This window comes from Lynx rufus, unplaced genomic scaffold, assembly GCF_022079265.1.
Source record: "Lynx rufus isolate CCGP_SWC_20201006 ecotype Redwood Valley unplaced genomic scaffold, mLynRuf1.p SCAF_56, whole genome shotgun sequence".
In the NCBI taxonomy this organism is placed as follows: Eukaryota; Metazoa; Chordata; class Mammalia; order Carnivora; family Felidae; genus Lynx; species Lynx rufus.
Window position 1 is genome coordinate 759,154 of NW_025814874.1, and position 118,867 is coordinate 878,020.

At 48.3% G+C, this 118,867-nt stretch overlaps 3 protein-coding genes across 4 annotated transcripts; 2 read left to right on the forward strand and 1 right to left on the reverse strand.

The window, feature by feature from the left end:
• The first annotated feature begins 9,293 nt into the window (after window positions 1–9,293).
• On the forward strand, window positions 9,294–28,011 carry PHF10 (PHD finger protein 10). 2 transcript variants are annotated; one of them, XM_047101072.1, is made up of 12 exons: window positions 9,294–9,388; window positions 11,464–11,570; window positions 13,899–14,029; window positions 14,624–14,707; window positions 16,563–16,696; window positions 16,793–16,942; window positions 17,583–17,692; window positions 19,212–19,365; window positions 21,590–21,745; window positions 26,187–26,295; window positions 26,564–26,752; window positions 27,822–28,011. In XM_047101072.1, the coding sequence occupies exons 1-12, from the start codon at window positions 9,302–9,304 to the stop codon at window positions 27,905–27,907; spliced, it is 1,497 nt and encodes a 498-aa protein (XP_046957028.1). In that variant the 5' UTR covers window positions 9,294–9,301; the 3' UTR covers window positions 27,908–28,011. The 2 variants fall into 2 exon arrangements, with proteins under 2 accessions (XP_046957028.1, XP_046957029.1); XM_047101073.1 differs by having other exon boundaries at window positions 14,630–14,707.
• Window positions 27,011–29,828, reverse strand: CUNH6orf120 (chromosome unknown C6orf120 homolog). Its single transcript, XM_047101074.1, has 2 exons — window positions 29,736–29,828; window positions 27,011–29,427 (listed from the first exon to the last, which is right to left on the reverse strand). Exon 2 carries the CDS (start codon window positions 29,384–29,386, stop codon window positions 28,832–28,834), a length of 555 nt encoding a protein of 184 aa, XP_046957030.1. The 5' UTR covers window positions 29,387–29,427; window positions 29,736–29,828; the 3' UTR covers window positions 27,011–28,831.
• Window positions 29,829–40,001: 10,173 nt separating this feature from the next.
• On the forward strand, window positions 40,002–115,145 carry WDR27 (WD repeat domain 27). The gene is given in 24 exon segments (XM_047101105.1): window positions 40,002–40,200; window positions 46,192–46,333; window positions 50,642–50,766; window positions 52,823–52,936; window positions 54,154–54,205; window positions 55,989–56,059; window positions 57,858–57,975; window positions 59,606–59,738; window positions 61,107–61,210; window positions 62,194–62,261; window positions 62,460–62,581; window positions 62,977–63,059; window positions 68,307–68,385; window positions 70,732–70,809; window positions 73,856–73,953; window positions 75,153–75,242; window positions 79,461–79,582; window positions 80,410–80,543; window positions 85,104–85,201; window positions 86,062–86,183; window positions 99,793–99,890; window positions 100,877–100,979; window positions 114,560–114,658; window positions 114,787–115,145. Coding segments are annotated over 24 exon segments (2,589 nt in total). The 5' UTR covers window positions 40,002–40,011; the 3' UTR covers window positions 114,934–115,145.
• Window positions 115,146–118,867: the final 3,722 nt, after the last annotated feature.

The window sequence follows — 118,867 nt, forward strand, 5'->3', positions numbered from 1 at the left end:
GCACTCATTTGTCAGAGGTTCTGTTCCACCGCACCCCGCGTCCACCGTGTCCCGGCACCGTGTGAGGTGCGGGGTGTGGAGCAGGGCCCTCGCCGGACCCCATGGCACGGGCGGCCTGTGAGAAATGAGTGTGCCTCCGGGAAGGCAGCGGGCGTCCCCCAGGGCGGACCCGGGAGCACACGCTTCGCCTCACGCACGAGACCGGTGATGTCGCCATCTGGATGTCACCCCCTGGGCTGGGTCCCCTCAGTTTCCTGAGGTTTAATGGAGTCCGGGTGCCTGTAAACCTCTCTGACCCCGGAGTGCTCCTCACTGCTGCCCCCACTTGACCTCCCCTGTCATCAGGCTGCCTCACACGCCCTCCTGTCTCTCGCCCTCCTGTCTTTTCCGTTAGAGCCTCCCTCCCACCACAAAGACCCCTTCCCATCTCTCCTCCCCCAAGCCGGATGGAGGCCTCTACCCCACTGGCAGCCACCTCTGCGTGAGCCGGCAGAAGGGGGCAGTCACCCTGGGGCCGCTGGACCGTCCCGCCACATAGTCAGGACCGTAACTTCTGAACCAGTTTCCCACTGTCCTTAGCGAGCCCTAAGGATGAGTCGCACGAGATGTGACGCGGATGTTTGCTTCAGCCACGAGAGAGATCTGCACCTCACTGATCTGACTTCCTGCCTCTCCAAGCTTCTCACGGCGGGCTAGCGACCTCCCTTTGCGCCTTCACAGAACATCATCCTCTCCTCCAGATGTATTTTGAGCTCCTTTTGCTTAACAAGGCCTGGCTTGTCCCCACGGAAGAGGCCCTGTGCTGTGGAAGGGAGGTATATGCAGAGCAACCTCCAAGACTGAAGGAGCCATCAGACCCAAAGGAAAAGGCCATGCCCGGCTTGACAAGAAATGGTTTGTGGTTCCGTACAGATGGAAGCCTGTCTCTGGGGGGCAGGGGACAAGGAGATCTCCACGACCCTACCTTCCTTGAGACCTGCTTTTCCAGCCCTGGGGGCTGTGTGGACGTAGGGGACCAGCCAGGGGGAGATGGTTGAGAATCTGTGTGTCTCCTAGTCCTCCCCCACCCCCCCAACCCCGCCCCAGGCCCGAGCAGGCAGGTGGGCCCAAGAGTGTGTCCCAGAGTGTGCCAAAGGGTGTGGTTGAACAGGGGGAAGAGCCTGGTCGGACAGGGAGGGGGGCTGCGTTCCAGAAGGCCGCAGGTGGCAAAGCGGTCCTCATGGCTGGTGGGGCTCGTCCAAGATGACGTCAGTCTGACTCACACTCCCCACCCCAGTCCCTCAGCGAAAGCTGCCGGGAGGTACCGCGAGCGGCCCCTCTGACCTTGAACCACTCCAGCTCCTGGCAAAGTGTGCCGTGTGGGTTCACAACTCTTCACGTGTGTGCACCACTACTGCCCACGGCCCCTGGCTTGCTCCTTCTCATTAGCTACTTGGAGACGTGAGCCAAGGGACCCCAATCCCCATCTCCACTCGACTCCTGCTGCCCGTTCTTTGTGGCTTCGATATCATGCAGATAACTGCCCACTAAGGCAGTCCTCACTGGGGCATGTTCTAGTATGCACAGATTTGAATCGCCACAGTTTAGTTAAACAGCACCGGTCCCCCAATAAGGGGGGGTCAGATTTCAGTTACCACGCTATGTTGCTATGTTAACTGCGTGACTGCATCGGCTACAAACTTCACAGCCAGTTGTCAGGCCACAGGTCGCTGTGTTAATGACTGACCTGCATCATCAACCTCCCTGCAAAGCCTGTCGGTGACTCGTCACCGCACTTCAGTTATCCAGCGGCTCAGGTCACAACACAGCAAAGCAGGTTCTTGCGTTGCCTCCTTGTCTCCCGGTGACAGACCCACATGATGTTTTACAACAATGAGCTGTCAAAGGAAAACTGTTTTACGTTAAAATTTCATTTTATACAATTTACCAAAAAAGTTGAAAGTGTTAAAGAAATAAGAAATGAGGGGGCGCCTGGGTGGCGCAGTCGGCTAAGCGTCTGACTTCAGCCAGGTCACGATCTCGCGGTCCGTGAGTTCGAGCCCCGCGTCAGGCTGTGGGCTGATGGCTCAGAGCCTGGAGCCTGTTTCCGATTCTGTGTCTCCCTCTCTCTCTGCCCCTCCCCCGTTCATGCTCTGTCTCTCTCTGTCCCAAAAATAAATAAACGTTGAAAAAAAAATTAAAAAAAAAAAAAAAGAAATAAGAAATGAGGATGTTGAAAACAAAATTGGATGTGATCAGGAAATTTGAAATTGACAAGAGCAAAGTGAGCTACGATGAGATCTAAGCCCGCACGAGGTCCCTTAGGAACCACCGGGAGAAAGCCCGGTGAGTGAAGAAACGTGGTAACGTTGGAACCACATCCTTTAATTTAAATTGCTTGAGAACAGAAAGACTTTCTTCTACTCTGGATGGAGGACCAATAACAACAATGATAATGATAATGATAGTAATAAATCCTAATCAGTTTGGCCAGCATTCAGGTCAAGTGTTGATGGTAGTTGCCATGTTGAAAGAAAACTGTGACTACACAGAGAGACTGGTAGACAAGCTCTTACCGCAGTAAAGTCCGGTTTCATCATCTTGGAAGTGCACAAGACTCGATTAGCACTGAGCTCTCTGGTTAAGCTGCGGGCCCAGGCCAGGGCACTGCTGGGAAGCCTGCACCCAGATTCCACGGGTCAGGTAGAGCAGGTGGTCCAGACAAAGGATGCAAATATCTCAAGGAGGTGACATTGGTAAACGACTTCACATTAAAGACACTTAGAGATACTATACAACATTGAAAATGCAAAACGTTGGGAGGAGCAGGGAAACTTATCAAGGCCCAGAAAAGGGAAGTGATATTATGAGAAGGCAAGCACCATTCAAACCAGTCTTGGTAAAGTCTTTACACAGAAATTAATGACTAATTCCCAGTGTTTCTCATTTTAAAATACAGGGTACTAAATAAATATTAGTTTTACAATTAATAAAATTCTCTATACGTTTACAGGTGGCAGTAAGGGAGTTTTAAGTGTTTCACCAAAAGTTTTTTTAAGTCATCAGACAATTGTGATTTTTCTCTTTGATTACCGATCACTTTGCACGGTTTCAGTTTCTGTGCTCATTTTTATGGTCCTGTGCTCTCATGAAAACTAGGATGTCTGTTTTCTGGCTTCTTAATTCCTTGACCCACTCACCGAGTGGCCTTTTCCTGTCGTCCACCTTGGTCACCTACTCCTTGGTTCATCCTGTAGACTTTGCCATCATCAATGATGTGGGAAAACAAAGGCAGAAAGAAATGTAGACAAAATTAAATTTCCTCATAACCTGCAGCCCATTGACAAATTCCTGAGGCAGGCGGAGTAAAACGTTCCTCCAGGAACAACCTACGTCTTAATGTTAATGCTTTGCTAGAGGGAAAAACAACCTTAGCCGGAAGACAGCTAGGCCTCTGGTATCTCAGGAGTCCTCTTTAGCATATGAAAGTCCTTCTGGAGGCCTCCCTTTGATTTACCCCCCCCAACTCCAAGGTGTGTAACCAGTCACTCCGCAGGACCCCCGCGCAGCTCTTTCGGCCCACAAGTCCTGTCCCTGTGCTTTAATAAAATCACCCTGTTGCACCAAAAACATCTCAAGAGTTCTTTCTTGGTCATTGGCTCCGAACCCCCGCCGTCCCTCCAAACCTCGCCAATCAATATCAGTATGACCTCTGAAACCTCACGTTCTAGCTGGCTATTCTCGCGGTCATTTCCTGTCCTTAGAGCTCAGCACCTATAGACCCTTACTGAAATCTGTACACCGTTTACTAGCCCATCGTTACAATCACTCGCTCACAAACACAAGTTCCTTTGCCCCTCTTACTCATCTGGCAAAACCCTTGTGAACGAAAAGCATATCCACTTTGGACTAGCCTGAATTCAAGCAGCCACATTTGCCAGAGAACATGGAAAAACCAGTCCGACTGGTTTCACTCCTGAGTTCTCCACCACAAAATTCCGGGGGGCGAATCACTTGGCCTCCTAGGAACTTGGCCTCCTTGCTCTCCGCACCTTTCCCCCTACTTCCTATATTCCTCTCTTCTCCTCACTCTCAGTTGACGGCTTCACCTCGTATTTCATTCGGGAAAGGAAAAGCATCAGAGGTTCTTTACCACCTAGTCTCAGAAACCATGTGCGTCTGCAGCCACATTCCGTTTTCTAAGTCGTCACAAGGTGTGCATTGAGCGTCGTGCTGTCAGGGGCTTACCCGCACCTGTACTGGCTTCTGGCCTTCCCAGAGCTGCCTCCCAGCCTCCCTCCTCCCCTTGCTCTCTGGCCCCGCGACGCCTCCTCTGCTCCTCCTCCTCAGTGTGAAACTCGCTCAGGTCCCGCCGTGAAGACAACACCCCAGCTCCCCAGCTGCCTCCTTTCTGCAGTACTTGTTATGGCCCAACTTCTCATACTAGTCACCTGCTCCCTCCTCAAGGGGCTTCCCACTAGTTTCTGAAGCTGCCGCTCCTTTGAGACACCTCAAAATAATGGAGTGTGCTAACTCCCCCCAGATTGCTAAACGCACTGGACATTTTTCTCTCATCTCATTCAACCTCTCATTTGACATAGTTGACCAGTCCTTCTTTTCGAAACACGCTATCCTCTCAATTTATAATACCTGTCACTTAGTTTCCTGCTCCTTTTTTTTTTTTTATTTTTTTTACATTTATTTTTGAGAAACAGAGTGAGACAAAGCGTGAACGGGGGAGGGGCAGAGAGAGTAGGAGACACAGAATCTGAAGCAGGCTTCAGGCTCTGAGCAAGCGGTCAGCACAGAGCCTGATGCGGGGCTCGAACCCACGAACTGTGAGATCATGACCTGAGCCGAAGTCGGACGCTCAACCGACTGAGCCACCCAGGCGCCCCTCCTGCTCCTTTTTTTTTGTTAATGTTTATTTATTTATTTTGAGAGAGAGAGAGAGAGAGAGAGAGAGTGTGTGTGTGTGTGTGTGTGTGTGTGTGGAGCAAGTGGCAAGTGGGGGAGGGACAGAGAGAGGGAGAGAGTCCCAGGGGCTGGGTCCCACGACCCCGAGATCGGAGATCGTGTCCTGAGCCGAAATCAAGAGTCAAGGGCTTAACCCACTGAGCCACCCAGGTGCCCCTCTGCTCCTTTTCTGTCTTTTTTCAGCCTAGTACATATTAAGATAGTATTTGGTGAGCAAATGAATAATTCTTTATATTTCTATCACCTAACGTAATTCTTAGTTCATAGTTGCTTTCTGTAAAATATTTGTGAAATAATTGAGTGGACATTATTGTTTTAATCCTACAAATGAGGAAACGGAGGGTCAGAGAGATTAAAAATTTACCCATTATTGATGGCCGTGTGGCCATTAAGTGACACAGTTGGTATTGAAACCAAAATCCTCACTTGTACCCCAATGTCTATAGTGGCACTCTCAACAATAGCCAAATTGTGGAAAGAGCCTAAATGTCCATCAACTGACGAATGCATAAAGAAATTGTGGTTTATAAACACAATGGAGTACTACGTGGCTATGAGAAAGAATGAAATATGGCCCTTTGTAGCAACATGGATGCAACTGGAGAGTGTGATGCTAAGTGAAATAAGTCAGGCAGAGAAAGACAGGTACCATATGGTTTCACTCTTATGTGGAGCCTGAGAAACAACAGAAACCCATGGGGGAGTGGAAGGAAAAAAAAAAAAGGGAGGTTAGAGTGGGAGAGAGCCAAAGCCTGAGAGACTCTTAAAAACTGAGAACTGGGGCACCTGGGTGGCTCAGTCGGTTAAGCGTCCGACTTCAGCTCAGGTCACGATCTCACGGTGGGTGAGTTTGAGCCCTGCGTCGGGCTCTGTGCTGACAGCTCAGAGCCTGGAGCCCGTTTCAGATTCTGTGTCTCCCTCTCTCTCTGCCCCTCCCCTGGTCATGCTCTGTCTCAAAAATAAATAAACATTAAAAAAAAATTAAAAAAAAACCTGAGAACTGAGGGTTGATGGGGGGGTGGGAGGGGGGGAGGGGGGATGATGGGTACGGAGGAGGGCACCTTTTGGGATGAGCACTGGGTATTGTATGGAAACCAATTTGACAATAAATTTCATATATTGGAAAAAAAAAAAAAAAAAGAAACCAAAATCCTAATCCTAACTCCTAATCTTTGTTTTTACCATGGCATCATACCGGCGCCCTGTGTCTTTCACTCCTGGAATTTGCCTTTACATACCCCATTCTCAAGCCACATTGGAATGGTTGATGTTCCTAAATATGCTTCCTATTTTTCCCCGTCAGTCTTTTTCAGGCTTGAAACCCTGTTTCCATTTCCAATTGTGTATTTCCCTGTAATTGCCCTACCAGTCTCTTAAGATACTTTTCAAATTCTGTGTCAACCTTAAAATCTTAACTTTTATACTTGCAAGTAAATTATCTGCTGCCTAAACTGCCTTTAATAATATTTATATATCTGTATAATATTTGGCGTTGAAACTGCCCACGGACAGGGACTGTAATCCACGGAGTGCACCTTAATACTCTGCCTTACCTTTCATGCTGAAAGGCTGAATCCGTATTTAAAAAAAATTTTTTTTAACATTTACTCATTTTTGAGAATGAGAGAGACAGAGCATGAGTGGGGGAGGGGCAGAGAGAGAGGGAGGCACAGAATTTGAAGCAGGCTCCAGGCCCCTTCGGAGCTGTCGGCACAGGGCCCGAACTCATGGACTGAGAGATCATGACCTGAGCTGAAGTTGGATGCTTAACTGACTGAGCCACCCAGGCGCCCCTGAATCAGTATTTTTTGGCTTGGAATGAAGAGTTTTAAATTTGTGTCTGATCTAGAGACAGAATACCCAAGGGAAAAGAGTAGACCTGAATAACTGAATGTATAGATATATACATTCAGTTATATTCTGAATATATATATATATATATGTATATATGTGGCTATATATATTTATTGTTGAATTCTATCAGGAGAATCTGAGTGAGGGCCATGATCAGTTAAGAGAATTTGGGAGAAGTTGATTGTCTGTCCCAGTGGACTCAGGCAGGCTGTTTCCTTCAGGGGGGTAGGGAAATAGGGAGCTCGTCTGACTGAGGTTGTGAGTGAAAGCAAGGTTTAGCTTAGGAGCCATTTGTGAATCTTCAGCTATTGGTGCCATGTCTTTTCTGATGGGAATGGAAATCAGGAGTGGGTGGGCTGGAGGAGCCATGGGCTAGAAGGAGTGCAAACGTTTGCAAACATAATGAATGAAAGGGAAGCCACATGGTACTCTAAATCCTAGAACCTTTGTCTGTTACCTTGAAAAATCATCCACACTCACAGCTAATACCGTCTGCTAAGAGGTCACCTTTTCACAAATTTCCGGAACTCTTGTGGTCACAGCTGCCTGCCATGTTCTTTTAAGGTTCAGTCCCAAACGTGTGTGTGAGAAATCCTCGAGGTGACGAGGTGAAGTCTAACAACTAGAATTAATAATAAATTCAGTTCCCATCATGTCGGTGCCTTCTGCGGACGGGCCTCCCACTGTACCCTGCATGCCCTCTGCAAAAACGCTGAAGACCCAGGCCTTCTCCTCGCTGTACACAGGAGACAGGGGGACACGATCGGCCATGTGCAGCGAGCAAGGCTGGGCTGGGAAAGGTCGGGAGGGTCCACAGCCTTTTGGGGGCAGCTGACCAGCCTTAGGGAGCCCCCAAGGCAGCCTTCCAGGCACAGCTTTCCGTGCGTGCCCGGCCCACCTGCCCGTCTGCCTGCCTGCCTACGGTCTCAGCTGCAGGCTGCTGCACAGAGCACATTCCAACCCAAAATTACACGCACGCAAGTTGAATTTCAGGCACTCTTTTACACTGTAGGATTTCGACCGGCCCTCGGGTGGCAGCGCGTAAACTTTTCAAAGGAGAGCCGCCCAGGGTGTCATTGGAACGCACGCGCTCCAGGGCAGGTGGCTCCGGAGCGGCGGAGAGCGCGAGGCCGCCGGCAGAGAACAAAGGCAGAGGCGGGCAGGGGCGGTGGCGGAGGACGCAGAGCCAGGAAATGGGCGAGGGCTCCCACAGCCCCCCGAGACACAGCCCACCGGGGCGGTGCCGGGACGAGGGGAGCCCGGGGGGAAGGGGGCGGGGCGCTCGGGATTGAGGGGGAGGGGCGGCCCCCCTGGAGAGACGGTCCCTCGGGAGAGAGGAGTAGGAGGACGGGGACCCCCGCGCGGGGAAGGGTGCGGAGGCCGCGGAGGATCCCTTGGGGTGAGGGGAGGGGAGGGGCCCCGGAGGGTCCCTCGGGCGAGGAGGGGGGGAGGGGCGGCGGGGACCCCGGGGACCCCCTGGGGGGAGGGGGCGGAGGCCGCGGCGGGTGCCTTGGGGTGGCCGGGGTGGGGGTGGGGAGAAGGGGAAGGGGAGGCGGAGACCCCTGAGGGAGGGGGCGGAGGCAGCGTTGGGACCCCGGGGTGAGCCTTGGGGGAGCGGTGGCCAGGACCCCTGGGGGTTGGGGGCGGAGGGAGGGACCCTCGGGCGAGGAGGGGGGAGGGGCGGCGGGGACCCCTCCTCCAGGGGGAGGGGGCGAAGGATCCCCCCGCCTCTCCCCCCCCACACCCCGGGAGAGGCGGGGCGGCGGCGGCGGCGGCGGAGACCCCCGGGCGGGGCGGCGCGGGCGCGGTGGGAGGAGAGGGGCTGACGTGTGGCGGGGCCGGGCCGGGCCGGGGGCCGCGGGGAGGGGGCGGCGGCGAGCGCGCCAAGCGGCGGCGGGCCGGGGCGGGGCTGGGGGCTGAGGGGACGGCGGGAGGTGGGGCCGCGGAGCGCGCCGGGCTGCGGCGGGCCGGGCGGTGGGGTGGCGGCGGCGCGGCGGCGGCGGCCGGAGGATCGCGCGGAGCCGCGGCGAGCGGCGGGGCGGGAGCGGCGGAGGGCCGGGGGCCGAGGGGGGCCGCGGCGGGCGGCGGGCGGGGAGCCGGCGGCGGAAGGGCGCGGCGCGCGGGGCCCGGGAGCGCCGGCGCGGCGGGGACGGCCGAGGCCGGCGGCCGGGGCGCCGCGGCGGAGCGGGCCGGCGCGGCGAGCGGCCGGCGGGGCTGAGGCGCGCGGGCCGCCGGCGGCCTCCTTCCGCCCCCTCGGCCGCGGCGGCCCGGCGGCGCGCTGGCGGCGGCCATGGCGGTGGCGGCGGCGCTGGCGGGCCGCGGGGCGCGCGGCGGCAGGGGCCGGCCCCCGGGCGGCGGCGGGCGGGCGGAGGGGGCGGGGCCCGGGCGGCGGGCGGCCCGCGCGGCGGCAGCGGCAGCGGCGGCGGCGGCGGCGGCGGCCGGGACGAGGCGGCGGCGGCGGCGGAGGCGGCGGCGCGGGGCGCTAGGGCTGATGGCGGCGGCGGCCGGCCCCGGGACGGCGCTGTCCCCGCGGCCGTGCGACAGCGACCCGGCCACCCCCGGAGCGCCGTCCCCGAAGGTGAGGTGCGGCGCCGGGCGGGGCGGGGCGGGGACGGGCCGGGGGCGGGGTGGGGGGGGGGGAGCCGAGGCGGGCGGCGGGGCCGGGCCGCGCGTTTCCCGCCCGGACGAGCCGCAGGCCGTGGCGCACTCCCCCACCCCCCATCCCCGAGGCCGCCCGGCTGCCCGGTCGGTCCCCGAGGCGGCGGGGGGAGGCCTGGCCCGCGGGTGCCGGGTTCGGAGAGCGCCTCGCGGAAGCGGCCCCGGGGCTGCGGCCGGTCCGGCCTCGTGCGGGGACTCGGGCCCGGTGGAGCCCCCGGGCGCCCCCGCCAGCACCCCCTGGAGTCCGCTAAGTCGCAGGAACTGAGTGGCGGCCGGCGCGCGGCTCCGCCGGCGAACTTAGTTTTTACCGCCCTTGGGGACGCAGCCCCGCCGATGGCTTGTGCGGAACCGCCGGGGCGGGGGGGGGGGGGCGGCGGCTGCGGCCCGGGGGCGGTCGGGGGCGCCGGGGGTCACCCCGGTCCTTCGTGCACCTGCGCGGGCGGGGGCCGCGGCGTCAGAGCACCGCCCGGGAAGCCGTGCCTTCAGCTCTGCGTTTTTAACTTTTCTGGACTGTTTCAACTTTTTAAGCAAGAGGAGTGTACTTAAATCGACATACAAGTGCTCAAAATGCCCAGAAGCGAGTAAAACGGCCAAAGAAAACAAAACAACCAAAAACCAAAAAACGGCAACAAAACCCCCCTTGAATCAATGTGCCTAGAGGGAGTTATGCCTGAAATGTTGACTCTGAACTGTCTTAATCGTGATGCTTACTGTTAAATGTTATTTTTTTTGGTACATTTATTTTCTGCTCTCCATCTCTTACCTGGTTGCCTTTCTTAATAGGAATGTACCAGGGCTCTGTAATTGAATGGTGCTTGTACGGAAACCCAAACGGACAATGTAGCGTATGTTTATCTGTTTGGGAAAGAATCTGAGTCAATTCCTGATGGCTGGAGCCGTCTGAGGCTAAGGATCATCACGGTGATATGAACTAACTTTATAGGGCACTCAGTATCTGCTAGGCCTTGATCTAAGCGCTGCCCAGTGTTCAGCTCATTTAACCCTTCCCTTAGGCAAGCCCTGCAGGCTCAGTGATGGTCTCAGAACTGGAGCGGCTGGCAGACAGCCCCTGGGCTGGTGAAGGGGGTAGTGCCCTGTGAGCGTCCCGGTCCGGCTGTGGCATGGCCAGCGACTTTTATAGTTGTCTTCTACTTTTTACAGTTGTCTTTTATATAGCAAGAGGACCGTGGTATTGGACAGAATTTTGTCTTACAAATCTATGTTTCGTTGATTACTTTTTTTAAAAGGTATTTTTGTAAGCGTGACAGTCATCAAGCTTTAGGTAATATGTGAGTAAGTCCGTTTCCTGACATTTGACGCATCACTCCTTTCTGAGTGGATGGTGCAACTTGGTCTTGATGTTACTGTCTCCTCACGGACAATGTCGCCTAAACATGTTGAAGCCTCCCGTTGGCTGGGGTGTGTACTGTGTGCTGCTGTATAGACGAATGACTCTTATTAGGGCACGTTTTTGCCAAATGTTTGCAATGTAAGAAAAAAATGAACAGGATCGGTATCTTGTCCTTAGTCCTCGTATGCCCTTTTCCCATGGGAATAGAAATATGTAAGAGAGCCCGTTAGCATAGGCCGATCAGCCAGCCATACGTTGAGTTAAACACTAAATGATCCACACGTTTGTTTTTTTTTTCCCCTAGCTGGGATAGGAGGCTTTGCTTTAATTTAAGTGTTGCAGCAATTTTACATGTTTGTTTAAACCACAGGGCGTTGTAAAAGGTCAGTTTAGATTTACAGGTTAATTGAGAATTTTCTTATTTTGATGATTGCAGATCACTTTTTAGTTTTTTTTTTTTTCCGCAGGTCTCGCCAAGCCAGAATCTTGGCCCCTTTTAATTGCAGTAGAAAGTTAACATTTGTGTAGTAGGTTGTCCTTAAAAAGCCTTTAAGTTGAGCCTTTTAGCAGGTCTGGGATGAGACGTAATCCTGTGTTCCTTATTTTTTATTGTTTCTTATGTGTTGAATGTTTTCAATGTATAGGATGATAATGAAGATAATTCAAACGATGGGACCCAACCATCCAAGAGGAGGCGAATGGGCTCCGGAGATAGCTCTAGGAGCTGTGAGACTCCAAGTCAGGATCTCGGGTACTGTCGTTTCATTGCTCAGTAGCAGTCCTGTGGTGTTTCTCTCTCTGCACCCTCTCCCTCCTCCCCCCTCCCCCCTCCCCGGCCCCGGCCAGGACAGACACTACCGATGCTTTTGCTACTCCGTGCAATTAAATGTTTTTATTGTGATAAAATACACATAAAATTCACCATCTTAACTATTTTGATGACATTCACAAGGTCGTAGAGCCGTCAGCACCAGCTTTGTGTAAAATGTTTTCACTGCTGCCAACGGAAACTTCGTAATCATCAAGGAATAAAAGTTGCCATTTTCCTCTTTTCCCCAGCCCCTGGCAACCGTTGTTCGACTCACTGTCTTAATGAATTTGCCTATGTTAGGGGTACCTCGTATAATATTTAGGGAATCCTACAGTGTTTGTCCTGTTGTGTCTGGCTTATTTCAGTTAGCATCGTTTCTTGAAAGTTCCTCCGTGTTGTGTGTGTGTTAGGACTTCCTTTCTCTCTAAGCCTGTGTCGTACTCCACTGTGTGGACCGTGCGTTTCGTTCGCACTTTCCTGTACTGATGAGGTAGGGTTGTTTTCCTCTTTTGGCTGTTGTGAATAACGCTGTTGTGAATGTGGGGGTATGAGTACCTGTCCAGAGTCCCTGTTTTAAAGGAATTTTTTTGTAATGTTTATTTATTTTTGAGAGCGAGAAAGGGTGTGAGCGTGAGTGGGGGAGGGGCAGAGAGAGAGAGGGAGACACAACCCAAAACAAGCTCCAGGCTCTGAGGTGTCAGCACAGAGCCCAACGCGGGGCTCGAACCCATGAGCCGTGAGATCGTGACTTGAGCCGAAGTCGGACGCTCAACCGACTGAGCCATGCAGGCGCTCATGGTCCCCGTGCTCAGTTCCTTTGGGTATATCCCGTGGAGAAAAATAGCTGGTTCATACTGTAATTCTGTTTTTAGCTTTTGAGGACCCCCCCAAACTGATTTCCGCAGCGGACTCCCCATTCTCTGTTCCTACTAGCAGTGCACACGGTTGCAGTTTGCTCACGTCCTTCCCGATTTGTTTTTCCCAGTTCTTGTGATTGTGGCCGTCGTAAGAGATATGAGCTGGCACCTCACTGTGGTTTTGGTTTGAATTTCCATAAGGACTAGTGGTGTTGACCATCTTGTCATGTGCTTTTTTGTAAATCTTTTGGGGAGATGTCTGCTTAAGTGTTTTCGCCCTTTTTAAGTTGGGTTGTTTGTTTTTTTGTTGTTGAGTTGCAGTGTTTTAGGCATTCTGGACGTTCATCCCTTGTGAGGCACGGGACTCGCAGATACTTTCTTCTCTTCCATAGTTTGCCTTTTCACTCCATTGGTAGTGTCCTTTGATGCGCACAATTTTTAATTCTGCTGAAGTCCAAATGATTACTTTTCTTTTGTTGCTCATGACTTTGGTGTCAGATCTACGATCCGTCGCCAGATCTGAGATCATGTAGAGCGACTCCTGTGTTTTCTTCTAAGAGTTTTCTAGTTTTGGTTCTTGTACTGAGGTCGTTGACCTATTCTTGAATGTGGTAGGAGGTAAGGGTCCAATTTCATGCTTTTGCATTTGGATGTCCAGTTTCCCAGCACTAGTTTTGAAGAAACCTCTTCTTTTTGTTTGTCACTTTTAATCGGGTTCATGAAACCGTCCCATTCTTGCCTCTGTTGTCCGTTGATGAGATTTAGAGGTTGCGTTGGCCAGGTCCAGAAACCTGTAGTCAGCTCTTCAGGATTGGGGTCGATGGGCAATACACTGGCACCATCAGACTAGGTCTGTTCTCTTTCTGTTCTCTTCTGGATTTGTGGAGTCTTTGAGAACAAACGACTGGTCTGTAGTTCAGTTCATTGAGTAACGGGTTTTGGAGTGTTGCTTTCTTTGCTGTTTGTGACTCACTGAATAGCAGATGGGAAAAAGGTTGATGACTTAGTACCTTGGGTGGACGAAAGAGTGGGCATTGGGTGTGAAGCCTGAGACTGAGAATTCGGAATGGGTATCGCCACCGTGTTGTGGCCGTGTAGATCTCTTACGCTACAAAATTCCTTTACTCCTCCCGGTTGTGAGTGGCGTACGAAGCGTCTGGTGTTCCGTGTTTAGTGGCGCACGTGGTTGCTTCCTTTCCCTCTGCCTGTTTTGTATTCTTGGGACACACGTGAGACCTGGGAGCTGGTTTGTATCGCAGAGTCAGAAGACGGAGTGAGCACTTAAATAATTAAAGTGGTTGTACAAAGTTCTTAAAAATAAACATTCGCAAAAATAGATCCCCCCAAAATAGAAATGATTAAAATTTAATAAAAGCCACATTTAAGGCATAATGCGTATTTCTGTGCTTAGCTTTAGCTACTATCCAGCAGAAAATTTGATAGAGTACAAATGGCCACCTGATGAAACAGGAGAATACTATATGCTTCAAGAGCAAGTCAGTGAATATTTGGGTGTGACCTCCTTTAAGCGGAAATATCCAGGTATTAAGTCTTAGTTTATGTAACAGATTAAGTCTAACTTTTAACTAATCGGGATTCTTTCGGATAGGTTGTCGATTTCCGAATACTTGAGTATGGATCGTTTGTAACGCACTTTATGTTCTGCTGGCTGCTTTTCATTTGCTGCTGTCACCCAACATCTCTCTCTACTCCCAGTTGACTCTCCTGCCTTATAAACTGACTTAAAAGCGAAATGAGGAAGGTGAATTTCCTGGGGAATGTTGTAGAAAAAGTCACTGTATAGCCATAAGCACCAGGGCTCTGGTCCTTGACCGTTGCTCCCTGACCTTCGCCACGGAGGCAGCTGCACGGGCTGGGTCTGCGTTTGAGAAAGGCTGTCTGTGTCAACTAAGTTAGTCTTGCTGTGGGTTAACTTTTATTTCTTAAATTCGTAAGATTGCATGGTCTCTAATAATCTTCGGAAAAGATAACACGCAGTACTTTTAAATCTGTGAAGAGTTTAACTTTTGAAACTTTTTAAGAAGTTTTTTAAGTTTTGAAAGTTTTACGTATGCATAATGTCACAAATGTAAAAAACTTTTTAATAGTCTTCTGTTTTTTTTTTTTTTTTTGGAGATTTAGAGCGACGAGATCTGTCTCACAAAGAGAAGCTCTACCTGAGAGAGCTGAATGTCATCACAGAAACTCAGTGCACTCTAGGTAACGCTCTGCATGCGAAGGTTGAGAGCGTGCGTTCACGACGTGGTACTGGATGGGCATCGATCCCCTTTCTTAAAGGATTTTACAAAATTAATAAAATAGATTGAAGTATTTAAGTGCTAGATTGTTTACTTTTAGTTTTTGTGAAAATAAAGGAAAATGACATTTTATAGCAATATCATTTTCTATTAGCTTTCACGGAAGCGTCAGAGCATGTGTTATGTGATGAGTTTTACAGTAGTTTTTAAAAGTGTTGGTCTTTATCTCTTAAAAGGCACATTTTGCTCAGTTTTTAGTTCTGTATCATCTCCATGCTTGCTTTGCAGTTTTTCTTACATAAACATAGTAGTGCAATGTGGGTACTTTTTAACACAAAACCGTGGGTGTTTGTCACAGGGATTGGTTTAATCTGATAACTATGAGTCTTGAAAATTACGTGTATGGCTTGTGTGTGTGCTGATGCTTCTGTTGAAATTGTAAATGACTTGTATAGTGTTTCTAGTGTATTGATTTGAAGACCAAGAATTGGGATACGTTGAAAAACTTTTTTTTTGTTCTAATATCATTACTTAGTTAAGGATATTGGATTAGGAATAATCCTTGGGGCGCCTGGGTGGCTCAGTTGGTTAATAAGCGTCCATGACTTCGGCTCAGGTCATGATCTCATGGCTTGTGGGTTCGAGTCCTTTGTCAGGCTCTGTGCTGACAGCTCAGAGCCTGGAGCCCGCTTCAGATTCTGTGTCTGTCTGTCTGTCTCTCTCTCTCTCTCTTCTCTCTGCCTCTCCCCTGCTCACTCTCTCTCTCAAAAATAAACATTAAAAAAAAAAAAATCCTTAATCTTGAATTGTCTATGGTTAGTGTGCATCATTATTTAGCAATTGTTTTTATTTTTTATTTTTTTATTTAAAAAAATTTTTTGTAAATGTTTTATTTATTTTTGAGACAGGGAGAGACAGAGCATGAACAGGGGAGGGTCAGAGAGAGGGAGACACAGAATCTGAAACAGGCTCCAGGCTCTGAGCTGTCAGCACAGAGCCCGACGCGGGGCTCAAACTCACACACTGAGGTCATGACCTGAGCAGAAGTCGGACGCTTAACCGACTGAGCCACCCAGGCGCCCCTTAGCAATTGTTTTTAATAAAGAGATATATGTTTTTAGTACTTTGATCTTAAAAAAATTTTTGGTTGGAAAATTGATATATTTTCCTTGGATTCTTAAAAAAAATTTTTTTTTAATGTTTATTTTTGAGAGAGCGTGAGCAGGGCAGGGGCAGAGAGAGAGGGAGGCACAGAATACGAAGCAGTTCCAGGCTCTGAGCTGTCAGCACACAACCCAGCGTGGGGCTTGAACTCATGAACTGCAAGATCGTGACCTGACCCGAAGTCAGACGCTTAACTGACTGAGCCACCCAGGCGCCCCTCCTTTGCATCTTTGATGAGCTTTTATTTATTTTATTTTTTTCAATTTAAGTTTATTTATTTATTTTTGAGAGAAAGAGAGTAAGCAGAGGAGGGGGCAGACAGGGAGAGAGAGAGAATTCTAAGCACACTCCACACTGTCAGCACAGAGCCTGAGGTGGGGCTCGAACTCACAAACCTTGAGATCATGAACTAAAATCAAGAGTTGGACACTTAACTGACTGAGCCACCCAGGCACCCCCATGAGCTTTTTAAAAATTGTTTGACTTTATATTATGAATATTGTTTTACTATTTTTGAATATATTACAGTATTTTCCTTGGACTATTGGAAAACCTTTAAAGAGTAGTTTGAAGGAAAAGGAAATTTTGAAAAATGGTTTTGTTCACTTAACCTTCAAAGAGCTTTTCTACTATCCTTTTTTTGTCTACGGTAGGTTTAACAGCATTGCGCAGTGATGAAGTGATTGATTTAATGATAAAAGAGTATCCAGCCAAACATGCTGAGTATTCTGTTATTTTACAAGAAAAAGAACGTCAGCGAATTACAGATCATTATAAAGAGTATTCTGTAAGTATTGAGTGACTGCCATCTTTTAGTCGGTTTAGGGAGAACGACATTTTGTAAGGTTATATGTGATTTCCGAATGTGATATTTTTATTTCAGCAAATGCAACAACAGAATACTCAGAAAGTTGAAGCCAGCAAAGTGCCCGAGTACATTAAGAAAGCTGCCAAAAAAGCAGCGGAATTTAACAGCAACTTGAACCGGGAGCGCATGGAAGAGAGAAGAGCGTATTTTGACTTGCAGACACACGTAGGGTTGCTTACATTTATTAGCTCCTGAACCTCACTTATTGCTTGTTATGGTAGAGTGCTTAGTACCTCCTTTATGATCGTTATGTTTTGTACCGGCAGTTGTGTCCTTTTCTGCCCCAGAACTTAAGATAGAATTTTTCACGATGTGCCAGTAAGGCTCTGTTTGCACGCGCGCACGCGTGTGTTGGGGGGAGGGACCTTTTGCTTTGTGGCTGACCTGCCGAACGAGACTAATAGGTATATATCATACTTGTTTGTCCCAAGGGTCATCGTAAGGCACTTCTGCGTTTATTGACTTAACTCTCACAGTTGCCCCGTGAGGTTGAAACTAGTCATTTTCTCATTTCATGGACGAGGACGTTGAGCTGCAGGGGTTTTAGAAGTTGCCCGGGCCCCCTTGTTCTTTGGGGGTGAGAAACACACCGCCTTTCCCCAGACACGATGGCCATGGTGAAGAGCCAGATAAAACTCACCTGTACGGCTAGTAACACCACCTGCCCTTGGCTTCTAGTTCTTAGTGTCTCCGATATTTTAGCTTTTGGGGGGAGGAGCGCAGTGGAGCACAAGAGGGATTGTTTTCCTAAAGCCTTGTTACCTGGCGTGGAGTCAGTTTTGTATTTCTCTTCATGTTACCCTAGGTTATCCAGGTGCCTCAAGGGAAGTACAAAGTGTTACCGACAGAGCGAACCAAGGTCAGTTCTTACCCAGTGGCCCTCATCCCGGGACAGTTCCAGGAATATTACAAAAGGTATTCGTTGGTTTTATCAGCATTTCTATTGGGTGTTGGTGAGGGACTTCAGAGTCCTGTGTACTTGCCTCCAGAAAGTTTCTGCTCTGTAAGTCCCGCCCTAACATGCTGTGTGAGGTCCGTCCCTGCTGTCTCCTGTGGCTCTGCGGTGAAGGACACCCTTCGACTGGAATTTGAACGTCTGCCCCTGAAGCCGCCACTGCCCGTCTCCTGCCCACCTCCTGTGTCTCCGTGGACAGGCGCCGGAGCGTCCACAGTGCGCTTCGTGGCCCCGTGGCACCCGTGTCACTGAAAGCTTGCTGGGAATACAGACTCCCAGGCCTGCCGACTGTTGGCCCCGTTTTTACGGCCGCCCGCTGGACAGCACCGGCTCAGTCTGCAGAGCGTGTGGAGCGGGGAGCGCGGCCGCCCTGGCCTGGCCGCTGCTTCCACTCCGCGGAGCAAGAACATCGCTTCTCTCTTTCCCAGGCTGGGGGGCACTGAGAGCGAGGCTAACACAGGACCATCTTGTTTGAGAATCTCAGCTTTTACTTCAGCTTTAAACCTTATGCTGTTTAGGATAGAGACCGCTCTTTATAGGGTTTAAAATGGACGATAGGATCGTACTGTTTGAAAGTCCAATTTAAATCATAGGTTAGCGGATTTTAGTTTTTTTATTTTGGGGTCAGCAAATTATTATCTTTTGTTTACTTAAAAAATTTTTTTTAATGTTTATTTTTGAGAGACAGCATGAGTGGGGGAGGGGCAGAGAGAGAGGGAGACACAGAATCCCAAGCAGGCTCCAGGCTCTGCGCTGTTGGCACAGAGCCTGACGCGGGGCTCGAACCCACAAAGTACGAGATCATGACCTGAGCTGAAGTCGGACGCTTAACCGACTGAGCCCCCGGACACCTGTGTGCCTGCTTCTTAACGCAGGTTTCCAGCGCGGACAGGTTGCGAAGCGGTGGAGGGCGGGCCGTGGATGGGAACGGCGACAATAAGTCAGCTGCTGCGGGCGCCACCCGACTCTGGGCGAGGGGTTGTGATGTCTAGTTTTGGACAGGATAGATGATGACACTTGTTAGAATACATGCTTCATAAGTTTTTAAGTAACTTGCTGCTCAAAATTTTGTTCCTTAAATCCAAGTGTTTTGTCTGCCTGTGGCGGACCCACAGATCGCGAGGACTTAGGGAGCTGGGAAGGAGGGGGCGTCAGGCGGCCTGGGGTCTGTGCGGGGTTCCGCCTTCCTCTGCTGATATTTTTATTTTTCTCCTTTTTGGGGTTGAGGTTAAAGGACGGAGACATTCTCTTTTGACAGAAAGAATCAAAGGCATATTTTATGCTCTTAGCCTGATGAAAAAATGTTTGGGCTTTTTATGTATTACTCTCCAAAATGAAAACTCACTTATTACATGTGTAATCATTTTCCAGAAGTATTTGCGGTTAACTGAGAAAATTAGGGCCATCTTTGTGGCTCGCAGATTCGTTCGTTCACGTTCCTAATAAAAGGGAACTGAAACCCGTCCCTCTGAACCTCAGGTACTCAGCAGACGAGCTGCGGTATCTGCCGTTAAACACGGCCCTCTACGAGCCCCCGCTGGACCCTGAGCTGCCGGCCCTGGATAGCGATGGCGACTCGGACGACGCCGAGGACGGTCGAGGCGACGAGAAGCGGAAACATAAAGGCACTTCGGTAGGAACATCTCTCTGTACGAGGAGGCGCTTCCTTTAAGTGCGTGCTGACCGCTCTCCCGGAGCACGTCACCCTCTGTTTCAAGGTCGGCGGCGTGTAATTCCCCGAAAGCTGCCATTAGGAAAATGACTCTGTGCCTAGACACAGACTGTGTGCCTTTGTAAGTGTTGTTAAAGTCGCCCCTTTGTAGTTCTCACAGGCACAGGTCAGGGAAGGGTACAGACCTTACTGTGCAATTCTGTATTCGGCTGTCTTGGTTTGGGGAGCCCGTTCGCTTGTGTGCCTGTTGCGTAATTAATCATCGTAGGCTTCCTACGGGAAGTGTTCAGAGCACCGATCCGTTACCGGGCAAGGTGGCGGTGTCCGTGGGAGCGAAGGAGAGCAGACGCTGTGACGGCAGAGGATTCTGGTTTGACTCGGCCCGTGTGTCAGGCGGCTCGCCACTCTCAGCCTTCACGGTGTCCCACCTGAGTCCGGGAGCGGGCCACCTTCTGGGGGCGGGCGTGTTTGTCACCAGCAACTTCTGAAACATTTAATGATGCGTGTCGCATAAAATCAGATGCCGTTCGAGTGTTAAAGTGACGATACCGCTTCTGTCCTGTCATTTTGGGAAAAGGGGCGCTGTGGTGTGGCCAGGACATGTTGGAGGTGACTTTCCTTCATTCTGCTTGTAGGAGTATAAATGAGTCCAACATTTCAGGAGAGCATTTCATGGTATCTACCAAGATTTTTAATTTCCTCAGGATTTGACCTAGCAAATACGCTAACAGTTTATCTGAAGGACAGAATTTAAGTAGGAAAAAAATGTCCATTGGAGTGTTAACGGTAGTTTTATAATGAAAATTAAGAATAAACCTCATGTCGGGGTGCCTGGGTGGCTGAGTCGGTTAAGCGTCCAACTTCAGCCCAGGTCACAATCTCACGGTCCGTGAGTTCGAGCCCCGCGTCGGGCTCTGGGCTGATGGCTCAGAGCCTGGAGCCTGCTTCCGATTCTGTGTCTCCCTCTCTCTCTGACCCTCCCCCGTTCATGCTCTGTCTCTGTCTCAAAAGTAGAATAAACGTTTAAAAAAAAAAATTAAAAAAAAAAAAAGAATAAACCTCATGTCAACAGTGGGTGATATATTTACACGATAGTAATGAAGTTCAGAGAAGATTTAGTGATGTAATAAAATGCACACAATACTTAATTGAAAAACGTGTATACACAGTGTAATCCAGTTTTGTGTTTTATTTATTTTTGTTTTTTTAAATGTTTATTTTAGAGAGAGTGCTTGTGTGTGCATGCACAGGCGGGGGAGGGGCAGACGGAGGGGGACAGAGGGTCCAAAGCAGTCTCTGCGCCGACAGCAGAGCCCCATATGGGGCTTAAACTTGCAACCCTTGAGATCGTGACCTGAGCTGAAGTCAGTCGCTTAACCGACTGAGCCCCCCAGGCGGCCCTCAAGTTTTGTGTTTTTTGTGTTTTTTTTAAATGAGGGGATATGTGTAGGTGGGGTGTGCGTGTGGGTGTGTGAATCTGGTATCTGTGTGTGTGCAGACGCACCTAGAAAAATTAAAAGGAGATGCAGTCATGTTCCCAGGAGTTGTCTCAGAATGCTTACCGGAGTGGTTATGGATAACCCAATTTTTTCATTTATAATTTTCATAATTTATATGAACGTAACATTTTTATTTTAACTAGAAAATTTTAAGTCAACAAATGAAGCATTAGATGGTCATATACCAAGCTTTTAAACTTTGAACACCTAAAACGTATCCGATGCTGTCGTGAAGGCTCAGTGATGGCTGCACTGGCCTACGAGCGCGTACTTGAAGAACTTCTTTAGTGATGTTTATTACTCGGTAAAAATATCCTCGCTTATTTAAGACAGTTTATTCCTTAAATAGTTTTTTCTACGAAACAAGTAGGCTCCCTTGTGATATGGCAAAATGGTGTAGCGCCGGCTGGAGTAGATCACTCTGCTGGTGTTGATTAAGGCGGGACACAAAGTTGGTTAAGGTACAGTCAGCTTTCTGCTGTCATGTGTAAGACAGATAAGTGATTTTTAACATGACCTGTTTAGTCTCTACTGGGAAAAGTTTTCTTATAATTATCTTTTTATTTTTAAATTGACGGAACTTTGAAACCTTTTTTTTCTTTTTGAATGTTTGCTGTAGTTTTCAGAATTCGCACTCAAATCTGTGTGAATTCCAAGGAATCTTTGTCTTTGCCTTTGACCTCCAGGACAGTTCCTCCGGCAACGTGTCTGAAGGAGAAGGCCTTCCCGACGGCCAGGAGGAGCCTCTCCCGGGAAGACAGAGATCCAAGGACAAAGCTGCTACTCCAAGAAAAGATGCTTCCAAACGTTCTGTACTGTCCAAGTCAGTCCCTGGGTACAAGGTAGAAGAAAAAAGCCCCTGACTCCGCTTCCTTCCCGAGCAGCCTCTCTCCCCGAGATAGTTTAACTCTGACTCCGAGTGGTGGAGGCCTGCCTGCTGCGTCCACTGCTGTCCTGTGCTGTGTGCCCTCTGTCAGCTTCCTCCTGTTGTGCTTTATTTTCCTGGTGGCTTTTCTGTCACTTCTGCCTATGGTTTAGCTTCTGTTTTCTGTATATGTACGATTTATAAGAAAATCTTTTTTTGTCTTTTAAACAATAACCAGGCAAGTATGGATTTTAAAAAAATTACTTCCTAGCAGAACTTTATACTTTGTTTCTTTGGGGTAAAGATCATAATTATCTGGCATTTGAAATATCCTAGTATTTCGTATAGCTGAGCATGCTAAGCTGTAAAGTCTGGGTGGATAGACTCTTAGCATAAGCTGCCTCTCCTGGAGAAAGATCTGGGTTTAATTTAAGATTACTGGATCCATTTGCCAAATTCAACGAACTCTGTGATAGAAAACAGGAACACCTGTTATTTACATCGTGGTGATTTTTAGCCTGACCTTGGCAAATAGTCTCTATGCTTCTATGACAAGGATTGAAACGTTATTTAGTGACGTGATCTGGCTTCTGTCTATATATACTTGTTAACTTCCGGTCTGGCTGTTCTCAGAGGAAGGTATTATGCTATCAGCCGTATTACTTTTGTGGTTCCTCCTGCTGTCTGTCCCTTCCCCTCCAGAGGCTTAGGTGAGAGGTGAGTGGCCTTATCCCTAGATGGGGGGTTAGGAATGTCCTAAAAAGACTGGAATCAGCCGCACAGTTTTATGTTCTGGGTGGTAATAGTAAAATTGACCATTCGTAGGGTCTGGAATGTGTCAGAATATGCTTTCCATTGTGGTTACGAAAGTGTTTTGAAGGAACGTTTTCCAGTAAGGCGATTGGGTAGTTTTACCGAGTGGGATTGTTAAACAATTGTCGTGTGTCAGATTGGGGTCGCGGTGGATGATCTGGAAGAACAGGGGCCAGCGAGCTGCCAGCCGGCTTCCCTTCCTCAGCCAGAACCTTCTCATGGTTCACTTCCCTTTCTTTTCCTGAAGTGAAAAAAGCAAGTTAACAAATGAGTGTATTCAATCCACATTTAATTAGAAAATGCCTTTATGTGATGATCAATTTTGAAACACACACGTTTTTCCGGCCGATGGCGAGCAAATCCCAAGCTTCATTCGCATCAGATGGCTCGGGGGGGCTGCGGCCGTGTGGTTTTTATACTTGTTTTTACGTATACGGCTTACCTAATTTTTTAAACTAAAGACGTAAATTAATGCTTAATAATCAAAGGCAAATGAACTCCAAAGATTAAATCTTGGAAAGTTAGCCTGGTGTGTGCGTGCTGGTCTGCAGATGGGAGCGGTCGCGCAGAGCACCCTGTCTGCGTTTCGGAGCCCTTTCAGAGTGAGCCTGAATTCATCATGGGTTCAGAGTGCAGAGTGTCGAAGCAGACGTTTAATAGGGGCTGAAAATGAAGAATTATTCCACAGTATCATTGATTTAATATGCAAGAAATCATATAGATTAACTTACATTGATATGACTCAAGGGAGTGTAATCTGCAAAATACACATTTTATGACTTCTGTGAACATTTTTAGTAGCTTAAAGTGTTTCAGGTATTTCAGAGTTTAGAACAACCAGTGTCTAGACTTCATACATTGATATGAACATGTTTATTAAAAGTAACCTCTCTATGAAAAATATATTAATAAGCCAAGATGTGCCTAAACATTAGGGTACTTCAAGCTGAAGCTCATATATGCGAATGTGCTGGAGTTAAGGAAAATGGTGGCGTAGCTGATGTCTTGCTTAAGAAGATTCACTAGTGCTTGCCCTTAATTTGTAGGACAGTATTATTTGGGTTACATTAACCTGAAATTAAAGCATATTGTTAGGAGTCAGGCCTGGGTTGCGAGTATATAATTAAAATCTATACTATGTTTTTGCTGCCGTGAAAGTCTCGCTTATCTTTGGTTATTTTTCAAGCAGGAAAGTAAGGGTATCGTGAGCCTTGTATTTGAGATGCTGAGAGCTGTTTGGATGAGTATTTTAATTTTCTTATCAGCAGGGACACTTTGATGTTGCAGTTTCTAGAACTGTCTCTGTCAGACACGGGGTTCTGTTCCACCCGTCTTCGCAGGAGTTCTGCACACTGTTCCCTTCCTACTCCATCACAGGAGTCTCCTTCAGACACTGGCTTCCCAGCTGGTGGAACTGGGTGTGAGCAGTGTGGCTGGCTTCTCAGAGAGCTGAGTGCTTGAGCGAACAGAGAATTGCCATAGAAAATGCTGCCGGGCTAGCTAGCTCGCTCTCTTTCTCTCTCTCTCTCTCTCTCTCTCTCTCTCTCTCTCTCTTTCTCTGTCTCCTCCCCTGTCACTCCCTCTTTTCATCAAGATGAAGACTATTGGGTAAGAAAAATTCTAAGTGACTTAACGAAATACTATGATTTCAAGCTTAGAAGTAAACTTAGAATTTTCTTGGTGTCCCTTTTTATCATAGGTGTTTAATGTATGTTTTAATGGCTGTAGAACTTGAATTGCTCTAGAATGTGAATGACTAGCCTTGTGTTTTCCTCATTTTTGACTTTTGTAAGGGATCTCCCATGAGGAGTTCTCCTTTTAGAGTTTGATACTGTGTAGTTACTTCCCTGACTTCAGTGAAAGATAATCCAGTACGTGGTATGCCAGTGTCTAACTTCAACTACACGTATTAAAGAAGTAGATCTTTCACATTCAGTGCAGGCGGCATAACCAAAGGAGGTGGTTATTTGGCTGTGCTGAGAGGTAGCTTTCTGCTGTATATTACGGCAGTTCCGGATTTGGTCGTCACTGAATCGGAACTTGGGTCCTAGAAGTGCACTTGTAGCTATTTTTTATTTACTGTAGGAAACACAGTGAGAACCTTATTCTTAGAATGTAGCAGCAACAACGGAAGGGGACTGCTTTGTAAGACGCGCACGGTTGAGCACGTGACACTGCCCTTGTGTTGGGGAGCAGGGTATAGAGATACACATACAGGAGATGCAGAATAGTTAACGGTAAAGTTTTATATGTATGTTTTAACTCCCATGATATTTATTATTTTGTAGAGACGTTTGTGATTGTTTAGAGTTATTGTTTTTATTATATTTATGTATAAGGTTGACTTTTTTTTAAATAAATAAGCCAAAAATTATTTTTGAACGCCTCTGTCATCTTTTGCAAAAGAAAGACAATTAAAAAAAAATAAACTTAAAGAATTAAGAACAAACTGTTTAGGCCTTACAGGTTTTGAAGGTGGCAGTGAGACATTTCAAAGCTGGAATACTATATACAAAGTTAGAGTTTCCTTTAGGCTCCTCTTTGGTTTAATAACTTAGGAGAAGGAAATAGAAGATGGATTTGGCTGGGTTGGGATAAAACAGAAATACAGCAATTTGGTAACTTCCCCCCAGTTCCTGTAGACACATGGTCCTAGCCCATCCATCTTGGCCTACGCTCGCTCTCCTTTTTCTGCCACAGTTACTTACGTATTCATGTGGCATGAGTGAACATCATTTTATTATGGTCAAAATTGGGATGTTTGAATGTTCTCCCTCCCCCGGTAATTGTAGGTGCTGTGAATCTTTTCTTCTTTGTCCTTTTCCATGTGTTGCTAAGTGTGTTTTAAAACCCAAATATACCTTCGTTGGATGGAGCAAATTTTTAATCTGAAAAAAAGAATGGTACTCAAAATATGACGGTGTCTGTAATTTTTTAAGTTATTATTTTTTTTTGCTTGCTTGAAAACTTTTCTCTTTTGTTTTGTATCTCATACGAATGCTTTCCCCTAAGTATAAATTCTTTTATTATTAGATACGCAAAGGGAATAATCACAGCTATTTCCCCGAAACATTTGTGCACGTGACAATGTATGGATGAGACATCTTCCAATTAAAAATATTAAAACATTGATTTTATAACTTAGGTTTTATAGATCTATTTTTACAATTTGGGAAATAATCAGTTTTTAAACAAAATCAGTATATAAGCTGCTTAAGACTGAGTCTTCTGTTTTATAAGAAGCCTTACTTACGTGTAAAGGTCATTTGGTACCTGAATTTCTTCTTCCAATTAATAGTGCAGTTTGACATTGCATTTAGTTTTTTCCCCTTCCAGCTCATTATGCAGATCTTACTGTGCATGTAGGGAATGTAGAATGCTACCCTTAATCCAGACGTAGATCATGCTGTTGACAAAATTTTAAAACGAAACCTAAGGCTTTAGTCAGTAGGCCATTGTATTTTGAAAGCCGACTCTCTCAAGTTAGGTCTTTCTAAAAGATTGTTAACAAGTTACTAAAAGTAAAGATAAGGCAGTGACAATTCCTTATGAACCCATAGTGAGTACTTCTGGCATGAATTTATAGCCCTCTTCTACCCTTCCAGCCAAAGGTCATTCCAAATGCTCTATGTGGAATTTGTCTGAAGGGTAAGGAGTCCAACAAGAAAGGGAAGGCTGAATCACTTATACACTGCTCCCAGTGTGATAATAGTGGTAAGTATTGACATGTCTTCTTAACATTTTAACCATCCTATTTGTTGCTTCAGAAACCAGGATTTTTAGTTGTCAGCTAGACCTGAATCAAATCTCCAAGTATAGAGGGTAACTTGTAACGCATAGAAAAGAAGCCCATGGGTTTTCCTCTCTTTGGTGATTGGACACTGTAGCCGTTCTTGAGAAATCCCGATGCAAACTAGCATTTTATTGTGCCATGTTAAGTTCAAAACTCTTTTGTGAAATACTAATACTGGTTTTGGTTTAGGCCACCCTTCTTGCCTGGATATGACCATGGAGCTTGTTTCTATGATTAAGACCTACCCTTGGCAGTGTATGGAGTGTAAAACTTGCATTGTATGTGGACAACCCCACCATGAAGAAGAAATGATGTTCTGTGATGTGTGTGACAGAGGTTATCATACTTTTTGTGTGGGCCTTGGTGCTATTCCATCAGGTAAAGATTACAAAAAGGAGTGAAGGGACTGTCCCGTCATTTTTTTAAAGGCTGCATAAACACCGTAAAGATCCTTCTATTGCCAAGAAGTTACCAAAAGCTGTGATTCTCCACATAGTGTCCACGTGCCTTTCATCCCTAGGTACCCCGGCTAAAGGACAAATGGGTGTCAGGGGGCCTCATCCAAGTTTTGGAATAGGGCTCAATGTATAGAATGAACTCAAGTCTTTCTAGTGAGAGCTAAAGCAAGAGCATCCGTTTGTTTCAAAACCTTGATTTTATTTTTATGTCCTCTATTCAGAAACTTAACAAAAATGACTGCTATGCCTTTATAAATAGTAAACCAGATTTCTAGAAAATGAGGCAGCATGACAATTCCAGATAACTTTGGAACAGAGCTGAAGAATAAATCACAGTAATTGGACTAAAATGTTACATACGATTGTGTAAATTTAGAACTGACTTGCATAGTTAACACTGTATAATACTTTATGAAACACACGCCTAGAACGGTTTCCTGGGAGTCGTTAAGAAGCGGGTGACTTAAAGTTCGGTAGTAAATCAGATGGAGTAAGTGCCTAGGTGGGGTTCACCGCTGTGCGGTCAGATGCTTGAGAAGTTTAAAGTGCGGTGTCTGATGCACCAGGACTTGAGAGGATGTTTGCACGTGCAGCTGCCACTGAGCAGCAGAGAAAAAGGCTGAAGATAAGCCCAAGTCAGTAACGGGGTTTATACAGGATATGTACTTTTGAACTTCTAAAGGATGACAGTGTTTGGGTTTCAGAAAGGATTGTGGTAGTTTTTTAAAGGTCCAGATCATTGTATGGTATTGATCTCCGCCCCTGCCCCACCCCAACTTGCACTGAATTTTACAGGGCATTGATTACACTGGTTGTCGTAAGGGAAGTTTCCATTTTTCTCCTTAAATTAAGTAACTTACAGGTGCCTTTCACGTCACACATCCACAAAAAAATATCACTAGTGATAGCTAAGGAAGGAGAGCCAAATAGGTTTACAATTCAATCCTAAAAAATTAAATTTCATACTAAACTAACAATTTTTCTCCTAGGTCGCTGGATTTGTGACTGTTGTCAGCGAGCCCCCCCAACACCCAGGAAAGTGGGCAGAAGGGGGAAAAACAGCAAAGAGGGATAAAATAGTTTTTGACCCCAATATTGTAATACGGATTTAAATGAACTACTTGGTGCCAATTTATTTACATTCTTGATTTTATGCCAATAAAAGATTTCTGAAATTCATGATGTGCTTAAAATGTTAAGTTGATTTATTTGTTATAAGCTACTATTCCTCTTAAAACCAATTTCAGGTAGAGAAATAGTTCATTTTTCTTTCTTTCTTTTTTTTTTTTTTTTAAGTCTCTTAGGGCTTTGGCTCTCTCCAGAAATTCAGTGGAAATATATGCAACTTAATTGAAGTACTTAACTTTATTTCTCTTTGGCCTGAAACTTTATTTGCATGAAGTTTTCCTAATCTGTATTGTTTCTGGCCAGTCATGGGTAGCATAACAAAATTACTTAATAATGGACGAATTTTAATTGCTAAGATAGCTGCAGGTGATCAATGCAAATGACCTTAACCGGCAGGGGGCAGGGGCACACCTGGGTAGGGCTCCAGGTGGATCCTCTTGGGGCGCAGGCGTGGAGCTTTAGGCCACACCCCGGCGGAGAGATAGGAAGGGGTACATTTCGGACCTGTTCAAGGTTTGCACCTCACCTAGAACCGCTAACTGGAGTGAAGGTGCAGCTGCCAACCTGTCCATCTGAGCCGCGCGGCGGCAGGAAAGGTGCTGCATTTTCCCTAAACCTCCTAGTCCCCTGACAAACCGATCAAACCGGAGTTTAAACATTTTATTGTGCGTATTCCTCTTACAGGAACTTTGAGGACTGAAAAAGCAACATCGTTCTTGCCGCTTTCCCTACTTTCGGGGTAAATGAGGTAACGAAATCCTATGGCTTTATGTTTGGAACGTGACCTCCCGGCGGATAAACGGAGCCGGGTTCGGAGGCCCGCGGTCCCCGGCACGTCTTATCAGGGTGTCTTCCGAGCACGTCCGAGGGATCAGAAGAGAATCTCAAGTACCAGTTTCAAAACACTAATTAAAACGGTCCAGAGCACGGACTCCTCCTCCGGGGGCGCGTCCTCGGGCGCGGACGCCGGCCGCTGGCTTGGGCCCGTCCCGTCGGCGTAGGCCGCCTCCCCGAACGGGGACCGCTCCACCGCCCGGTCGTAATACACTTTCATCTCGAACTCGCTCTCGTGGTGGGACGGGTGCCCGTACACCCCGATGCCCACGGGCCGCCGGAAGTGCGCGGGGATGGACACCGCGTCCGGGCCGCACGTCACCGACTGCAGGTCGTAGTCGTCGAAGCTCGGGTGCAGCGTGCTGTCGGACACGTACAGGTCCGCGTCCCCCCTCACGCTCCGCATCTGGAGGACGATCTTCCCCTCGTGGTTCAACCTCAGGTAGCTGTAGTTCCCCGCGCCTATGTGCCCCTGCACCACGTGCAGGAGGAGCCACTCCTCGGGAACCTCCTCCTCGTCCGGGGGGCTCCCCGACCACGCGAGCTGCGAGGCCAGCAGGAGCAGCAGAGCGCGCCGCCAGGCGGCTGCCATGCCCGACGCCGGGGGCCGTCACCTGCTAGTCCGCGGACGTCCTGCAGGACCAGAGGGGACACTCAGCGCGCCCGCGCCAGGCCGCCGCTGGGGGCCCGGGGAGGGGGAAGAAGGGGGGAGGGGGAAGAGGGGAGGGAGGAGGGAGGCCGTGCGGGGAGGCGGGGTGGAGGAGAGGGAGAGGAGGTGAGAAGGGAGGCGCGCGGGAGGGTGGAGGAGGGGAGGGACACAGGGGGCGCGGGGCCGAGCGGAGGGGCGGATCGGGGGGAGACGACTCCGCCAGGGGCGGGAAGAGGGGGGGGCCCGCGGGCGGCGGCGGGGTGGCGGGCCGGCCTCCGGGCCCTGGACTCACCGCCGCTCCCCGCCGGGTGCCGCGTCCGGAGCATCGGGCCCAGCGCCGGGCCGCCGCGCCGGAGCAGCCGGAAGTGGGGCGGCACCCGGAAGTGAGGCGTGCCCGGAAGCGAAGGTCCTTTGGGCTCTCGCGGGAATGACGAGAATCTCGTGGCCTCTGAGCCGCGGCGGCTGGTAACCAGGGCGACGGCGGGTGGGGCGGGCCGCCGGCTCCCAGCTCTCTAGGTGCTCGCCGTGCCGGAGCGTCCGCCTCGCGGGCCGTGCGGGGTCCGAGCCGCCCCCAGGTGAGAGCCCGGTGCGCCCGAAGAGACCCTTGTCGGGGCACCTGTTACCCGTCCTGTGCTCGCCGCGACCGAGCGTCCGCCTCGCGGGCTGTGCGCGGGGTCCGGGCGGGCCCCAGGCGAGAGACCCTTGCGCAGCGCTTGCTATCTGTTCTCCGTTCCTAGTAAGAACATGGTACTTTTTCAAATTCTCCTAAAAGAGGCTTCAAAATGTAGTTGTGTTTATTTTCAGGATACTTTGTTAATTTGGAACCTGGGATTAAGGGCAACCTATTGGTCATTTTCGGCTCAGGTCATGTCCTGGTTCATGGGTTCGAGCTCCGTGTCGGCTCTGTGCTGACAGCTCGGAGCCTGGAGCCTGCCTCAGCTTCTGTGTCTCCCTCTCCCTCTCTCTACGCCTCCCCCACTCATGCTCTGTCTGTCTCTGTCTCTCTCAAAAATAAACATTACAAAAAATTTAAATAACAAAAGGAAAGGAGTTTTAGCATTTAAAAAAAATTTATTCACTTAGAGAAAGCCTGCGTGCGCACGCATGCAGAAGTGGGAGAGGGACGGGGGGTGGGGGGTGGGGGGGGGTAGAGAATCCCAAGCAGGCTCCACGCTGTCAGCACAGAGCCTGATGCGGGGCTGGAAATCAAGAACCCTGAGATCATGACCTGAGTTGAGGTCAAGAGTCTGGTGCTTAACCAAGTGAGCCACCCGGGCGCCCTGGAAATGAAACCCAGTGTGGTAGCGACAGTCAGGAGTCAGCGATTTGTGCTCACCTAACAAGTGATGGAGGCACAAAAGTGCGCACTGCGCAGTTTGAGAATTGACAGTCTACAGAATCCGCTTCTCCAGTCTGGCTAACAGAAAGAGGGCATAGTCTTTTTTTCTTTTTTTTTTTTTTTTGATTTTTTAATGTTTATTTTTGAGAGAGAGAGGAGACAGAGAGAAAGAACATGAGCAGGGGAGGGGCAGAGAGAAGGAGACACAGAATCCGAAGCAGACTCCGTGCTCCTAGCTGTCAGCCCAGAGCCCGACGTGGGGCTTGAACTCACCAGTCGCGAGATCATGACCTGAGCTGAAGTCAGCCACTCAACCGACTGAGCCACTGGACGCCCCCATTTTTGTTTTTAATTAAAGCAGCTGTATAGAAAGAGTACTATTATCTTTAAATCGTATTTTAGGGGCTCGTGGCTGGCCCGGTTGAGCGGCTGACTCTTGGTTTGGGCTGGGGCGGTGATCTCCTGGTTTGTGAGTGTGAGCCCTGAGCTGGGCTCTGCACTGGCGCCCAGAGTCTGCTTGTGATTCTCTCTCTCCCCGCCCCCCCTCTGCCCCTCCCCCCACTCGCACCCACTCTCTCTGGATAAATAAACTTAAAAACATTTAGGGAAGGACTGATGGACGCAGAAAAGAGCGTGCATGATCTGGCGCCCTTCCCACACCTTTGTCATCAGCCGCTGCTCCGTATTTCAGTAGTTGTAGCCTCAGGACAGCTGGAGGTCGAACCCCCCTCCCGTTCTGGCTCGGTTGCAGAGTCATCAAGGATACTTTGTCATTTTCTCCGACCAGCTTACCATGAGTCTTTCTGAGGTGGCGAGCACTTTAACGGCCTTTAAGTGCTTGACCTGTGCCCACCGACGTCCCCAGCTTTTTTGGCTTTCAAGACTCCCGTTAGCTATTAGCCTTTACTTACTACAAAATGTTATTCGCCTGAGGTCTGGTGCTGGACCCAGGCCAGCTTAAACTGGGCCCAGGTTTTTAGGTTGGACCCAGTCTGGTACCACCAGCAGTTCCCAGTGTGGGATCCAGGCAGAGTCAGGAGAGAATTTGGGGAGGGATTCCGACCAAGTGGGGAACCGTGGAAATGGAATTAGGTGAGGAGCTCAGCACGGAGAGAGCAGAGCTCAGAACCCGCAGGAGCGCACCCACGGCCCTCGGGAGCCGGGACAGGCACTCACTGTGGCCGCAGGGTACCACGCCTGTGCGTGTCCTCATCCCGCCGCTGTCAGAGAGCGCTCCAGACCCCAGCACGGCTGCCACGTCCGGCACCTAACAGACTCGGCTGAGTAGATTGAAAGACCAGACTGGCTGTTTCATGGTGCTTGAGTCGGGCAGCATCCCATCTCGCAATGGAGAGGAGCTCTGCTGAGCTGGGGGGAAGGGAGGGTGGAAAAGGAAATTATTAGAGAATGCGTTGTTTCCGGCAAGGTCGCCTTCCTCAGGGGAGTGGACGGGGTCTGTGGGGCACATCAAATCTGGTCACTAGAGCTGACCAGGTAATTCCGAGCTGAGTGGTAAGCAGTTAGGTTCCTGGCGATGGAGACTGCGGTTAGATTAGGTGTTAAGTCTTGGTCTGCTGATGGGGTTTAGCACACTGACTACATTTAGGTCCTGCTGTCTCCTTTTTAACAATTCAAATATTTATTGAATACCTAACACGTATGAGGTACTAGGACACGTTTTTTCCCTTTCCCAGAGCTAGACGTTAATCGGTTATATACTCTTACGTGTGTGTATGTATATACACTTGACCTTTGAACAGCGTGGGGGTTAGGGATGCCCACCCCCCATGCAGTTGAAAATCTGTGTATAACTTTTGACTCCCTGAAAACTTTACTAATAGCCTGCTGTTGAGTAGAAGCCTTACCCACAACATAAACAGTTGACACACATTTTGTATGTAATCTGAACTACGTACCATATTCTTACAACGAAGTCATTAGAGAAAAGAAAATGTTATTAAGGAAATGATAAGGAAAATACGTTTACAGTGCTGCACTGTGTTTACTGAAAAAAAATCTGTGTATAAGTGGACCCGTGCAGTTCACACCCGTGTTGTTGAGGGAGGAGCAAATCCGAGGAATGAACGGAGTCACGAGGGGACGATGAACGGCGCTGGGGCTGTGGTGTCGGATGAGCTCCGGGCCCGGGAGTTTGCTCTCCCTCTTCAGAAAGAGGGGCAGCTGTGGGCAGCGGCTGAGCTGCTGTTGTCATCATACCCCTGGTTTGGTCATCCCTTGATTGTGGCCCAGAGGGGGCTCCTTAGGGAACTAAATTCCCCTCAGGCTCCCTAGGGACGAGGCAGGGGAACAGGTAAGGATGCCTGGCCTGGGAACAGGTGAGTCTCAAGGAGAGCGCGCTGACTTCCTGTAACCCAGCAGCCGGCACCCTACGGGTAATCGAGCCCCAACAGGGAAGGCGGTGCCCCACATGCAATGCATGTTTATTGCAGGAAATTGCAGGCAAATGCCAGGCCGCCCACGTGGCAGCAGTGCAGCTAGAGACCTCCGTCCGGGGTGGGAATTGGTGTTGAGTGAGAGCAGGCGGTCACCCTGCGGGTGTGGGCCGCGTGCTGTCAGCATCGCAGAGCCCCGTGGCCCTGTCGTCATCGCTACCTGCCTGTTTCCCACAGGCGGCCACTCTCCTCCCTAACGTGTGCGTTGAGCTCTTCCAGCCGACGAGCTAAGACCGACCAGTCGCTCTCGCGTCGCGGGACGCTGTGCGGTCACCTAGGGTGCGCATGGGTGCCATCGGGGTGGAGCGGACCGCTGCCGCGAGCGCGCCCCCTTGATCAGGCGCTCTCCGGCGTGGAGGCCCGAGTGCCACCCCGAGGACTCTGCTCTGTGGCCCCTGTTTCTCAGTGCGCGCGCCCAGCAGAGAGAGACCCGGCCCCGGGTCCGTTTTTCTGCGTGGTTCTTCGGCCGACACTCCTCCTCCTGAGGGTTTGGAAGTTCGTCAATACCGTGTCCCTCTCGTAGTCTTTTTGATTTTAGCCATTCTGACGGGTGTACGGTTTTCATTTTTTATTTCGACTGGCATTTCTCTGGTGATCAGCGAGGATGAGCATCTTTTCCGGTTAATTGGCCGTTTGGAGATCTTTCATCCAGGGGCTGTTGCACGTTTTTCTACTGGCTTGTCTGGCTGAAGATCTGTGCGAGTTCTTTGTAGGTTCCGGATACGCTTAGCTTGAAGAGTTGCTCATCGTTCCTGCTTTGCGGCTTGTCTTTTCGCTCACTGAGTGGTGTCTTCTGAAGAATCTAAGTTTTGTATTTGTGGATTTTATTATTATATTTATTATTGTGGATGTATCGTATAGGAGTTCATCCTCCCTGAACATCTGAATGTTAATAGGGACTTAAATGCACGTGGCCTTTTTTTCTCAGTATCTGTTCCTCTTCTGACAGGGGCACGTGAGCCTGCTTCGGTGGCCGCTCTTCCCTGTCCTGGCCGCAGGGGTCACGGTCCGTGCCACCTCAGGCTGACCGGTCAGCACAGTTGCATCCCTCTGATCACGTGATAAAGTCAAGGCCAAGAAGTGGCCCAGACTGGCCCAGACTCACACAGCGTGTTCGGGGTTGGATGGGAGAGATGGCCGCTCTTCCCAGCGCACCAGAGCGTGGGAGGGCGGCCGTGGGGGCCGCCGGCCACCGTGTTGCCGGCAGTGGCAGCAGAAAGTGGAAACCGGAGCCCACACGCAGACGCGCACAGCTGCAGGCTGAGAGGCCAGGCCGGGCTGGCTCGGGCTGTTGCGTGCAGTCCTGCACAGACCTTCCAGTTAAAGGTCTGTCCCTCCAGAGAGTTCTCTTTCTTCAGGCTGGATTAGGCTGAGCTTTCTGCGGTCTACGCTGAAAAGGCTCTCGCCGATGTGCAGAGTGAACTGTCTTAACGTCATCTTTTTAAATGTCGACACTGTGTTCCGCTGAATGTAAGGACTGTCATTGCATTTTATGTTACAATCAATGCTACTTTGGGAAATGTACGATGATTTACTTGTTCTAAATTTATGGAATGGAAATTTTTGAATCAAAGAATATGTACCTTTTAAAACATTTTGATACACGTTGCCGAATAGCCAAAGCTTATGTCCATTTATTGTCTTACCAGCAGTGAATGAGAAAAAGTCTGCATTGATGATATTTTATATCGGGCACTGGTATGAATCCTTTTGTGAACTTATTGTTCCTGATTAGTTTTTTAATCACAAAAATACTTTTATTTATTTATTTTTCCATCGTGATACATGTACTCTTTAATCTCCATCCCCTGTCTCCCCCATCCCACCATCCACCTGCCCTCTGGTAACCACCCATTCGTTCTCTATAGTTAATAGTCTGTTTCTTGCTTTGTCTCTCTTTCTCTCTTTTTTTCCTTTGCTTGTTTGTTTTGTTTCTTAAATTTCACACACGAGTGAAATCATATGGTATTTGTCTTTCTCTGACTTATTTTGCTTAGCATAATACACTCTGGTTCCATCTACATCATTGCAAATGGCAAGATTTTATTCTTTATGGCAGAGTAATACTCCATTGTGTATATATACACCACATCTTTATCAGTTTATCAATTGATGGAGACTTGGGCTCCTTCCATAATTTGGCTATCCCTTTGAATTAGTGTTTTTATATTCTTTGGGTAAATACCTAGTACCCAGTTTGCATTCCCACCAACAGCGCAAGAGGGTTCCTCTTTCTCTGCATCCTCATCAACACCTGTTGTTTATTGTGCTGTTGATTTTAGCTATTTTGACAGGTGTGAGGTGGTATCTCATTGTGGTTTTGACTTGTGTTTCCCTGGTAATGAGTGATGTTGAGCATCTTTTCATGAGACTGTTAGCCATCTGGATGTCTTCTTTGGAGAGATACCCCTTCATGTCTTCTGCCCATTTTTTAAAGTCAATTGTTTGTTGTTTTGGGTATTGAGTTTATCAGTTCTTTATATGTTTTGGATAGACACTAACCCTTTATCAGATATGCCGTTTGCAAATATCTTCTCCTATTCTGTAGGCTGTCTTTCAGTTTTGTGATTGTTTTCTTCACTGGGCAGAAGCCTTTTATTTTGATATAGTCCCAGTAGCCTATCATTGCTTTATTTCCCTTGCCTCCAGAGATGTGTCTAGAAAGACGTTGCTACAGTTGATGTCAAGGAGGTTATTGCCTGTGTTCTCTAGAATTTTTATGCTTTCAGGTCTCATATTTAGGTATTTAATCCACTTTCAGTATAGTGTAAGAAGGTGGTCCAGTTTCATTATTTTTCACATGGCTGTCCAGTTTTCCCGATACCATTTGTTAAAGAGGTTGTCCTTTTTCCATTGGATAGTCTTTCCTGCTCTATCAAAGATGAGTCGACCATATAGTTTTGGTCCATTTCTGGGTTTTCTATTCTGTTCTGTTGATCTATGTATCTGTTTTTGTGCCACTACCATACTGTCCTGATTACTACGGCTTTGTGATGTAACTTGGAAGTCCAGAATGGTGATGCCTCCAGTTTTGTTTTTCTTTTTCAAGATTGTTTTGGCTATTTGGAGTCTTTTGTGTTTACATACAAATTTTAGGATTGTTTGTTCTAGTTCTGTGAAAAATGCTGTTTGATATTTTGATAGGGATTGCATAAATGTATAGATTACTTGGGTAGTATAGACATTTTAACAATGTTTGCTCTTTCAGTCCGTGAGCATGGAATGTCTTTCCATTTCTTTGTGTCATCTTGAATTTCTTTCTTCAGTGTTTTGTTTATAGTTTTCAGAGTACAGGTCTTTCACCTCTTCAGTTAAGTTTATTCCTAGATACCCTAATTGTCTTTGGTGCAATTATAAGTGGAATTGTTTTCTTAATTTCTCTTTCTCCTGCTTTCATGTAGAGGAATGCAACAGATCTTGTACATTAGTTTTGTGTCCTGTGACTTTAATGAATTCATTTATCTCTCCTACTAGTTTCTTGGGGGAGACTTTAGGGTTTTCTGTATATAGTATCATGTCCTCTGCAAATAGTGAGAGTTTTACCTCTTCCTTACCAGTTTGGATGCCTTTTATTTCTTTTTCTTGTCTGATTGCTGTGGCCACAACTTCTAGTACTATGTTGAATAACAGTGATGAGAGTGGGCATCCTTATCTTATTCCTGACCTTAGGGGAACAGCTGTCAGCTTTTCCCTACTGAGTATAATGTTTGCTGTAAGGTTTTCATATGATGCCTTTTATTGCTCCTCTGTAGTTTGTATTCTTTTTCTATTGAGGTTTTATTTCTTTATAATAGCTCTCAAATATTAAGGATGTTAATTCTTTCCTTTTATTTTTACAGATTTATCACTGGTTTTTTGTTTTTGAATTTTCGATAGTATTTTATAACGGGCAATCTGTCTGAAATTTGTTTTTGTTATTATTTCCCAAATGGTTATGTAGTTGTCCCTGAACAAATAAAATGATTTGTTTCATGTAGCTGAAGGTAACATTCTTTCATCCTTTATTCCAGTTAAGTTCCAGTTCCGTCCAGGGGTTCCTGCCTCAGCAGGGATTTCCAGCAGCCTGTGGGTGGAAAGTTAGGATGGCCGGCAGCCCAAGGCCAAGGGGACTGCAGCTCTGTCCAAGGAAAGGCCAGCAGGAGCACACGCATCGTCTAGTGACTCTCAAGGCAGCACAGATAGAATGAGTGGGTTCCGGGGTGGCCGAGCCCTTCTGAGAGGCTGTCCGGGGGCTGCTCCAAGCCCGGTCACCAGCAGGTGGAGTGGGCGTCGTTACAGACGCCAAGCCATTTAGAGCAGCAGTGAGTGGCTGAGCCGGTGTCTCCCCTGCAAATCTGTTCGACCGTGAACCCACGCTGCTCCCTGCACAGATTGCCGCTGCTGCTTTCTTAGGTCAGTGGAGCTGTGAAGTCACCTGTGGCCCCTGCTCTGTGTGTGCCATGGCAGAGGTGCCACCAATGAGGAGTCAGAAATGTGAGTTCCCACTGTGGCAATGCCACTAATGAGTTTCATCTAACCCTTACTAACCCTCTGATTTTTTTCACCTGTAAAATGGGAAAAAACATTTAACAACTTTAAAGCTCTATTGTAAGTGTCAAATGATATCACGTATTTATTGATATACCCAAATCTGCATGTTAATATGTAGAAAAATGATTTTTAAACTGTACATTGGTGTACAGATGCTATGATTTGCTATAATGGTGCTGAATGTTATAGGGATTACAGAAGAGATCAAGACAGTTCTTGGTTTATAAAAGTTTATGTTGAAGAAATAAGACGAGATTTAATCACAGTCTTATTTGGTAGACTCTTTGGTAGAATGGGTAGATTCTTTTCTGTTAAAAAAAATTTTTTTTAATGTTTATTTATTTTTGAGAGAGACAGAGACAGAATGTGAGTGGGTTAGGGGCAGAGAGAGAGAGAGAGAGAGAGAGAGACAGACAGACACAGAATCCCAAGCAGGCCCCAGGCTCCGAGCTGTCAGCACAGAGCCTGATGTGGGGCTCGAACCCACAGACCGCGAGATCATGACCTGAACCGAAGTTGGACGCACAACCAACTGAGCCCCCCAGGGGCCCCTTTTTTTTGTTTTTTTAAAAAATTTATGTCTTTAATTCTCATGAAAACGTAAATATTTTACTCGAAGTAGTGCTTCTTTCTGTTAAAAGTTTTTTTTTTTATTCAAGTGTAACTGACATACGTTGCCAAATTAGTTTCGGGTGTGCAATAGAGTGATTCGGCACTTCTGTACTTTTCTCAGTGCTCGTCCCAAGTCTGCCTGTCACACGTCGGCCACCCACCTCCCCTCTGGTGACCAGTGGTTTGTTCTCCGTATTTAGGAGTCTGTTTTTTTGGTCTGTTTTTTCCTTTGTTTTATTTCTCAAATTCCGCATATGAGTGAGATCATACGGTATTTGTCTTTCCCACACTGACTTATCTTACTTAGTATTGTGCTCTCTGGGTCCACCCATGTCATTGCACATGGCAAGATCTCATTCTTTTTTTAATGGCTGAGTAATATTCCTGTGTGTGTGTGTGTGTGTGTGTGTGTGTGTGTGTGTGTCTCCCACATCTTCGTTATCCAGTCAGTGGGTGAATTCTTAAGATGTTGAAACATTTGTAATGTTTAATATATTCTTTCATCTGTTTCTTAAGATTTCTTTATGCTTTGGGGAAGCAGTGGAAGGAGCTACACGGTAATTTCACTTCATCCACTTGGGACACTTTCTTTCATCACCAACTATATGCCGGCCACTGTGCTAGGGACTAGGTACTTCAAAATGATAAAACCCAAAAAGCAAATTGTGGTAACTTTGAAACATTTTGCTATTTTTTTTATATGAAACTGCCTGCTGTGTCTTGGCAATTGCAAGAATAATAAATAAAGTTTATGAATTGGGGAAGAATGTGCATTAATATATTTAAAATGTTTTTATTTTTTCCAAATACTGCACAATTTTCAAGCCTATAAAAATCACCTCTTATTTGTTATAAGAAAGAACGTTCATTATATGGGAGATCGTGGAGTGTGAGTCCTCTGACTGTACTCTGAGAACTTTATCACTTATACTTCCCCCCTAGCCTGGTATCTTGGCCTTATACATGGTAGAATAAGGGTTTCTAGTCAGGTCCTGGAAACACCCGTGCATCTGAGCCAGCGTCGCACAGCAGGAGGATTGCCGCCCAGGGGCCTGACCCCAGCCCTGCATTCTGCCTCTGCAGGGGTGACCTGGGTCAGGGTTGTGAAACGGTTAAATAGATCCAAGGTGGGCAGTAGGAGATACAGATTCACATTGCACTTTACCACCAACTTCCTTGGAAAATTTGGAAAATGATTTAGTATCTCAGTTATCGATAACAGTAATCAGTCTCAGTGGTAACCTTCTGAATACTCCTCAGTGCTAGCGCTGGGCTCACGTGTTGCAGACCACGCCGTCCCAGACCGCCTCTGTGAGGCGTGGTTCTGTCCATCTCCGGCGGCGGAAACAGATTCCGCAGGGTTGAGCGAGGTCTGTCGAGTAGGAAGAGGGGGACTTGCATCAAGGTCTGTTTAATCTGGAAGCCCCCGGGAGGAGGGAGCTGTTGTGTGTACAGAACCTTCAGGACTTTAGTAATCGCTTCTTTTTCCTGGGGGTGTGGTGTGGGAGGTGAGTAAGCGGGTGTGGCATACTGTGTGTGTGATCACACTCATCATGGTGAGTAAACAGACTGTCATCTGTGTAACACATCAACCCCTTAGTTGTCTTCTGCGTCCCTGCGTTTTCAGATTGAGGATGGAAGAGCCACAGGGGTTTTTCTCCACTGGTGACGGCTGCGTCGGTGACACGGTCACAGAAAGGTGCCTGGTCGAATCTAAGGAGCCCGTGTCCCATGTTCAGCTTGCTTGTGGCCTGTGGTTCTGCGCTTTCCCTTTAGATGGGAATGAACTTTGCGTGTGGAGCACCTAGGACCCTTCTTACCAGGTACCTAAAAAGTTTTGTGTGTTGTTTGATGAGTCCAGGGACTTGACGAGCCTCGCGGTCACCTGTCCGTCCCTCTGATGCTGTTTGGGTGATGCTACCTTCCGCGGACTCAGCCACCAGCCAGGGGAGGAGAATGTCAACAAAACAAAACTGCTGTGTTCGTTTTTGAGTTTTAGAAAATACACTGCCTGGAATCACTTTATTAAAGACGTTTTTTCTTTAATAAGAATATAAGCAAGAAAAGGGTCATCTTAATCAAGATAAGGTGAATTTTTCTAGATTTTAGATATAGCATATTTAAGGAAGTTTGTTACGTTTATTGCAGAATATTTCACATCAAACTGACAGCTTTAAAGACATGAGTTTTCATTCAAAGATTACTCCGTGACTAGTGTAATTATCTCAGTGCTCTTAAAAGCAAGTTTCGTTGTACAAAATGCAAAAGTAAATTCTGTCAGCATTTTTGGCATTGGGATAATCCTTATCTTCATTTTGGGCTTCCGGAGTTGGAGGCCGACGATCACCGCACATGCCTCAGTGCTGTGTCTGCCTGAGAAGCCCCTCTAACTTGCCATCTTACTGGCACTCACTTTACTACGAGGAGAAGTTGTTCATCATCGTTGAAGAGAAATCTGTAGTTTGATTTTTTCCTATTGAGTTACGAGAGGTTCTTCTGTGTTTCTTCACCACAACTTGTGCTGATGAATTGGGCCTACATTCTGATGTCCAGCTTGATGTTTCTCACTTTTTCAGTGGGGTGTGGAAGACTCAGAAAAACGTGTCCCGGATATTACGTGCCATCGTTGCGATTGTAACAAGGTGAACACCACTGGGTAGCTACCATCCAGGCCTCCTCTCAGCCTGTGCTCCCTTCTCTCCTCCCTCAACTCCTGGGGCCACATGCTGGTTTTGCTCCTGTTGGAACTCTGTGTGAGTGGGGTCGTGCATCATGCTGGACTCCTTGATTCACTGTTAGGTTCGTGGGACCCGTCCACGTTTTCATCACTGCGTGGATAGACCACACTTAATCCTTTCCCTTATTGGTGGAGATCTGTTTCGTTTCCATGTTTCAACTGCTACAAGCATGTTTGTATATGTTTTTCGGTACACTCGTGTGTACAGTTGCTGAGGCGCATTGAATGTGTATATTTAGTTTAGTAGATAATGCCGAGATTCCCAGAGTGTTGTACCAACCTGTACTCCGTCAAAGGGTGTGTAAGAGTTCTAGTGGATTCACATCCTTGCCTGTACTTGGTCTTTTTGCTTTTAGGCCTTTTGGTGAGGGTCAGGGTACTTCTTTGTAATTTGCAATTCTTTGATGATTAAAGTATTGGCCATTTGGACTTTCTCTCTTGTGACATGTGTTCAGTTTCATGCTGTTTTTCTGGTGGATTATCTGTCATTTTCCTATTGACCTGAAGGAGTTCTTTATATATTCTAAATAAAAACTTCACATTAGTTTGCATTTTGTAGAGTTTTATGCCAGTGGAATCAGACAGTGCATCCTCTTTGTGTCTGGCATCTTTCACTTTGACTATTTTGGAAGTTACCTGCTTCGTTGCATGTATCAGTGGTTCATCCGTTTTCAGTATTGAGAACATTTCCCTTGTGTGAACGTACTATAATTTATTATTCATTCTCCTGGTGGTGGGCATTTAGGATATTGTCAGTTTTGAGTATTACAGATAAAATGCTGTGAATATTTGCCCATCTCTGTTTGTAAATGTCAGGTCACATTGCTTGATCGTGTTCTTTGCATCTTCTACTCATGACCTCTGGTTCTGTCACTTATTAACAGAGGCGTATTGGAGTCTGTGGCTAGACGTAGCTTGTCTGTTTTCCTTCCGTCAATTTTGCTCCGTGTATTTTGGAGCTCTGTCATTAAGCACATGTATGTTTAGTATCTTTATAGTCTCTTGGTGAATCGACACTCTTAATGTTATGAAGTGACATTTCTTTATCCCTGGTAATATTTCTTGTTCTGAAAATTTGGCTACACTTTTTCTTTTTAGGGGCTACTTTTTACCTTTTTTTTTTTTTTTTTTTAAGGACTTTATTATTTTTTCAAAAGCAGTTTTAGATTGACAGCAAAATTGAGGGGATGGTGGGGCGCCTGGGTGGCGCAGTCGGTTAAGCGTCCGACTTCAGCCAGGTCACGATCTCGCGCTCCGTGAGTTCGAGCCCCGCGTCAGGCTCTGGGCTGATGGCTCAGAGCCTGGAGCCTGCTTCCGATTCTGTGTCTCCCTCTCTCTCTGCCCCTCCCCCGTTCATGCTCTGTCTCTCTCTGTCCCAAAAATAAATAAACGTTGAAAAAAAAAAAAATTGAGGGGATGGTACAGAGATTTCCTATATACCCCCTGTGTCAACCCCACCAAACACACAACCTCCCCCACTATCAGCACCCTGCACCAGAGTCATGCATTTGTTGCAACTGATGAACCTACATTGCCACATCATCATCACCCAGAGTCCACCATTTACCTTAGGGGTCAGTCTTGGTGTTGTACATCCTATAGATTTGGGCAGATATATAATGATGCCTGTCCACCGTTTAATATCTGTCTTCTTATTCTCTTGGTGTTGTCTTTGATGGAGCAGAAATTTTTAATTTTAATGAAGTCCAGCCTGCCAGTTCTTTCTTTCATGGATCGTGCCTTTGGTGGCTTATCTGAAAAGTCATCACCAAATTTAAGTCATCTAGATTTTCTCCCGTGTTATTTTTTAGGAGTTTACAGTTTTCTCTATTGTATTGCCTTTGTTCCTTAGTCAGAATTCAGTTGACTGTATTTCTGGCTCTCTCTTCTCTGCCATTGATCTATTTTTCCTTTCTTGTGCCAATACCACTGCTCTTGATTAGAGTAGCTTCATAGTAAGTCTCACAGTCAGATAGTGTCAGTCCTCCAATTCTGTTGTTGTTCTTCATTATCATGAGACTATCCTGGTTCTTTGCCTCTATGTAAACTTGAAAATCAATTTGTTGATTTTGATTGGGTTGCATTAAATCTGTAGATCAAGTTGGGAAGAACTGACATGTTGATAATATTGAGTCTTTCTATCCATGAACATGGAATATCTCTCCATTCATTTACTTTTTTGATTTCTTTCAACAGAGTTTTATTTTTTCTCATAGAGAACTTACACAGTTTTGCTAGATTTGTCCCTCAGCATTTCGTTTGTTTGGGTGCTAATGTAAATGGTATTGTGTTTTTAATTTCAAATTCTACTTATTTATTGCTGGTATATAGGAAACCAGTGGAATTTTGTGTATTAACTTTGTATCCTACAAGCTTGCTATAATTCTTAGTTTCAGATTTTTTTTTTTTTTTTGGCCAGTTCTTTGGATTTTCTACATAGGTGAGCATATTATCCATGAACAAAGTTTTATTTCTTTTTTCTCGGTCACTATACCTTTAAACTTCCTTTTATATTGTTATTGCATTAGCTAAGACCCCCAGTATAATGTTGAAAAGGAGTGGTGAAGGGGACCTACTTGTCTTGTTTCTAATCTTGGTGGGGAAGCTTATAGTTTCTCACCATTTAATACATTAGCTTTTGTTATGTTGTGGATACTCTGTATCAAGTTGAGGAAGTTCCCGTCTATTCCTACTATACTGATAGTTTTTATGATGAATTGCCATTGGATTTTGTCAAATGCTTTTTCTACGTTTTTGATATTTTCATGTGATTTTTTTTCTTTAGCCTGTTGATGCGATGGATTAATTATTTTCAAATGTTGAACCAGCCTTGCATATTTGGAATAAATTTCCAAATCTCACTTGGTCATGGTATATAATTTTTTATACATTATTTGGTTTGATTTGCTAATATTTTGAATATTTGTTGAGTTTTGGATCTATGTTCATGAAATATATTGATTTTTAATTTTCTTTTCTTGTGATGTCTTTGTCTGGTTTTGGAATTAGGGTAATGCTGGCCTGATAGAATGAGTAAGGAAGTGTTTACTCTGTTTCCTCTGAAAATAGTGTTTTCTGTTTTCTTTCTTCAGTCTCCTGAAAGAGATTTTGGAGAATTAGTAAAATTTCTTCCTTAAATATTGGGTAGAATTCACCAGTGGATCCATCTTGGTCTGGTGCTTTCTGTTTTGGAAGGTTGTTTCCTACTGATTGTTTATATCTCTATTTAACCTTTTGAACATATGGAATAGAATTAGGACTGTTTTGATGTCCTTATCTAGTAATTCTGCAGTCTGGATTGGTTCTGGTTTTGTTTCAAGGCCATCTGGATGATTTGTCAGTAGGTGTTTTCCATGGGTATGTATTTCTCTTGGTTCTCGACTGAATAATCTTGACTCCTTGAGTTCCTGATTATTTTTGATTGACTGCTAGACAGTCTGTATTAAAAAAAATGCACAGCTGGTTTGAGGCTCTGGATGACCTTAACTTCTGGCAGAGATGATTTATGTTTGCTTCTGATAGCTGGCTGGGTGAGGAGGGCACTGGCAATTTCCGGTCACTCTAAGCCAGTCAGGGATTATGAGAACTTGGAGGTGGGCTTGTGAGCACTCTTCTATGGCCCGTTCACCTCTCCTCCTTGGACCTGGTCCTTTGGGTCACTACTCTAGCCCTGGGCGTTTGGCAACATGCCCTTCCCTCCCACTGCAGTGGGCTGTATTCTTTTTTTAAAGCAGTGTTTTAAAATGTGGTGTTTTAAGGAAAAAAATGCATGGAGTCCTCACCTTAAGGCTGTCAACTCTATTCTCAGAGGTACTTTGCAGGCAGTGGAATTCTTTGCCCTTCTCCCAATAAGATAATTCTGTTTGTACCTGAAAATGATGCATTTAATTACGCCACGTTTGTGCTTCTAGTCCCGTGAGTATCTCAGCTTTCAATGGCCTCTACCGGAATTGTCAGAAGGCTGCGTTTTGGTAGAAGTCTTCACGGGTGAATGGCCTCCCGTGCTGGATCCCTTCTCTCAGTTTCCTTCTTCTCTGGTCTTAATTCTTTGTTGCTTTCATTGCTCTCTGGTGCCTTATCTTGCTCATCTAGATGTTTTTTTTGCAAATTTTGCCAGTTTTTCTTGCCGTTCTCATCAGGAGGTTGGTACAGATGAACTGGCCTGCCATGAGCAGGTCCTCCTGTTTGCGTGATGGCCCTCACGTCAAAGCACCTACTGTGTGCTGGCTGTCAGCTCGAAAGGAGCTCCCTTAGCACAGCCCAGACAACCTCTGATCTTTCCTGATTCCATGCCATCTTCCTTATGCCCCCATTCCCTTAGGGATTCAGCCCGAACACTGATTACCTTTGCTCTTGTCCCTCTTCTATCTCGCGATGCCCGTCGGTCACAGAGTCTTTGGTTCATTGTCTGCCCCCGTCTCCATCCCTGTCACCCTAGTTCAGGCCTTTACTGTGCTGTCTTTGGAGTGTTTGGTCTCACTGTGTCCCCAGTATCGTCCCTCTTCCATCCTTGCAGCAGTGTTACAAGTCTGGTCACAGATTCCTCTGCTTGCACGTTTCTGCCGGCTTCCGGTTTCCTCGTGCTTGGTCGGAGCTGTGAACACGCTCGTCACAGTGTCGCACTTGCCCAGGCTTTCTGTGGCCCCATCGCCTTCCTCGCTTGTACCAGCAGCCTCGTAAATGTGCCTCGTCTCCCAGCGACCGGAACGCTCCCCTCCTCTTGCGGATCCTTCTCATTTCCTCAGCGTCCAGCACAGCAGGACCTCTGTGGCACACTGCAGGGACGCGACACACATTTGCTTAATTCATGACTGATGAGGAAATGGAAGAGTGAGGTGACCTGTATCATTTTACTAGTGCGCGTGATCCACGACGTTGAGTAACGGTAAGATGGTTCACCTGACCGTAACTTAGTAGTACATTAACAGGAATTTTAATAAGTGAATATGTGAAAGAAACACATTTGAAAAATTCAAGCCATTTGGTTTCTTAGGTTTGAGGTTATGCCATTATGTTCCTTTATTCTTTAAGTGTTCTCTGTAGTTGATGATATTTCTCTTCTTGTTAACTTTGTTAGCCTCTCATCCTAAGAAGACACCGTCAGCCGATCACTGCTGTGACATTTGGAAATACAGTGAGTCCACTTCTCATCTGTTCCGCATCACAGGATTATGTTATGTTGTGGAGTCTGGATGAGTGCAGACGGAAAGTGCTTCTAGGTAAATGAACCCTTAAAATACGTTTAAAAAAGTATAAAAGGGAACGACTCACCCTTAAATGGACTTGGTAACATACAGGGGCTTGGGAGCATTTTTGACGCCTTTAACCTTGAAACTGAGTGTCCAAGCTGGATGTTCTGTGTGGGAAGCTTACCAGGCATTCACACGTGCTGACTTTTGCCGTGTGTGGATCTGATATGATAGGCTCGTTAGTTTTAATCTTACGTATTTCCTTATTTTGATATCTGTGATTTTTTTGGGCCTCTGAAAACAGGTAGGCAACTGAAGTGTTCTTTCCTTACAGAGACCGTGAGGGGAGGGAAACACATTTCAAATAGGCAAGTAACTGGTTGTTGGTTGTGGGGAGCGCAGCAGAGAAAGGCAAGGTGTCGACAGAGGACGTGGGCAGGACACGTCCACGTGGTGTCATCTCTGGGGAGGTGGCTTTTGAGCTGGGGGATGAGGAGGAGCTGGACGCAAGCGAGGGCCGGTGCCGGACGGTGGCCCCGTGCCACGTGGGAGCGGCGTTGCCGGCAGAGCCGGCCGTGTGCGCACGGGTCCTCTGTGCACGGAACCTGACCTGTCTGAAGAGCTGAGAGGGAGCCCGTGGGGTGGGAGCATGGGGACATTAGAGCTTGAGCAAACAAAATTGAGAAGTTAGGTGAGGACCACGGTAAGGAGTGTGAACGTTATGTAATTAGTGACACTGAGAATCCGTAGGACTACTCCAAATAGGTGTCAGGGGACCTTAGGCGACCGTGTACATGATAGTAGTATATGTCCGTGTGTATAAAACGCAGTTAATAGAATGGAAGACCTCACTTCATTTAACTTGTAGCGTGAGCGCAGTATCAGTGTATCACCACAGCACACACACACGTACTTCTGTGATACACACGCATGTGGTACAGACGTAGCCACACACACATACACATAAATAGTATATACACATGCTCATACATATGCAGTACACAAACATACGTAGTGCACGCAAGCACAGTGCATGCATGAATGTACATACGCATGGCACACCCACATAGAGCACGCACACGTATATAAACGTGGCATGCACATGCACGATACACGTCGTACACAAAGCACATACACGTATAACATACACACACGCACATGTAACATACATGCATGTGCAAATAGTACATACACACCTGCACATATACACACGTAGTATTTGTACGCACATATAGCACATATATACACACCCACACGTACGTGCACATATTCGATATTTATGTAGTACCCACACATGTACATACATATATGGCAACGCACATGTAAACCTACACACATACACCTACACAGATAGTGCACACATACGTATGCATGCACACACATAGTACATAATGCATGCATATGTGTAGATACAATAGTACATACATGCAGGGATGTGCATACAGGCATGCATGTATACGTATAGTGCACATATATACACTTATAACATACGTATACATGCACACAGAGTATATGCAGACATACACAGATACACACATAGTGCATATACATTCATGCACGCAGTGCATGCTACATACTACATGCATACGTGAGCACATATGCATATGTGCACGCACACGCATATATGCAGTACATAGACCTGCATACACATACGTAGATGGACACATGTGCATATAGTACACACATAGAGCACACGCACACACATGTACGTATGTATACAGCACACACAGGTATACATGTACACAGAACATGTACACATGTGCACAGCACACGCATAAGTATATAACCCATGTACATTTGTGTATATGCATACACGTACACACGTGCATACCACACATGTGAATATAGTAATAGCAACACACATGTGCCTACGTGTATAGCACATGCACACACACGTGCGTCAGCATACAACACGCACACATGTACCTGTGTGTATGGCACACATACGTGTAGTAAGCACACACCACACATGTACCCGTGTGTGCAGCAATGCTCACACATGCATGTAAGCATACAGCACACACATGTACCTGTGTATGTAAGCACACAGCACGCACACACATGTACATGTGTATCTACCATGTGCATACATGTACGTGAGTATACACATGTGTACCTGTGTGTATAGCACATGCACACATGTACATAAACACAGAGCACTCACGTACATGTACATGTTGTATAGCACGTGCACACATGAACGTGTGTACACAGGGCACGCACACACATCTGTACAGTGAACCCCATGTTAGCGATTTGTTCCCCGTATGGGTCTTTGTCAATAAGTAGCCTTCCGTGTTGGAAGGGCTGTGTCCCAAGGTTTACTTTTAGGTCGCCCTTCAGAACTCCTGTACGTTTTGACACACGTGGTCCACTGCATGGACAGGGGGTCGAAGCTGGGCCCTGAGGCACAGCATTCACGCTCACGCGGAGCTCAGTCTGGTGGGTGTGCCAGGGCTGCTCTCGTGTCTTCAGCTGCGGCAGTGGGACCGGAACGGGCTCGTTCTGCCCTCACTGCAGGGATGGGGAGGGGGTTCTCAGAAGCCGCAGGCCGCTGCCTGTGCCCCCGTGGCCTGGGCCGGGTGCAACGCAGCCAGGCTTGGTTTCTGCGCCCGTGGAGAAGGCAGGCTCACTTACAGTACCTTCGCGTCCAAGAGCGATTTGTGTTTGCACTTGGACTTGGGAAACGGCACGTGGCCTGGGACCTTGGAGTGCTCCATCATTGGTCACTTGTCCTCAGTCTCCTTTGCTGGCTCCTTGTCACTCTCCCACCTCTTAACGTTGGCACAGGGGCTTTTCCTGTTGCCCCTCAAAAATCACTCCCTTGATGACAGCCAGGCTCTGACAGCTGCCACCTGTGCTCTCGCCGAGGCCGCGGTCCCGACTGCGGCCTCGGGTGTGAACTGCCCTGGACGCGCCCACGTGCACAGCTGATAGCTCTGAAGCTTACCTGTCCTGACCACCTTTCCCGCACCTGCCTCCCACAGCCTTCCCTGCGGCCGCTCCGGTCAGAAGTCGTGGCATTGTGTCCTGTCTTCCTTCCTCGTCTCCACGTCCTCCCAACCCCCGGCTTCCGTCTGCTCTCCCTTCAGAACACATGCAAAGCGTGGACGCTTCTCACACCTGCCTTCACCGTGCCCCGCAGGTTCACTCGCTGGCGCATTGTGCCGGCGCTCCCCGCTCCCCCCGTTCTGTCCCAGTCCTGTCCCAGGGCTCTGCTCTCAACTCCACGGCCAGGGCTCCCTGCGAAATTGGAGTCTGAGTGCATCACACCGCTGCCCAGAGCTCTCCAGGGCCTTCCCGACAAAGCTACAGGAGCCCTACCTCTACCCCAGCTTCAGGGAACAGTCCAGGCACAGTGGCCTGCCCCCGGGGCCATCTCAGGATCCCTGCTGATTCTGCCACGTCCAATTCTCCGGTGCCGTGGGCCCTTCTGACCACCACCCTGGACCCCAGGCCCCTTTTGTGCTTTGCTTTTTCTTACGGTGTTCACTTCCTTCTAGCACTGTATGTAATTCATTGACATATTTTGGTTATTGGTGTCTAAGTGCCCCCACCTCCTACCCCAGCGTAAGCTTTCCACGAAGGCGGGACTTGGTTTCGTTTGTTGGTCTCTCCCGAGTGCCTGTAGAGATGCCAGGGGTAGCATCGGTGCCTGCTAAATACTCGTGGAGCGGACCCATGGGATTAGCCTGGCCAGACGAGAACTCCCACGTGGTGTGTGCACGGCTCCCTTTCTGTAGGCTCGGGGTCTTGCTGTTGACATGACCTTGCTGGACAGCAAGCAGCCTCAGTCTCACGGCCCAGCCCGGTGGTGCTGAGTCCTCACTGCCCGGTGCTGGCTTGGTCGAGGGGCCCTGCTTGAAGCTGAGGGCTGGCTTGTGTCGTTGCCTTGGCCCCGCAGGCCTGCCCGGAGATGTCCTCGTGGCGTGGGCAGGTCTCGGAGGCTCGGATGGGCGCCCTGTGCCTTTGCCTGTCTGGAGCGAGCCCGGGAAGCTCGCGCGGCCAGGCTTGGAGCAGGTGTGGTCACGGGGGGAGGGACGAACCGGGACCGTGGGCCATTCTGTGTGACCCCCGCATGTTCGCACGTGCAGCCTTCGCAGAGACCTGTTATCTGCAAAGGCACAGAGTCATCTTCCGATGGACGGTTCCTGCGTTCCGCATGCTTCCAGAAGAACTGTTTGCACTTGATCGTTTCAGTACCGTCGAGGAGCTAATGTCGCGTCAGAGTCCTTGTTACTCCGCATCACGTAGAGAGAGAGGGCTGCGTGGTCGGTGATTCCCTGTGGCTCGTGGGCCACTCTGACGGCCCGACACTAACAGTGAAACTCCCTCTAGGGCTGACTCCTCGAGGGCTCGTCCTGGGCACCCTTCTGGGGAAGGCGCTGTATTTGAGGCTGAGCCCGGACGACCGAGCAGCTGCGGTGTGTGCCGGGAATAAAATCTTTATGCTGGATACCGAGGTGGGTGCCGCGTCTGCCGGCGGGGCCTCCCTGGGGCCCTGCCCGCCTCTCGTCGACAGTATCTTCACGTGGGCGTATTTTCGTCAGGGCGTTAGGGAAAGCGAGGGAAAACACGTCTTTGTCCTGCGCTGGGAAAAAGCCCCCTGAACCAGCTGCTGCTGTTTCAGGCCAGTCGGGAAACCTGTGCACGGCATCCGGCTGTCAGGGTGCTGAGTGAGGGCGCTCAGTCCGACCTCATTTCTCTCATTTCCTCCTCCTCTGCGGGCTTCTCAAAGCGCTCACAGAGTGCCGCTTTCGCTGATCTCTTTTACCAAACTTGCTTCCTTCGGAGCTGGATGTTTCTCAGTTATCTCTTCACTGGGATGGGTGTAAGGGACCGTGTCTCCCCTTCCTCTTGGTGACTTCACGTCTCGCATCTGATTCTGGAATGGGAGCCCTGGAGGGTCAGCCAGGTGTAAGAGAGCAGGGGTGGGTTGAAGGAGGCCTCTTGTTTCCTCGGCGTTACGTCTGCCAGAGACTTTGGGGACAGATCATCCAAGGCCTGGTGTTGTGTCTTGGCTGCTATTTGCCAAATGAGTGCAGCTAACAAAGCTCTTAGCCTACGAAGACTGTTTTGCCACACCCACTTAAAAAACGCTAGGTTATGGAGAACGTTAGGCGTGAAATCTTACTCGAGGATCAGCTGATGGCGGGCTTTCTGTGTGCTAGGCAGTTTGGGGCCCAGAGCGTCCGTTTCTGCGCTCAAGTGATTTTTGGCCAAATTGTGAAATTGAGGCTCACACAAAGGGCTAGTGTTGTCGGTGAAGTCACAGGTGAGGGGACGTGTCCTAGGGTTCAGAATGGCTTTGGGGGTTGTTCGGCGACGCAGGGCTCACCGCCCTCGTGGGACGAGCCAGGAGGGCGGAGAGCCCCGTCGGTCCCGGAAGCAGAGATGCGGGACCGGAGTCAGGTGTCAACCCCGCGGGCGAGCAGGGAGGTGGCGCCTGTTGGCTCCACCGGCCGGCCCACGCTGCCCTCTCCCTTCCTTAGCGGCCCGTACGAGGTGAGTGCGGGCTGCCCACGAACCTGGGGTGTGGTAGCACCGTTCCCCGAGCACTAGGGGGGCCCGGTTTGTGAGACTTGCTCTGAGAGACTTTAAACGAGTGCGAACACTTTAACGTAAGCCACGACCGTAAGTACTGAGAGGAAACGGGGTATTCTTTAGGACAGTGTCGTGTTACGGAAGTTGGAGGCAGCAGAAATGTGTATGTCCTCACGTCCAATCTGGAAGTGAGCCTGTTCTTGTGCACATCGCCACCTCGCCTTTTGTTTTGGCCCGTCTGGTGACGAGAGGCAGAAGTGGCCGTGCCGCACAGGGGTCTCTGGTCGCTCTGGGAACGTCTTCTCGGTGTAAGTGCTTACTTGTTGGTCAAGTCGCTGTGTGGGTACGGCTGCGTACGTATTCCCCGCATGTGTGTGCGGGGACATGATCTTGTCTGACCGGATGCTGTAGGGGTTGAAGAGCAGTCCCGACCCCAGGCGCCCGGAGTCCCAGGTGAACGGCACCAGCACCTCTCGGCCGCGCTATGTGATTCCGGCTTGTGACGCTGTCTTCTGGGGCTGCCTGGTTTTAACAGGCTTCAGGGGCTTAGGAGGAAGGCTACCTTGGTAGTAGATGAACACGCTGTCCTGTGTTATCTCAAGACGCCGTCCCCACCCCTGCAGGGCTGTTCTGGGAAGTCCTGGCACGGGAGGGTGGCTTCAGGGCAGCACACGGTGTAGATGGGAAGGTGCGAGAGCCCGGCCTTCCCGCTGCCTGGCTCTGTTCGGGGTCGGCCTCAGTTAGCCTTGTCTCTAAACTTGCCGTGCACATGGCCCCGGGAGGCCTCTGCTTCCTTCCCTCTCAGCTCAGCCGTCTGACTTTGAACTTGTAGGGTTATATACAAGTACTTTTCACATTTGGAAAAGGGAATTGTGTGGACTTTAACAGAAACCGTTTCCTGTGAGGTGTATGTAACTTCTTAACGAGAGTTTCCAGAACATTCAGTTACTGATCTTCCTTCACAAACTCTCCCAGAGCCGGTCTACACTAGCTGTGCTAGAGGGTCACCGGGGCCCCGTGACTGCAGCTGAGTTCTGTCCATGGCAAACACATATCATCATTTCAGTGTCTGAAGACAGAAGCTTTAAGGTAAGGGCATGGGCACCGGGATACTTCAGATGCTTTCTAGAAGGACTTTCTGGTTTGTGGTCCCTGCACATACACTCTTGTGTCGGCCAGGAGTGTCCCAACGTCCCCAGCTGGGCTTGGGTTACCTGCGGGCCCCTCCTCCTCAAGTCCAGGGCCTTCGGGAGCTAGAACATCAAATTTACTTCCATGTTACTTCCTAAGGGCCCAGAGCAGAAGAAGCATCTTCCGGTAGCAGAGGATTCAGTCAGAACTAAACTGAGGTTGAGAAGGAAAGAACTTAAAAAAATTTTGTTTAACGTTTTATTTATTTTTGAGACAGAGACAGAGCATGGACAGGGGAGGGGCAGAGAGAGAGGGAGACACAGAATCCGAAACAGGCTCCAGGCTCCGAGCTGTCAGCACAGAGCCCGATGCAGGGCTCGAACTCACGAACCGCGAGATCATGATCTGAGCTGAAGTCGGACGCCCAACTGACTGAGCCACCCAGGCACCCCAAGAAGGAAAGAACTTAAAATGCCAGCTAAGCTCCCATCAGACTCCGAGCCAGCCGGTATTAGGTCTGTTATCTTATTGACCAAGTGAGGACTTCTCCATGGTGACTGGAAGAAAAGTTGAGGGTAATTTAGGCACATCTGCAGAGTGACAGAGGAGAGAGACGGAAAATACTTCTGTTGTCTTCTGGAAGTTTCTGCCCCATAGAATTGGCCTCACGGGTGCTGTTTCCCGTGCTGTGAGCAGGCCGCCTGGGCTCAGCCCCAGTCCTTCCAGCTGCTGGTGATGGATGAGCGGTGCTGTGCCTCACTTTTCCTGTCTTTAAGATGGACATGAGGGTGCCCATTGTCTCACGGGGGCTTGGAGAATGGGAGCTGATGTTTGGAGAGCACTGGAGGGTGCCCGAAAAAATAAACATGTACTTTTAGTCAGGGTATCAATTACTGTGGCCTTCACACCTCTTCTTGGCAACGTCTCCAGCCTCGTCTTGGGTCTTCCCAAACCCACAGATTGTTATTTCTGGAAATGCTAGCTTTCCCCGCTGTGATTCTGACACCTTTTATGGTGTTGCTACAGTTTTATTGTTTATGTGCCTGTTTTATTACTATTTTCTCCTTTAGGTAACCGTTCACGTGAATTAATTTGTAATTGAGCAGAAGCATTAGTTCACGCTGTGTCAAATGGCAGAATTGTACCTCCTCTAAAAACCAAGTGTCTTTCCAAAGGTCTGGGACCATCACGCAGGATCACCACTGTACAGCTCAGCAGTGCTAACAGGTGACTGGACCCGCGGACGGATGTTCTGTCGGGCCGCGTGCCGCTCCGTAGGCTGGACGCGCCCCATCCAGGGTCTCCGTGCCCCTCACGAGCAGCTGTGTTGCACCCGTCTGCACAGCGTAAGGATTCACTTCACAGGCACATTTCCCGAAGTTTTTAACTTAAAATTGAGCATGTGTGTGCTTTCTGGAAGCGCCATCCAGTGAGGCCTCTGCAGGAGGCATCTGCCCCACGGGCCGAGCGTGTGGTCGGGCAGAGTTTGCACGGTCCTGCGCTGCAGGCCATCCTGTGCCCTCCTCACACTGTCTGTGCACCGGTGAGTCCCCGGCATGCGTCGGCAGGTCCCTGCAGAGCGTGCCGTCCTGGCCTGCGGTGCCCTCTGCCTCCCTCCGCCTCCCTCCGCCTCCAGGGCTGCTGTCCCAGCACCCTGAGCGTCTCCTACTTCACATGGGGGAGGGGGGCAGAGAACTAACAGAAGACGGTCCCTTTCTTGGGATGAGTCCCGTGAAAACACGGCTTAACCAACGTGCAGGTGCCTTGTGATCTGGTGCAGTTTCTGCTATATTTCCCAAAGGATTCAGCATTCTTCCCGGTGCCACTCATCTGTGTGTGGAACAGAATGTTTTAACAACTTGAATCCGTTTGTCAATCACAGGGACAAAGCACATCTCTTAGAATTTTGTTGGAATTCTTTTCCTGAAATTAATTGTGTGGAATTATTTGACTGTCAAGAAAATAATTACAAACTTGATTTTGCATATCATTTATAGTTTATGTAGGGCATACAATGGTTAAAAATTTTTTTTTAACATTTATTTATTTTTGAGAGACAGGGAGACAGAGCACGAGTGGGGGAGGGGCAGAGAGAGAGGGAGACACAGAATCCGAAGCAGCTCCAGGCTCCGAGCTGTCAGCACAGAGCCCGACGTGGGGCTTGAACTCACGGACCGCGAGATCATGACCTGAGTGGAAGTCGGATGCTCAACCGACTGAGCTATCCAGGGGCCCCGGGCATACAATGTTTTTAAATGTCCCATTTATTTTAATTCTCCTTCTGAATTCTTGACAATTTAGATTCAGAATAAGTTTTAAATTAAATGACACATGCTAGGCAACAATTTAAACAGTAGGCATCATTTAATTGCCGTTTTCCTGACTAGACCCACGATTTTATTCCTGTTACAAGTTTAATGCCTATTGGGCACTAGTGCTGTTGATGGTGTGGGTGTGGGGCTGCCTGGCATCGGTCGTGCGGGAGAGCTTTGAACGGACTGGTCCGTTGGCTCCGACCTGGACTGGAAGCTTCCCCCCCCACCCCCTGCCACATCCCCCCCCCCCCCCCGCCGGCCTTTTTCTGGTGGGCGGTGTCGCTACTTCCCTCACACACGTTCTCAGAACGTGTCTGCACTTGAGGTTTTTTTTTTTTAATTTTTTTTTTCCAACGTTTTTATTTATTTTTGGGACAGAGAGAGACAGAGCATGAACGGGGGAGGGGCAGAGAGAGAGGGAGACACAGAATCGGAAACAGGCTCCAGGCTCCGAGCCATCAGCCCAGAGCCCGACGCGGGGCTCGAACTCCCGGACCGCGAGATCGTGACCTGGCTGAAGTCGGACGCTTAACCGACTGCGCCACCCAGGCGCCCCATGCACTTGAGGTTTTTATTTGCTGGTGAAGAAGTTATTTCAGGATAGTTCAGACTTGACTAAAAATATGTGTAAGTAAAACCTGGAGAGCTTTCAGTTTAAATATTTACAGCTCAATTTTTACGTATTCCCACTGTAGCCTCCCCGCTCCTGAGTCTCCTCGTGGATGAAAAGAGCCAGCAGTTGGTGGCGGGATGTGCAGACGGGCAGGTGAGGGGACCGCAGGCTGGAATCTCAGTTCCAAACGTGACGGTGACCGCACGAGCGTCTGCAGAGAGGTCTCTGCTCCGACGCTCGCGTGTGTTCTTTCTGGTTTGAAGACCCCGTTGACCCCAGCAGCTGAGCTGTTCCTTCTGGGGCCGCGGCATCCGTGTGGGGCTCACTCGCACGCACCCAACAGCCTGTGAAGAGCCAGCTTTATGGAGCTTGAAAAATTGGAAGATACTTGATTCTTTTCAGAATTTAGTTTCTCAGGTGAGCCATTCAGGTGTGCTTCCCCAAGTATGGATTCTGTTCTCTTCTTACACAGTTGCTGTGGAGAAAATTTGGGCAGGATGCTGTATTAGGAAATAACCAAACACCCCATTCAGGCACTTCCGGTCAGCACACGTGTGGGGCTCCCCTCGCCAGGCAGTCCTCCACCACGCTGGCTGGACGGCCTGCAGTTTAACTCCGTTCTGACGCTGTCTAGGTGGAGACCCACAGGTTAAGGGCTCAGCCCGTGAGACTCCACCCCCCTTCAGATGCCAGTCACAGGTGGTAGGTCCCCGGCTACTCGAAGTTTCTGCCCAAACTGCCTGCAAATTGGAGGTTCCCACGCCCCCGCTTGGGGTTCGACTAATTTGCTAGAGAGCCTTGCGGAACTCGGGAAGCGTTTATTTACGGGTTCACCCGTCTATTAAAGGGTGTGATGGAGAACACAGCAGCCAGATGGGGGGGTGTAGATGGCGAGGGGGGGAGGGTCCCGCGTGTAGAGCTGGGGGTGGGGTCAGCCTCCCAGTGTGGACGTGGTCACCAGCCTGGAAGCTGGGTGTAACGGAGGCCTCGTCAAGTAGGTGCGAGACAAGGTGCGATTGATTAACTCTTGCCCGCTGGTGATTGAACCCAACCCAACCTCCGGGTCAGGGGCGGGACCGAAAGCTGCCAGCCTCTCATCATCACCTGTGGCTCCCCTGGCCACCCGCCCCCACCCTTGGGGCTTTCCAACAGGCACTTGTTCACACAACAAAAGACACCTTTGTCCTTCTCTTCACTTGGGAAATTCCGAGGGTTTTAAAGGAGCTCTGTGTCAGGAAGAGGAAATCCACATACATGCATTTCTTAGTTATAACTCACAGTATCACGGGTGTATTTTTGGAAACGAGGAAATTTTATCTTTCTTTTTTTTTTTTAATTTTTTTTTTAATGTTTGTTTATTTTTGAGACAGAGAGAGACAGAGCATGAACAGGGGAGGGTCAGAGAGAGAGGGAGACACAGAATCTGAAACAGGCTCCGGGCTCCGAGCTGTCAGCACAGAGCCCGACGCGGGGCTCGAACCCACGGACCGCGAGATCGTGACCTGGGCCGAAGTCGGAAGCTCAACCGACTGAGCCACCCAGGCGTCCCTATCTTTCTTTTTGACAAAGGTGACTGCTGTCACCCGTGTCTTTTGGCCGGGTGACACGTGGGTGTATTCGCACCTGTGTGTCCGTGCCCTTGGGCTCCGAGCGACTGGCGTGGACCGTGGGGGTCAGAGCACATCGCCCTCCTGGGCGGAGTGTTGTGAGTCAGAGGGGGCGTCTGCACCCAAGTCGGGGGGCCGAAGAAGCGCCCGGAGGCTCCGCTGTGGAGGGAAGGGAGGGGTCCAAGCCGCCTCTGAGGCCACGTGCAGTGTGTCTCCCTCTCCTGACCCGTCTTTCTCCTTGGGCTCGAGCCACGCCCACCTGTGATGACGGGCTTCCGTGTGTGTGCGCGTGTGTGTGCGTGTGTGTGTGCGCGCGCGCGTGTGCGCCTGCTCTGCTTTCTCAGCTTTGGGTCTTCAGTTTGGTTGAAAGACATCATTATCGTCGTGTGACCCGAGTTGACCTAAAGAAGAAGAGAGAGACTTTCTCCAGGAGGGTCGAGTCCAGGTTGTGCAGCCTGCCAGGTAATGCCTCTCAGACCCCCCCCCCCATACCCCGCCCCGTGGGGCTCCCGCCCTGGCGCTCTCCAAGCTGATCAGCCTGCCAGGGTCCTGGGTTAGGGGAGGGGGCCGGAGAGGGGGCGGGGACAGGTGGAGCGTCTGACCTCAGAGCTCCACCAGCACCAGGCGGATCTTGTGAGGGAGGATGGGGTGGGCCAGGCACCCATCCTGTGTGCGGGGCGCTGCGGTCCGGTGACCAGGAGAGCGTGTGTTCCCCGGCCCAAGGCAGCGGCTTCCTGGCTGCTGTGGGTTGTCATGGTGCTGAGGGGTCCAGGGTGGACAGACCTACCTTCCAGAGCTGTTCCATGCCGAGCTGACTGAGCAGACTGGTGCCCTGCGTGTCCCCACCCCCCACCCTCACCCGGCCTCCCCTGCGTGCCCACACCCCTCCCCCCTCCCCCGCTGCGTGACCCCATCACCTCCTGGGCCTCCCCTGTACTCCCCTGTCCCTCATCCCCTCCCCCCCCCCCCCCAGGACGCCCCTGTGCGTCCCCATCCCCTTGGGCTGGCACAGTCCCTTTGCTCTGCACTATTCTCCCTCTGCCCACAGTTGGTTCTGATGGGGGAAACAAAGGCAGAAAGATGTGATAGAGTTGAATTTCCTCATACCCTGAAGCCCACTGACAAGATACTTGAGGCCGGCAGAGGAAAATGTTTCTCCGGGGACTCCCTTTGTCTTCATGTTAGTGCTTTGCTAGAGGGAAGAACCACCTTAGCCTGGCAATAGCCAGGCCTCCAGGATCTTAAGTGGCTACTTTAGCAGACGCAAGTCCTTCTGGGGACTCCCCTAGTCTTTACCTCCCCCAGCTCCCAAGTGCATAACCTGTCACTCCTCGGGACCCCAGTGCAGCCCTTCCTGCCCTCGGGTCCTGTCCCCGTGCGTGCTTTAATAAAACCGTCCCGTTGCACGGAAGACGTCTCAAGAATTCTTTCTTGGCTGTTGGCCCGGGACCCCCACCCCCACTCCAAACCTCATCAGCCCCTACCTGGCCACACCTCCCTTCCTCACCCTCTGCTCTCGTACCTACCACAGTGTCACAACGGGAGTGGATGGTCTGTTGGGAGAGCTGTGGACTTTCCTCCTCAGTCCAGCCTGGGACTCCTGTGGGGCACGGGCAGTGCACTGACTCTCCTGTCACAGCGAGTTCGGCTTTTCCCTGCTGCCCCCAAGTCTCTCACCATTCTTCCTGCTCTTTGGTGTAGCTTGTGTCTCCCCTCCCCTCCCCTGGCCTTCCCGAAGGTCGGGAATTACCTTTATTCAGTGTACCTGCTTTCTTCCTAATGCTTTAAATCTTGGTTTTCATGACCTCTTGTGTGAAGGCCCATTTATTAGCAGGTAAACCTGATCCTGCCTTAAGAACAGGGTTAAACTCTAGGTGTGCCTGACACTCCACGTTCCTTCTTTCCAGGCCTCACATATGGGGTCTGCTCTGTATTTATAACCTTGTTCTTTACCTCGTGTAAGTCTGAGGGCTTTCCTTGACTCGTGACCTGATTACTCTAGCCCACGTGTATTTCCATCAACATCCCGTGGTGCCAACTGTTTGCCTTTAACTCAACTGATCATTTTAATCTCAGCTCAGATTATCAATAGTTCTGTTCCTAGAGGAGAATCGGCGTCCCTGTGCACACGGCCTGGAGAAAGGAGAGGACATGGAAGGAAGCCTGCCTGTCCTGGGCCTGGCTCCCTGTGACCTTTCGCTCCTGCTCAGTTCTGAGTGTGGATGGTGAGTATGATGAACTTGGCCAGTGCCATGTGAAGAAAACTTTACCAAATTAGGTTCATTTTTGAAGAATGATTAAACTAAAACCAAATTATTTTTGTCTGTGAGAATAATAATAACTGTGAAGTGTTTTTAGGACTGCATGCTTCGAGTCTTAAAGTTGGTAAACTTGGTCAATTATTTCTAAGTCTATTTAATAAAAGAAATATTAATTTTAATTTCACTCACCAAAATCTAGGCAGATCTTAAAAAAAATATTTTTAATGTTTATTCATTTTGGGGAGACAGAGTGGGGGAGGGCAGCGAGAGAGGCAGACACAGAATCTGAAGCGGGCTCCAGGCTCTGAGCTGTCAGCACAGAGCCCGACGCAGGGCTCAAACCTCCGAAGCGTGGGATCATGACCTGGGCCAAAGTCGGACGCCCAACCGACTGAGCCCCCTAGGCGTCCCTAGGTAGATCTTGATTGCATAATAAGGTAAAGGAGGATATAATCGTGACTCCCCCTAAACTTCCCCCATCTGTCTGTATATCAGACATTTAAGAATGTATCATGATGGCTTTTACTGAGTGTGGAAAGGTCTAGGGACGACGGGGCCTCTGGTCTCCCTGGACAAGAGGGGTGCTCCCCTGGACGGGGAGCTGGCCGTGCTGTAGGGCCAAGTGTCCGCACAGGTGCCAGGCTGGGTGGGAACACACATCTGGCCTGTGCTTTGGTCAGGGCCAGGCCTTCCGCCCCTGGGGTGCACATGGGGTGGCAGGGACCCACCTGCCTGGCCGCCTTCTGGACGGCCGCGGGTGTGTGCGGGCCTGAGAATGAGCCCAGAGTGAGAAAGAGACAGTCCTAGAGCCGTGTGAGGCTCCAGGGGACCGAGTGGCAGGCGGGAGAGAGGGCGTGGAGAGTCCTTCAGAGTCCAAGTCTGGCATAGCCAGAGGAGGCCTATTGGCCCTTTGTTAACATTGACCCTGTTTGCACATCGATGGAAGAGGAGGTAGAGCTGCGGTCGGTATCTCCTGAGCTCTGCCACGGTGGTCTGTTCCCTGTTAGCGGGGCTCCTCATCTCCAGACACCACCCGGCAGGACGCAGGTGCCACGTGGCCGCCTCGAAGGGATGGACGTGGCACCGGCTGCCACCTTGAGCTCGGAAGAAGTGATAGCCTTGCAGGTGACAGTCGAGTTGCGGTCAGGTCGCGGCCGTCTCGTCTTCACTGGACAGTGGGTTTCCAGGAAACCCGAGACCGTTGAACACCAGCCTGATCGAGTGCGGTTCTGGGTCATAAATGCCGAGAGCCGGCTGCCTGCTCAGTGGCAGCTGTGGGACGGAAGCCTGAGGGGTGAGACCGCCACGTCGTTCTTTTTCTTTGAAAAGTAGCCTGCCTTCTGAGAGTGCCCCGTGCCTGTGGGTTGGAAGCTCCTCTGGCTTCCTCATACTTAACTTGGCGAACTTCGAATTGGAAGGCGTTTTACGTTACAAGGGTAAGGTGAAAGTTCAGGTCACCTTTGATCTAAATTTCATGTAACTTCTATTAATGTCTTCCTCTGCCACGGGAGGGTGACACCTTCAGCGTAGAAAGTCTGGTCACCAGAACGTGCAGACGAGGCGTGTTCGCCATGCGTCAGGCCACGGGCAACTTCTGGGTCCCAAGGCCATGCTGTTAGCTCACTCCGACCTCTGGGTGGGTCTCCCTTCCCTTGGTCCTCGGTGCCCCTGTCTTCTGTGCGCAGGGCTCCGAGGGACACTTCTCCTCAGGGCTGCCGCGCCTGTCCCGAGCTTATACCAAGGGCTTTTGAGTCCACACTGTCCATATTTCCTGCTGACGACTTGACACCTGTGACTGGACAGCCCCCCAGCTTGTCCGACTCCACGGTCTGGACTGACCTGGGGCGGCTCCCGTCTGTTCTCAGATTCTGCGACCTCCACGCCGGGAGTTGCCCTGCCAGTAATGTGGGCGTGATTCCTGACTCCGTCCCTCCTCCCTCCCCGAGCTTGCCCCCCTCAGGAGCCTCCTGCAGGCACAGCCCATGTCACCTGTAAGAGCAGTCTCCCTACTTTCTCCTTTAAGGCCCCTGTGTTTTGGGGACAGAGTCTGAGTTCTTAGCCTGGCCCAGCCCAGCCTCTCTCCTCGTTGGAGGTCACTGCCCGTTTCGACCGTCACTTACTTGCAGACTTTGCTTGAACCCTCCAAACCTCTGCTGACCTGAGTGCCTTCTTCTCCTCCCCCTGCTTGCCCTTGAAGGTTCACCGGAGCTCCTCTTAGATCTGGGTGTGTGTGTGTGTGCCCCTGGAATTGTGTTACCGGGGCTCGCCCCAGCTGCCCTATGCCTTCTCCGCCGGATTGAGCTGCCCCAGGGCAAGGGCTCTCGGGAGCGCACAGGCCCACGTGCGGTGGGCGTGCAGGCACGTGGGGTTCGTTCCCCCGTAAACGTTGCTTGTTTGTCTCTCTTTGCTGGAAATTAAGATTTCAGGAGCCTCAGCATTCAGGTTGCCGGATCGTGCGCAATGATGAGCAAGGCCGGCGAGCAAAAGGTGAGACCTGAAACGTGCCGTCCTCAGACCCTGCCGAGTGCATCGGTACGCGTCCTTTCCTCCACGTGGTGGAGTGTGACCTCGCGTGTGACGTTTGGCACGCGATAACTGCCCACATGACAGGAGCAGCCTTACCCTGTGTGGTTGGGGTCACGGGTGTGTGCTCACTGTTGACCGTGTGACAACTGTCCCGTGCAGGCCATCTGCTTACTGACGTCCATGTTTGGCAGTCAGATCGCCGTGTTGGAAATCCGTCTCGCGGCTCTGGTGCGGTCTCGGCAATGTCTCGGTGCCGGAAGGAGCCTCTCGGTGCTGCCTCGGTAGGGTCTTCTCCGGTAGGATTTCTGCATGTGGCTTTCCCCGCTCAGGAGCTTACGTTCCTGTCGATTCTAAGAATTAAAAGTAAAGCTTAGTGAACTCCCAACTCTCCTGACCTGTTCGAAAGAAATTCTTGCTCATGGCATTGCTTCTGTCTTGTTTAAAAGTAAATGATTCATACTTAATTTTCAATGTAAAAGTATTTTATTTCAGGATAGAACGTAAATTATAAAAGAGCCATTTTGTTAAAAATAGTAAAGATTATTTCTTAGAAGAAGAGGAATAAGCTTGATCGTTTCCAAAGATCGCACATCCGTATCTACATGAGTTAATCCCTTGTGATGTCCTGACAACGTGCATTTTGTGAGTTTGTTCTCCTGGCGATTTGTCTGCCTAGTGGCTGTGTCCTGTCCACGTCTCCGCTGCACTTCAGAATTGCTGAGGAGCACAGGACCCCACCGGCGCCTCAGCGACGGTCCGGTTAGTACCCCCTGCTCTGGGACGTGGCGCAATGACCTGCTCTTTGGATTCATGTTTGTCCGCGTGAAAATTCGGCATTTCCTCTGTCCATCGCTGCTTCGTTTCTCTGCCTCTCATGTATTTTTTACATGCTCTTTGTGGTAGGGAATGTGCTAGATATTTTGTTTTCCTGAATCGGGTATCATTCATAGGAATTCAAAAACAAGCGCTCAAGGGGCACCTGGGGGGCTCAGTCGGTTAAGCGTCTGACTTGGGCTCGGGTCATGATCTCACGGTTCGTGAGTTCGAGCCCCACGTTGGGCTCTGTGCTGACAGCTTGGAGCCTGGAGCCTGCTTCGGATTCTGTCTCCCTCTCTCTCTGCCCCTCCCCTGCTCATGCTCTGTCTCTCTCTCTCTCTCTCTGTCAAAAATAAATAAAAACACTAAAAAAAAAAAAATTAAAAAAACCAAATGCTCTACCGGCCAGAACATACATGTGGATGCCCAGTTATTGATCACGGGACTGATTTTTTCTTGTCTCTCTTTGCTGAAGATTGTAAAGCCATTGCCAAGCATCACATCGTTTTACCCCTGCAGACTTGAGTATGCGTTTCTAAAACACAGACGTGTGCTTAGTGGCCGTGATGCCATTATCAAAACCAACAGCGATTCTTTTGTGTCCTTTATTAATTAGCCAGCCCAGATAAGTTATTGCTGATTGTCTCAAAAATCTTTCTCATTGTATTATTATAAGCAGAAAACAAATCCACGTGTTGCTTTTTACCAAGAAATAATTTTAAAGTTCTGTTTTAAGATGCCAGACTTCATTACATTTTCCATTTATTTTCATTGTTGAGAATCACTGACAGCGATTCTTTTTTCCCTTTCGTTGACCAACCCGGAGTCCTAATCAGTATGGTTAAGCCTCTTGTTGACCTAATTACAAAACAACAGAGGTGCTCAGTCTGCTTGTATCTCCATCTTTGATGAGGGACCCCAGCTCCTGGAGGGGGCACGACTGCAGGTGCAGGTGCCCTCCTGCTAGGTCGTCCAGGCTCTGGCTCTGGAAGGGCGGGGGGCTGTGCTGTCATCACACCCGTGTCCCGCCGCCCCCTCCCTTGTCCACGAGACCTTCCGAAGGCCTCCACTGTTCTTAACTGTGTTGCTCTGTGGCCCCCCCCAGCCCCACCCAGCCGAGTCCCTCTGGGGAAGGTGTGCACGGACTGTCGCCCTCATACCTCCCCTCCCGCGTGGTCACTGCAGGCCGGGTCCCCTCCTTCGGGATCTGGGATCCCCTCTGCTGGGTTTCTGAGCCGCGGCCTCCTGTTCTTCTGGCTCTGTCCCTCCCTCAGTCCGAATACCCAGCCCTGTGTCGCTTCGGGAGTAGAAGTCCGTCCCTCCTTCAATGGCGGCCTCCTCAGAGAAGTTTAAATTCCTATGTAGTTATGTTAGTGAAAACCGAAAGTCTTTACTAGGCATATGTTATGGCTTTATACTTAATTGGTGTGGTAAAAGTTGTTTTTCATATTCTTTTTAAAAACATGTTCTGTTCATTTATTTCTTCTTTCTTACATTTTTTATTGTGGTAGAATATCTATAATGTAAAATTTAACATTTTAACCATTAAAAATTTTTTTTAAATATTTTATTTATTTTTTTGAGAGAGACAGAGCGTGAGCAGGGGAGGGACAGAGAGGGACACAGAATCTGAAGCAGGCTCCAGGCTCTGAGCTGTCAGCATAGAGCCTGACATGGGGCTCGAACTCCTGAACCGTGAGATCTTGACCTGAGCTGAAGTCTCACAATTAACCGACTGAGCCACCCAGGCGCCCCACATTTTAACCATTTTTAAGTGTACAGTTCATTGGCATTAAGTGCCTTCATATTGTTGCATGATGTAAAGTCTTTTAAAATAATTTTATTAATACCAAAAATTATGTATATGTTTTTATTAAAATTACTTGGAAAAAAGTTGTGACAGATATTAATTAAATTGCTAATTAGTTGGAATATTAGGTTGCTTAGATAATATTCCGAAATTCTAAATACATTTTTACTCAAAGAAAATTACTTAGACTGGATGAACTCTATGTTAAGTGGCCACTGATGCTCTGTTTTTTACCTCTAAGTGTGGCCAGTTATTTTCATCACCACACATGTGACTTGGCATGTCAAAGGTGTAATCTTATGGCTCCTCTGTATGGAACTCTGTTACGAAATGAGACACATAATTTCCTCTTTCTTTTATTACTTCATTTCTTTAGATTTTATTCTTGTTTTATTTAGATGTACCCTTAAAAATGTTTGTTTGTTTTTTCATTTTTTGCTAGTATGGATCATCTTATTCGGATGAGTCTATATGATACACCGTGCTTCACAGCTAAGTGATGCGTAGAACAAAACCTCTGATGAGAACAGTCGTGTAGACAGTAAGGCTTATTACGGAGATTATAATTTCTCTGTAACCAGGGACAGGTGCAATTTCAGACGGTTGATTTTTATGACAGTTTTATGTCTTGTTTAAAAAGTATTCATATGGAGAGTTAATGCAGATGACCGATTTATAGTTGTGCTAGAATCTAAAAATTTGCATCCCTCTAGTTGCAAGAAGCGTAATAGAAATAAACACGTGCGATGAACGGATATATTTTAATACTTAAAGCATTTATTAAGACAATATGCCCTTCCATAAGTATGAACTTTATTCTAGTACTTTCAAGACTTTTTCATAACCAAGTACCCAAATGCATCTGTTATTTTATTATCTGATTGGGAAAATATTTTCCGTTTGCTTTGTTTTTCTCGGAGATTTTTTCTCCTTCACTTGACACCGAGGTGGAGAGAGGTTTTCTGGGGCCCCCCCGGGAGCAGTTGTATTTCCAGGCCTTCCCCGAGGTGCCTCGTCCCCCAGGTGGGGCTCTGCCTTCGGCGAGCCGGATGCTGTTTGGGTTCCTGGTCACATGGGTGTCGTTTTAGTGATTTGCTCACTCGCTTCACTTGGTTTTTGATGGGAATATGGTCCAGGTTATCAGGCTTGAAATAGTGCCAGAGACAGAACTGAGTTTCTTTGTTAAAAAACAAAACAAAACAAAACTATTTTCAAAATAATGCAATACTGTGCAAGTATCCGTTTTTTCTAAAGCTACTTTATACTGTTGTACAGAGTATTCATATTGGATACCAAGTATTCAAGGTTTGTAAAAATCAATAATTCTGGCAGAATTTTATTTTGCCTGAAAGGATTTGAGATTTGTAAATATTTGTGTTAAGTTCATGCAGTGTCAGAGTTTTTATCAGTTGGCAGTGCTGTGGAAAACTTAGTAGGATAAGAAATTTCGTTGCCACTGAGGTGCACAGGTGTAGTCATGGTTAAGTGCTTTATCTTTCTTACTGCTCTATCATGTGGTAAACGAGTACGTGAGAGAAATGTGAGCTGATTTAAGATCATTGCTGTTCTTGTTTGTAGAAAAGATCTATTTGTCACAGATTTATAGAGCGAGTTACTCCACGATGGCTGGTTTCTAGTGTGCCACGGACGGAATTTCACATAGACGGGTTCTGTGTGTGGCCTGTTTTATTACGACGTGAGCTGATGTGTTAGTCTACGTGGTGTTTGGAACATGTGCTATTGAGCACATACTGCAATTCAGTATCGTTTGAGGAATGAGAAAACATCTTTTGTTGTTTTCTTATACTTGTAATACCCTTGATTTAACCTCCTTTGCTGGTATCGGTTGGTTTGGCATTGGGTGTGAAACCTCTTCGGTTTATAGTGAATGGCCTCCTTCCATGCATGTGAACTTTTGTGTTCTCAAGGAACTTTTTTCTTGGCATGTTAAACATTTGCTACTTTTTTTCTATAATTTATTTATTTTTTATAATTTAAGTCCAGATTAGCACATGGCGCAACAGTGATTTCAGGGGTAGATTCCTTAAGCCCCTTCCCCATTTAGCCCACCCCTCCATCACACAACCCCTCCAGCACCCCTCTGTTCTCCATATTTTAGAGTCTCTTATGTTTTGCCTCCCTCTCTGTATTTATCTTATTTTTGCTTCCTTTCCCTTATGTTCGTTCATCTGTTTTGTATCTTAAAGTCCTCATATGAGTGAAGTCATGTGATTTTTGTCTTTCTGTGATTAATTTCGCTTAGCATAATACCCTCTAGTTCCATCCACGTTGCTGCCAATGGCAAGATTTCATCCTCTCTCATCGCCGAGTAATACTCCATCATATATATAAACTACATCTTCCTTATCCATTCATCCATTGATGGACATTTGGGCTCTTTCCATACTTTGGCTATTGTTGGTAGTGCTCCTGTAAACACGGGGGTGCATGTGTCCCTTCGAAACATCACACCTGTATCCCTTGGATAAATGCCTAGTAGTGCAATAGCTGGGTTGTAGGGTAACTCTACTGTTAGTTTTTTGAGGAACCTCCACGCTGTTTTCCAGAGCGGCTGCACCAGCTGGCATTGCCACCGACAATGCAAAAGAGATCCTCTTTCTCCGCATCCTCGCCAACATCTGTTGTTGCCTGAGTTGCTAATGTGAGCCATTCTGACAGGTGGTATCTCCTGGTGGTTTTGATTTGTGTTTCCCTGATGATGAGTGACATTGAGCATTTTTTCATGTGTCGTTTGGCCATCCGGATGTCTTCTTTGGAGAAGCGTCTCTTCATGTCTTTTGCCCATTTCTTCACTGGATTATTTGTTTTCTGGGTGTGGCGTTTGATAAGTTTTTTATAGATTTTAGATACTAACCCTTTATCTGATTAGTCGTTTGCAAATATCTTCTCCCATTCTGTTGGTTGCCTTTTAGTTTTGCTGATGGTTTCCTTCGCTGTGCAGAAGCATTTAATTTTGATGAGGTCCCAATAGTTCATTTCTGCTTTCGTTTCCCTTGCCTCTGGACACGTGTTGAGTAAGAAGTTCCTGCAGCCAAGATCAGAGAGGTTTTTGCCTGCTTTCTCCTCAAGGATTTTGATGGCTTCCTGTCTTCCATTTAGGCCTTTCATCCATTTTGAGTTTATTTTTGTGTCTGGTATAAGAAAATGGTCCAGGTTCATTCTTCTGCATGTCGCTGTTCAGTTTTCCCAACCCCGTTTGTTGAAGAGACTGTCTTTATTCCATTGGATATTCTTTCCTGCTTTGTCAAAGATTAGTTGGCCTTACGTTTGTGGGTCCATTTCTGGTCTATTCTGTGCCATTGATCTGAGTGTCTGTTTTTGTGCCAGTAACATCTACTTCTTAAACTCGTTTCACACAGCGGTACGGAGCACCGTTCAGGACCAGCCTCTGGTTTTCCACGGCAAAGTGAGGTCATCTGGGTATGCGACCGCCCCGCAGTGAGTAACTAGGCCTGGAGAGGCGGGAAAGATGTGTGTGGAGGGCCACCCCCGGGTGCAGGGCAGGGACACGTGGACAGCAGTCAACACGAGGCCGCAGCAAGCCCCTCCTGTGTGCTCGCCACGTGCTCGCCTCTCGGGCGCCCTTTGGTCATGATTGACGGCAGCGATGGTGCCTGGTGACCTTGTCAGGTGCCAGGACAGGGGCGGACCTGCCTGGGAGAGGGGGACGCAGGGACGGAGACCTGGCCACCGGGGCTTTCTGGGAGCATTAGATGCAGTGTGTTCAGACCTGGTTTGGTGGGTTGGGGAGGGAGGGAGTCAATGATGACGAAATTGGAAACAACGTGGTATCTGGGGAGTTTCAAGTACAGCAGAGCCTTGAAATCCCCTTGTCCTTCCGGAATGCCGCATTTCTTGGAAGCGGATTTTGCTTTTCTGTGTGAGATGCACGTCGGCCTCTGACGTCTTCTCACCCCAAATCTTGATCTGTTCCGTGCTCTTCACATACTGAGCGGAACGGCCCTGGGGGCCCCACTCGGAACGCAGGTCAGGGCTTTGGGAGGCTCTCTGGGGTCACCCGTCCCCTGACCCGCTTATGCCGTGCTCTCCCTCCCCCTCGCCCCTGGCCTCCGCGTCCATCCCTCTGCCTCAGGGCTCTCCATTGGCCCTTTCTTCCCCCTCGTGCGCTTCCCTGAGGCTCACACGGGTGCTGCTTATGGGGCAGCCAGTCTTGCTTCTATCCAGGCTGCCTGGACAACATGCCCACCTCTGCCATGATTCCCTCTCAGCCCTTGCCTGCTTTATTCTCTGTGGCACGACTGGCTAGCGTGACTTCGTGCTTTACTTATTATTTATTCTTTAAACCTCTGGTCCTGGTACAGCACTTGGCACTCAGACCCTCTCACAAAGTACTGATGGATGACGGGTGGATGGGTGGACGGTTGGATGGATGGATGGATGGATGGATGACGGAGAGATGGATGATAGATGGGTGGGTGGATGATGGATGGATGGATTCTGGATCCTTGCCTCAACAAAATTGCACGCTAGTTCATACACCATGCCTGTGGGCACCAGCTGTAGTGTGATCTGCTGTGTTCAGTGTGGACTTCTGGGGTCCCTTATATTAAGGCACGTCTTGAGTTTTCTTTCCTGTGTGGGTGCCCAGGGGGAGGAAGAGGCCAGACCATGAACAGCCCTGAGCACCAACCTGGGAGTTTGAACTTTACGGGAAAAGTACAGCATGATGTTACCGTATTTTAAATGTCAAGGATCACCTTGTCAGGATATGCGGCACGGTGACCTGTCAGAGGCAGTGGGAGGGGCAGATGGAAGGAGGCGAGCCCAGCCCTGACCGTGTCCGCCTCCCTCCTGGCGTGCTTCCTGTGCTCCGGCGGCATTCTGGTTCCTTCTCACATGTTCCCTGCTGGTCCCCGCTCAGTGGCCTCTTACCCTTTGTTCTCTTTTCTCCCATCCTCAAGTGACTGGCATCCTCCCTCCTCCGGGCCCCAGGGGACTTTCAGATCCTGCGGCAGTGCAGAGCCTCTGGTGGTGGCCACCCCCTCCTGCCCCTTGGTCTGATGGCTCCGGGCACGGCCCAAAGCTGAGCCTGCCACTGACACCGCAAGGCTTGGATGCAGGTGCGGGATGGGGGTGTCGCTGTCCCTCGTCTGTCCCCGGAGCTCAGCACCATGTGCCCCAGCATCTCTGGGAGCTTGTTTCTTCATCTTAAAAACCATCTCGAAGACAGGTGCCCGTTCAGCCACCGCCAGCATTTAATCTAATTCTGTTCAAGAGAGAACTCAGTGTGACTTGCCAGGAACTTCTCTTCCGTCTCTGAGTAGGTTTGCAAAATAATGTTCACAAGTGAAGTTTCGTTTCTGTTATGATTAGATAAATTTATTCTCCAAAAGGAAACAATATCATAAGAATCATGTTTTGTATTCACTTTAGGGGGATTCTGACTTTGGGAGCAGTTTTTTGATTTATACATCTTTCACACACACCTCACAAAATGGGACCGATAGATAATTTGCGGTGTGATCTTTACACAGAAATGGTTATCTTAGTGTTTTCCTAGTAGTCAAAATTTATAAGTGAGTAGCTCAGTATTATCCAGAATTTTTATGTCCAGATATATTTTCAGCAGTGCAATAGCCAGTGTAGATATATAATTGAAACAATAGCTGTTACAATTAGAGTGAGTGTTCGCTTTATCACTAGTTGGGACACTGAAAGCGTTTATGTGTTTATATGTTATGTATGTTTTGCTGCAAACTACAGGTCTCTTAAGAAGCTTGGAGCTGTCATCTTTGAGATGACGTAAGAGTTTTCTTTCCACAGCGTCACTATGTTTTCACCCAAGACCAACACCAGGAATAACGGTGACAGCCCTTCACGCCGCAGGGGCAGTCACAGGTGGTACGTCACGAACTTGCCTTTCAAAGTAGACGTAGCATAATTTGGGGAGGCCCTTTAAATACTGTCAGTGAATTTGTTCCAAACAGGTGTCCAACCTTGGGAGTACCAGATGTGTACATGGCCCACGTATACACAGCGTGTGCACGTTATTCGTATATGTATGTCCTTTTACTCAGATTCAGTTCTTCCGTATTCATTTTTCAGACAGGCTGCTATTTTTACCATCTTGACAACTTGGCAATATTTTTTTCTTCTTTCTTTAAATCCAAGTTAGTTAACATATAGCGTGATAATGGTTTCAGGGGTAGAACCCAGTGATTCATCACCTACACACGACACCCAGTGAGCATCCCGGCAAGTGCCCTCCTCGATGCCCGTCACCCACCTACACCATCTCCCCCCACCTCCCCCCCAGCAACCCTCAGTCTTCAGAGTCTCTCTTGCGGTTTGCCTCCCTCTCTGTATTTATCTTATTTTTCCTTCCCTTCCCCTATGTTCATCTGTTTTGTTTCTTAAATTCCACACGTGAGTGAAATCGTATGGTATTTGTCTCTTTCTGACGGACTCATTTTGCTGAACACGATACCCTCTAGTTCCATTCCTGTTTGCTGCAAATGGCAACACTTCCTTCTTTTTGATCGCTGAGTCATAACCCATCGTGTGTATACAAACCGCTTCTTTATCCATTTGTCAGTCAGTGGACATTTGGGCTCTTTCCATACTTAGGCTATTGTTGGTAGCGCTGCTATAAACGTTGGGGTGCCTGCGCCCCTCAAAACAGCATCCCTGTATTCCTTGGATAAATACCTAGTAGTGCCATTGCTGGGGCATAGGGTAGTTCTATTTTTAGTTTTTTGAGGAACCTCCATACTGTTTTCCAGAGTGGCTGCACCAGTTTGCATTCCCACCAGCAGTGCAAGAGATCCTCTTTCTCCGCATCCTCACCAACCTCTGTTGTTGCCCGAGTTGCTAATGTTAGCCATTCTGACAGGTGTCAGGTGGTATCTCCTGGTGGTTACGATTTGTATTTCCCTGATGATGAGTGATGTGGAGCATCTTTTCATGTGTCGCTTGGCCATCTGGATGTCTTCTTTGGAGAAGTGTCTATTCATGTCTCTTGCCCATTTCTTCACTGGATTATTTGTTTTTTGGGTGTTGGGTTTGATTTGTTTATCGTCTTGTGGATACTAACCCTTTACCAAATATGTCATTTGCAAATATCTCCTCCCATTCCATCAGTTGCCTTTTAGTTTTGTTGAGAGATTCCTTCTCTGTGCAGAAGCTTTTTATCTCGATGAGGCCCCAATAGTTCATTTTTGCTTTTGTTTCCCTTGCCTCTAGAGGCAATAGTTAATTTTTGTTAAAATACTGTTTTAAGAAAGTGTTGTAGCCAGCGATGGATCATTCTTGATAAGTTTCTTGCTTAATAATTGGACAGAAAAATTTGATCAGTTTATGGGCTCCAGGCGAATATTGAATGGCCGGCGATGAGCTCACTGACGTGGATGCGCTTCTTGTGGGACGCACTGCTACCCATGATGTGCGGACCGTGGCCAACCTGCCGATCCCCAGGCCCCACGTGCCTAGATGGGAAGGTGTTTGGGGGACCTCTAGGACCTAGATTCCCTCATTTGGATGGAGACTATGGCTGGTGGTATCAAATTATCACCCACTCCGGTCTACAGCCCGTCTACACTCACACGGGGATGGAGCTATGGACGACGGGAGTGAAGTGTCACTGACTCCAGTCTGCAGCCCGTCTGTACTTGAGCAGTCACTTGCCAGATGCTGGTTTTGCCCACGTGTTGTGACGTTTTTCTTAAGCCCCATTGCTCTTCCTGCCCGTCTGTGCTGCTCCTGTATCAGTGGGTCAGCGACGGTGGGGATGTGCCCGCAGCAGGTGCCCTCGGACCCTGGGACAGCTGTCTGTGGTTGAGTATAGAATGCAGCAGGAAAGAGCCCTGCTCAACTCTGATCTTTCTGGTGGCTCTTTCCTATGAGAGCCCAGCTCTCCAGACAGAGTCAGCTGTCTCTGCTGCAATTCCAGCCCCAGGGGCATTGCATTGAGGGGTTTCCGGAGACCCCAAACAACGTCCTGGGCACAGGCAAGTGTTTCTCAGGGAGAGGCTCCTCTGAACACCCACCAAATTTCCCTTCGAAGGGACGGTGCTGCCTGGCTGGGGGCGGGCCTGCAAGCCCGTCTTCCCAGCTTTTACTGCATTAGAGACATGAGTAAATGTGTCTGACTTGTCTTCCGTAACTTTCAGCTTTTACAACAACCTGTCTTCAGACCATAGGTACTTTCCTTTCTGCCCTGTGCAGTGTGCCTGGAACTTTGCACGTCCCCCTAACCTGTGGCAATTCTGCCTGACAGGTGGTTTTGTGCTCTGTTTACACTGGATTCTGGGACTGCGGTGGGAAGGACGTGGAGGCCACGTGGGTGCCAGTGAGGGGCCTGGGCTCCTGTGCCCTGGCCAGTCCCCAGGCCGCTGGGCCAGCTACTGCTCAGAGGCTACCAGGCCAGCTGCTGAAAATGAACAACGGGGGGACTTTGCCTAAAGATCTGAATGCCTTCTGTGGGCCGTGCTGCCTTCCCCCCAGGCCCTGCGGGTTCCACGCCACCCAGCCTGCCCCTGCACAGGGCCCTGACCGTCGGTCCTTCTCCCCAAGTCCATGGTCTCTCACAGACTTCAGGTGTGATTATTTTCTGGGCAGATAGAAGCCATTTGCAGATTATCTGAGTAATTAGTGGATAGTCACCCACACGGAATCTGAAACTGGGAAGTGAAGTGTGTTTTTTCTTGCTAAGATGCTCTCATCTGGCCATCCCAGGGTCCCCTTCAGTTATGTGAAACAGGAGAAATCCTTGACATTTTGTACTTAAAATATGTGCATTATTTCATGGCTTTGAATGTGTTTCTGTACGGTCAAAGTCGATAGAATAAAATCGCACATCTGGATAGGCGAACCCTTTCTAGTTTATTTTTTTATTTCTAACCTCACTTTGAACTCTCTTGATTTTCATTTTCTCTCATGTTCCTTCAAGTAAGGAGTACCCTCTGGAGAGTTCTCCGCCAACCAGACTCCACAAGCAGCGTGTCCTTGCCCACGGGCCAGCCGCCGCGCTCTGTGTCCAGTTCTCGGGTACGCCGAGTCCGGGGGCCGCCTTCACCGCGTGTGCGAGGGTCTCTTCCCTGCCGCTGCTTCACTGGAAACGGAGTTCAAAGTCTTGGTTACTTGAAGTTGTCTGGCGTGCCGGGGTCTGGACGAAAGCCAGCGGCACCTGGAATGGGGGCGGTGGCCCTTGTGCCGGCCGCTGATGGGGTGCAGGAGCCTTGGGTAGGGGCTCCCCCCGCTCCCTCCGCCGGCTCCTCTTGGGGGGCAGGGGCGGATGACCTCGGGGTCCCACGTCAGCTCCCTCCCTCCCTCCCTGATAGAGCCTCTCCGACCCCGCGGGTGCTTGTCTCTCAGGCACAGGCACAGGCAGCGCCCCTTCCAGACTGATCCTCCAGACCCTCAGCGTTTTTCCTGAGCAGGTTTGCAGAAGTGGGGAGCCGCTCTCGCCCGGGCGGCTCTCCTCTTTGAGGCCTTTTTTCAGAAGCACATGTCGTTTCCGAATTTACGTGCAGTCAGTCAGGGTGGGGAGAAGGCTTGTGTCTGGGGGTCAGGACCCGCCCCACCTGCCTCCACGACTGTTCCACCAGCCGTGCCCCTCAGGACTTTAAGCGCATTCATTCCCACAGCTTATCGTTACTTACAGCTGTTTTTATATAATTCCAGCCAAAGCATATTTTGAATAATTTTGGGAAATTAGGTAACGTACTCTCAGTGGTCAAGTATCTTTGTTGATATTCAACGGGCTTGCTTGTGATTATATGATTCTATGAGATGATTAGAAATAAGGTAGGAGCCTCGGGTTTGAAAATTACAGGTGTGGGGGGGTTCTGTAGTTTAGTTCTGTACTGTTTTAGGGATCTGTTTAAATAAGACTGCTTAGCTGAATAACGTGTGTCTGAAAAAATCTGTTGATGGGAGGCAGGGCGCCCTGGGGATTAGGGTACTTTGGGTTCAGGTCCCAGCGCTGACTCTTGACTAGCCCTGCAGCCTGGGTGTGCCGCCTCAGCTCCTGCCTCTCGGGCTCTCTCTGAAGGAAGCCGGGGGGACGTCACCTGGTGGGCCCTCAAAGGGTGCTGGTGGCCGTTGAGCAGATGCTGTTTGCTGTAGATTCTCTCACTACCTGGGAAACCCAGCCTCAAGCCAGCTACCAGTTCTGTTCCCCTGTTGTGAGTGCGCCTCCGGTGAGCTGTGACTTTATAGGCATTTCTCTTACTCTTTTTCTGCAGGAGATGGGCGGTGGCTGGCCTGTGGCTTAGCCAACCACTTGTCGCTGGTCTTCCGTGCTGATCTTACTGGGACACCTGCTGTCTTCTCAGGTACAGTGTGTGGGCTCCTTTGGTCCTGGGTGTCGGTTGCCACGTGCCCTTCCAGTCCCTTCAAGATCAGAACAGAATAGAGCTGAGGCCCTCGTGGAGGTTTAGCAAACTAGATCGGCCCCACCACGCTGGGGGGAGGGTGTGGCCGGGGCGGCCGGGGCAGCGGGCACCCCGAGGTCAGGGAACAAAGCTTTTGCGAAGGTCCAGGGGAGGGGGCACAGTCAGATCTCGCAGACGTGTGACCAAAGCACATTCGGAAGGTCGGGAGGGAGGGCTTGTATACAGACATTTTTATAAACGTAATGAGGCGAGTAGACTCGAAGTGAGGGCAGTGGTGTGGGAAGTCTCACTGTTTTAGTTTCCTGATAGGTTCCTGGTCCTGGAGCCCTGAGTGACCCCCCACGCTTGCTCGGGCTCCTGGAGCCGCTCGCTTTAAGACTCACACTCAGTACATGTTTTAGCAACAACAAAAACCCAAAAAGCAAATGCTGTCAGTCCAGGTGTTTCTGTGATATAGGTGGATGGGGTGCAGGCGTGGGGGGGGCACAGGTGTGGTGCGGGTGTGGTGGCGGGGGTGGGGGCAAGGCGCAGGGGTGTGGGGGGGGCAGGCGCATGCTCCCCAGCATCCTGCGGACTCAGGCTACCTCGTCCTGGCAGCAAGGAGGGGGGGCCCCTGTGGAAGGTGCTCCTCATCCCCTGCGCGTCCTGTGGCTCCTTCCTGGCTCAAAACCGTCATCCTGAATGTTCTCGTTAAGGCACCTTCCGTGTTCTGGTCTTTCTGTTGCTCAACAATTGTTATAAGTAGCAAGTATGTTGGACGTGGACATTTCTCTGTATTTTATTGCAGGAATAGGGCTTGTGGCTGAACTGAGATAATGCAGTAGATATTTGAACTCGCCTATTTGTGTTTTGGGGAAGAGTCATTTTTAGCCAACTGTTCTTACCCTACCTGTTCTAGGACACCGTTCCACCTTATGCAGCTGGTTTAATAGTCCTGTAATTCAGCTTTGAAAGTATGAGTGCTTTTTCAGCACTTACTGTGGGAAGCAGGAAAATGGGCGCTTTTATCGCCATCATCATCTAAGACAGAGATATAAATCTGGGTACTTTGTTGTGGGTAGAATCGGACGCTGAGTTAGAATTCCCTTTGCAGCACTTGGAGTGGATTCTCAGAGGGCACAGCTGGGTGTGCCTCCTGGTCTGAAAACCAGTGTTCATGATGGCGTTCATTTAATAAGGGTGCCCACGTTTGTGCTGTAGAATTTAGGACACTTTCTGTCCCACCTTGTGCAGCACCAGCCTTGGAACTTCTGCCCCTCGTCAGCAAGTGCTGGGCACAGAGCAGACGGGGGGGACGTGCTTGAGGCTGAGGGGTGTTACCAGTGAGAGTCTGGGGCCAGCCACTTCAGGAGATTAGATTTAATTAAGTCTTTATTAAATGTCACAGAATTGCATAAAAACGTGTTCTTAAAAAAGGTGGAACGAGGTTTAGAACCTCTCGCCTCCTGGTGTGAAGTTCTCTGTCCACTGGAGCTCAAGCCACGCCATTGGCGTCCACGTTCCTTTTCTGTGGTGTGGGGGTCACACACCCCGGGTGTGGCCGTGGCCCCAGGAAAGGAGAGGACTCAAATGCGTTTTGTGCCCTGTTCATTCGATTTCTGAGGCTTATGTCCCCAGCACGCGCAACACAGGGGCATCCGCCATCCAGGTCCGCGTGGTCCAGCGAGAGGGCCGTGTGTGCAGCACAGAACTGAGCACAGGTCAGCCTGGGTCCTTCACGGGCACACTGAGAAGCTGGAGCTGGGGTCCCAGCGCCAGGCCTTGAGGTCACAGCTGCTTGTGTGCAGGGTGGAGCTCAGAGGAGAAGGTGCCATGGGGGTTCTGGTTGTTCTCATTCGGAGTCAGAGAGGTCTGTCCCTCCCCTCTGAGCTGACGCCCTGGGTGGGCTCCTAAGGGCCGCAGCGACACTGGGGGACCAGCGGAGGGCGTCCCTTTAGTGTCTGCATCGGGAGTGCTTCTGCCTTCTCTGGCGACTCAGTTGGCCTTGTCTGGGTGCCCAGGCTTGGAACAGCAGTTAGCGGTGGGAGGGGTGGGAGGGACGCAAGGACAGGAGGAGGATGTCCCCTCGCTGCAGTGGGTTATCACTTGATTGGGAAGAATGACACCCAGCGAGATGCAACCTGCGGCTTCGGCCTCATGCCCTGGGGGAGGCGGTGGGGGAGGGGCCCTGAGACACTTCAGTGAACCCTCCCCGGCGCCCTCTCCGGTGGCGGTTACGGTTACGAGCCTCCTTCCCCTGGAGGCCCCAGCCTTGCTCCGAGGCCCAGCAGTGGTGATGATGCCCCTTACGGGGCCTCAGTCCTTCTGCTGAAACTCCCACAAGCCCCCACCAGGGGGCAGCAGCGCCACTGCAGGTGAAATTCTGGTTGGACGGGCCGGTTTCAGAACTGCAGTCCCTGCTCTTTATAAACATTTCCTGCTTCCCCATCTTTCTCCTGTTGCTTTTCCGGCGAGTGTGATGTGATCCTGCAGTTCATGGTCTCATCTTTGGTGGTCTGGCCGCAGCAGGAACGTCTGCACGGTGCCGGGGGCTCCATCCGCGTTCAGGCAGGTGGGCACCGCGGCAGAGCCAGGTCCTGGATGCGGTGCTCGCCTGGGGTCCCTCCCCACAGTCCTGGCTGGATTGTGGGGATGTGGCGCCTGCGCAGGAAGGCAGCCTTGTGTGGCGCGGGGGCCACTGGGCCTGCCACGTGGGTCCAGCCTCCCCGGTACTGCCCACCCTCTCCGTTCCCACTTCTGAAAGCCCACGGTTTTCATTTCTGAAACCGCACACGCCCCATGACTGCCTCGTCCCTGCCTTTCCTTGGGCTCCTCCCCCTGTCAGAGCAGCAGGTGGCCGCAGGGTCAGACTGGCTTTAAGATACCTCCCCGGGGTGACGACCTTTCTAAGCGGTCACCCATGGCCTTGCTCTGTGGCCCAGCAGCGGTGGTGACTCCCCCTTACAGGGCCTTAGTCCTTCTGCTGGAACTCCCACAAGCCCCCACTAGGGGGCAGCAGGTGAGCAGCAGCCCGAAGGGAGGAGCAGGGCCGGCGGCCGGGGTGGGGTCCAGGGACCGAGTCCATCCTCTGTGGTCAGCTCAGAGCTGGGGCGCACGGTCGGCCTATCCCACTGACCACGTGTGTGATTGGGGGAGACGCCCCGTGGGTGCCCCAGCCCTGCACCGGGGTGCATGTCTGTCAAGGGGAAGGTGCCGCAGAGACCGCCCGATGCATTGTAAGCGCAGAGTTCCGGCCTTCCCGTTGCCCGACGTGAGGATGGGGCCACCAGAGCGCGCATCTTGGCTGTTTGCCGCCTCCGCGGCGGTGGTGGTGACACAAGTCAAGGGGTCACAGTGGCCCAAAGAACAGACTGCACGTGTCATTTTAGAACTTGTCTCTAGGGGTTTTGGTAAGAAGTGGGAAGCAGGTAACTGCTGTTTCTTGACCACTTTTCTTTCTTTTCAACTGTGTGTGGCTCCTCTCTGTGCAGCACATTCGACAAACTGTTGGGGGACGGCCTGTCTACCGACCGGCGGCCAGCAAGGGCCTAACAAATACTCATACGGTTCCTGACTGTGGGCAGTAAATCCTCATAACCGTTCCCTTCAGTATTGAAAGACCAACAGTTCCTTGAGATGTGTTATCATGAAGTCCATGGATTTTTTTTTCTTTCTTTTAATATTTTTTTAACGTTTATTTATTTTTGAGAGAGAGAGACAGAGTGCGAGTAGGGGAGGGGCAGAGAGAGGGGGAGACACAGAATGGGAAGCAGGCTCCAGGCTCTGAGCTGTCAGCACAGAGCCGGACACGGGGCTCGAACTCACGAGCTGTGAGATCATGACCTGAGCTGAAGTTGGACGCTTAACTGAGCCTCCCAGGCACCCCTGGAGTCCACGGATTTCTATACATTTTATAAGTTTCTGCATTTTGTTTCTTCTTTAAAGACACAAATGCACACATAATTTGGGGCTTTATGTTTCAAATATAATTTCTGAAATCGGTCCATCAATAACCATGTCAAGTCTTTAAACGAGGCAGAAGTCACCTTCTCGGTCTTTGGTTTCACTGGTGTCACCATAGCTTGGGAAGGCCTCTGGCCTGGCTGGTGGTTCCTAGAAGCTGCACTCGGCTGTGCCGCATGAAGGTTCCAGGCGCCCCCTCTGTCTCCCTCCCATTAGGTCATGACGGGGCAGTGAGCACCGTGTGCTGGAGTCATGACGGCCGGTGGCTGCTGTCCACTTCCCTGGACGGGATGCCGAGGGTGTGGTCGCTGCGTAGGGCGGAGCTCGTGCTGTGTGTGGTAAGGGACTTGACAGTGAGCACGCAGCGCCTTCTCGGGGCCCCAGGCTCTTGCCCTAACTGGGAGGCTGAGGCCAGGGTAAGCCGGAGATGCATCAGAACCGCCAGCGGCTGATGACGAAGTGTCTTCTTAAATGTGTGCGTATGTGTATTTACCCACACACCTGACGTGCACACACACAGCTGCGTGTGAGCATTTTAATGTGCTTGGAGGTGACCGTCTGGAGACAGTGGGTGAGGCACGAAGGGAGGGTGGGATCATCTCACGGCCAGGATGGGAAAGGGGGCTAGTCAGAAGAGGAGCCCACAAACTGCAAATTGTCAGAGATGTGGCTCTCTTATTCCCGTGAGTCTTGTTGTCAAGGGGGGTCGAGCCCTAGGAGAATGAGCCGGGAGGGGAGGCGCGTCAGACCTGGGGCGGGGCCCTGAGTCGAGAAGTTTGGCAGCAGGTTCAGGGGGACGCACTTGCTTTAGGACCGTGACACTGCTGTCTCGGACATTCTGAGATACAGGCTGAGAGCAGAGCCCTCAGACTCCTCGTGGTGAGAATTTTGTCTCTACTAAAATCCTTGCTACTCCACGCGTTCACTGCCAAGTGTCAGTCTTCCTTTAAAGTCTAAGTGGCCAGAATTCCAAATACGTACTACTTGGAACATCTTTTAGGAGTAGTCAGGGAGAGGGAACAAAATTGTAAACCGGTTCTAACACAATCTGTCTGTACATTTAAGGTAGATGTTTGGGGTTAACATGAAGACTGTCCTGTTTCGCGCAGTGGAGTTTGTTGCTAACGTCTGTTGTGTTGGCAGTAACTACCGATCTGCGTTATAGGGCAGAGACCTGTTCCCGAAGCCCATCCAGTCCGCCCAGTTTTACTACCTGGACGCTTTTATATTGTGTTCTTCTGGCCCTGAACTTCAGCTCCTGAAGTGTCACATTGACACGAGCAAGGATGAGATAAGAAGGTACGTAGCCTCCTCTTTTACATTTTCTCTCTGTATGTAGTGGGGGGCGCTGTGTTTCAGGGCTGACGTTATGAAACAAGAGTGTTTCCATTTGAATGTTATGTACAGCGTAATCACAGCCTGGCCAGCTGCTGCCAGGAGCCGGGTGAGCGGTCTCTCCCTGCCCGGGACCGCGGTGCGGGGCTTCAGAAGGTGGCGTTCCCGCCTCGATGGACGTTGTGTGGGACGATTACTACTGTGTTTATGGTGAAGTTAAAGATGAAACGTTTCCTACACACACACACACACACACACACACACACGTGCTGAATATACTAAATGCCTGTTTGGCTACACCTCCCTTTGGGAAATATTAACACTTTTTTTGTTTGTTTCCAAAGTTTTTAAAGAAATGAAAAATTACAGGGATAAATAGAGGGCTGCCTTTCCAGGCCTTTCCTGCCCCTCTTTCCTCTGCCCCCCCTTTTTTTTTCTTACCAGGGTGAGGGTAGCTGCCATCAGCCCAGTACAAAACTACCAGTACCATTGACCGTATTTCCTTGTGCTGCACTTCCGTCCCTGACCTTGACCTCCCCTCTGCCAGCCCCCAGTTCTGTACGTATGAATCTGTTTGTGTTTCGTCGTTGCTTGTTTTTAGATTCCACTTGTAAGTGCGGTCATACGGTGTCTGTTTTTCTCGGACTTACTTCACTGAGCACAGCTCCCTCTGGGTCCATCCTTGCTGCAGACTCAAGACCTTCATCTTTCTTGTGTCTGAGCAATATCCCATTTGTGTGTGTGTGTCTCTGTAGGTCTCTCCCTCTGTGTGTGTGTGTGTCTCTCCCTGTGTGTCTGTGTCTGTGTGTGTGTGCGTGTGTGTGTGTGTTGTGTGTGTGCGCACGCACCGCGTCCTCTCCGTCCATCGGTCAGTGGACACTGGGGCTGCTCCCGTGCTGTGGCTGTTGTGACTTCCCTCTTGCTGAGACCCTGGTGTGTTTGCTTCCCATCCGTGGTTCTAGGTTTGCTGGATCTCTAGGTTTCCACGCGGTTTTATTGAGTCTTTAAACGCAGCACGCCTTTCATAATAATCCAAATTACGCCTGTGAGACTCAGCCGCGCTCACGAACGGAACTTTGGTCTGTTTGCGCGCCGTCGTGAGATTTTATACGGTAGGAACGTGCCGCACGTCCTCCCCCCTCCTCTGGTTGACCGATACCTGCTTCTTCTGACTTGTCGTTCTCACCGGTGCCTTAGGGCCGGTTTGCGGGGTGCCTGCCTGGAAGTGGGCTGTGGGGGCGCGTAGGGTGTCTTCAGACCCGCCTTCTGGGTGCCTGGCAGCAAGCTGTGTGCGGCACACACGGTGAGGGCGGGCCGTGTTGTGCTCCGGAGGCTGTCCGTCCTGCCCTCCTTCCTGTAACTCAATGCCTGATGACGGCTTTCCCGGCACGTCCCCAGCCACCCGGAGGCGGGCGGTCCACGGGGTGGAGGACCCCCCCCCCCCCGAGAACCGCCCGGTGCCCTCAGTGTGTGCTGGTTCCCTTCTGTCGCTTCTCGCTTTATGCCGTGAAGGTGGCTGCCGTAGCTCCAGGCATCACGTTTATATTTCTTATGTGGCAAGATGAAGGGGGAGACTTTGCCGAAGCCTGCAGGCCGCAGGCCCCTGGGCGCGTGGCAGGGACTGTCAGAATCTGTGAACGAGGTTCCCTTACACAGCACATGAGGGAAGTTGCCCCTGCGTCGGCTCACCTGTGCTCTTGCTTTGGAGCATGTGGGTTTGAATGAGCTAGTGTGAGCTCGGGGTCTGGCTTGCGAGTCACTGTGGGATCTGTTTCATCCCCGTTGTGCCCGTTGGGAGACCCGTGGGTAAGTTTTCAGCTTAGCGGCCTTACTGGATAGCTTTTTAATTGTGGATGGAGGGATCCACATAGCACACGTCCCCAGATCTCGGCCGGAAGATCGGCCTGCTTCCAGGTCAGGCCGGGACACGGGTGCCGAGGCCAGGATGGGTGTGGGTCAGGTGCGATGGATCCGTGAGGCCGCTCCTGCGGCTGGACAGACGGCACAGAGTGCCCTGGGCTTCCAGTAGCGTTACCCCTGCGGCCTTCCCCACGCACACTCTGCCTGGCACACGCACTCACCCTCAGCCCGTCCCCGGAGACCCCCTGCGGGCCACCCGGCCTCACTGCCCAGGGGCCCCGGCCTGCGGTGCTGGGTTGACGACAGGGCGGGCTGCCGGCCCCTCCCCCAGCCGTGTGCAGTGTTGCGAGGAGGAAGCCGCGACGCAGGGAAGTCCCCGTCGGAAGTAGGAAGGCGGGGGACGGGTGAGTCGCGTGTCAAGTGACGTCTGTCGGGACCCAGCAGAGGTCCTGCCTGCCCCGGGTGGATTCCCTGGGAGGACCTCCCTCGTCTGTACGTCCGGCTTCGGGCCCCCCGTCCGTCGCGGGTGCTCATGCTCCATGTGTCCTCTGGGCTGCGGTGCGGCACCGCGCGCCGGCTGCTCTGAGTGACGTGCTCTCCGCCGGTGAGAGTCTGCGGCGAGCTACGAGGATCCGGAGGCTTGCTGGCTGTCGCGAGCCCAGCGTTTCCGTGTCGTCTTGGTTTTGATGATACAGGTCCTGGGAAAGAGGTACTGGGCCGGCTTCCAGTCCGGCGGCCAGAGCCAGGGCGTGCAGGCGATTCCTCCTTGCACGCCCTGGCCTGGCACGCGCTTATGTGGCCCGAGCCTCCGGTGGGTGGTGGTGTGCAGCCAGGGGAAGCCTCCCCCTGCTCTGTCTGGGGAGGGGCCCCGTGGCAGCTGCTGGAGAAGCGCCTGTCCCCAGGCCTGTCGCTCAGGCTGCGGCGTCTTCCCCACGTGTCCCAGCGTCAGCTGGAGGTGGTGACTCTGAAACGGCCGGGGCTTTGCATGATGGGACTCTGAACCTTGCACAGGCTGCAGGCGTGAGCGCCTCTCAGCAGGACCGTCTGTTGTTCCGGAAGGCTGCGGGCCGGCCCCTCGGTGCACACTGGTTCTTGTCTGGGAGCAGAGACGGAAATGCCGTGCGCCCAGCGGCACGTCCCCCCGCCCCCCTGCCCTTCCTCTCCCTCTGAGCCTGAGGGGGTGCGTGGCCCGCGATGCCACGGGAATGCGGTGCCCAAACGGGGAGTCCCCATGCACCCCCACTCCCCGTGATTTCAGCCGTGCGTGCCCTCTCTTTGCTTGCACCCTCTGTTCTTTCTGAACAGCGTCGCCTGGCCTGTGCTGTCTGCAGACGGAGCAGCCGCTCTCTGTCCCGTTAACCACCTGCTGTGCGGTCCAGCGCCGGTTTCCAGCGGGGATGCACAGTAATTTATGGGGTCTGTGCGCTGGCACTGAGCCTTACTGCCGACCTCCTGTGACTCCACTCCATTTGTCCCTCGAGCCCCACAACCCTGTCCCCAGGACCTGTTCTCTGGGTGCCCGTCTCTGTGCCCACCCCGATGTCATGGCCCCAGGCCCCCCGCCCAGCCTTTACTGACCCGTGGAAGGAGCAGGCTGACGGCCTGGGTCACCCTCCACCTCAGCCGCCACCCCATATCTCCCTCCACCCTGCCCACCCCTTTGCCCATCACCCACCTGAACCTGCCTGTGGCAGTTCTTACCCAACTGGGCCGACCTGCCGGCTCCCCGGGGCCAGCCATGCCCTCCCTGGGTTAGGGCCACATCCTGAGATTGCCAGCAGGTTCCTTTCCTGTACAGAATTATTGTTAGGAATTGTCGAGGCTGTGTGTGTGTGTGTGTTTTTAACGTTTACTCATTTTTGAGACAGAGAGAGACAGAGCATGAGCAGGGGAGGGGCAGAGAGAGAGGGAGACACAGACTCTGAAGCAGGCTCCAGGCTCCGAGCCGTCAGCCCAGAGCCCGACGCGGGGCTCGAACTCACGGTCACGTGAGATCATGACCTGAGCCCAAGTCAGACACTCAACCGACTGAGCCACCCAGGCACCCTGAGGCTGTGTGTTTATTAAGCCACTGTTAGCTGCTTATGTTACCCTTTAGAAGATATTAAGAACATATGTGTAAATGGAAATACAGATAATTCATAACTGGCTGGATGTCTCCTTAAGTACATGTAATTATTTTAGAATTAGGAGAAAAGTTTGCTTTTTTGTAGACAGGAATGAATTATTTGGGGCTTTATATAATGATATTTTTTCATGAAGTTTTCCTAAATGAAAAGTTAGGGTTTCCTAGAGGAAAATTAAGGTAGCTGATTTATTCCTTCGATGTCATGAAATATAATTATTAAGTGGTATGAAAACTTTCTTCATTTTCAATTTTTTAAAAAGTTTATATATTTATTTTGAGAGGGAAAGAGAGGCCACAAGCAGGGGAGGGGCAGAGAGAGAAGGAGAGAGAGAATCCCAAGCAGGCTCCACACTGTCAGCACGGAGCCCGATGCGGGGCTCGAACCCACAAACGTGAGATCATGACCTGACTGAAATGAAGAGTCGGACGCTTGACCGACTGAGCCCCCCAGGCGCCCCAGATTCGGTTTTTAAAGGTGGGACGCTTCACGGTAGTGGAGGGGAACCTAAAGATCGACTGCGTTTATTTTCTTTCAGGTACAAACAAAGGAGCAGGTGCAGGCCCGTTTTCAGGCTCCCCACAGCTGGCCCAACAGAGATCACCAGCCTGTCCGCCGCGAACGACTTTTATTCCTGTATCCTGCCTCCGCTCTTGGCGTGTTCACGTCCTGAGCGCCATCCTCCCGACAGGCGTCTGCTGAGGTCCCGGCTCCAGCCCGAGGCTCCGGGGGCCCGTGGCTTCTGCACTGACTGTGTGTGTAGTGGTTCGTCGGCGTGGCGAAAGGGGCTTCAGAGGAAAATTAGCAGCGGAATAATACGCAGTAGTTTGGCACTTTTTAAAAATGAACCGGTACACCTGCTGTAGACACCCTTTGATTACTTGGGGTTTGCCCCATCTCTGCGGAGGCAGGCGAGAGTTACAGCATTAACTGTCGAATATGAAATTGAGGCCAAAAGTTTATTTTATTTTTTCTTGTTTATTCACTTTTGAGAGACAGAGTATGAGTGGGGGAGGGGCAGAGAGAGAGGGAGACACAGAATCCAAAGCAGCTCCAGGCTCTGAGCCGTCAGCACAGAGCCCGACGTGGGGCTCGAACTCACGGACCGCGAGATCGTGACCTGAGCTGAAGTCGATTCTTAACCGACTGAGCCACCCAGGAACTCCTGTTTTTTGAGTTTTTATAGCTAGCATCATCCCTTTTAATTAAAAAGCATTGATTTTGATTTATTTAGAAGGAGAGCTCTGACCTTTAGGAATTCTTAGAAAATTTTCATTTATTCAAAGGTCTAAGTTACATTCTTCTGAATGTAATGGGCGGTGGGGGGGGGGAGATGGGGGAGGGGGGGCAGGGCTGTGACCACGTCTCTGTGGAGCTTCCGAAAGTCACAGCCAGTCACCCGCTGTGTCTCCTGGTGTCTCCAGAGGTGGTACCAGAACGAATAGGCCTGTTCACTCCCCGAGGTGGGTTATTGAGAGGAGTTCCCTGTCACGCAGACCTGGTGCTCACCGCGGGCCGGGACAAGACCGTGGAGGTGTTCGACCTCAATGCGGGCCGCAGTGCAGCCGTGATAGCGGAAGCCCATTCACGGCCTGTGCACCAAATCTGTCAGAATAAGGTGAGTGTTGACGGTATGTGTCGTGTGCCGAGTGTTGCGTTCACAGTATTTAACGGGTACAAAGTTTGGTGCAGTTTTGTACCAGTTTGCTGCGAAACTCAATGCTCATTTTTAATCATTACATTTTCCGAGCCTTGACGTTTGACCTTAGAAGATATTTTACTATCATGTTGAACGTGAATTTTTGTACTTCTGTCTTTATTTTATGGGCCCATTTTTCAACTTTACTGTAATACATTACCTCTTAAAACTTGATGGAGAGTTTGGGTGTTTCAGGCACTCACAGGGTTGAGTGATGGTCACATAGGTCCTGCAGCGACGTGAAGCAGCCTTCAGGGGCCAGTAGTTTCTCTTTTTAGGACGCAGCTACTCTGTGTTAGAGACGTAGCTTAGAACTACCTACAGCTGAGGGCTGCAGACCTGAGATTGGAGGAGGTGCCGTGTTGATGAATTCATTGTCTCATAGTTTAGTTTAAAAGACACTTTGCTACCCAAAAGTACATCTAAGAGATTTATGAGAAAAACTTTTGTTTTTAAGACTCATCTACAATTTTGATTTTTGATATATTTTGAATGACGTTCCAAATGAAGGGTTTAATTTATAATGCCTTCTGAAATATGCATTATGATTTCAAGAGTATTATTGCTTAAAAAAATTTTTTTTTAGTGTTAGCATTTATTTTTGAGAGAGAGAGAGAGAGCAAGTGCACAAGCCGGGGAGGGGCAGAGAGAGAGGGAGACATAGAATCCGAAGCAGGCACCAGGCTCTGGGCTGTCAGCACAGAACCTGACACGGGGCTCGAACCCACAAACCGTGAGATCACGACCTGAGCCGAAGTCGGATGCTTAACTGACTGAACCACCCAGGCGTCTTAAGGGTGTTATTGTCTTTAAGTGAAGTCTTACTGGATTGGTTAAAAAGTCTTTGTTATCTATAATTTCAACACACTATTCCAGGTTTCCTTTAAATTTCTGTTTAATGGGGCAGGTGTGGTCTGATACTCTGCAAAGTTTTGTAGCTGGTTTGCCTGGGAAAGGGCACCAATTCTGGAGCGCGGACTTGCACCCTCCTGAGGCAGACGCTGTCCTTCTGGATAAACGGGAGCTTTTGGGTCCAGAGTCAGACTTTGTCCACGTGTAGGCAGACCTGTGGCTCCTGTGGGTGGTCCCCGAGAGCTGTCCGTCTTCATGGCTCCGTAGGCGTGGCCGAGGGGTGTCAGTGAGCCTGGGTCAAAGTCAGAGCGTTGGGATGGGGACAGGGAGATGCCAGGGGAGGGCGGCAGACCTGAGAGATGTGACATTGTCACTTGCTCCCATTTTGTGGGCATCCTTGGTCTTGCGGGGAGGCCCTTTGAAGGCTCAGACGGGCATCTCATCTCCCAGGTCTTCGCAACACTGCGCCCTTGGAGGTTAATCATTTTGTACATTTCGCATTTTGGCAGGAGAAGGTTTTTCCCAATTGCAGACACCATGGGTGGAAAACACCAGCCTGAAGAAAGGTGTTGAGGAGAGGAGTAGTATTTATGTACTTCTTCCTGTATTTGTACAGACTCTTATGTAAAAACAGAACAAAGACATTTTAAACCCTGGGCGGTAGGTCTCCCAGACGAATGAAGCAATTCTTTTGAAGAATTTTGTAACATTTTATGAGGTTACTAAAATAGCAGACTTTAAAAACATACGGCATGTGAGTCATAGCAGCTCTGTGTGGGACGATATCCCGTGTCTTCTGGGAAGGCTGCGAGGGGGTCAGCTCGTTAATGGCAGGAGTGGGCAGGACCACCTTGTCATGATGGATCTTCTGTTGCTAATTTCACAGTAAGATCTGTCAAGATTGGGTTTAAGATTGATTATTAAACCTTACGAATTTCTGGACCCTTAAATGAATTTGATAATTGAGCCACATTTAAAATGATTGTTAACCTAATATCTGTCTTATTTTTTAGGCATTATGATATATTTATTTTTATTTTATTTTTTTTAATGTTTATTTTTGAGAGAGAGAGAGACAGAGTACGAGTGGGAGAGGGGCAGAGAGAGAGAGAGGGAGGGAGACAGAGAATCGGAAGCAGGATCCAGGCTCTGAGCTGTCAGCACAGAGCCCGACGTGGGGCTCGAACCCACGAATTGTGAGATCATGACCTGAGCCGAAGTCAGATGCTTATCCAACTGAGCCACTCAGGTGCCCCAATGATTTCTTTTAAATTCGGGTGCAACTCAGGTGTTGATAGGCGACGTTTTGATGTCAAATTTTGGAGGATAATTGTGACTCGTTGAAGTTGTTGAGTGGAACTTTCCGGCAAAGGCCTTGGACTTTCAGTGCAGACGGTCACCTTTGTGGCACCCAGAACAATCCTCTTGCTTAGAATCTGCTCACTCAGGACTTTCCAATTTGAATCACAGCTAACTGTTAACCAGCAGAAGCAGTTCCTTATTTAGGAAATGACACACAAATGCAGGGGGCAGTGGGCTTCTTAAACAGACCCACCAGCACATAGGTTTTGGGGTTAAGTTTTGACAAATAGCCTTGAAAAATGTTTAAGGTATTATTCTCTAAATGCAATCTATAAAATTCATCTAGATATAAAAATTTCCAACATTCATGTCTCTCTCTTGAAATGCTATAAAGTTAGATATTTGGTCAGTTTTTCTAGAATTTCTGTGGGTCCTTAGTTAATACAATAGGTGAGAATTGACTAATTTTACCCAATATTTCCATTCTTGAGTTAGAATGTTTCAGTAAGATAAATGTGAATTTCATGTGTGATGTTCTTTTATGTTGTAATTGTTGCATTTCAAATATTTCTCACCATTTCTCACACTTGTTACTTTTTGTCTCTGATATGAATTAATAGAAAAAGATTTTTTCACTTAATTTTTGAGCTTATTCCACATGAGTCTTTATTAGAGGAAGTCGTTTCAGAGCCAGTCACCCCACCACCAGCACCGTCACCGCCGTCGTCACTGATGGCGTTTTGGGGTGATGGGGGGTTCGTAGCCGATGGCCAGGAAAGAGAGACAGGCCCTGCTGTCACCACTGTCATCATCACCATCACAGTATCATTTTTTGCTTATGGAAAGTGGTTTGTGAACATTTCCCTTGTGAGGCTCTGTTTTCTTTTTCTTTTACTTGTTCTGTTCTTTATTTCTTTCTGGGGTTTATCACAGAGCCATGAAGACTTCACCTACATGAAACTTGTGTATCAGAGCTCAGTCTGATATTTTTTTTCCATCTGGCTCCAAATTTGTTTTTAAATGGTTTCAGCTGATTAAATTGGAAGTGGAAGATACAATTTTGGGCTTTTAAATACTTTTTACTTATAAAAAATAAAGCCCTAGCTTTAAAATAACGGTAAAGACAGTTTTTCTTAAACTTAACCGATTTTTCTCATAGGAGATGAGAGATGTGACTGAGTGATGGGGGCAGGTTTTGTGTCCCTGGAGACTAGAGAAGGCTGCGTTTGCCTGGGACTGTGTGGTGTCTCATGTTGTCAGGTAGAAGTCGATTCTATGAGGGGTTTGAGGCTACAGAGAATAGAGAGGTTGCCCGCGTCCATGCAGTTGTGAGTCTGGGCTGAAAGCCGGGCTCCTGTAGACGGGCTCCTGCACGTGAGCCGTGGACGTGGGCCGATGTGCAGTGTCCCTGCGAGTGTGCCCCCTGCTGTGTGTCGCGGAGGCCGCGCGTGAGGGAGTGACTTCCGAGAGAATCTGCACGCAGACTCCGCTGCTCTCCTGCGTCATCCCATCTGGTGGCCTCAGGTGTTGGCGTGGACCTCCCGGTCTCAGGCTGGGCCCAGGCCCTTTCGTTGTTCCGTAGGCGGCTTCTGTGGGACGCCTTGAGGCCCGGTGACTTTTGGCTCTGTAGGGGGCACTCGCCAGGACAGGAGGCAAATCCCAGACGTTTCCCTGTTGCGCACGTAGAGGTGCACATGCCGTAGCTGGTGTGTGCTGAGCTGCCCCACGTCCGCACGTCACGTTCTTAGCAGGCGTGAACTCAGCCCTTCCGGAACCCTGACTCCTAGACGTGGAAACGGAGACCCGCAGCCCGGTTCCAGAGACGCACCGGCGCCGAGTGTGCCCCCGGCAGGCCGTCTGGCCGCAGAGCTCGTGGCGCAAAGCCCCGCGGGAGGCTGTTGTCTGGGAGCCTCCCTGCTGGCTTCTCTGCATCCAGGCTCGGGGCTCCCCCCACCCCGATGAGGAGCCTCATGAGCACAGCGGTGATGCTGTCACTCCACACGTGCAGCACTTACCACTGCGGGGTCTTGGGGGGTGGCCGAGACCAGACGCCCCGGCACCTGCCCCTCTGTCCCCAGCACGCCTGTGGCCTGGACTGTATGAGGGCTTGCATGCACGCACGTGTATGTGTAGGTGTGTGAGCACCTGTGTGTCCGTGTCCGTGTGTCTGTATGTGTGCGTGTGTGTACGTGTCTGTCTTAACCTGTTAACTCATTCACTTAATGTTTATTTGGTAATTTTTGAGGGGGGGAGGGAGGGGCAGAGAGAGAGGGAGACAGAATCCCAAGCGGACTCCGCACTGCCAGCACAGAGCCTGATGCCGAGCTTGATCTCGCGAACCCTGGGATCGCGACCTGAGCCCGAATCAAGAGTCACATGCTCAGCTGACGGAGCCACCCAGGCGCCCTCAACTAACTCACGTAAACGTGTCTCTGAGCAAGTCTGCACCTGGCCTGTGCTGAGCGCTGGGACGTGTGCGTGAAGGGGAGAGCGGTGGCCTCACACTTGAGGACTTTGTATCCTTACAGAAGAAGTGGGTTCACACGACGTCGGATACCCTGTGCGAAGCCTCCTCCGGGGCTCTTCTCCGAGGAGGTGATGTGGGCAGCGGGCACGTGAGGTGGGTGAGGGGCCAGGTATGTATCGGGAGGGCAGCGTTCAGGGAACGGGCACCACTCATGCTCCAGCCCATGTGGTGGTGAAGCCAAGAGTGGGCGTCGGGCTGCAGAACCTCTGACTGGGGGCAGGCTTGTTGGCCCTGGTAAGAATCTGGGCTTATTTATGTATTTTAATTTTTTTTTAACTTTCTATAATTTATTTATTTTTTATAATTTACACCCAAGTTGCACATTGTGCAACATGATTTCAGGAGTAGATTCCTTAAGCCCCTTACCCGTTTAGCCCATACCCCCTCCTCAACCCCTCCAGCAACCCTCTGTTTTCTGTATTTAAGAGTCTCTTGTGTTTTGTCCCCCTCCCTGTTTTTGTATTATTTTTGCTTCCCTTCCCTTATGTTCATCTCTTTGGATCTTAAAGTCCTCATGTGAGTGAAGTCATATGATATTTGTCTTTCTCTGACTAATTTCACTTAGCATAATACCCTCCAGTTCCATCCATGTAGTTGCAAATGGCAAGATTTCTTTTTTTTTTTTGATTGCTGAGTAATACTCCACTGTATATATGAACCACATCTTCTTTATCCATTCATCCATCACTGGACATTTGGGCTCTCTCCATACTTTGGCTATCGTTGATAGTGCTGCTATAAATATAAACACTGGGGTGCATATGCCCCTTCAAAATGGCACACCTGTATCCCGTGGATAAATGCCTAGTAGTGCCATTGCTGGGTCGTAGGGTAGTTCTATTTTTAATTTTTTGAGGAACCTCCACACTGTTTTCCAGAGTGGCTGCACCAGCTTGCATTCCCACCAGCACTGCAAGAGATCCTCTTTTTCCGCATCCTCGCCAACATTTGTTGTTGCCTGAATTGTTAATGTTAGCCATTCTGACAGGGGTAAGTTGGTATCTCATGGTGGTTTTGATTTGTATTTTCCTAATGATGAGTGATGTTGAGCATTTTTTGTGTTGGTTAGCCATCTGGATATCTTCTTTGGAGAAGTGTCTATTCATGTCTGTTGCCCATTTCTTCACTGGATTATTTGCTTTTTGGGTGTTGAGTTTGGTTAAGTTCTCTATAGATTTTGGGTACTAACCCTTTATCTGATATGTTGTTGGCAAGTATCTTCTCCCCTTCCGTCGGTTGCCTTTTAATTTTGTTGATTGTTCCCTTCAGCGTGCAGAAGCTTTTTCTCTTGATGAGGTCCCAATAGTTCATGTTTGCTTTTGTTTCCCTTGCCTCCAGACATGTGTTGAGTAAGAAGTTGCTATGGCCGAGGTGAAAGAGGTTTTTGCCTGCTTTCTTCTCTAGGATTTTGATGGCTTCCTGTCTTACGTTTAGGTCTTTCATCCATGTTGAGTTTATTTTTGTGTCTTGTGTAAGAAAGTGGTCCAGGTTCATTCTTCTGCATGTCGCTGTCCAGTTTTCCCAGTACCATTTGCTGAAGAGACTGTCTTTATTCCGTTGGATACTCTTTCCTGCTTTGTCGAAGATTAGTTGGCCATATGTGTGTGGGTCCATTTCTGGGTTCTCTGTTCTGTTTCACTGCTCTGAGTGTCTGTTCTTGTGCCAGTACCATACTGTCTTGATGATTACAGCTTTGTAATCCAGCTTGAAGTCCGGAATTGTGATGCCTCCAGCTTTGGTTTTCTTTTTCAAGATTGCTTTGGCTATTTGGGGTCTTTTCTGGTTCCATAGACATTTTAGGATTGTTTGTTCTAGCTCTGTGAAGAATGCCAGTGTTATTTTGATAGGTATTGCCTTGAATATGTAGAGTGCTTTGGGGAGTATTGACATTTTAACAATATTTGTTCTTCCTATCTAGGAGCATGGAATCTTTTTCCATTTTTTTGTGTCTTCTTCAATTTCATTCATAAGCTTTCTATAGTTTTCAGTGTATAGATTTTTCACCTCTTTGGTTAGATTTATTCCTAGATATTTTATGGTTTTTGGTGCAGTTGTAAATGGGATCGATTCCTTGATTTCTCTTTCTGTTGCCTCATTGATGGTGTATGGGAGTGCAACCGATTTCTGTACGTTGATTTTATATCCTGCACCTTTGCTGAATTCGTGGATCAGTTCTAGCAGTTTTTTGGTGGAATCTTGGGTTTTCCATAGAGAGTGTCATGTCATCTATGGAGAGTGAAAGTTTGAACTCCTCCTGGCTGATTGGGATGCCTTTTGTTTCTTTGTGTTGTCTGATTGTTGAGGCACAGACTTCCAATACCATGCTGAACGATAGTGGCGAGAGTGGACATCCCTGTTGTGTTCCTGACCTTAGGGGGAAAGCTCTCAGTTTTTCCCCATTGAGGATGATATTAGCAGTGGGTCGTTCATATACGGTTTCTATGATCTTGATGTATGATCCTTCTATCCCTACTTTGAGTGTTTTTATTAAGAAAGGATGCTGTATTTTGTCAAATGCTTTGTCTGCATCTATTGAGAAGGTCATGTGGTTCTTGTCCTTTCTTTTATTGATGTGGTGTATCACATTGATTGTTTTGTGGATATTGAACCAGCCCAGTATCCCAGGTATAAATCCCACTTGGTCGTGGTGAACAGTTTTTTTTTAATGTATTGTGGGATCTGGTTGGCTAGTATCTTGTTGAGGATTTTTGCATCCATGTTCATCAGGGAAATTGGCCTATAGTTCTCCTTTTTAGTGGGGTCTTTGTCTGGTTTTGGTGTCAAGGTAATGCTAGCTTCACAGAAAGAGTTTGGAAGTTTTCCTTCCATTTCTATTTTTTGGAACAGCTTCAAGAGAACAGGTGTTAACTTTTCTTTAAATGTTTGGTAGAATTCCCCTGGAAAGCCATCTGGCCCCGGACTCTTGCTTTTTGGGAGATTTTTGATTCTAATTTGATTTCTTTACTGGTTATGGGTCTGTTCACGTTTCTATAACTTCCTGTTTCAGTTTTGGTCATTTATGTGTTCCTAGGAATTTGTCTATTCCTTCCAGATTGCCCATTTTATTGGAGTATAATTGCTTGTAATATTCTCTTATTATTGTTTATATTTCTGCTGTGTTGGTTGTGATCTCTCCTGTTTCATTCTTGATTTTATTTATTTGGGTCCTTTCCTTTCTCTTTTTGATCAAACTGGCTAGGGGTCTATCAATTTTGTGAATTCTTTCAAAGAACCAGCTTCTGGTTTCATTGATCTGTTCTGTTTATTTTGGTTTCGATAGCATTGATTTCTGTTCTAATCTTTATTATTTCCTGTCTTCTGCTGTGTTTGGATTTTATTTGTTGTTCTTTTTCCAGTTCTTTAAGGTGTAAGGTTAAGTTGTGTATCTGTGACCTTTCTTCTTCTTTAGGAAGGCCTGGATTGCTATATACTTCCCTCTTATGGCCACCTTTGCTGCGCCCCAGAGGTTTTGGGCTGCGGTGTTATCATTTTCATTGGCTTCCATGTACTTTTTAATTTCCTCTTTAACTTCTTGGTTAGCCCATTCATTCTTTAGCAGGATGGTCTTTAATCTCTTAAGTATTTGTTATCTTCCCACATTTTTTCTTGTGGTTGATTTTGAGTTTCATAGCCTTGTGGTCTGAAAATATGCACGGTGTGATCTCAAGCTTTTTGTACTTATTGAGGGCTGATTTGTGGAGTACTGAAAGATATGAGTTTATTGCCATTATGTTACTTGTAGAGTTGGAGTTTCTGGTGGTGTTCTCTGGTCCTTTCTAGTCTTTGCTGATTTTGGTCTGTTTTTGTTTTTGTTTTTGTGTTTTTTTTAACGTCTTTTCTCCCCTCAGAGAGTCCCCCTTAAAATTTCTTTCAGGGCTGGTTTCGTGGTCATGAACTCCTTTAATTTTTGTTTGGGAAACTTCTATTCTGAATGACAGCCTTGCTGGATAAGTAATTTTTGGCTGCATGTATTTCTGCTCCTGGGGATTCGCCCTTCCCACCGGAGCACTGCCAGGTATGGAGCTGTGGAATTTAAGACTCTGCACTGCCCCTGTTGATAGAGTCTTAGTGGAATTTAAACCCTCTCCTTTCTCCTTCTCCCATTTTAGTTCAGTCCCTTGCGTACTCTTTGTTTGTCTCCAGCTGGTTTCGGGAGGGTGGATGCTATCCCATACCCTCCCCGTCTCCGTCCTGACTCCACAAGCAAAAACAGCTCCTTGCCCCCCTCCCGCAGCTGGCCTCCCCGCGCCGCGTACCTGGTGAGTTCTGTGGTTCAGGTTGCGCACATCGTTTTCTAGGTGCGCAGGATGGTTTAGTGTTGACCTGGCTGTATTTCAGGGACGAGAGATGCAAAAAAACCTTCCGTGCTGCTCCGCCCTCTTGGCCCCGCCCCCAGAATCTGGGTTTATGGCCGGTACCTGGCAACCCTGGTGAAGGTGGGGCAAGAAGGGGCGTGGCCTCACTGATTCTTGCGCCCCTGTGCGTGAGCCGCGTGCGCAGACGCGTGATGCTGCCGTAAGGCCCGGCCGCGCTCCGTGCGCCGCTTGGCAGGGGTGACTGGCACCCCGCAGACACGGTTCTGCTCTGTCAGCTCCCGCCGGCCGGGAGGCAGGCTGGACAGGGAAGGAGGGACGTGCTCGCGGGCAGCAGCACCGGCCAGTCGGGGCCCCCTTCGGGGCCTCGCTCGGCTCAGGGGTGACGGCGCCGGCTTCTGAGGTCCCCTTCGCCGCCGGTGTTCCCGGCCTCGCAGGTGCGGCCGTGTCCCCGTGTACCGCCTGCTCCTCCGGCCGCGAGCGGCTTCGTGGCGGGGCCTCCGGCTGCGCCCTTTGGCTGGCTCAGATACCCTCCGTGCTTCTGTCTGCGCCGCCGCTCCCACGGTGGGCTCGGGGGTGGGACCCGGAGAGGCCGGCTACGGCGGTCCTGGTGGGACACGGTGGCCTCCCGCTGGCAGCGCTCCGTGGCTCAGCCTGGCTTCAGGGAGTGGGCTCAGGCTGGCGGCCGTGTCCCGATGGACTCCCGGGTCTCCGTGACAGTGTCTGCGTTTAGGTGGCACCCAGACGGAGGGCTAGGAATCTTCGCCCCAGAGACATCCGGGAAGACCGTGTGGCCGCCGGCAGCCGGCGCGGAACCTTGTGAAGATCCGGCTTCCCTGCCCCTTGGGTGACAGCGTGACCTTTCCGTGTGTTCCTCTCTCATCAAGGCCTCTTTTTGTTACGAGTTACGGCGCACGTGCTTTAGGAAACTGCGTCAAGTTTCTTCCCCGTTGAGTAGCAGCGTGTGCAGTGACCGAGTGTTCCCCAAACTGACATGGTCTTTCAGTGACTGTGATATTTTGGGGACCATTGTGGTGTGCTCTTGGATGAGAGGTGGGAGGGAAAATAGTCCTGAGGTTTCCAGTGGGAACACAACTGGTTTTACTTCCTGAGAATAACCTTCTGAATGGTGTATGATGGGAGGGGAGTGGGATGTAAGGCTCCAGAGGCTCCCAGTGTTTTAGTAGCTTGTTTTCTTAAACTTCTGTCCAATTTTTGTTCAGTTACACCACATACATCAAAGTGTTCCAACTAGCTGCAGCCATATGGGAGCTGCTACCCAGGAATTGTCACGGAACACGTCCCAATTTAGGAGAAGCACAAATGCTAAGTGGCCCAAATGTCGTATTTCCAGGAAAGTGTAAAATAGATCTTTGCTAATTTCTTTTAAGCTTAGGACCCGCAGAGCTACATGCGTCACACATGAGTAATGCCCTTTTGCAAGCATCCCAGTGCAGGGTCCCAAGAATTGCCCCTGCGGTCGCTGGACAAGTTTATCACATTAACAGGAGTACCATATGCATCAAAAAGCGAGGGCCACAGTTTCCTCTCTTTAAATTGTGTTATATCATTGAGTAGCTTATTTTTGCAATGAAAACACATACATCTTTTATGGCTTATTGATCACTTTAAAAATCATAGCGAGTGCTTTTTTTTCATATATATCTCAAACACTTGACTATTACTTTTGTATCTGTGCCTGCATTAGATATATGCATTTTTGTGATGTAAATACATAACGCTAGACAGCTAATTTGAATTGGAAAATTAAATATGTAAAGCTTTAACTAGTTTTCTAACGAAAACATATTATCGCACAGAAAACTTTAGTTTCTCAGAAATAATGGTCACTAGGGGTGCCTGGGTGGCTCAGTCGGTTAAGTAGCTGACTTCAGCTCAGGTCATGATCTTGTGGCCCTTGAGTTCGAGCCCCGTGTCGGGTTCTGTGCTGTCGTGACAGCTCAGAGCCTGGAGCCTGCTTTGGATTCTGTGTCTCCCTCTTTCTCTGCCCCTCTTCTGTTCACGCTCTCTCTCTCTCTCTGTCTCTCTCTCAAAAAATAAATAAACGTTGAAAAAAATTAAGAAGTAATGGTCACTAAAATCCATATAATTGCCTTAAAATATATTGCTTTATCTTTAGATCTTGTAGTTTTATTTTTTTTAAAGAAATGAAATGGTTATGGATAGACAGTTCTGCTCTTTCTGTCTCCTCCTTTGATAACCACAACTGAATTTGGTGTGGATCTTTCACAAGTATGTGTTCAGAAATACGTCCTGTGTTGTGTGGTACATTGTTCTCTTACATACTAGCAGCAAAGTACCTATTTCTGCTGCCTGATTTTAATTCCCATTATAGGTATGAATTTCATCCATTTCTGTGAATTTATGGTGTACACATTTAAGCCTACAAATTTCCCCTCAATACTGCGTAAGTTGCAGTTTCCAGGTTTTAGCATGTGGTATTTATTATTTAGCAGTAAATATTTTCTAATGTCCATTATGATTTTTTAAACCTAGGCTTTATTTAGATGTGCTTTTAGATTTCCACATATATAAGCTTGTTTTCAGGAATCTTCTTGTTACTGATTTCTAATTTTATGGCATTGTATTCAGAGCACACGCTCTATGTAACAGAGTCTCTTCTGTCTGGTAAGATTTTTGTACTTACTGAGAATCTGACTCTCTGGTTGGTTTTGATAGGTGTGTGTGTGTGTGTGTGTGTGTGTGTGTGTGTGTGTGGAACGAATAAGCCCTTGGAACATGTTTGCATAGATATCTATTGGCCCAACATTATTAAGTATATTCAAATTATTCAAGGTTTACTAATTTTTTTGTACTCTTGGTTTTTTTTTAAGTAGAGAAATGTAGTTAAGATCTTTGTCTCTCTGACTGTAATTGTGTCACTTTCTTCTTATAATTCTATTAATTTTAGCCTTATGTATTTACAGGCTATATTATTGGGTATATTTACGTCAGACTTCTTATATTTTATAGTATTTATAAACTGTTTTTAATTAGGTTTTATTTGCCTTACATCTATTTCTTCTAGTACTTATGCAATCCATCTTGCCTTCTTTTATTTAATACATGCTGTTTTTCTCCTACCTTTCACATTCAGCCTTTAAAAATAATATGTTTTAAGTGTTTTTCTTGGAAGTCCAACTAAGAATTTTTTTGTTTACTTGTTTCGTCTGTTTGCGATTACTGTGATTGCTCATACATTTGATCTTCTTTTGTGCATTGTCTTCTACGTTAGAGAAAAAAAACCTTCTGCACTGTCTATTTATCATGAATTTTCTTTGCTTCTTCATTTCTTCTTCCTTAGCCTCTATTGGACTGATTGAAAACATTTTTAACTCTCCTTTTATCCCTGTGAAAGCTTTCAGTTTTTTACTGGTTGGCTTCAGGAAACTAGCAATGTTGTAAGGTACTTTAAATATACAATCATCTGCCCGTCTGCCTTTCTGTGAAACTACGTCTGTGTTTTATTCTTCTCATACTCAGTGCCTTGCAAAGTGCCCACTGTTTAGTAGATGATCCCTGAATGTTGCTGGATGTCTGTTGAATTGTCGGGATGTTATGAGTGACCTTGTGCCGGCTTGTGGACCGCTAATCCACATTGAGATCAGGAGCTGGGTGGCCGTGAGTGGATTCCTGATTCCTCTGTCTCGTGTTTGTCATCTGAAGTGGTATAAAATAGTTTACGTCTCACAAGTTTGTTAAGAGGATGAAATGTTCAGTGTTTAGAATGCTGTCTGGTACAGAGTTAAGACTCTCTCCCTCTGTGTATTAGTTTATTATTGTTATGGATTTATGTAAACCTTCATTTCCTCTTTGTAACTGAAGAATAACTTCTACATATGTAAAGATAAAAGCTTTCAGATATACTTCATTAAATTTTTCTTAATCGTTTGGATATTCTTGACATGGAAGGGAGAGGGAAATTGTTATGAACCATAATATATTTAATGTTTGAGGCCAAAAATTGTTCTGTAGATGGAGTGCGCTCCATTCCATGAGACATTTTAAGTCGCTAGAGCGTGAGGAGGGGTGACGATCAGATCAGAGGCAGGTCCTCAGAGGGACCCCGCCCAGTGACATGGGCTGGATTTCACACAAGTCAGTGCACAGACAGCTGCATGGGGGTCTTAGGATTTTATGGTCGGCAGATTAACAACTGACTCCAAACCTCGAATTCCTTAGTAAGGGCATCTTTCAGATGATTTACTGAAGATGGATTATGATCTGCACTATAAAAATAAATTTTGGTGTATTAATGTTATAGTCTTTGGATCTTTTATTGTACTTTTATAACTTTCAGTGGCATTTTGCATTTGGAAATCATACACCAATAATTCCCAAGGTCAAAATGTACCATTAGTAATTATCCAGAAGGAAGTTCTTGGAGCCCAATTCTGAAATTGTTATAAATAAGAAAAGAAACTTTGTGTTAATTTCTTACTTTGGATTAGTGTAATGTTTATTAATTCAGCCTTTAAAGAACGCATCTTGTTTCTTCCCCTTACAATCCCAGGGATCATCATTCGCGACCCAACAATATCAGGTTTATAACCTTTTTGCCACCACAGCCATTGGCGATGGGATAAAGCTGTGGGACTTGAGAACCCTGAGGTGAGGCCTTGCAGCTGCGGTATGTGAAAGACGCTTCTTTTAAAGCTCCCGAGGCCCTTTGCCTCAGTATCTGTAAACTCAGTTTGATCTCTTTTTCCCAAATGCGACAAGGTTGTGGTGAATCTGTTCACACTGACCAGTCTAAGAAAAGTCTGATTTCTACACGGAACAGGCCACCTAAATTTGGAATGTTAAAATAAGAGGTGCTGGTATTTGCTCTGCTGCGCGTGTGACATGTGGCCTCTGAGGGTCAGAGATGCACGGGAAGGTCATCAGATGCTCATAAACCACAGCATATACATGCATGTTCCTGTTCTCTAAAAATCTACGTATTTGACCGTTGTATTATGGGGCATAATCACTAAATATATAGTGTGTATAACAAAACGTGGCAAGTATTTGTGTGTGTATATGCACACCTGTGGATTCACAAGGACAGAATTAACAGTCTTTGCTCTCCTCTGTAATCGCTAAAAACAATGCAAAAGCCCCTCCGACACGTGGAGGGGACGTTCTGCGAGGCCATCTTGGGCAGGCACTGAAGTTCTGGACCAGGGGCTCTGTGTGACACCGCAGTGCCGCCTGGAGCCCAGCCCCGTGCAGGTGACAAAGGCTTTCTCAGGGCTGCCTGGCGACCCCAGAAAGTGCTGGGCATTTTCTCAGTAAAACCAGCATTAGTTCCCTGACCCACGTTACAGTAAACAGTTGTGCATCACACTTCGTGAATAGTTGGTGTGGCCCTTAATCAGCCTTGATAGAATGTTGCGCCTCCCAGAAGTCTTTGAATCACTGATGCAAATGATTTATGACTTTAAAACATTTTTATATTTTAAAGACCTAGAATAGCCTGCTTGTCACACAAGAATTCTCACGCATAAGCGTGCTCTCTCACTGCTGATTTGTGCATTGTTGTGTAGACGAGCCACAAGTCAGTGTCTTTTTCCTCATTTGTGTTAAAATTTAAAATATCATTTTTTTTCCTGTAGATGTGAGCGCCGTTTTGAAGGACATCCGAACCACGGATACCCATGTGGAATTGCTTTTAGCCCTTGTGGACGCTACGTGGCTTCTGGTGCCGAGGACAGACACGTATGTACTGCTGTGGTGTGTTTGTTGGTCTTTGGTCGTGAGATCCACTCATTTTTGTGGAAACCGTTTAGTGTTGTTGCACATTAGGATAAAAATTGATTTTAAAAAGCTTAATTATCGGCCAGTGTTTGAGACTTTAATAGTATTTTTTTAGGTTTATTTATTTATTTTGAGAGAGGGAAGAGAGAGCACAAGGGAGGGGCAGAGAGAGAGAGGGAGAGAATCCCAAGCAGGCTCTGTGCTTGAACTCACGTCCCGTGAGATCGTGACCTGAATCGAGATCAAGTCGGACGCTTAACCCATTGAGCCACCTGGGTGCCCCATAAGTAATAGTATTTTAATAACAATAATGTAGGAGGTTTGAAAGGTCATCGTGGTATTTTTGGTGAAGCATGATTATTTTACACTCCATTCATTCATTCATTTATTTCTTTATTCATTTATCAATCATTGTACAAATTGCCTTCCACATGAAAGGCATCGCTATGTGTGTATTTTCTGTGACTCACCAGATAACGCTAATAAATAAAATACCAGATCAAAGTATTTAACCGGGAATACTCCTTCCGCTATCTTAGGAAACGAGGTACTTATTTCATTTTTATTTTCTCTCACCTCCCAAAGAAGTGTCTTTGTTTGCAGGGCTTAGGAGGGAAACACGCTCCAGGGAAGGGGAATTGTGGAACGGGCCCCGGTGTAGTTAGCATTTGGCAGCGTCCAGGCTGCCGTCTTCTGTGCTTATTGGCCCCCGCCCCCAGGTTGTGAGGACGGTTCCCCTGGTCTCTCCGTCGCCCCCGTTGGGCCCCAGCGACTAGCTCTGAACTACTGAGCTCTAGGTCTGCCCCACCACCTTGCCCAGCTCTTCGTCAACACGAATTTCCTAACTGTCAGCGACTTCCTTTGGGCGTGACTTGTTCCGTGTGTAGTCTGGAATGTGGCATTAGGGACGCAGTATTGAGGGTGTCGTCTGTCAGGTTATACTTAAGGATTTGGTCGTTGGTGGTACTGGATGTGAGAGACGGACGTGTTCCCCTTGGTCAGCCAGGGTGTCAGCCTGTCGTCTGCGGTGGTGTCGCACCCGTGGGACTCACCGTGCCATGTCGTCTGCGGCCAGTGGTTGCACGGTGACCCAGGGGATCTCCCTGAGCAGCTCGCGGGTCGCCCTCGCCTCGGGTGCCCTCCAGGTAGAGCCGCAGGTCACTCGTGGTCCACACGCCCCCGTGGATGTGGCTGTAGTCCTCCCCACGTCCCCAGAGGGCAGCGTTGGGGAGATGAACACCCGTGTTCTCCAGCTCACCTGGCGTGTGTTTTACTGTGCAAAAGTGGCAAAGTCCAAGTTTACATGTGGAACAGCTCAGTAGGACACACACCTCCTCCCGCTGATTAGTAATGGGTCGTTGATGGACAGAGAGGTCATGTAGCTTCTTCAGTGGACAGGGTCACGGCTGTTGGGGACCACTGTTCGATCTGCGAGAGCATGTGGATCAGAAAGGTGCCCTTTCCCTGGGCTTTGCCGCCGGGTTTGCCGATCAGGAGCGGGAGGGGCTCCGAACTCCTGAGCGAACTGCTGTAGCCAGTGGGCAGCTGCAGGTGCTGAAACAAAGTTCCGATGGAGGTATTTTCTGCTTTCAGCTTTTTCTGCCGGAGAACCCTCTTTTTTCTCAAGCTCTTCCTGTAGCTTTTAATATTCTTCACAGTCACATCTTTCCAGTCACTTCTCAGTGGCTCAGAAAGTGGTTGACCACGTGACTGTCTGAGAACTGATAGCCAGTTGTGACACTCAGAATGTTTCTGTTGGTTTTCACACTCATCCGGTAAAAATTGTGATCCTCATTTGTCACGTGGACCCACTGACTCCTTTCAAAGTTACTTATCAGCACTGACTTCTCAGGATCAGTGACCCGTTTCACTTTTCCTGCCACAACCCATAGGTACTTATGGAGCCAACAGGAATGTGCGATTTCTCTCCACTTCGGTTAATCCTGCCCCAGGTTCTTACCTGGTGTCAGATTGTTTCCTGTCACCCCCCTCTGTGGGGACACAGTGTGGAGGAGCACTGAGCAATGTGGAGCAGAGTGCCTGGGCCGCACCCTAGCTGGCCCCCAGCCCCAGCCCCCACCCCCAGCCCGCAGATGCCTTTTCAATATACAGATTTAAGTAATTTGTGAGAAAGCTACAATTTTAATGTTCTGTTCAATTATTGTCTGAAAACATTTTCTTCGGGGACTCCAATTATATGTAGGTTGAATCTCTTTTGCCCGATGTTTGTATCTTTCATCTTGAATGTTTTAATGATTTTCATTACTCAGTTATGGATGTATTTATTTTTCTCCCTTATATCCTCTTTTTCCCTTATTGTGCTTTCTGGAGTATCTACTTTCTACTACATTCATTCAAATTTGACCTTCATTTCTGAAAATTTTTTTCTAATGGTTTCCTAACACTTATCAGTTTTCATGTAACATAGTCCTGTGTCTAGTAATTTTATTTCTGAGCTCTTCTGTTTCTACTTTAGCAGTTCTGTTACTGTTTTTGTGTTTTCTTTTCTTTTTTTTTTAAATGTTTATTTAGAGGGCGGGAGAACTTAAGTGGGAGAGGAGCAGAGAGAGAGGAGAAAGAATTCCAAGTAGGCTCTGTGCTATCAACTTGACACGGGGCACGGACCCACGAACCATGAGATCGTGACCTGAGCTGAAATCAAGAGTCAGTTTTTCGACTGAGCCACCCAGGTATCCCAAATTTATGTGTTTTCTTGATTTCTGTCAGTTTATTTTCAAATACATTGTTAGTTTTCATCTGCATAGAAAACACATTTTTCTGTGTAGTCTCTTGTCTGTGAGAATTTCTTTGGTTCGTGCTCATCTTTTGTAGAAAGGACTGTCATATCCAGAGTTTGTATCATACATGCAATAGAAAACGGGACATCTGGGAGAAATAGAGACAAAGTTTCGACAGGCAATTTGGAGCATATTGTGAAGATTCTTGTATGCCACTAAAGATACTTGGTCTGTATTCTCCATGACATTGGAGCACTAGTAGAATATTTTAAGCAGAAAAGCATCATGATCAGCAATAATTTGTAGCCATTAAAATCAGTTTTTTAAAGTCTTCCATTATAATTGAGGATTTTTTTTTCCTTCTTAAGGTTATATTACTTTTGCTTTTTCTATTTTGCAAGTACGTTATCAGGTGCATACAGATTTAGAATTGTGATATTTTCTATATAGATTGGCGTTGTTATCATTATTAAAGTCCCTCATCTCTAGTAATGCTTTAAGCCTTAATGTCTACTTGAGACTTACATATTCTCATATCACCTTCATTTCCCATCTTTCTATTTTCAGTGTTTCTGTGACTTTATACTCTTAATTTCAATTATTATATTTTCTAGCTGCACTCAGAAATATGGTGAATAAAAGAAAATGGTGGTCAAAAATTTCAAGAAAATTCAATGTGTATCTCGAAATCTGGGATGGTATGCTTCCAGTGTTGTTTTTGGTTTTCAGAATTGCTTTGAGCAATCTACACATTCAATACAATTCCTTTACAGAATTAGAACAAATAATCCTAAAATTTATACGGAACCACAGAAGACCTTGAATAGCTGGTTTTTTTAGTGGCAGAGGAAACATCCAAACATGAAATAAAATCATAAAATGAAAGCTCTCTTTGTTTATAAGTACAGCTGACCATTTGAAAACATGGGGGGGTTAGGGGTACCAACCTCCTGCACAGTCAAAAATTCATATATAACTCTTTTTTTAATGTTCATTTGTTTTTGAGAGAGCGTGCATGGGGGAGGGGCAGAGAGAGAGGTAGAAGATCTAAAGCCGGCTCTGCCCTGACAGCAGAGAGCCTGATGTGGGGCTTGAACTCTTGAACTGTGAGATCATGACCTGAGCTGAAGTCGACCCTTAACTGACTGAGCCACCCAGGCGCCCCCAAAAATTCACATACAGCTTTTGCTTCTCCCCAAACTTAATTATCAGTAACCTACTGTTGAGCAGAAGACTTAACATGACACGAACAGTTGCTTAACACATATTTTCTGTGTTATATGTGTTGTGTAATGTATTTTTTTAATGTGTTTTTATAATAAAGTCAGCTAGAGAAAAGTCACTAAGAAGATCATAAGAGAAAATAGATTTGCAATATTGTAGTTATCAAACCAGTCTGTGTATAAGTGGACCTGCACAGTTTAAACCTATGTTCAAGGATCAACTGTATAATTAAAAATAAAACAATTGGACAGAACTGAGATCAATATATTGATTATATTAGTGAGTTCAAGTAAAATAAATTCAAGTTTTAAAAGAAAGACACTCAGGGGCGCCTGGGTGGCTCAGTCGGTTGAGCGCCAGACTTTGGCCCAGGTCACGATCTCACGGTTCGTGGGTTCGAGCCCTGCATCAGTCTCTGTGCTGACAGCTCAGCACCTGGAACCTCCTTCAGATTCTGTGTCTCCCTCTCTCTCTGTCCCTTCTCAGCTCACACTCTCTCTCAAAAATAAATAAATGTTAAAAAAAAAATTAAAAAAAAAATAAAGACACTTAGATTGGATCTTATAGATAAGAAGAAAAATCTGAGTTTATGCTGAATACAGGAAATGTTCTAAGCCAAGTGATTCAGAAAGTATATATATAAAAAAAAGATGAGCAAATGTGTATCAGGCAAGAGAAAATAAAAGTAAAGAAGATTATATGGTCTTGATATTACATATGTCATAATTTAACCCCCCAAAATTAATGAGGCAAAGATACTTTATAATGCCAAAGGATAAAACTCCCAATGAAAATATAACACAATGTCTGTTCATCAATGAAAATAAGCAGAAGAGTAAATTCATAAAGCAGACATATAAGAAATGAAACAATAAATAGCCAGACACCAATAATAATTAGGACTTTATCATATCCATCTTAGTCCTCAACAGATCGAAGCACTTCCACAAGCACTGGAATGTTACAGAAAACCTATACCACGTAATCAATAATGCATCATCTTATAGACATGCGTGGACGTAGTCGCATGCCAACAAGGAATGGTACTTTCTTTCCACATGCACATCAAATGTGGGAACATTAACCATACATGAAACCATAGAGAAAAGCACAACAAATTAAAATGAGAACAAAAATGTCATTCTCTCACCGCAGTGCAGTCAACCCATAAATTGGTAATGGGATACAAAGAAAAGTTCCTGCTGTATGGATACAGAATTTCTATTAATGAACTTGTGGTTTAATAATGTAAAGAAAAATGGAATTGTAGGATTTCTTAAAAATAATGATATTTATAACATGATGTGTCAGTGTCTCTGGGATGGAACTAAACAAATGCGTGGAGCAGGTTTTAAGAAAGGGAACAATAATGAACTAAATATCCATCCAGAAAGCAAGAGAAGGAACCACAAAATAAATGAGCAAGGAATTGATAGAGATAAAAGCAGACAGAAGAGAGAAAAAATGAAAGTGTTTATTTTTTAAAAACATGAACTACAAAATAAACTTTAACCCAAATTTCTGAGAGACAAAGCTTAATATATAATTAATAAGAAATGATGAAGAGGAAAAAGGAAAAGAAACATGGAATAGGGGAACTTTTCAAAACCAAGAAACTGCTTTTCATAGTTTATGCAAATAAATATGAAAGCTATATAGAAATGGATAAGTTGCAGGAAATATATCAAAAGTTTCCCAAAAAGACAAGTAAATTAATGGGTTAGTTTTTATAGAAGAAATTTTTAAAAAATTCCAAGAGCTTTTCTACAAAAAATACTAGACCCAGATGATTTCTTAAGGGACTTTACCAAACTTTTTAAAATCCAGTGGTCTCAGATAACTCTAAGATATAAGGAAAGCATCCAGATTATTTTTTTGAAATGAATACAACTTGATAACTCAATAAAATTTCAGAAAACTATGTTTTACTTGTAAATATAAATTAAAAAAATCTTGAGTAAGAATAAGCAGAATCTGACCACAAAGTCACAATAACTTATCTATGCTCCTGGAAATCAAGGATGGCCCAATAATCAAGGAAGCCATTAACTAATGGAATGAGATTGTGCTGTCCTCTCCATATAAACAGAAAAGCCATTTTAACACAGTTCCCCATTCATTTCATGTAAAACACCCCTTACAAGATAAATGTATAAATACTTGTTTCAAATGATAAAATACTCATCCCTGCCCAAATGAGAAAACAGTAGAAGCAGCCTCTGATCAGGAACAAAGTAAGAACGCCCATTGATTCCATCACTATTTTATAATGTTGGGAGTATTTACCTATAAAATTAGGCAAGATAATGAGAGACATTATAGTTGAAAAGGAACAGTTAAAACTGTCTAGATTCATAGATGATAAGATTGTGTATCTGAAAAACCCAAGAGAATTTATTAAAAAAATTTTTTTAATGTTGATTCATTTTTTTTAATATGAAATTTATTGTCAAGTTGGTTTCCATACAACACCCAGTGCTCATCCCAACAGGTGCCCTCCTTAGTGCCCATCACCCACCCTCCCCACCCCCCACCCCCTTAAACCCTCAGTTTATTCTCAGCTTTTAAGAGTCTCTTATGGTTTGCCTCCCTCCCTCTCTGTAACTTTTTCCCCCCATCCCCTCCCCCATGGTCTTCTGTTAAGTTTCTCAGGATCCACATAGGAGTGAAAACATATGGAATCTGTCCTTCTCTGTATGACTTATTTCACTTAGCATAACACTCTCCAGTTCCATCCACGTTGCTACAAAAGGCCATATTTCATTCTTTCTCATTGCCACGTAGTACTCCATTGTGTATATACCCACAATTTCTTTATCCGTTCGTCAGTTGATGGACATTTAGGCTCTTTTCATAATTTGGTTATTGTTGAAAATGCTGCTATAAACATTGGGGTACAAGTGCCCCTATGCATCAGCACTCCTGTATCCCTTGGGTGAATTCCTAGCAGTGCTCTTTCTGGGTCATAGGGTAGGTCCATTTTTAATTTTTTGAGGAACCTCCACACTCTTTTCCAGAGTGGCTGTACCAGTTTACATTCCCACCAATAGTGCAAGAGGGTTCCGTTTCTCCACATCCTCTCCAGCATCTATAGTCTTTTGATTCGTTCATTTTGGCCACTCTGACTGGCGTGAGGTGATATCTGAGTGTGGTTTTGATTTGTATTTCCCTGATGAGGAGTGACGTTGAGCATCTTTTCACGTGCCTGTTGGCCATCTGGATGTCTTCTTTAGAGAAGTGTCTATTCATGTTTTCTGCCCATTTCTTCACTGGATTATTTGTTTTTTGGGTGTGGAGTTTGGTGAGCTCTTTATAGATTTTGGATACTAGTCCTTTGTCCTATATGTCATTTGCAAATATCTTTTCCCATTCCGTTGGTTGCCTTTTAGTTAGTTTTGTTGATTGTTTCCTTTGCAGTGCAGAAGCTTTTTACTTTTATGAGGTCCCAGAAGTTCATTTTTGCTTTTAATTCCCTTACCTTTGGGGATGTGTCAAGTAAGAAATTGCTGTGGCTGAGGTCAGAGAGGTTTTTCATTTTTGAAAGAGAGAGAGAGACAGAGACAGAGAGAGAGGAGGGGCAGAGAGAGAGGGAGACACAGAATCCAAAGTAGGCTCTAGGCTCTGAGCTGACAGCACAGAGCCCAACATGGGACTCGAACTCACAAACCACAAGATCATGACCTGAGCTGAAGTTGGATACTTAATCGACTGAGGCATCCAGGTGCCCCTGGAAAACCCAAGAGAATTAATGGTCGTTATAAACAATAAAATAATTCAAGAAATAGTGGGACTTAAATTAATATATGGAATTTAATGTTTTTTACATATAAAAACAAAAACCTGTGAGATGATATATAAGAAAGAGAATGCATTTAGAAGAGCCTTAAGAAGGATAAAATGTTCAGGCATAAACTTAACAAGAACCCCGCAAAACCTCTATGAAGAAAACTTTATTTTTTTCCAGAAATGTAATCTTGAAAAATACAATGTCTTAACTTTTCTTGAATGGGAAGATTCTGTCTCATAAAGAAGTCAGTTCTTTGTAGGTAATTTGCAAGCTTAACACTTCCGCAACAAAAATTTCAATAGGTTTTAGGGGCACCTGGGTGGCTCAGTCGGTTGAGCGTCTGACTTCAGCTCAGGTCAAGATCTCACAGTCTGTGAGTTTGAGCCCCGCATCGGGCTCTGTGCTGACAGCTCGGAGCCTGGAGCCTGCTGTCGATTCTGTGTCTCCCTCTATTTCCCTGCCTCTCCCTCGCTCAGTCTGCCTCTCTCTCTCTCAAAAATAAATAAAAACATTAAAAAATTTAAAAAATTCAACAGGTGTTTCTGTAGGTAGACAATCACATTGTAAAATTTCAAAGAACAAACAAGTAACAATGGTCAAGACACCCTGGGAAAAAAAAGAGCATTATAACGGGGCGGGGGGAAACCTTGCTTTAGCAGTTATTCAAACATGTTAGAAAGTCTCTAATTAAAGCAGTGTGGGATTGGTGCACAAATATGAAAACAGGCACATGTTAACTAGCATCAGCCACTGAAAATGTTCAGAAGCACTGACATTCCAGCATTGCCCTTCATGACCTGTGGCCCCCTCTACCTGCTGTCCCCACTGATGGGAACCAGAGTTCTCTGATGACTAGCTCCTTTCAGGTCTGTGGCAAAAAGTTCACAGATGAGCCAGGGACACCTTGTGCTGAAAATGAAGGAAGGGATTGAGGAGCTATGGGGTCATATAATATGGCTGCAGGAAGCAACATTGAAAGCTATTGACCAAAGAAGGTGTAATGGAGCATCAGAAGAATAATGACTGTAATTGGCTTGAAAACATTATATATGTAAAAATCTCACGATTTTTAAATAACAATCCAAAAATGAGATAACTAAAAGCAAGACAAAAACAAACATAAACAAAGCCTTATTTTTCCCCATTTGGAGGTACCTAGGGTACCTTACAGAATCATGTCTTTTTAAGGGAAATAATTCAGCTTTTGTCTTGCCTTTCCTGTTTGGACTATATTTCAAGTTAACCCGATACCCTATTTGAAGAAGAAAAGTTATTTTTGAGAGAAGAATTCCAGACAAGTGGGATGAATGGTAGAATTAGAAAATTACCCTCTTGTGGTCTCAAACAATTGATTTTGGCGAATGTCATCACTAGTGAAACTGTCACGTAGAGATTGGTGGTCCCCAGGCAGCCTGACTAGACATTTCTCCAAAGAAGACGCACTGGTGGCCGGCAGGTACAGGAAGTGGTTCTCGGTATCGCTCATCACCGGGAAAATGCACATCAAAACCAGTGAGATGCCATCTCACCTGTCGGGCTGGCCATCGTCAAAAGACCAGGAGGGAAGGACCAGCGAGCGTGTGGAGAAATTGGAACCCTCGTGCGCTGGTGGCGGAGTATCAGCCAGTGCAGCCGCCATGAGAACAGTGTGGAGGTTCCCTGGAAAATTAAAAATAGAATTTCCATAGGAGAAGGTAATTCCACTGCTGGGTATTTGTCCAACAGAATTGAAGTCGTGACCTCAAAGAGAGATTTGCTCTCCCACGTCACGGCAACGTTAGTCACTGTAGCTACGATGGTTCAAGCCACCTAAATGTGTATGGATGGATGAGTAAATCTACACGATGGGATGTCATTCAGCCTTAAAAAAAGGAGGAAGTCCTGTCATTTGCAATGACGTAGATGAGCCAGAGGACGTTATAGTAGGTGAGATAAGCCGATCACAGAAAGAAGGACAAATACTGCCTGACTGCACTTAGATGAAGGATCGGAAACGGTCACACTCATGGAAGCAGCGGGTAGGGTGGCGGCTGCCAGCAGGGAGGGCAGCTGGGAGACGTTGGCCAGAGGGCACAGAATTTTCAGTCGTGCAGGACGAAGTGGTCTAGAGCCCCGCTGGAGAACATTGTGCTTGTGTAAGTGCGCCGTATTGTGCGCTTACACATGTGTTAGGTGGACCTCGTTACAGTCTCCGAGGGACGTCATGTCACAAGCCAAACCTCCCGACCAACGTTAGCGTCACTCACTGTGCAACAGTTTAGATACTGTACGTTCCTCCTGCCATTTTGAAGTGCACACCCGTTAATATCCACCGTAAAGTATTCTTGTGGAAAAAAGGTAGAGCCTGAACCGAATTGAGTCTTTATGCATAATTTCTGGCTCAGGGCCCATCCACAGGATGATGGAGCAAGTCGAAAGATGTCACACGCAGGCAGGCCGACGAGTTCTGGCTGGAATGTTCTTCTGGACTCGGACCCCATTTCGTCAACAAGTCTCTGGCGTGGAAGAGAGCCAGGGAGAGAAAGCGTTGCTCCAAACAGCGGTGCTGGAAAGACGTGACGGCAATGCACAGATCCGCTCTGGGTCCTGCTTACCCAAAACAACTGTGACCAGTGTGACCGGCCAGGACTTCCTTTATTTTAGGTCAGCGTAAAGTGGCAGTGTAGGTGTGTGTGCAATGTCCGTATTTTTAGAGATACTTACAAAGTACGTGGGACGTTACGTTAGCAGTCGGCTAAAAATACTTCCTACTTATTCAGCCACAAAAACTGAAAGGGAAAAAGTAAAGAACAAAGGCATGGCAGTTGAAGCAAGTAGAGCCAAGTCTTAACGATGTTGTGTTTGGTTCTGTACGAATGGGCTGGTTGTGCAATCCACCGTACTTTGGTATATATTTGAAACTTTTCGTAATAAAAAGCCAAGCACGGACTTTGGAGATAGAACTAGACACAGAGGACCGGGGTTTTCCATTGTGCGAGCCCCCCTGCTGGAAGGAGGCTGTCAGGTTCTAGAGAGGTGGGCTCTGAGGCCCCGTCTCTGACCCTCTGAGTCTCCCCTGTAGCAGTGCACCGTGGTGTCCGCCGTGCGGGTAAACAGACGAGCCTCCTAGCTGCACTCCTGGACGCCTGCTTGAATCTTACGACGTGGACAGCTGTGGCTGGACTGCGACGGCTCCCTTCACACGCTGCCGACGCCGAGGGTTGACGTAAGCGGCTCTTTTGCCAGATCCCCCCGCCCCGATGTTTCACTATAAGATCACATTTTCAAAGAATGAACTACCAGATACTAAGATGACTGGCCATGTAATTGGTCATAGGGACAAGGATGCTGAGAGAGACCGGCTTGTTATTAGAGACGAAGTCGATGAAGGTTTGCTCAGGATTGTTGAAGTGGCTGCGGCCGCCAGCCAAGGTGTATGAGTCTGTCGGGTGACCGGCGGTCCATCCGTGGCGGCCAGGGACCCCTCGCGGGGCTCCTCGAGGGGAAGGGGCAGGGCCAGGGCGGAGCTCATCACGGCGTCTGCCGGACCTTGATGGAGGTTGCCGAGAGAAGGGGGTCGTGATTCTGCCTCCGAACCTGAGGGACAGCCCCGCCATTAACATCCAGTGTTCACCTGGTGGTGGCCACAGAGCTCCACGTGCCCGAATCAGGGGCTTTCGGACAGAGTCTTGGCTTCTGCAGGAGGTGGGCGATGTTTCTGTCTTGATGGGATTTTCAGTAGGGCTCTATATTAAATCTTGAACACTTTGGCCTTCTTAGAAAACTTCACAAGTTTTTTGTGAACTAAAAATTCAGTGATCTAAGACAATATGCACAGTCCTGAGAAACATCCTTTCTGGAAATACTTTAAAAAACAAAGTGAATGTCTGTGATGTGATCGTTGATTCCCCCGGGGACGATATCAACACCATTAAGCTTCAGACACAGAGTGAACTTCTGTGTGCGATCCTTTTGTCCGTTTCTTCTGTGGAGAAAATCCAGGCAAAGGGAAATGAAGGACACGTGGTAGGAATAGCGTGAGACAGAAAAACGAAAGCAGCTTCACCTTCAAGGATGCGGTTCAGCAGAATTACAAAACATTCATAATGAACTGGTCTAGTTGTGTTTGCAAAACATCATCTTTTTCACTGGTACATTCAGTCCTGGACGGTTTTTGTGAAACATTTTGAACAGCAAAGCGTCTTCCCTGCTCCCGGGTGGGCTGGGCCACACCCTCATCCTTTGTGAGAAGACGCTGCCCGTTCTCAGGGCTCATTAGTTTCAGAGTAAGACTGACTTTGTAGGGTTTTATTTTACGTTTCGTCTTTCTGAGTACGTTTTAGCCACGGCTTATTTCCCTTTCATGGGGACAGGTGGCTTCATGAATCGAGTAACTAGTATCACATCTAATCAAAACGTTGTGTTCTGCACACGGGTTGCAGGCCATTCCTGTGTTTTCAGCATCAGACAAGGTGCATCTTGTCCGTTTGGGCCGATTGTTGCTGCCGTTTGAAAGGGCAGGTTGTGACGAATGTGCACCTAATAAAATATGTCTGATATTTGTGGCCGCAGACTGTCTTCTCATGGTTCCGGTTTGCCATGACCAGAAAGATTCATTTCATTCAAGAATCTTCTGGTTCTTCTGGGAGAAAAGGTAGGTTTCATTTTAAAGCATTTGCATACAGGAAAGGAGAGGCAGTTTCTTAAATAACCGTTACTGATTCTTCTCTCGCAGCCTCACGGTGTCATTTATGGGTGTTAGATGTCACGCAAATGCCAGGCGGCATGCAAGGCGGTGTCCCGTATGTGGCGACAAACCTCAGTGTTACGGTCCCCAGAGTGGGGTCCCTGGGCCCGCAGCAGCAGCCTCCTTTGGGAACTGTTGGGAGCACACACGTCAGTGGCTGCTTTTCAAATAAGCACGTTTCCAATAAGAACAGCAGAAAAAAACCCAACAAAAACATGCTTTAAATATTTCTGCTTCAAGATGTATCCAATATCTGTTTGTAGACTTTATTTCAGGAGCTGCTGTTCAGCCCATGACAGAATCATTTGGAAGTTGTAAATTTGAAGGGCTCGTCTGTCCATTGAAATAGACTTTTTGTGGAAGAAGGAATCACGTAGATGTCTTGCTTTTTCTGTGACGTGGCATTTCTTTTTTATTACCAGTAGAGTCCACAAACCACTTGTTTGCACATTTTGTTACCTAAAAATTAGAATGGGTCTCTCCTCTCTTATATCACATCGGGATGGGATCCCGATACCACATTTGTGTCCCTAAAATGAAGTATTTGATGGCCTCTCTCTCTGTAAATATGCATGCATCTGTCCAGCTCTCTCTATACATATCTTTTATATGCATATGGTAATACCATCAGACAGTATTGTATGTTTTTATTTAAAATTTTAAGAACAGCTGTACTATAGAAAAAATTCCAAGTATTTGAATTGCTCGATTCCAAGCTAATTTAGTAGGAAGCAAGGTGTGTACATGTTTTTGTCTTAAATTTATGGAAAAGGACATAAACATCACTTTTTCACTCCGCTTGGGACTTGCAGGCAGGGCTGAACCGTGGAGGCATCAGGGGCTGTGGGTCCACTGAGGCAATAAAGGTCCGAGAGGCAAGGAGGAGAGAGGCTGAGTCACCGAGTCGGGTCTCCGGCTCAGGCGGCGCTGGCCTGTCAGGTGACCGGCTGCTGGGAGTCACCAGGCCGTGGGTGCGCTTCTGCTGTGCGCGACTCACGTGGACCGTTGGCCCTTTCATCACGGAGCCCCGTCTGTCTGTCTGTCTGTCTGTCTGTCTGTCTTGCAGGCGTACGTGTATGAAATGGGCTCGAGCACGTTTTCTCACAGACTGGCCGGACACACGGACACCGTCGCTGGCGTGGCCTTCAGCCCGTCAGCCCCCCAGGTACGGCCTGCTCGTGTGGGCGGGCGCGTCTACTCCTGACGCAGCTTCCGGCGTGTTTCCTGTGTTGGCCTGTGTTTGGTGAAACCCTGGAACGCTGAAGGTGACACGGCAGTGTTCGTCACGTGCAGGGAGACAGACGCGGGAACCAGCCCTTTGCTGGGGGGGAAAGGGACGCGCAGGGCGTGTTCTTCCGCGTGGCGGCCTGTGTCATGCCGTTCGCCTGCTGGGAGCCGAGCTGCGGGGAACGCGGGCGGGCCGAGTCCCAGGGCAGGTGAGAAAACGGTTTTGGAATTTCTCATAAAAAGAATTGGGAGCAGGAGGAGGACCGCAGCATTTAAAGAGATTGGCCTAACTAGGAGGAGACATGAAAACAAAATTACATCAGCTTCACGTCAATCACACGGAAAGAGTGTGTGGTCTTGTATTAAATTGTGGAGGGGTTTGTATGTGAAGACTGGTAACGCTTGGTAACGTGCGCGTGCGGGGATGTGGATTCAGAGAATCGCATCGGCGTGCGATTTCGTGGGTCCGGCTGGTGTGTGCGTGTGTGGGTGTGCGTGTGTGTGTGAACGAAGGTGGACCGCCCCCCCCCCCCCCCCCGCTGCACACTGCTGCCGTCAGGGGCACCCGAGACTCTCGGGCGCGTCTGGCTCCTGGTGACGCTGAATGTCGAGGACCGGATGCGCGAGGCCGGTCACGGCGCTGACCACAGAGCCCCCACCCCGTGCCGCCGAGGTCCTCGCGCGCCTCGTCCCAGCGGTAACCCTGATGCGGCCGGCGGCCCCCTGCTGCAGGCGCTCCGGTTGGAACGTTTTCTGCTCGCGTGGTCACGATTCGCTCACCCCCTACGTAATCAGGCCACGCTGCAGATACCGTGGGTCCTGGCCTTTCTGGTGGGTAATCCGTGCTGTCATTACCCATTCTGAATCTCTCCGGCGTGTCTTTCGAAGTCGTTGGATTCCTTTCTGAATCCTTTGACGTTGCGCTGGTGAGACGGCCGGGCGGCCGGGAGGGAAGAGAGCAGAAGATAGAAGCAGGGTTAGAGGCGCGCGGTGCGGGGCGGGCTGGCGTGGGCACCTGTCCACGGGGGGATGCCGGCTGCTTTGAGAATTCGGTATTGGCCTGGAAATGCCTTTTGGCATAAGTGAGTGAGGAGCTGCTCCGGGTACCTGAAGAGTTTCAGTTGGACGACGTTGCGTGGGGCTGTATCGTCGCGGGGATGGTTCCGGTGCGCAGAAGCGGCAGATGTGACCTAGGAGAACGGGATTTCAAAATGCGTCCTTTCCGGTCCGAGTACGAGCACTTTCATTACCTTTGTTAAGTTCGTTACGAAGACACAGTAGCTCATCATTTTAACTCGCCTTCCTTTGGACACTGTGAGGGTTGTGCGTTGTTCCATATGCTGTTAATGAGTTGAGGGTTTTCTTTCATTTCTAAGTGGCTTGTTTATACCCTTCATGTCTTGATCTGTGGGCCCAACGTTTTGCTTCTTGACTGATCCGATCCAGCTTTTAATTTAAAATTGCCATATTGCCCTCTGTATTTACAGTGTGTTTTGTAGATTCGGTTTTGCTTTTTACTTTGTTGTTTTCTCTTTCGGGTACGGAACCTGGATTTGTTCTAATTATTCTAGGCCAGAAATTTTTTTCTCTTCAAAGATTTATCTTTCTGATGGAATTACAGTAGGATCTTTAACTTATTATTGTAAGATTTAAGTTCCTGCCTGACTGTGCCAATATCTGGGTCATTTCTGAGTCTAGTTCTGTTGGTCGCTGTGTCTCCTGACAGTTGGTTTGCTTACCTTTCTTTCCGATGTGTTGTCATTTTTTAAGGAATTCTGACTGTTGACTGTGGAAGGACGCCTGGATGAACAGGTCTCTTTTTCTGCCAGGCTGTTAGTTTGGTAGCGTTAGGAGCTGAGCAAGTGCCATTCGCTTTAATTATTAAAACTACGATTATAGTGAGGTCAGTAGAATTAATCAGTGTGGATCATTACACAAATAAAAGTACACAGAAAATACTGGTACTTTTAGGAACTTTAAAATACCTGGTATTCTTCCCAAGTCACCTTTTGTCAAACCTTTCAGAAAATTTTATTTCCTAAGCATATGAGGAAGAAATTTAAATCTGCATGTTTCAAATAGGTCACCTAACTTTAAGTTCTGCTGAGGAAAAATAACCTAAGTGTATCTGGAAAGGGGTTATTTTCATTGGTTTTTAAATTGACCAAAAGTTTGCGATTGTTTTATCAGTTTGGATTCGTAAGTTCAGAAGTAAGATTACGCTACATCCCTGTAAATCCCCATCTGCGAATAACCTGCCCCTGCGGCTGGCGTGAAGTGACCTTTGCTGAGGGAGGTGAGGGGCGAGCCGTGGGGACCCTGCTCCTGGTGAAAGTATTCTATCTCATGAAGAGCGGTTTCCCAACTTTTTTTTTGTGAACAGCATAGTTTTAATGACTTTAATGTAAATCTATTTCTACTGGCCTCTGCACATAAATTTACAATACTTGTATCTCGGTGGACAAAGATGTTACTGGAAAGACACATCGGATACAGTGTCATTTCAGGGCCTTGAGCACAGCTGCTCACGTATGCTGCCACGGTGATGTTTACGGTCACTTCCATCTAAAAGAAGGGAGACGTTACTTGGAAGACGTTACTTTTTATACGCGGCGTCGTTTCAGTGAGTTAAGCGTTGGCTAATCCCGTATGTGTCTGCACATAACTTTAACACTTGTGTCTTTTTTGTTGATTTCATAACTTTAAAATGAACAAAAGGGATTAGTTGAGAATGAGTCAAAATACGTTCCATAAGGACAATTTTAGGATTTACTAAACATATTTCTGGACAAGGAAGTATCAAATATGCACCATGGGCCTTCTTGTATCCTCACTCAAGACACCACAAAGTGGTTGAGAGGTCGCACTGTCTCTGACCTATGCTTTCTCTCTGCATGTTCGGTGGTCTAGAGCCCTCATCTGGGGTGAAATCTCTGCTCTCCTCTTCCGTTTTAGTTCCTGTGTTTGCCCTTGTTCAGTTTTCGACTATCCGGTCAGACTCCTGGCGAAGGCTTTGCTCCTCCCCAGATTCTCCATGAATGGTGCCTATGGCTTCTTTGTGGCCTTGACTTTGATCACGAAGCCAGAAGGAACCTCAAGAGATACACTGGATCCGTGCGGGTGCCTCATGGCCCCAACGGACTGGGAAAGTGGATGCGAAGGAAATAGCACTTAATCAGGTGGTGGAGCTGAAGGAGACCACAAGCAATCAGGTGTGAGTGAAAGATACCCAACGGAATGACATCACACGTTTTCTCAGAGACCTGGGAAGACGGTGACCTGTCCGTGGAGGGCTGAGTGCAAGCAAAATCCAACCAAGATGAGGAAGAAATGAGCTGCTGGCAAACGAGGCAGAAGAAGTAGGAAAAGATATTATTACCTGGACCTCAGAGTCACAAACCCCTGTCAAAGGGACTCCCGGCTCCCCTGGAACGGTAACCCCACCGGTGTCTCCAGTGGTTGGAATTCGTATGGAGATGAGGTGTTTCAAGCTCACGGCGTTAATAGTTTTCCATGAACTTAGGAATATCTGAGAATAATTAATATTTTAGGTGTTTGTAGTGTTTTAAGGATTTTGATATATTAAAATATCTGATTCCAATTTGAAATATGAATCGATTTAGATTTGTAACTTTTTAGTGAAGAAAAATGAGAAAATTTTTCTCTTTGTCAGCAGAATTTGAACTTTTTATTTATTACTTCTTTGTTTTTTAAAGTTCATTTATTTTATTTTGAGAGAGAGAGAGAGAGAAAGAGCGCAAGAGGGGGAGGGGCAGAGAGGGAGGGAGACGGAATCCCAAGCGGGCTCCGTGTGGTCAGCACAGAGCCTGGTGCAGGGCTTGATCTCGTGAACCGTGAGATCATGATATGAGCTGAAATCAAGAGTTGGATGCTTAACTGACAGCCACCCAGCCCGGTGTCCTGATGATTCTAAACCATGAGGCTGAGCAGGGGTGGGGGGGGTCTCCTCCCACTGCTCCGCCCCCGCGTGCGGCCCGGCTCCAAGGGGAGCTCGTGAGGACCCAGACTCGCTTCTCAATCTGACCGCTTTAGTCGGTGGTTATTGGGAAATGGGTCTCAGCCCCACTCAGGGCTCCTCCCACAGTTCTGGTTCAACCCGGAAAACTCCATAAGGAGACACATTTAG

Excerpts from the sequence above, each read along its gene's own strand:
- CUNH6orf120 (XM_047101074.1), bottom strand. The coding sequence starts at position 29,386 with ATGGCAGCCGCCTGGCGGCGCGCTCTGCTGCTCCTGCTGGCCTCGCAG.
- PHF10 (XM_047101072.1), top strand. The coding sequence starts at position 9,302 with ATGGCGGCGGCGGCCGGCCCCGGGACGGCGCTGTCCCCGCGGCCGTGC. Across the intron at positions 14,030-14,623 it reads CTTTAAGCGGAAATATCCAG|ATTTAGAGCGACGAGATCTG; the intron begins GTATTAAGTCTT and ends TTTTTTTTGGAG. Across the intron at positions 21,746-26,186 it reads AGTCAGTCCCTGGGTACAAG|CCAAAGGTCATTCCAAATGC; the intron begins GTAGAAGAAAAA and ends CTACCCTTCCAG.